Here is a 117,056-nt window from a genome sequence, read left to right on the forward strand (position 1 = left end):
TGACGTATAACAATATACCTACTTTATGCAGCTATATACCTGTTTTTTGGCGAGGGGAAAATCTTCTTAAGATACCCGCTCGGGTCATGTGGGTTTTCTACCCACTGAAACCCCCTCGGTAGCGTTCAGCACATATTGAGAAGCTCTGGGAACTCAGAAAAACGTGCGCCGGTGCTTGCAGTTATATACTTACCTAGTACTAGTAAACCTATCATGCAGCACGCTCTTTGAGTGCAAGTTTGTATTAATTTTTATTTTATATGGTATATAAATATAGGTACGAATCTCAAATAAGATACATAATAACTTAAAAAGCCAGTAGGAAGAGGGTGGTCATACCTAATAGAGCCGGTGAACAAAACGGTGTATTTGCACGAAATAAAATTTTGCAGGAGGAGCAAATAACTCGATGAAAGCTGCTGAAATCGTACCTTGTAATTGTATAGTTACCGTATCGTTTTGATTGAAATAACGAACTTTGAACTCAATTTCAGCATAGTTTAAGGCCTATTTGTTTGAAAATGAGTTCAAGTAAGATTCAGTGATAGAGATCATGAACTGTGGACTCAACTCCGATACATATTAACGCCATTTTGCTTGAAAATGGGATCAGATTTGTATTCAATGGGTCCAAAACATCCAGATTAAAGAAAAAAGTATTTTGATCAGAAGTGTAACTATACCGTTTTGTTCGCCATCGATTAAATAATTTGGATTGATTTTGACTTACACATACGTACGAAATTCTTTACTGCACATTTAGTCATTGCATTCCACTAGCTACAGTTCTTCGGTATCAAAGACCGTTGAAATCTTTTGTATGATTATATTGTCATTATATTCGTATTAGAGTAGCCCACACCCCGTTGATGTCTTTTGTACTACGACTATACCATTTTATATTGACAGCGTTTTTCTTCCGATTTTTATTAAAATTTCAACAATAGGTTAAAGTTATTAATATACTTTTAAATTGTATGCATGGGGTTGATTTAAATTATGCTATAAGTAGGTACATAATACAACAAAATAACAAAAGTAGATCCAATAACTTCTGAAATAGGTACCTAGGTAATACATTGCTATATGTTGAATAAAAGGTTTGCTTTATCCTTTTTTTCAGGCGTACCCCAGGTATTCATACGACTACTCGGTTAAGGACCCTCATACTGGTGATTTCAAAACCAAATGGGAAACGCGCGATGGGGATGTAGTTAAAGGTAAACAACATACATATTTATTTACCTATTTTCCTTTTACATAGCACATACATACCTACCTGCTTACTAAACTGGAATTCATGTGCTGAACCTTAAGCATACCTAAATAGTTACACCTATATACTTCTATACGATTTAATAGATAGATGTATCTATGTAATTACCTAGTAAGTGGTAAAATTTATTTTAGATTTATTGTTCATTTTATTTTGGTAAAAACTGCATTCAAAAGCGGTGGAAGATATGACCCATTAGGTTCGTTAGTAATGGGTTGATAATTCTATAAAGCTTGTAAAGAAAATATCTTTCTTGAATATTGAAACTGTTAATAAAAGCAGATGTTAGATTGTAAGATAATAAATCGAGAAGTGAGATAATAAATCGTTCTGATGTGGTTGTAAAATCTCAAACTAAATTAAACTATTACAACTTAAGTCCTTCCTTTTCACAATTTTCATATCGAAAAATATTAGTATGTACTAGGTAGGCACCTATATTAACATAACTATTGATTTAGTTTAGCGTGATCGACCGAATAAGCACTATTATCTGTAAAAGAAAATCAGTTTTCAACAACCGCTCTAACTTTTACAGGTGCCTACTCCGTGGCGGACCCTGACGGCACCACGCGCATAGTGGAGTACACAGCTGACAAGCACAATGGTTTCAATGCGGTTGTCAAGCGAATAGGCCACGCGTACCACCCGCAAGTTTATCACAATAACTACCACACTGGTTACTACGGATACCACTAGATGGCGCTGCGCATAGACGTTCCAACGCCTACCAACAGATGGCAGGAGGAGGCAATGAAGCTGTGATATTGCGCGAGAGTGTAAATAATTACCTATATATTTCAAAAAAAATCTGAAAACAGTATGAACTATGAAGTAGTATTATGTTGTGTTATACAATATTAACATGTTTATAGACTTGTGAATAATTAATTAATTTATTATTTTCGTGATTGAAGACGAAATAAACATTTTTTGTTATAAATAAATATACTTAACTAAAATATCATACTTATTATAGGTTTAGTGCTGACTAGTAATTTTATCCGTATTCATAGCTATAGGTAGCTGTATATCGACTATGATTCTTTTTTTTTTCAGAAATTCTGGTTTCTTTACGTTCTTATATACCTACCCACACTATTGATTTATTTCCACCCCTTAATGGTTTCTTCAATTAATTATTATTTATTAATCAGTTACTTACCATAAACTTAATATAGTTCTACTAACTAAACATACAACTAGTAATACCTAGTGCATTTATGTTAAATACTTATCAATTTATTATTGTATAAAAAGGAAACGAAGAAGGAAACTGCTTCCACACCTAATACATCATCGTTATACGAAGAGCTCGAGCATGAAACATAATGGATTGGTTGATATAATACAAGTATACCTACTTAACAGGGCTCTCTCCGTCACTTACTCCATACAATCGTAGTCCCAATTTCCTTTGAATATTAAGCAACCAAAGTCCATGAAATTTTGCAAACGTATTCTAGAAAGTAATATCTGTACCTGTGGTGTTTCATATTTTTCTAAAAATATGTAGTTTTTAAATAACAGGGGCTCGAAGATATTTATGTGAATTTTTAAGACCGCGTAACTTTGAAACCGAATATTTTAACGGAAATCTGGAAAACCACAAGCCACAGATATGAGTTCCCGGAACGTTTCTACAAAATTCCATTGAGTATGATTGGTTAGTATTCAAATGAGAGACGAACTACGTTTGTATGGGGCGAGTGACGGGGAGACCCCTCTTAATAAGTTTTTATACAGTCTCCATCACTATAATTATGTAGATATATATGGCTTTGGTAACGTTCGATGGATGACAGTCGGGAATGCATTGTACCTATAATTATATATTAATTATTATTATCATCATCATCATCTCATTGCTAGCCCACTACTGAAATGAATAGTAGTCTTCTCAAAATGAATACCTAGTACACCACGCTGGCCAAATATGCAGATTGGCAGACTTCACCACATTTGATAACATTATGAAGAACTCGCAGGTTGCCTAACAAAATAAGTATAAGTATTAGCTACACAAATACTTAACATAATAAAATTATACCAAACTTTTAGCCAAATTGGTACGTAACGAAGTTCCACCAAAGTTTGAATGAGAAGACTGGCTAAGCCAAACAAATATTTAGTCAACTAGGTACTTAATTCTGGTATAAGTTGCTGGTTTTGTCCTTTCGTAAAAACTCTTTTTGCTATATTTGCAATTTTAGTCGTAAAAAAAGGTTAATCATGTCAGCTTGCGGAGTCATCCACTTCTGAACATAGACCATAGAACATAGAACCTTAGAGAAAGACTCTGTCATCAGCCTTCCTCATCCAGCCACTTCTTGTCACTCTCTTTATATCGTCATTCCATCTTGCTGGAGGGCGCTCTACAGTGCGTTTAATTGTTCACGGTCAGACTCTACAGGCCATTGCTCCTACAGCAAACATAATAAAAGATCACATTAAATGAAAAAAAAAATTGAAACTTTTCATGAGAAGATTCAATAACGATTTCAAGAATTTTATTGCCCACCGATCTCAATGCTCGGTAGTAATTTTATATTATCGGCAATAATAAATGGTATGCTAATCTGTGCATGCATAGCATTAGTCGCATTCACTTTCGTCGATCTACATGGTTCGCGTTTAGTAATATTATCAACACGTCCATTTACAGTAATTGATACTAAAATTTTATTCGAGGTTATACTTGTTACTTGAATCAAAGCAGCTGCAAACTGATTTTATTAGGGCTTTATTTTAGACGAAAGCAACATAGTGCGACATTGCGGCATGCTACAGGGACCCATGATACGATAAATTGAAATGTAGCAAGAATCCTCGAAGTTGTCTCGTCATAAAATAAATTACCTTTTTCTTATCGGGAGGAAAGGCATTCCGAACCAGTGGTAGATGCATTTGACGATTCAAAGTTCTTGTAAAAGTTTAATTAAATAAAAAATATTTTTATTCATTTATTTACAGCACGCATGTAACATTCGCTTGTTGTTGCTCTGGTATAAAAACTTTAAGAAAAGAACAAGAGTGAATAGGCATCTTCTAGGCAAGCGCGCTTCATCTTAGGCTGCATCATCACTTACTAGCAGGTCTGATTGCAGCCAAGCGCTGTTCTATATATTAAAAAAAAAAAAGAACAAAAACTTTTTATAGAAAAGATATTATGTATGGCAGAAGGTTTTAGCCGGATGCCACCGAAAGCTATCCGGAAGCACCTCAGTGAAGTCAAGCACGTCAAAAGACTGATATGTATGAGGATATCCCCCATAATTTCCTCCTACCACTGACCTTAACTAATACAAGTACGCTGAACTTGCGATTGCTGACCAGATTTCGAAGCAACTTGATTTTCGCCATTTTGGCGCTGATAGCAGCAGTAAGCGTCATGTGAGCGTACTGGGTACGAAATGTTAGTGCTAAGATCTATCGTTATTGTATCAACACGAAGGTTTTTTGACACAAAGTGTTTATTTTAATTTCCGGTACTCTGGGTGGCTTAAATCGGCTCAAAAATAACTGTCACTTTCCATATCATTTTCAGTCTGTCATTATGTCTATTTAATTGTTATCATGTCTATTTCAGTAGGTATCTCCTACATCTAGAGAAAAAATGTTTATATTATGTCAATAAGTTCCCCATTTTTATTAACACACTGTTAGAAAAGTATAAAATTATTATTAGTAGGTTACACTTAAGAAAAGTGAATTTAGAAATTAAATATTTGATAGGATACAAATTTATAAAAAAGATTTGGACAGTAGAGAAAATCGGAATAAGTCTACAGAAAAGGTTCGGGAAAAGCATACTTATAGTATTTCCTCAAATAATCTCACTGTTAAACTAAATTATTTTTACTGTGCACATGTATTTAAAAATTTCTTTAATAATGCACTAACATAAAGATTTAAATCTTACCAGATAATTGTACTGATCGCGTTTAAGATTTAAGGAAATTCAGTCTAATCTTCGTCCGGGTGCAGCACTGTCCATTGTAAGCACGGCTCTAAATAATAGTCAGCGTAATTAACGCATGCGCATCCGAGCTAGGGTTGCAAGAATTTGGCGAATTTATGGACATTCTTTTCTCGGTGCACTTTCGGTCGAAACAGAATAAGAGCCGAAAATAAAAGAAAAAGTAAGACGTAAAACACGCATTTTAAAGAATATTTTCATCATACATATAATGTATAGCCTGTGGAAAAAAAATCAGAATAGGAATCGGAATTTTCAAGGCTCGCCTCGTGCACGGCCCGGACCCAGCATTAAGTAAATAATCCTCAAAATCAACTGCCCAAACAATAGGGATACATAATATCAAGAGAGCTTCTGAAAGCCACTGGATACAAGCTCCACAGGAATGTGTATTGCAGAAGTCCTTTCAAAAGACTTAATCATATCCAACAGTCCCATCAGCAAACTGAAGTGGCTGAGGTCAGGCCATGTCGTAAGGGCGATGGCCGTTGGCTGGAACCAAAAGTCCTAGAGTTTGGACTGACGATATAAAAAGGGTAACGGTAAACGACTGAATGAGGAAGGCTCACTATAGTGAGCGCCACAATATCTTGCCTGGGCCTATTTTTAGGCCTATAGGCCTATGTTGTATGATGATGATAAAATCAGGAGATGCCTATCGCATTTCCTGATTACGAAGAAGTATTAAAGTAGATAGATGATTTGATGGAAAAAAAATCTTTGTTCTTTCAAAAAATGATTATATGGCTTCCCTAATCCTAGGTAAATGACAGCATTTATTAAGTGTGTGTCTGTGCATACGCATATCACCGGTATGATAGTGTGCGTTTATAAATAGGTAAGTGATGAACATTGCATGCCGTCTTCGCGTAGCTTCAACCTTGGATATGGACAGATTGATACTAGTTTTTGTTGAGAAATAAAAAAATATAGAAATTAGTGAATGACGTCAAACTCTACAGTGCTTTTGACCGCGTAGTGGATTTGTGATTATGGCTAAATTACTAACTGTGTTGGTGAGTTTTTATTATTATTTTTAGACGGTACAATGTAATTTATTATTTATTTACTTACCTACTCTACAACTTTAATTTACTAAAATTCTAATTTAGTCATTTGTTTTCTTTGTGAACTCAATTTTATCCATTCATATAGGATCTAGGTTCCAAAATTTTTTGTACTTAATATTATCATGATTATTTTGTGTTATCCAAAAGCAATCCCCATTTAACTAATAAAAAGTACGTACTTTATAAGTTTACTAATTGTTTGCACTCGAACTAAAATTTAAATACCTTTATTAAGCAATTAAACTACAATAAATGACGCTTTCTTTTCCTTTCAGGTAATTATAGTGAAAGTTTTACTTTCAAACGGGCAAGAAGACCACTTTATTGACAAGCCTACAGGGTATCTGCACCCTAATGAAGTAAGTACACGTCCACATATCCATTGAAATACTAAGACATATCCCATGAAATATTAACTTAATAACTAAAATGGATAACAAAATACAACAATCACACAGTTAAAACTTGAATGCTTTTAGATAATTTTAAGTAAGTCCTTAAATCAAAGGGGTTTTAAATATAGAAAAAAAAATATTGATTTATGTATGTCATTGCACTGCTGAAATTAGAAAACCATGTAACTTAGTAGGTACATTAGTTAAGGCCTTTTTACATTACGTCTCTTTTAAAACGTAGCACTAAGAATAATTGTCGCAGTAGTTAAAATAATTGTATTTATTCTGAGGGTTGATATAATTAGAGTTTATAAGTTTATCTGACATTTAATAATAAAATATAAATAAAACATGATATTATTTTTCTACACAATTAACGTGTTCTGGTTACTATAACGATCACAATCATGAATTTGAAATAAAATAATAATATAAATAATCTGAACCAGTAAATTGGCTTATTATGTCACATACAATATTAATGGAAACTGGTTCATTTGGTGTACTTTTACCTACTTAAAACGGGTTTTGAGATTATGGGGAAATGTGGAGCGAAGTCAATACAGGACCATTACATGTCGACATGGTTTCACTTTCGATATTTGCGTACTTGGAGCATAACAAGTGTTTCGTCAACTAACTTAAAGCTATTCTAAGCTTTTATGCCCTCAAGGTAATTTACTTAAAATTTGATCAATGAACAGGATGACTTCATCTTGGATAGGTACTTGTGATACCTAAATTGTGAATACCTTTAATTTTTGGACAGTTAAATACAAAATTCAATCCTCATAAACGCATTATATGATAGTAACCAATAGATTTGAACTTAATATTGTTGATATTTTACTTAGATATATCGGATAAGGAATTCAAAACGGTTCAACTAAACCATAAAAAATTTATAAGTATAGTTATAATAAACTTATAATTTTTTTAACTATTATTAATAGGTAAACTTATATACATAGGATTGCGGTGCCGGTAATAAAGGCTTTCTTGGGTGCCAAAGCACTCTATCGTCTTTCAACATTTACTGTGTTTACTTTTTCTGTGTATAGATTTAAGGAGTTTTTTACTGTGCCAAATTTTTTATTGGTAGAATAAATATTATTAATTATTAAACTCCTGTAAGTTTTATAGATAAATAGGTAACTTTATAAATTGTACAATTTCGATTGAAATAGCGAAATACTCGTATTATAGTAGACAAATATAATAATCTCTTAAAAGTTACCAAATGAAATTTTATGTTCAGATAAATTGTATGGAAATTCTCTTTAACATGCTAACCGGCCGTTAAAAATGCGCAATGTCAGCTGTATGTCATTATTGACATAATAAATCCTTGACATACTTAAATATAGTTTAAATACATTTAAGTAATGTAAAAGTATAGCTATACATTATAATTATGCAAAACTAATTTCTACGTTTAAAAGATTCTCGAATCTAAAAATGTTTTTAATGGAATACTATCAATAATAGCACTCAAATATGAAACACTCAAATATTCTGCACTGTTACTAAAGAGTTTATTTGAATAATTAATTATTATTAAAGGAAAAACAAACGGATATTAATATGTTGTGATGAATAATATTAAGTATAGTTTATACATAAAGATTTATTTATGCATGATATCGAACTATTGCTAATTATTCAGTTTTTAAACAGGAATCAGACTACATTATAACAAATAAATTCCTGACTATTAAACACAAAACGAACACACACGGAAGCAATTGAAAGTGAACGATCAGTCATTGACATTCATGTGAAGCGTAAGCGTACGATACTCGCTCATCTTGAACTTGAGAAGATATAGTTGAGAGCAAGTGGCATTTACAGCTTCTGTTTACAAATATTATATCGAACAACCTGTTACATGACAGACATTTAATTAGCTTCATTGAAAAGATGCTCTTCATTCAACGCGTATTTTTTGAAACTACTTTGAATCATGACTCACTATGACTTCTAAATACCTAATTGATGCATACTGGTCCTCAATTAATTATCATGAAAGTTTTAACTGGTTAATTCATCAATGTCATGCAAGCAATAAAATAGGCACATAAAATTTAGTAGCTTGCAAAAAGTGCAAGTATGTATTCAAGAAGCGTATCGTAAACGAAAGTGAAGCGATGAAAGTATGCTATTAGATAGACGAGCTGACATCTGTTCTCTCACGTCTTTTCGAGTCGATTACACAAGTAGCATTCCAACTTTATGGAAACTATTAAAAACCTCATTGATTATTCTGAATACTAAAGTATAATCAGCAGACATGCAACGAATTGTCACAATAAGTAAAATACAGAGTCAACGCACGCGAGCTATCATTTCATACATTCCTCGTTCGGGTTTTTTTTCCAATTCAGAACATCGACTTAATTGGGGGGACGCATAGAAATTAATGAATGTATATTGACACCCAGCATTAATCACTGTTATGAAATCATTACAGGAAAATCCAAATTATTCATATGGCTACGGAGTATCTGATAGCCACACCGGTGACATCAAGACAGTTTGGGAAGCTAAAAAAGGTGACACCGTAAAAGGTAAATAAAATAATATAAATTTTTGATGGCAAAAATGTTATTAAGTATAATTTAAATTAGTGCTGGAATAGCAAACTCACACTGGTCAAATGAGTAACGGAAAACAGAAGAATTTCAAGCATCTTCTTTGCCTCTTGGTAAAGAAGATATGTAGAAGCGCTTACAAGAATTATTTATATGCCGAGCAGTGGATATCTATTGATTGATAACTACTATAACGGTGTACTAGTTTTAAAGATACCTCAAGAATAATAAGACTTTTTTACTATTACAGGTCATTACAGTGTAATAGAACCAGATGGTTCTATGCGATCTGTAGAGTACTCTGCTGGTCCAAATACTGGATTTACCGCAACAGTCAATAGAGATGGTTTACAAGCTCGACCGATCGATGAAGAAGATGTAATGGAAGAGAAGGCACTTAGAGATTATGATAGAAACTATGATTTTTCAGAAGACGCTGATTTTGAAAGTTCTTATAAATCGATCGACAGAAAACGACAAAGACATCCGTATGAATCATACGAGTCATTCAAGGATTACTCATTATCCAAACGACCAAAATATCCATTAGATATGGAACCTAGTGAATATACGCATAGTTTTAACATTGAACATAATCGAGATGACCTTAACGCTGAGGCTAGTGGACATAGCCATGTTGGAGTTAGTTTTGATCCTAATTGCAGTAATAAAAGTAAAAAGCAGAAATACAAACATTACAATGGAGCTGATTTAGATTTTCGAAAGCAAAAATACCCATCTCTGACATCTGATTCGTATAATAATGATTACGATAAATATGTAAGTGATGCTTCTAATGTTGAAATGGAGAAACTAGTTCACATGTATAAGCAAAACGACCGATACAAGCCCTATAAACCTGATGAATCTACTGGTTGGCCATCAATGAAAAATAGTTATCCAGGATTGTCAGATATTCCTCATGCAGAAGATTCTTATTCTGATTATTTACCTCCAAGGCCAAAGAAAAAACATAAGCCCCCAAAAAATCAAGAACTTTACGATTCGGACGATTTAGATGATTATGTTTTAGTCCCCAAAAAGAAGCTTAAAAAACCACCACGGGTTATAGAGCCATATCATCCAGACTCTGATGAAGAATTTGACGAAACTTATGAAGATGAGCGCTACAACAAACCTCCAAGAGGTACTCGCACAGAAGTAATACGTAAAGTCGTAAAGAAAAAGAAGCCTGTAATAAATATTTTAGATATATTCGATATTTAAGATGTAAATACAAACTAGAATAGGTATTGTAAAGACTGGCATTATTTAAATATTGACATTATTATACAAGTTGAGATCAAGTTTTATTATAACTTAAGAAATTGACAGATTGAAGACTGTGATTTACTTGAGTTGAAGGAAATACCCTTTTATAAATAAAAACCCAGCGTCGATCAAAATAAATTAAATATAATATGATGGGGCTTGAATAGAGGTTAACAAAAAATGCATTTGGCTTCACCAGAATATTTGTTTTGTATGAGATTCGTGTAGCTTCAAATTCGCATAATTTGCATTTAGACTATAAATAAGTGGTAAGGAAAACTAATAGTACCTACTATGGAAGGTATGACATTGGTTTTATTACCGATTTGTATGTCTCGCGGAAAGTGAAAAATTTATTGTATCGCAATATTTTTTCTTTGTTGTTCAAAATGTAATGTTGCGTCTTTGGATTCGCGGTGGCTAGTTTGGTTTATATTTTATGTAAACACTAAATGCATATTTTGTGATCTTCTATTTAGGACTAGATTACTGAGACAGATACTGTATTAAATAAATTATTTCGATCGACCTGGGGACTTTTTTGCTTTATCTTTTTGTTAGGTTTTATTTATATCTCATTATTCTAATTGTTATTTGTTATTATTTATAAAAGTTACTACATTTTTGTAAATAAATCTTAATTTCGAATTATTTATAACTTGATTTATTTGTTTTGTCAGTCACAAGATTGTTTTGAGCGATATATCATGTCGATCACATTGCAAGAGTACTTGTTTCCGCTCTGCGGTAAGCTGTTTCGACACCATCCTTATGCAACTAATAGCTATATCAGAATATTGCCCCTCCCCCTTATCCCACACGGTCCCATTCCTCTTTTTTTCAGTATAAGTTAGCCCTTGACTGCGATCTCACCTGGTGGTAAGTGGTGATGCAGTCGGTGCGCTTCCACCTTGTGCGCTAACTTGGAAAGGATATGGCAGTTTTTTATTAAACCCATACCCCTTATCGGTCTCTACGCGGTATTTTACCGAAACATTAAATCGCTTGACAGCACGGCTTTGCTGGTAGGGTGTAGCTAGCTACGGCCGTAGCCTCCCACCAGATAAGACCAGAGACAATTACAAATTATAATTTCCAAATTACCCCTGCCGGGAATCGAATCTAATAAAACCACAGCGCTCATCACTTCACCAGAGAGGTCGTCGAACTGCTTATCTCTGATATAAAAATTAATCATCACTTAATTCCTTAGGCACATAATAAAGAAAGTGTGTTAATCAGCTGACCACCTGTTATTAAGAAGAGTAATAGAATGTGTTTTAATTATGCAATTGTTTCTCTGTAATGTAATTATACTATTTGACGAGGCTGTATCAGTTATAGGCGCTTGCGCAAGCTGTCGTACAATGATAGTGAAAGTAATGAAACTGGAGCGAACGGGAGTGTAGGCCACGTGTTACCTCACAAGGACGTTTAAATCATGGTATATATTGATATTCTTATCTATATCTAAATACTTGCTGATCTCCCCGATTTCGTTCTAGTGAAATCTGATATGTTATAAACAGTTAATGCACATCTGGAATAATATACCTTTCAGATGGTAAAATAATTTTTTAAGTCGGATGTGTATCGTGATGTGGGTTGGTAAATTACCTCCTACATCAAAAATCTTTCTTGCTTTTTAATATTATTATTATGCAAAGATAGTTAAATATAAAACTATTTGGAATATTCAGAATAGGCTTTGTGATTTGCATGAATATGGATTAGCTGATTGCAGTTACATGCTCAATTCTGGCAAGTAAATGCCATCAGCTATTTTCGGCCTACCTAACTATTTTCGGCCTGAACTAAGAGTCAAACCCAGGACCTCGTCAGCTGCAGTTGAAAAACCAACGAGGCTGTTCAAGTTGCAAACAATAATTCTTTGTAACTTTTCTAAATAGCGAACTTGTCGAGAGAGACACAAATCTTTTATTAATGTACTACAATAATAGTTTCCAATTGAAAAATGTGACAGATAAGGCGTATGTGGTCCAAATTGGGTGTCTCACGACCGAATGTTTTATTCAATGTACACATGTGTTCGTGGACATTCACCGCATTCACTGGGCGCGGCCGTGACACGACTGCCATTGTCGCAACACTGCACGACTTAACCGCTCTTACTGGCCTTAACAGGGCTCTCTCCGTCACTCGCTTCATACAATCGTAGTTCCAATTTCATTTGAATATTAAGCAACCAAAGTCCATGAAATTTTGCAGACATATTCTAGAAACTAATATCTATGTCTGTGGTTTTCCAGATTTCTGTTAAAATATTCGGTTTCAAAGTTACGCGGTCTTAAAAATTTACATACAAATCTTTGAGCCCCTGTAATTTTAAAACTACATATTTTTAGAAAAATCTAAAACACCACAGACACAGATATTAGTTTCTAGAATATGTCTGCAAAATTTCATGGACTTTGGTTGCTTAATATTCAAATGAAATTGGAACTACGTTTGTATGAAGCGAGTGACGGAGAGACCCCTCTTAAGGCGTTTCCATACAGCGGCAGAGCTACGGCGACAAGAAACTACTCACATTATAAACATGGGAGAGAGTGTTTGTTTGTTGATTACATTAGTTTACAGTGCATCTGTTGCCGGAAAAGTATTTGCTGTTGCTGACTTCATCTGGTGAACTAAGTTACTACTAAGTTAGTACTCCAATTTTTTCTTATTAACTACAGCTGGTTTCTTTTTCATTTTAAATGCAGATATCTGAAATTCAAAAACTAGAGCTGATCAAAAAAATTTAATTATATATTTGAACTTAGGATACCTTATGTAGTCAGCAACTGCAAAAAATTTCTCGGCAACAGATAAAAACTAAAATTTTGTACGAAGAAACGAATTGACGTTACTTTTTGCATGGATATAATGAAAGATCTAGAGAGTAACGTTGGCTTTTACTAGTCCTTTAAGGTAGAGTTCCATGGGTCGCGGCATCCACTGCACGACCGTCGCGCGTCAGTCGCTTCAGCTGGGACCTACGGAAGAATCTGTCACGACCTTTAATAACGCAGTGACAGATTAAAGGATCCATGTTAATTTTCACATAAGTGCAGTTAAAGCCCTGGGGAATGAAATGGACTACTTATTTTCCAGAAAAACAAAAAGTTCCCTCAGATTTTTAAAAAACCTAAATTCTAAAACCTAAATCGATTTCGCAAATAGTTCGCCGTTCGTTTAAAACTTCGATTTAAAACGCGATAGAATAAAGTAGAGATTATATTTTCTTCTTAAATATTAGAACACAAAATCCAGTTGAAAATAGTAATAGCAAATTTTTGGATTCTGTGTGTGGGCTACTTTATAACTATTTAAACATTAACCTATTCTTCTAATCAACTGGCATTTATGTTACGAGTATGATACGGGGAGGAGTGTATTCGAAGCGCGCTCCATACAAACGTATTTGATTCCAATTTGAATATTACATAATCAACATTGAATGAAAGCTATGTAAAAAAAATTATTTCAGATATTAATTTCTACAAATTAATATCTGATCTGTATATTCTGTTTGTCTGAATTTCTTACAAATATTATATGATTTCAAAGTAACACGTGCTGAAAGATTTTTATCCATTTGTATGAACTATGAAGTTTGAAATATAATTAAACATCTTAATCACTCAACTATAAAAAAAATTCACTTTTGATAAAATGTGTTTATCCTGTTCTTAATATTTCTGACCTACATATAATAATTACGAATTAATGTTCACTACAATACCTATTTGTAATCACTGGATGTAGGTCGATAGGTTTATTCAATGCTTTTGAATACATTGCGGTGAAACCTATCAGTCTAGATAGATTAATTTGAGTGTTTATTGTTGAGTATCTATATTGCTTCAGATACCTATTTAACTTCTGAGAGGTTTTCAGTAACAATTAATGCCTATTCGAAGGCCTCATAGGTCAGGTACATTCCATTACATAGCCAATTCATGCTTAAATTCAAATTCGATTGGGTTTAATATATTCGTTTGCATAATATTAAAGCAGGTCACCATATGTCCTGTTTCATGGACTCCGTATTATTCCATACTTGAATGTCAGTAATACCCACTCTTAAACTTCACGATACAATAGTTTAGTTTAACATAAATGAGATCTAAAAGCCAGTGCGTACTAACGAAGTGGATTTGAGCTGAGTTTTTTGATAGTCAACTTAAATTTAGCTACGTAGGTACGTTGACATGCAGTTGAAATTGGTATACCTAATATTGAAAACAAAATACGGAGGAGACTCATAAGACATGCGCTACGTCTGGGCATGCATCGATGAATCGTGCGCCGTTGTCTTTTCCCAAAGAGAAAAAGGTTAGATTGATTTGTTACCATGAATAAGGCCTGATTAAAGCTTCAGTGTAAGTTTCCGAAAACGTGATCCCGTCGGAGCCCGGAGCTACGCACCAAAAGATATCAAATCACACGTCAGGACTTATAAAATGACATATCTGACTCATGTTTCCTAGCCTGAACATATACCTCCAGATCCTAAATCTAGAACATATGATGGGCGAGATGGATAACTATGAGAAGGTAGATAACTGCAAGGTAAGTAAGAATTTAGGGTCGACTAAAAATAAAATAAGTACTTAGTTCAAAGAACCAATACATGTTAGGGGGACCCTAACACCTATCTGTTCTTAGCTTGTGCTGGAATAGCGACCTCGCATGGGAAAATGCACTGTTTTCAGACGACGGTAAACGACATCAAATATTTTTTTTTTTTATTGATAAAGGCACACAAAACAGGTTGTAACTTAGATACACAGATACACACGTCAAAATTATAACACCCTTCTTTTTGGGTCGGGGGTTAAAAAGACTATACATAAAACAAAAGATCCGTAAGTGACAACCCCTAATAGGTGTACACAGGGCAATACTATATATTATATCGCAGTGAGCCGCTGGATCCAGGCGGCGCAAAACCGTGGCGTATGGAAGCCCTGTGAGAAATCTATGTCCAGCATGGATGTCTATTGGTTGACGATGTTGAGGAAAAAGATCTATTTGCGTCCAGGAGTACTTCAAGTTCAAGTTGGCGTTGTAAATAATTTGAGCCATTACGGTGGATATGTTTAAGTAAAAATGAATATTTATCGGAATTCTGCAGGCACATTATATTACCTAGGTGTCTACTTAATAGATCCACACCAAGATACGAGTAAACAGGTATGTGTTAATACGCAACAGCAGTATATTTATCGCTTAGTATTTATAACTCGAGTACCAGCAGTGTTAGGCCCAAACCATTACCATACCATACCAAACGGGTAATTGCACATACTCGAAGGTAGGCGTGAGTACTGATTATATATGACAAAATGTGCCTCTCATAATAATATATACGCTAAACTAAATTAGTGGTTTTCAAAACATTTGCCTTCTATTCGGAAGGTCGGGGGCTCAATCCACGGTATACACTTTTCGGATCGCATTTTAAGCAATTATCACTTGCTTTAACGGTGAATTAAAACACCGTGTAGAAATCTGCATGCCTGAGAGTTTTCTTTAATCTGCATTGGGTCCATATGGCCATACTAAGAGGAGTACCTCATTTTGAGAGGAGACTCATGCTCAGTTGTGGGCCGGCAACAAATTGACCTTGATAATGATGATAAAAAAGTAAAAAATCCATATCCATACTAATATTACCTATAAATGCGAAAGTGTGTCTGTCTGTCTGCTAGCTTTTCACGGCTCAACAGTTTAACCGATTTAGATGTTTAGTACAGAATTAGCTTACAGGCCGGGGATGGTCATAGGGTATTTTTTATGTTGGAAAATCAAAGAGTTCCTACGGTATTTTTAAGGGTCTATCCGCTTAACCGATTTATAAGTTTGGAAGGTACTCACAGAGGTAGCTTACGGCCCGGAAATTGACTTCGGCAACTTTTAATTCTGGAAAAGCAAAGAGTTCCCACGGGATTTTTAAAAACTACATTCACGCGGACCAAGGCATCATCTAGTATTATATAATTCTAGCAACATTGAAGCAGCCGATTGATAAGAAAACTATGGTGAGGCTGAGGTGATAGTAAATCTAACGACTGTGGTAACAATTAGGCAATTTAATTATTATTATCATCGTAGGCGCAGGACGTAAAAGGCAAAATCCAAATTCATCAGTCTGTATGCATCCACTACTGGACAGAGGCTTCTTCAAGAGCACGTCGCCACCAAACACTGTTCTTCGCCTTCCTCATTCACCTGCTTTACGCCCAGGTCAGGTTTCTTTTCTTCATTCAGGTCATTGATCCAGGAGCTGGAGGCCGTCTTATACTACCCTTCTCCACTACAGAAAACAAACTATGGCCTCTTCGACCGTCGGTTCTGCGGCAGACATGATCTACCCAGAAGGGCAGAATACCAAAGCACAATATATAACATAAAATCATAAAAACTCATATTAAGTTACAAATTATAATTAATTAAATTAAAATTATTAACCTTATTATGATGACAGTGATAGATTGAAACTGGGTTAAACATTTTATAGCAATGTAGGCGTTATGAAAGGCATAACCCTATATAGCCGGTCAACTTTTTACCTTTCCTTATATAATATTCGCGCTAATAATCGAGGCGATAATCAGTAGATCAAGATCGTGTGAAGTAATCGCTCATTTATGAACTTTGTATAAAATCACTTTTAAACATGACGAGTTCAATATCAAATTAACACCTAGAATAATAATAATTATTATGATCCAATTCGGTTGAGCAGCATTCGGAAGAGTTCAAAATATCTTCTCGCCTAAAAGGCCAAAACCTTCGAACAATGCGTGTTGCTTGCTATGACATAATATAATGGATCAAAGACATGGTCACTACCTGTCTCATACACAAATGAATGCAATGCAATGAATGAAATGAATGAATGAATGAAGCAGGCAATGAAGAGAGCTATTGCTGGGAATTTCTCTACGAATTATGATAATACTAGAGGATTCCCGCGATTTCGTCCGCGTGGATGTAGGTTTTTGATGATCCCGTTGGGAACTGTTTGATTTTCCGGGATAAAAAGGGACGCAAGCTACCTCGATACCAAATTTCGTCAGAATCGGTTAAAATGTTGGGCCGTGAAAATGTAGCAGACAGACAGACAGACACACTTTCGCATTTATAATATTAGTATGGATTTGAAGGTTATAATTAAGATCCTTGTTGAGAAAGACGGGGCCGGCTCCAACTAAGGGTCCAATCATTGTGCAATCACATTAGACAATTAGTGACTATATGATTTAGAACTAGAATTTGAATCTTGCGGATTTCAGTTTACTTTGAAATCGCTGAGAAAATGAGATTTACAAATTAAAGGCAACTACCTCTATGTATCCACTGGATTGGTAATTTCACACAAAAATAGTATTTTATGAAGTCAAAATTAGTATGGCACTGGAAAATGCATGATTTAGGGGTTTTCAAATAATATTTAGTAAAATAATAATTATAAGGTGAAAAGAGATAAATTAAACTATCTTGAAATCTTAGGCTGGCAACTGTGGAACCCGTCATTTAGCAGTAACAAAATGGGTACCAGATTCTTATAACACCGAATAAAAATTTGTAAATAAATGAATAGGGAGACATGACCGTGGATGGTTCATTTCAAATCTTTGAATTCAATGAACCTATTCTTAGAAAACAAAAACCAATGGTCCACGGGTTTTTGAAAACATAAATCCACGCTGATAAAGTCACGAGCATTATCTTGTGTAAGTAATAATAAGTTTATAATATTAAGTTCAATGTATTCTGATAAATAATAGTAAAAATTTGAAGGTCTAAAATTATTATGCAATTCTAATTAAATCATAATAGCGTGTATAAATAGCTATCGGAAATATAAAACAACGGCATCGTTTGTGACCTTCAGCGTAATTATGAAAACTAGTTTGATTCCATTTGCATAGCGCCGGTTAATGACACGATGAGTCACATAAATACGAGTTAGGGCTTGCTCACACACACCTCAGTAAATAATATTTTATATTATACTTTGTTAAAAAATCAAGGCTCTAAGCTGAAAATGGTGAAATATATTTCAAAACTATAATATCTATCTTTTAATTATCATTATTATAATCAACCCATTACTGGTTCAATACTGAGCACGAGTATTCTCTCAGAATGATAAGGGTTTGACTATATTCCACCATGCGGGCCCAGTTCGAATTAGCAGACTTCCTTCACCGTTAAAGCAAATGATTATTAGGGTTCCGTACCTCAAAAGGAAAAACGGAACCCTTATAGGATCACTTTGTTGTCTGTCTGTCTGTCTGTCTGTCCGTCCGTCCGTCCATCCGTCCGTCCGTCCGTCCGCCCCAAGCCAACTATGCAGCCTAAGTAGTAGACATACAAGTAAGCAAAAACTTAATTTGCTATAATCCGCTAAATCAAACAAATCTGTATGGTGCAACATGCAGCATGGGATAAGCACCGCCCGCCCTCTCATTGCTAAACATGCAGGAAAAGCCAGTCATTAAGCAAGCAATATGCACCACGACCACGCAGATTTGTTTGGTTTAGCGGATTACAGCAAATTAAGCTTTTGGTTCCTTGTATAATCATAGACTTTCACAAAGTAACAACTGCTTCTGTACAACATACGTACATTGATACAAGTATATGCATACGTATCATAGTGTAAAAGTGTGTGTGCCAACTGAAAATTTGGTACAGAGGTAATTTTAGCATTCTGGAGATAGACACAGAATATACTTTTTATCTCAAAAATCATAGTTTTCATGGCATTTTTATAACCCTAAATCCACGTAGATTAATTCGTGGCTGGAAGAGGTACTTTATTTCGCAGTGTGTATTATCGCCTTAACACTTAACGCTTTTGATTCGAAGGCTGCGCAACAACACTGGCGCTCGAACTTAAAGATGCATTAAAACGGATTTGTTTACATTCCCGACTGGATCGCATTCGTGAAACTTATTCTATAAGATAGAGACTCTCTACATCTTTTTTGCGAGCATGCTTATGTGGAGTAAGTTCTATTTGGATGCCATGGAAATGCATTATAGGTGGGCTTAAATAAGTTGTACATGACAAAAATTTAAACCGTCCTATAAGTTAATGTCATTGGTTGGTTAGTAGTAAGTTAATGAAAGTGGTTCATTTTATTCTCATATCACGTGTGATAGTTTATCTACCCATGTAATCGAAATGCCGGACGAATTCACCTACCTCATTGAAATACGACGTGTTTCCTGATATACCTATTATGTTGTAAACAATGAATAAAGCAATGAACTTACAACATGCATTTACGAGAGAGTGCGCTAATATCTCTTCATCTCTTTTCTATTATTTTGATTTATTTATTTTCAACTTCATCCGCGTGGACTTTTGTCCCGTCGAAACTCTTAGATTTCCTGAACAAAACGTAGCTTATGTAGGTCCCCAGGATGCATTTACCTTTGTATCAAACTTCATCAAAATCGGTTTAACGGATAAGCCCTAAAATATACCTACCAATCAGACAGGCACATTTTTAGATTTATAATAGTCTAGGGACTAAAATAGCCTTAATAAACTAACTATTTTAAGCTTATTTCGTGGTTTAACGACATTTTATACTGTAGATAACTGGTATACCACGATTAATTTGGTGTTTAAAACTGCCGATATTTCAGTTCAGTAAATACAATATAAAATCTTTAATATAAAAAGCCTTAATAAAATTTCCTGGTCATAATAGGAGTCCTTACGTGTAACGAGTTCAGATCAATCAAAGCCAAAGATTTATATTTGACCATTTATATAATATTATATCCGACAAAGAATTCGTGTGACCTACTTCAAAAGTTAACCTTAAATCAAAAAGAAACAACTTTTAGTCCTAGCGAAACGTTTTTACTTAAAAAATCGTTGACCATTCAATCGAAATTAATATAGAGTTTTTGTAATGTTAATGGCATCTAGTGTAAGCGTTTAGAAAAGTGTTATTGCGAAGTACCTACTATAACCCATTTTAAGCTTTAAGCCGGCTTTCGTTTCACATCCCTAACTGACTGTTCAATCCCCATCGTTTAGATTTACCTTATTTCGTTTAGTATTTATATGTATCGATTTAAAATTTTGCGGCAGATCAATATAATATGTACTTACTTAGTTATCGTTAAAAATTTCGGGTTGATACAAAATATATCACCAGTGAGGGTAATTACTTGCCTCTCGCTGGCTGAGTTACTTCCGAATCTCGACGGACGCTACATGTCTTCGTCGTCGTTTTAAGCAATTCAATATCACTAAACATCGTGAGGAAACCTGAATCCTCCGTAACGTTTCAAAGGTGTGTGAAGTCTACCATTACCCGCATTAATATCGTGGTAACCTATGGCCAACCTGGCCGGTCTACTCGGCTTCTGGGGCGGGCTTGGATGGCTGGAATGAAGTCTTCGGCAGGGAGAGGCAACGTGCGCATAACAGACGGAAACCTTTAAGTACGGAAACTAGCCCAGAGAGAAGTAAGAAAGAAAGAAGCTTATGGGCCAAATCCGTTGTAAGCTATGTCAGTTATGATGTTCAACCCGGGCGAGGTGAGGGCTAGCCGCTAGTATATTAATAAAACAAAATTACTCTAAAACATTTAATTAAAATAACGTTATTAACATTAACATTATTAATATAACTTGTGCCGTTAGTAGGGCCCATAAAGCAGTCATACAATATGTAAATTATTTTTCTACAATGGGGCCGATAATTATAATTTATTTAAGTCACAATAAAACAATTATTTAATAGACTGTACCATAAAGTTTAATTTATTCCGTATTCTATACTCACAAGTGAATAAATTTATAGTTCTTAGACCAATTCTTAGCTTGGCCAGAATCACAAGAAAATTATGGATAAGATAAAGGGCTTTTAAAAAATTGAAACGATGAAGGTGTACAACCTGATTGTAACATCATAATATTATTATTTGAAACAGAACAATTATATTTTTCGAAGTCAATTAATAATAATAAGTTAATAAGATAATTTAGTACTATAATCATAATAGTAGTAATAATAATTTTCGTCTTTTTTATGGAAACGAGGAAGATTATGTGATGTGACTTACCATTGACCTATAAGCATAAATCCGCAATGTTACATTTTACATTATCTGATAATAGTCTATGATTTTTTTTAAGGTAACGATAATCTACTTTTATTAGATATATTCAAGTTTTAGGTTACAGCTGAGTTAAAACTAAAAACTAATAAAAATAATTAAATTAAATTAATAACTAAAATCTAAATGATTAAAACAAAGAACTTTAAACTAAAAACCTTAAAAATAAAATATAATAACTAAAATAATTTTTATTAAAAGAATATGAAATAAAATGTAGTATGTGATATAATGTCAAAGGCTGATCACAACTATCGAAGAGCTGAAGCATGATAACATTATTACAAGAAATTGTGTTAAAAGTAGTCTAGGACGAATGCCAAGCTATGATTTAATTTTTTCCTTAGTTGACTTAAATAAATCGCAGAAACCTTCTCGGAGAAACGCGTAAGCAATGCGATTTGCCCGGCGCTTCAAACCTTCTGGATGTTTTCATTCATATTATCATTTTTTTGTCAGTTCGTGGTAACAAGGCCCTATGAGCTGCGTTTAGTGCACCGCATTTCAGCGAGAAGCTACTTGTTCAACTTTTAAGGGGGAAAAAATGATTTTATAGATCCAGCTATAAACGCGGAAAATGGCTTAGCCAAATTTGAATGTGGATCACTGAGGACAAAGTCAATTAATCGGACGTTAGAAGAGGTTTACTTTTGTATGGATGAACTTCTACTTATGAAAGCTAGCGGTTGTAAACGCAATTATATGTGAGGTGTATCCTCCCTAAGTTTATCTATCTAGATTAGTGCGGCAGCGCCCACTAATACACAGTCACATAGTTTTGTTCGCAACACCGCAGGCGAGACCTTAGGTCTACCTATAGGGCATACTAACAGCCTCTATATAAGCGCCAGGTATCTTAGAATTAGGCACATTTCAAGCCCTTAGTGCTCAGTGAACTCACGTCCCAATCTTAGAAATATTTTGAGAAAATGTTCGCAAAGGTATTTAATTTTAAGTGTTCTATCTACTAGGTATAAAAGTTAGATATACGTACTTGAAAATCTACAAAAACGCCCTTAAATTAACAATTTTGGCCTCGGATCAGATTGGTTCTCAAAAATACACAGAAATCGGTACATTGAAGCCTCGAAAAGGAGTAGCATAAGATGACCCACTGAGAGGTCATGATTATGCACCTCCTCCAAAAATCTAAGTATAATCGATACTCCTGATACTAAAGTTGAACTTGTTGTGGATTATCAAATAGCTTGGCAAACAGTTTGCATACGAGAATTAAAAAAACGTGACTAATTCTATTGTACATCTCCAAACTAAACTTAATTGGCAGGTCTAAATTAAATCTATACTTTTCCGTAGAAAGCATTAATATTAGAGCTGCATTTTGGTTTAGTTTGGAGTTTGTGTACAACAGAATTAGCCATATTGCTTAAACTATCCAAATCACTTTCATCGTCGTTATGAAAATCCTGTCTGCTTATTTTTAAATTGGAATCGGCCTTTAATCAAAATAGGTAACAAACATACAGACAGACAAACACACTTTCGCATTTATTTTAGAGCGACTTTTGCTCATTTACCCGCTTAGCTGATTAAACCAACGCCGTACAATCATCATCATCATCTTCGTCGTTTTGACCAACAGACGTTAACTAATGCACGTAGATCTCTAAGAATTTCAATAGAGCAAGATCTTTTACAGCTTGGGTCTAGCAGCTCCCAGCGACTCGAGACTTCAAGAGCCTCTCCTTCCACCTATCTGTATACATGTTTGTATTATTAACCCCCGACCCAAAAAGAGGGGTGTTATAAGTTTGACGTGTGTATCTGTGTATCTGTGTGTCTGTGTATCTGTGTATCTGTGTTTCTGTGTATCTGTGTATCTGTGTATCTGTCTGTGGCATCGTAGCGCCTAAACGAATGAACCGATTTTAATTTAGTTTTTTTTGTTTGAAAGGTGGCTTGATCGAGAGTGTTCTTAGCTATAATCCAAAAAAATTGGTTCAGCCGTTTAAGAGTTATCAGCTCTTTTCTAGTTTTCTTGTAGAAAAGAAGGTTAGATAACAGTTAGGTTCATAATATTATGTCAATTGATAAATGTCAAGCTGTCAAGATGGACGTTGCCTAAATACATAATTAATTATTTGAAAATGATGTTTTGGAAAACTCAGATACTTTAGATCGTAGGCGCGGAATAGTCCAAGAAAATCAGTTCAGCCGTTTGAAAGTTATCAGGTCTTTTCGGTCTTTTCTAGTTACTGTAACCTTCACTTGTCGGGGGTGTTATAAATTTTTAATTTACACTTGTTTAAAAGCTTACATATTAGATTTGTTTTCCAGGCGATCGTAGCATGCGCTCTAGTAGTGGTAGCCCAGGGAGGACTTATCGCAAGTCCCCATGGCGCCATCTCATCTCAGAGTATAGTGTTGGGTCACCCAGCTCCCGTCGCTCACGCCATTGCTCCAGCCTACGCCGCGCCCGCATTAGGATTGGGACTAGGTAAAGTAAGCTTGTAATTTTTATTCTTGGTGACTTTTTCCATGGTTTTCTATTGAATTCAATTCAATTATCTTTAATTGGGACTCAGTAATTTGTGGTTTAGATTGAGACTCCTTTGAGTGAAAACTTTAAGAAATCAGCATTAACAAATTTGAGGCGACGGCAATTAGGGTTAAAACTTAAACTTAGAAGGATTGCGATTTCAATTAATCCCATCCTAGACCCTTATCAGTAGGTACAGTAATAATAGCTGTAGCCTGACACCAGTCCAGATCAGATACAACTCAGAAATTACTAGTTTTCAAATTATCCCTGCCAGGAATCAAACCTTGGACCTGACAATTATAAGTCCACAGCGCTCATCTCTACGCTAATCAGGTTGTCAGAACTTATGGGTATACTTGGAAATAGTTTTCCCTCGTCAGGGAACCACACTTACTTTCAACTAACTGACTAACTGTTAACTAAGTGTAAATTGATCATACTTTCCAGGTCACGGTGCTATCGTCTCCCATGCGCCCGTGCTGCGCGCTCCGCTGGCGCACGCCGTTGCCCCTGTTGAGGTTTATGTAAGTACCAACATTGACCTACACTTTGGGTAACAGGGTATTTGACAGGTTTTCAAAAACTTTTCTACGTTAATCACTGATGTCTAACGACTCAAAAAAATGTATATTTTTCGTTCCATTAGTTAAAGTTCAAGAAAAACGAAAACAAAAAATATTATTTAATATCCCGCGAAAACGCTTCTCCTGAGAATATGGCGCTGCGTATGTCATCGTGACGTCACCTCCTTGTAAACTTTGGATGTAAACTACTGTTCAGACTACAGTTTGTACAGTTCCAATCGGCCAATCATAGTCGTTTACGATCACGTGACTAAATTAGACCAAAAAAATCATTTTCTTTGTCGATTTTCTCTTAAATCTCTCGTATTTTTCTTAACTGACTAAATAGTTGGTTTTCAAAATTCTACTATGCGGATACTATCTGACCCTATATTTTGCATGCTGTTCAATACCCTTTTCGTTATACACAATACAAAAAAAAAAACCTGAAGCCAATTCTATTGATACTCAAATACTTCGCTACGTTGCAGTCCCACCCCCGCTACCAGTTCAACTACGGTGTCGCTGACGGCCACACCGGCGACCAGAAGAGCCAGTGGGAAGCCCGCGATGGTGACGTCGTAAAGGGACAGTACTCCCTCGTTGAGGCCGATGGTACCATCCGTACCGTCAACTACTCTGCTGATGACCACAATGGGTATGTACAGTCAAAGGCCGTAAATTGTTTAGAACCTTCATTATCATATTCGCGTGGCACATGCGTTACGTGTGTTGTGTGGTTATAGAAAAAGGTCATAAGTGCGACAGGTTTTTTGATGCAATAGTTTCGCGGAATCGCTACTCGAATTCTGAGTCCAACCGTACTTTTTTTTATTCAGCTACAAGTTAACTGCAATCTTACCTGGCGATAAGTGATTAGGTATGCAGTCTATGATGCGGGTGCGGCAGTTTTTATTAAACCCATACACACCCCTTTGGTTTCGACGGCAACGTGCCGGAACGCTAAATAGCTTAGCGGCAAGGCTTTGCCGGCAGGATGGTAACTAACCACGGTTGTAGCCTCCCACCAGACTACAATCTCACATTATGCTAACTGATGATGCAGTGGAATGGATGGAGGTAGTAAATTTCTGTAACTCCAACCGAGGAGTTATTAGGGCTGATATAGATAGACTTGCACAATACGGACAGAAAAGTGTGACAGCAAGTCAGTGAGGAGGTGCGCCTGGTAGCCACCCTATCAGTTTCCTTTATTAGAAGTTGTACACGCGTACGCGCGAGTTCAGTGTAACGACGTACTATGTATTATAGTTTTGATTCCGTCACGTTTTAAATGAAAAAATCTTTCCTTCTTTCTTTCTTTCAAACGAGGTTTACTATCAACTACTTAAATAATAATAAACACCTAAGTCGAATTTAGTTAAAATCGAATAATATAATCGAATTAATGGTGCAATAACTATTGAAAAATACTAAGTATTAAATTGTAAATACAAAGTAAAAACTGGATGCCTATGAGAATCGCCTTTATTTATGGTGGAATCAGTCGCTGACGCCACAAAACGGCAATCATAGGTACTTTGATTTAAAAGTTGTATGGATCCAATACTTTATTGACGTTTTTTGCGTACAGTTTCAACGCGGTGGTGAGCAGACAAGGCCACGCCGCGCATCCCGCGGTTGCCGCTGTGGCGCATGCCCCCGTCGCGATCGCGGCACCCCTCGGCCACGGTGGCCTCCTCCACGGCTAGACAACCCAACAACCACTATTTATTACCTATCTTTACTTAGGATAAGACTACGCGACAATGAACTTGAATGTTTCCTGGTAGCGGACGGTTAATGAGGCATAGCGTTTCATAATACGTATCCGATTGTGAAACACTGGGACGACGGCCCAAGACTACGAAATCAGTACCCCCTTTTGGGGTGCTAACTTTTGTATTATAATTTCTTTTAGTTTGTAAGTCTTTTACCGTTATCTTATTAAGTTAAGAGGATACTTTTTATGAAACGTTAAGAAAATGCCTGCTGGGTGCTGGGCGGAGGCTTCAGTTATGCTTATAAATGTAATATATCTTTTCTCAAATATTTAATTCGTTTTATTTCCTTATCTAAACTCATGTGAACGGAACAAGTAATTATCAGCTAATATAAGCTCATTTTAATTTTAACTACAAAAACCTTTTAACAACACCTTAAAACGACGAAAAATGAAACTGAAATGCTAAAATGAACCTTTTTTTTTAAACACTTTTATTGCTATTAGTTATTATCACTACAGTGAAAGCTTTTTAGTAATGTAACTTATTTTGAGTTGGCAATATTCAAAAATAAAAATACAGCAAACAATAATAAAGGGCGACCTTATCGCTATAGTTACAGCTACTGTTGAAAACTAAACTCCAAAGTTTAGAACATCGGCGTAAAGTTGCCAGTCTATCGGTATTCTACAGGATATATTTCGGAGAGTGTGCACAAGAACTCTTTGACCTGGTTCCTCCTTCACCTTTCTACCATCGTACTGCCAGGCATCGTCAAGGTCTGCATCCGTACGTAGTCGAAATTCCTCGAACACGTACGAAACGATTTGCTTCCTCTTTCCTAATTCGAACCGCTAGGATATGGAACGCCCTTCCGGCGTCAGTTTTCCCTTCCACCTATAATATGGGTACCTTCAAGTCAAGAGTGAATAGGCAACTTCTAGGCAAGCGCGCTCCATCTTAGGCTGCATCATCACTTGCTAGCAGGTCTGATTGCAGCCAAGCGCTAGTCTATACAATTTAAAAAAAAAAAAAAAAAAAGCTTTTTAGTATTTAAATCCTAATGTAACTTATTTTCAATTGTCACTGAACAAAATAGCAAAACAATTACGTAAAGCGTAAAATATTAATGATTTTTCTGCCCATAGCGGTGAATTCCCCTTTTTTTTTTCAATTTAAAATGAGACTAACTTTAAGGTTGTACCTACCTTATCCAATAAAAAAAATCATTATCAAATTGGGCTACTCTGTAAAAAAATGAGTAGTCACCCTAGGTATATAAAAAACCGGCCAAGTGCGAGTTGGACTCGCGCACCGAGGGTTCCGTACTCGGGAACAGACAGACAGACATATAACAAATTGATCCTATAAGGGTTCCGTTTTTCCTTTTGAGGTACGGAACCCTAAAAATACGCGTTTACTTGAAAACCTCCATTGCTCAAGTAGTTAAATATGTTCCTTCTTCCTATTAAAAAGTATTCACTACGTTACATAGTTTATGCAGAATACGTACTTACATCAAATGTATGAGAAAAATAACTATAAGTCAGTTATAATAAGTGTGAATTTTTATTAGTAAGATCCGTTAAGTTTACTTACTTTTATAGAATTTCAAAATTTTAGTAATATTATGCAAGGAGAAATAACGTGCATTATGCGCACCAGTTTTTTACCCTACTTACCATTAAAATTCGTCATTTTAAAACGAGATTTTAACCATATAAAAAGGACCGTTTCATTTCACTTAGTATCATTCGTTTACGAAGTTCACTTTAGTTAGCATAAAAGATGATATCTAAAGTAAGTATCCATTGAATATAATAAATAAACATAATCGTAGCTTACAATTACTTAATTTCATTTTTTCTAACAAAAACAGGCTAATAAATGTGTATTGAACATGTTTTTAACCCCCGACCCAAAAAGAGAGGCGTTATAAGTTTGACGTGTGTATCTGTGTATCTGTCTGTGGCATCGTAGCTCCTAAACTATTGAACCGATTTTAATTTAGTTTTTTTGTTTGAAAGGTGACTTGATCGAGAGTGTTCTTAGCTATAATCCAAGAAAATCGGTTCAGACGTTTAAAAGTTATCAGCTCTTTTCTAGTTACTGTAACCATCACTTGTCGGGGGTGTTATAAATTTTTAATTTACTTCAATGAAGTTTATCATGTGACTTCATCACTATCAGTATCAATACAATTTATCTACCACACAATCACATTACTTAAATCTAACTGTTTTTTTATTTTTTATTTTAGGCTATCTTCTTTACAACAGCACTCCTATTAGTGAGTGCACAACACTACGAACAAGGAAATTATGGTCACGCAACATCTTCACAATCTATAATCCGTCACGACATTGCACATAATCAACATGGATATAATGTTCAACCAGCATACCATCAACCCATTGCTATTCACTCTGCCCCGGTTATTGCTCATGCTCCTGTGACCCAATACGTCGCTCCTGTACATCATGTTGTCCCGCTTACTCATCACGTTTCACCAATCACATATAACGTTGCGCCTGCTCATCGCTATGCAACTGTTGCACATGTTGCACCCGTCACACATAATATCTCTCCACTTTCTCATTACGTAAGACCTCAACATCACATTTCACCCATAGCTTATCATGCTAGTCCCATCATTCACCAAGCTCCTGCTGCAATATCTAGCTACGCCACTCCAGCCATAACTTTACAACACTCCAACCATTATAATCAGCATCAATATGCCCATGGTCACCAGGACTACTACGTAAGTATTGTTTCATTATAATGCCTATTAAGTAGTTTCAAACATTTTAATAAAATTAGATTTCAATATTCTAGCGAAATTTTACATTTTACAAGTAACTAAAATCTTCAATTTATATTTTTTACAAATCAAATATTTTCATTAGATAGTTAATGCTCAGGTATAAAGAATAAAATTATTAATTAGATCTTATTTTTTTATGTAAAGCTCAATATATCGGAGACTACCGCCATCACGCGAAAAAAAAAAAAACATTTTTAACTGAGCCCTAAATTGAAGTTTGATAGTTTTTTGTTTGGAAAATCTGTAAGTTTTAAAATAAGCATTGTCGAACGGTTTTTTATTGAAGTAGATATTATTTGAAGTATTACATGAAAAATCAAGGCATTCCTACGGTTAAGGAATTTATGATGAACCTATGTGAATACATATTTTTGATGCTAACAATTAAGCCAGGATCTTATGTTATGAATCTTTCAATAAAAAAATAATGTTGTTCTTCTTGTAGGCTCACCCAAAATACGAGTTTGAGTACAGCGTACAAGACACGCACACTGGTGACATAAAGTCGCAGCACGAAGCTCGCGATGGTGACCATGTAAGCGGCTTCTACAGCCTGCATGAACCTGATGGTTCCGTACGCACAGTACACTACAACGCTGATGGACACAATGGGTAATGAAATACTTTATCTTCATACTAGATGATGCCCGCAACTTCATCCGCGTGGATTTATGTTTTTCGAAAGCCCGTGGGAACTCTTTGATTTTCCGGGATAAAAGTAGCCTATGTGCTAATCCTGGATCTATCTCCATTCCAAATTTCAGCCAAATCCATCCAGTAGTTTTTGCATGAAGGAGTAACAAACATACACACAAAAATTCGCCTTTATAATATTAGTGTGAAGTGTGATAGTGTGATTCACACAATGCCATATTGTCAAGAGTGAGAACATAGTGGGTGAAAATGCCTGGCACATTATCATTTTATGTAGTAAATATTGATTGATAGATTCTGGGTTCTTCTAACATCTTTTTGGTTTTTCAGATTCAATGCTCAAGTTGAACATACCGGCCACTCGACACACGTCCAGCCAGCTACACATTACGCTCCTCAGTATGCTCTTGCCCATCACCATTAGGATCATAGATTGATGAAAATGGACAGAATGGAGTACATGTAAAACTTCATCTTCATATTCATTGTGATCATCATTTTCCGTCATATAAATAAGATAATTTAGTGCAACGAATTTAATAAATCTAGTCTAATAATAATTATACACTTGTCTTTTCACTTTCACCCATCATGAGTCTGACTCATGATTTACTAAATCGTGAGTGTGAGTGTTAGTCGATACCTTTATTATAAGTTCTTAAGTATGTCTGTTTGTTTTTGTTATTTTTTAACGCCTCATTTCCTAGTAAGATATCATATTAGCATATACTTATAGTAAAATAAAAGAAGACTTTTTGAAAAGGGTAACTATAAGTTTATACTATAGGTACAATAAGTTTTCTCGCTCTTCTTTCTTCAGTAGAATCTGTTTGAATCATTGATCTATCGTGGATCTATCTGACTGAATATGTCTTGACGTAGCAAGTGATACAACGTGAAATAAAGTTATTTTTGATGAAGAGTATTTGTAGGTCTACGTTGATGAATTGAATTTTAGAATATATCAAGGTACAATAGTAATTGAACCTTTAATTAGTGATGACTCTATAATATAAGCTACTGAAAATAATGATTTTAAGCTTATTTCGTAGTTTGACGATATTTTATATTGTAGATAACTTTTATATTGAAGATGAAAACACTAAATGCATCGTGGTATGTCCCCGTTATCTACAAATGAAAGTATTCAAGTTCCATAATAATATGACTGTATACTTTACACCAAAAATTTAAGAATGAGTTGATACAAGTAGAATTGACTACTAATCTATACCAAAAAACTAAAATAACTAGGTTAGAAGTTAATAAGATGTTAGTATAATTATTATTGTTAGTGTTATTGCTAGTATTGTATTGTGTAGTAGGCAAGGTTAAGGTTAAGTTATAGTTCTATGGCGTCACCCGGTTTATGGTCCTGGCTAAAAATCAGCGCTGTATGCTGTGTTTCAAGGCATACAGCATAATACTGAGTCGGAACTTTTTTCGGGTTGTACCACACATGACACAGTTTATTCTGACGCTTCAGGCTTGCTGGATTCAATGCTCTAGTGGAGAAAACGCTGGGATAATCAACTCTTAGTTATAAGTTGTAACGTGTGGCACAATTTAAGATATAAACGTTTTTCTTTAAACGCATTTTTACACGAAAAAAATTTGATATTTTTTCACAAAAGCTTTGTTTTCTTCTCCAGAAGTATCCATATTAATATTATAAATGCGAAAGTGTATCTGTTTGTTTGTTTGTCTGTCTGCTAGTTCATTCGTTTAAGCGATTTCGACAAAATTTGATACAGAGATAGCTTACATACTGGGGGAGGGCATATGCTATTTTTGTGCCAGGAATGCCCACGGTATTTTTAAAAGACCTAAATCAACATGAACGAAGTTGAGAACATTTACTTACTCATAGTACAGGGATAATTTGCTAGCTAGAGCTAGAGATAGTCTTGTAGCAGGATAAAGACAATTTTTTATCCAAGAAAATCAAAGAGTTCACCAGAATTTTTAGAAACCTAAATCAACGTGGACGAAATGTTTAACTTATTTCAATTTATATCGTAAACTAACTGATACCCGCGACTTCGTTCGCGTGGATGTAGGTTTTTTAAAATTCCCGTGGGAACTCTTTGATTTTCCGGGACAAAAAGTAGCCTATGTGCTAATCCAGGGTATAATCTATCTCCGTTCTAAATTTCAGCCCAATCCGTCCAGTAGTTTTTGCGTGAAAGAGTAACAAACATACACACACACACACACATACAAACTTTCTCCTTTATAATATTAAAGTGTGATGAATTGATCGTCTTCATCATCATCATCATCATCTTAACCCATAGCGCTCTTTTAGGGATCCGTATCCGAAAGATGCCAACAGGAACCTATTACTAAGCCTCCGCTGTCCATCCGTTCATCCGTCTCGATCATTAACACCCGATCCAAAAAGAGGGGTGTTATAAGTGTGTATCTGTGTATCTGTCTGTGGCATCGTAGCTCCTAAACTAATGAACCGATTTTAATTTCGTTTTTTTTGTTTGAAAGGTGGCTTGATCGAGAGTGTTCTTAGATATAATCCAAGAAAATCGGTTCAGCCGTTTGAAAGTTATCAGCTCTTTTCTAGTTATTGTAACCTTCACTTGTCGGGGGTGTTATAAATTATTAATTTACACTTGTTTGATTTAATCAATATAACAATTTTATCAATATAACTTATAGCTAAACTCTATAGCTAGACTCTATCTGTCAGCAAGCAGTATCTCGTGAACCATAATAGGTAGAGAGTTTAAATTTTCACAGAGAATGTATTTCTATTGTTGCTATAATAAGAAATAATAAAAATTATACAACCAAATCCAGCGCTGTATTTTTTTTGTGTATGGGCAAGGCATACAGCATTTATGCTGAGTTGGGACCTTTTTTTCGGGTTGTGCCACACATGACACAGTTTATTCCGACGCTTCTTCTGCTTGAGATCTTTTGACTTTAATGACTAACCTAACTCGTCAGTAAAATTGGTAATGTGAGGTATAGCTTTCAAAAATAAAAGTTTTTTCTTTTTCTTACTTTCTTCTTTCTTTCATATTTATAACACTTGATATTTTCGTCACTCACATCGTTGTGTGGAAGAGAAAACATCTAGTTAAATAAATAAATAATTAATTTATACTAATAATAATAATAATCATTTGCTATGTTAGACTGTACACTTACCATTACGTGCGTGCATATACAAAGTTAGCTTGCATCCCCGGAAAGGATATAGGTTACTTGTTATCCCGAAAACCAAAAGAGTTTCCACAGGATTTTAAAAAAACCTAAATCCACATGGATGAAGTCGCGGATAGGTTGCATCCTGGGCATAGGCTTTTTTATCCCGATTCACGCCGTTAGCACACTGATGCATTTGCGTACGGTAATGTGACATTTATGAAAACGCCTTTATGTCAAAGGCATAAAAGCCTTAATAGCTTCGCTACCCCACGCGAATACTTTGGTGTGCTAAAGGCGAAAGTTTCAGTCAAAATTTCACCGATACCAAGCGATGCAGGTTCAATTAGGTATTAAGCTTATGTAATTTGCAAGTGTAACAATCCGAAATTCTTAAACTTGTTTCCAGATAACAATTTCGAGTATGAGATCCAGTTTAATACGTAACATATCCACTATTGAGACATACCAGGGCATAGTGATTTTTAATATAAAAGGCCTCACTGGATTTGAATATGTATCATTCGCTTACGAAGTTCAAACCTAAAAATACAAATATGATATCTAAGGTAAGTTAATTATACTTTCGAACAGCTTACTTTTTATTGGAAAAGTGCCCTAAAATTTGAAAGAAAATCTATGAGACATTTTTAAATTTTTTTGTTTACCCGTAGATACATTGTACAGTTTAATATAGCATCTGAAATCTAAAAAAAGTTAAATCACATTAGATTTATCCTGCGACTTGGTCCGTGTAATATAAATTTGTAGCCTATAGCACATCCCTAGGTTATCAGTGAAAGAATTTTCAGAATCAGATCAGTCTATAGTTCAGGAGATCACCTACCCCCTGCAACAAAACTTACAAACTTTACCTCTTTATAATATTAGTGTAGCTATCAAAAGAAACTGATAAAACTATCAATATAGCGAATTCTACCAACAAATACTATTTTTGCTTTTTTTTAACAATTTTTTTCATAGATCTAATTAATTTTCCTCTCCACAGTTCCCCGTTTTCGCCGCTGTGCTGTTAGCAGCCAGTGCGCAGCATTACCAACACCAACAAGGCCACGCAACATCTTCTCAATCCATCATCCGTCATGATATCTCCCACAACCAACAAGGATACAGTCATGCACCAGTAGCCATACACGCTGCCCCTATTGTTCACCAAGCCCCTATTGTCCACCAAGCCCCAATTATCCAGCACGTTGCCCCTATTGCCCACGCCGCCCCAATTCAGTACAACCAACTTGGACACGGCCAAGGTGGACATGGACATGTGGACTACTACGTAAGTACAGAACATACCTATTACATAGAACAAGTATGCACCGGTATAATAATCTCTTCATTGGTTTTCGGAATTCAAAACAGGAAATGGAGCGTTTTTATCACCATGAAATTCCGTATTAGAAAACCTATCAAAATGGCATCCCATATTTGAGTAATACTCGTAAAAGTGGAAATAGTCAAGTAATTAGAAGAGACCGAGTGAAAAATTAACAGAATGAATAATATTAGAAAAGTAACGCCAACAAAGTAGCTGGTAAAGAAATGTAAGGATAGAAAAGTGTGGCAGAGTTTAGAAAAGGCCAACTTGACTATCAGCTGTTAATAAGTGATAATACAGTATGAACGTCATTATCCGAAAGGCCTATGCTATAGGTAAGACAAGCTGTAGAAAAATAAACCATAAAAATATGTATTCCTCTTTTCAGGCTCACCCCAAATACGAGTTCGAATACAACGTACAAGACACACACACTGGTGACATCAAGTCACAGCACGAAGCTCGCGACGGTGACCACGTAACTGGTTCCTACAGTCTGCACCAACCTGACGGTTCCGTACGCACCGTACATTACAACGCTGATGGGCACAATGGGTAAGGAAAAATAATCTTCAGATTCAAACTTGGTAGAGTCATAAGAGTCATACAACTATATGAAACAACGTACCAAATAATACAGAAGCAGGAATTTTATGAACTTTCTAGTCCACTCCTTTACCGGTTAAATTATTGTCAACCGGTAAAGGAGTGGACTGAAAACCGAAAGGTCGACGGTTCAATCCCCGCCCGTTGCACTATTGTCGTACCTACTCCTAGCACAAGCCTGACGCTTAGTTGGAGAGGAAAGGGGAATATTAGTCATTAAAATGGCTAATATTCTTTTTTTTTTAAACTTTCTATGTAGATCGAACAATTTAGTTCAAAATACACTGGTCCCAAACTGTTAAGTAATTCCTCAAACTCTTCTTTACCGCGCTTTTGATATCATTTATGACGTGATGGTAGTAATACGGGGTTATCTTCTAAAAGTTGTAATAAACTGGACTGTGTGGAGGCATTCAAAGGAGGAGGAGTGTGGAGGAGTTGCATTTGGCAGTTTGACATGCTTTATTTATCATCACACATACACAGTCACAGTGCTTAGCACGAGTGTACAAATTTTACATGCGTTGATCTCCTTCTGTGGTACTACTTACCATCATGCATGTTGCACAATTGCAAGATTCCATATATTTTCTGTTTATGGCTTTAAAACAGTCCCACAAGCATTTCATCTATTGCTTACGACATGAAAACTAATATCACCAAATTGTACTTTTCAGATTTAACGCGCAAGTGGAGAACTCAGCCCCATCTACCCACGCCCAACCTGCACCAGTGCATTACGCTCCAGTACATAGTTACCAACCTCATCATTAAAAACTTGATATCATATTGTTTTAAAGTAGTTTATTATAAGTTGATTTTATTATAAGAAAAATGTTTTACAAAATAAATCTAGTCGAAGTGTATTTTGTTACTTTTATTCCGTTATTTATCTATACTTATTTCTATACATCATTATAAAGAGGTAAAGTTTGTTTGTAGGGGGTAACCTCTGGAACTACTGAACCAATTTTGAAAATTCTTTCACCAGTAGAAAGCTACATTATTCCTGAGTATTTAATTAAAAAAAAATTATAGATCCCTATGAAAATTGGAATAAGCTACCCATGCGAAGCCGGGGCGGGTGGTTAGTTTTGAATAAACATTTACAAGTCAACTTACGAAACAGGAGAGTAGGAAAGAGATTAGTAATTACCATAATATAGTTATTTGTATAGTATATTTTTCAGAAAGCTTTTATAGCCTAATGGTTAGGATATCCGCCTCCTAATCGGAGGTTGGGGGTTCGATCCCGGGCACGCACCTGTAATTTTTCGGAGTTATGTGGGTTTTGAGTACCTAAATATCACTTGCTTTAACAATGAAGGAAAACATCAGGAGGAAACCTGTATGCTTAAGAGTTCTTCATAATGTTCTCAAAGGTTTGTGAAGACTGCCAATCCTCACTTGACGAGCGTGGTAGAGTACAGCCATAATCCTTCTCACTCTGAGAGGAGACCCGTGCTCTGTAGTGAGACGGCGAAGTGTTGATCATGTCATGGGTTGGTCATGTAAAATGTATCGATCCATTACCTTGGTAGAATCTCTTCAGTTGAACGAATGGTTCAGAAGTACGAGTAGATAGGCCGAAATTTTTTAAACCACAATGCAGGAGGTTGCTCGTGTAGGAATAATTAATCTTACATATTAGCACTTTATTAAAATAATACTTACTTGATGTTTTCAGCACACAAAACCTATTAGTAGAAAACGAAACAGTAATTTAAATAAACACTTAATAATTACATAATATGCATGCATGCTAATTTCATGCTAATCTGCCTGGCTTCGCCCGGATGAAATTGATATACCTAGTAGATAATATACATAATACCTACTATACATATAACAGTGTCTTTTTGACTGGGACATACAGCATGGGGAAATCCAAAACCACAGGGAAATTGTCTTATAAAATATTATATCTTTTTTGCGAAAATGTATTTGTCATAGTCAATTAGGGTTGTCTGTCTGTCTGTCCTGTCTGTCAAAAAACTTTTAAGGTACTTCCCGTTGCCTTAGAAACATGAAAGGCAGGTGCAAAGAGTAAAGGTATATATAGGACAGGTGGTAAGGCCTTAGAGGAAAAATCTGTCATCAATCTGGAAAAAACCGTGAATTTGTGGTTACGTAAGTAAATGTTTTTTCATATCATAAGAAAATAATTAAGTAAATATAATTTTGAGTATGTGTTAAAGTTACACGAAAGATTTCCTTATAAATATTTGAGCCCGTGCAAATTTGAAACTATACATTTTTTGAGGAAATCAAAGAAGGGATAATCATATTATCCTCTTAAGTTAATTTATTTCATTGATTAATGGACAGATTAACACACAATTAGGTCTCAACATCATTCCTCGATAAGCAAAAAAGAAATGATATACCAAAAGACGATTCACAAGAATCACCCAAAGTGCATTTAAACTTACAGTCAAGGGCTACTTAATTATTTTGTCATCAAAAAAAGAAGTGTGAACCACAAGCTACGCTAGATCAAATATCTACTGATAATGCACGAGACAAATTCAGCAGCATCAGGCAGCTTATAGAAATGGTAACAATGTCACTAGACTAAAGTCATTAATATTTACAGCACGCTTGATGCTGGTAATGTCACTAGCATTTTCAGTACTGAAAAACACGCATATTTGCGTCATGCATCTCCACCACAAACACATACATATAACCTATTAAAACACTCTGTGAAGAGTTTATAAACTGAAATCACTACATAAGATTTAGGTTTTAGTAAGTAACGTCATCAAACTACCTACTTTATTTTATTTTTCTAAGGGTAGGCAATTAGTTCTTGAAGCTCATCTCACAAGCCTTTTACATAAGTCTGCACGCCCATTGACTACCTACTGCTAAGTGAGCGGTCGCTTGTTTTCAACAGATTGGCAGCTTAGACGTTGAATTCGAGATGTTCGAAGGCTGCTCAGACATCTGAACAAAAGGATTTGAGCAATTCATAGCTACTAGCATTGGTAATTTTGAGCTTTTATTTAGACGCCATGGCTGCTAGTTAGGTTTAGTATAGTAGTGATTTAATTAATAAATCACTATTTTTCTATTTAATGGAATCAAATTTGTTAGTAATGAAATGAATGGATGAAATCAAATAAGCTTTATTATACACCAACACAAAAAACCCTAATTAGAACCTAGTCCAAATAATATAAAAAATGAAATGTATCAGTAGGTAATTATTATTGGTGTTAAATTTCATTTTTAACCGACTTCTAAAAAAGGTGGAGGTTCTCAATTCGTCGGAATCTTTTTTTTTAATATTATGTTTCAGTGAAGGGTAAACGTGTAATTTATTCAGGTTTATAGACAAAAATGCGATCCGAGAAAGTTTATCAAGTAAAAGTTAAGTACATTCAACTTTATGCAAGGGTTTTGGCCTTCATTTTTTAACTGATCAAGTGATAACTTTTACGTAATAAAAACAATTGCAACTTAAAAAACTCGTTTTAAAGTTACACCCTTAATAACTTCAAACAAGACCTTCTTGGTATAAAAGTCCGAGCTTTTCAAAAGTACTTATCTTTCGTTTACGAAGTTCACTACATCCCACACATATCAACATGATCGCTAAAGTAAGTGAACTTAATTAGAATATTATTTAAAATGCTCCATACAAAAATAGATTTGGTTTACCTGAGTAAAACATAAAGTGAAACAAGGAGGCGTCGCCAAACTCAGCTTGGGCCGGCTATAGAGGCGGAGCTATATGAAGCATATAAAATGGCAAAACGGGCCCTTCAGGCAGCTATTAAATCAGCCAAAATCAAGGCCCGTGAGGAGATGCTGGAGACTCTGGACACTGATCCATGGGGGCGCCCTTACCTCATGGTAAGAGGCAAACTTCGCCCTTCGGCGCCTCCGCTGACCCAGAGTCTTGATCCGCAGCTCCTGGAGGACGTGGTCTGCTCCCTGTTTCCATCTAGAGAGGAACACAACCCGCCACCGATGGCTCCGCCTTTTGCATTGCCTGACGCGGGCAACGACGATGACGTGCACGAAGTGACCCCGGAAGAATTGAGAGCAGTGTTGCGGAGACTTCAGGCCAAAAACACCGCCCCAGGACTCGATGGCATACCTGGCCGTGCCCTGGTCCTGGCCTCAAAGGCTCTTGAGCCTCGATTGTTAAGTCTCTTTAGCGCGTGCTTGGAGCGGGGCCAGTTTCCACTTAGTTGGAAGGTCGGAAAGCTGGTCTTGCTGAAGAAAAAGGGGCGCCCGGCAGATACTCCGTCTGCATATCGGCCCATTGTGCTGTTGAACGAGATGGCAAAACTCTTCGAGAGAATTGTAGCGGATCGCCTCGTCCAGCACTTGGCGAGTGTGGGGCCGGACCTGGCGGACAATCAGTTTGGTTTTCGCCGGGGGCGCTCCACAGTGGACGCAATCATGCGCGTGAGAACCTTTGGCGGAGGAAGCAGTTTTCCGGGGCGAGGTGGTGTTGGCGGTTTCTCTCGACATCGCGAACGCCTTCAACACCTTACCCTGGAGCTGTATCAGGGAGGCGCTTGTTTACCATCGCGTACCAAACAACCTCCGTCTTGTGGTTGGGGCTTATCTGGCGGATAGGGCGGTCATGTACCCGGGTCGGAATGGCTGGGGTCGGCGAGAGTGCTTGTGCGGTGTTCCGCAGGGGTCTGTCTTGGGACCACTCCTGTGGAACATTGGTTACGACTGGGTGCTGCGCGGGGCACTCCTGCCCGGCGTCGGTGTCACTTGCTACGCTGACGACACGCTGGTTACGGCGTGTGGCGAGACACACCGGCAGGCGACATTGTTGGCAACCGCTGGGGTTGCACAGGTCGTAGGGAGGATCCGGCGCCTGGGTCTCGAGGTGGCGCTTAACAAGTCGGAGGCGATGTTCTTTCATGGCCCTCGACGCGCGCCACCTTCGGGATCCCACATCATCGTGGGTGGCGTTCGCATCGACGTCGAGTCAACAATGAAGTATCTGGGACTCATCCTCGACGGCCGGTGGAATTTTGGGCCACATTTCAGGCACCTTCTACCCAAATTGATGGGAGCTGCGGGAGCGCTTGCTCGGTTGCTGCCCAATCTCGGTGGTCCAGACGCCTCCTGTCGGAAGCTCTACACTGGGATCGTGCGTTCAATGGCCCTTTATGGGGCTCCTGTGTGGGCGGAAGCTCTGACGGACCGCAACGTCGCAATATTGCGGAGACCGCAAAGATCGATGGCCGTCAGGGTAATAAGGGGGTACCGCACGATCTCCTTCGAGGCGGCGAGCCTCCTTGCCGGATGTCCACCCTGGGATCTTGAGGCAAAATCTCTCGCCTCCTTGTACCAGTGGAATAAGGAGGTGCGCGGGCGGGGTGAGTTACCGATGCCCCAAGAATATGCGCGGCATCGCTCCCAGCTCCGAGGGGTCTTATTAGTGGAATGGAGGGAGCGGTTGGATAATCCCAGCGCAGGGCATGCCACGATAGCGGCGGTAAGGCCTGTCATGGAGGATTGGCTGGGGCGCCAACATGGCGTCCTAACCTTCCGGCTGACGCAGATACTTACCGGACATGGTTGTTTCGGTAGGTATCTGCATCGCATAGGTCGGGAGCAATCGCCCGATTGCCACCACTGTGAGGACAGCCTTGAGGACACGGCGCAGCACACCCTGGAGGAGTGCCAAGCTTGGGCAGAACAGCGCCGTACACTCGATGCGGCAGTTGGTGTTGGTGGTCTCTCGCTCCCAAACATCGTGCAAGCGATGGTTCGGAGTGAAACAGCGTGGAGTGCCGCTGCCTCCTTTTGCGAGGAGGTGATGTCTGCAAAAGAGGCGGCGGAACGTGAGAGGGAAATTTTGATGGTGGATCCCTCTCGCAGGAGACGCAGCGGGCGCCGAAGGGCGAATGATGACCTCCGGCCTCCATGAGTTGCCGACCTGCGGTTGACGGGCGTAAGGGGCGTTCGTCAGCCGATACATAACCAGGTCAGGAGGTAGCGCGCCGTGTTCCGGGTGCGCTTCTGAGACGGAGCTGGTAGCAGCCAGCCTAGCGAAGGGACCCGTCCGCTTGGCGGCGGGTCAAGTCCTGGCGGGAGTGCGGTGAATACTACATTAGTGATACCCGCGCAACCGCCAGTCCGTTGAGGAACAAACACAGGTTTTAGTGGGTGCAAGCCCCACATAACCCCTCCGTTCGTTTCCCCTGACGGAAGGGTATGCGTTAGGCATTTCCTGTGTAAAAAAAAAAAAAAAAAAAAAAAAAAAATACGTTAGATTCAACACATATTTCAGCAGTTAGAAGAAATCAATTAATGTTTTACCTGTAGTTATCATTCTTACCTTGAAGGCACTTCTGGATTCCGTTTTCACCGCCAGTTATAAAATTGGAACCTTCAAAAGGAGAGTGAATTGGCACCTTTTAAGCAGGCACGCTCCACTTAAGGCTAACTATTTGTTTAAATCAAGATACAAGCTCTTGACTGTAATCTCACCTGGTGGTAAGTGATGATACAGTCTAAGATGGAAGCGGGCTAACCTGGAAGATACCCCTTTGGTTTCTACACGGCATCGTACCGGAACGCTAAATCGCTTGGTGGCACGGCTTTGCCGGTAGAGTGGCAACTAGCCAAGGCCCAAGACCAGACCATACCAGAGATTTAGATTTTATAAAATTTGCCGCCAATCGAACCCGGGACCACCCATTAATAAGATCACAGCACTTACCACTGCGACAGGTAGGTATTCTATTAAAATGTTTTAAATAATTGGAACCTTTTCGCTACAGATCCTCACCTTCACGACCCTGCTGATGGCAGTCAGCGGGCAGCACTACGCACATGCACCGCACGGACATGCCACGTCGTCTCAGTCGATCATCCGCCACGACATCTCCCATAATCAACACCAGATCCAGTCAGTGCACGCTGCCCCTATCGCCTATCATCAGGCTCCAATCGTTCACTCTGCTCCCATCATCCACTCTGCTCCGGTCGTACACTCTGCTCCTATCGCTTACCAACGGACTCCAATCATACACTCAGCTCCCATTGTCCACGCCGCCCCATTGTATCAAAATCAACGCGCATACTCTCAAGGACATGAAGAATATGTGAGTACAAAAACTCTCTTATTCTCTACGGCCCTAATCAGATAACTTGAATTAGTCATGACGCATGACTGCTACAATACAATAAAGATTATTGAATTGAATTGAATGGTTGACTACCAGTGAATTGGCAACTGCTAGATACAGGCCACTGCATGCGACTGTTTGAAGTTTGAACCACTTATGACTGACTAATTCAAGGGGACTTTATATATGGCTGATGTCATTCGTTTATCAAAGAAACTTATACTTTTTTTATAACGAAGTACCTACCTAAATTCCAAATCTTTTTTGACATTTATTGAAGATACGTTTCCTAATTCTCAGAGGCATCGAAATAGGTCTAAAGAGTATTTATAGGTCAAAACTTAACTGTAGTGAAATGGACACCAAAATTCGATTAAATAGCACAACGACCCACAATAGCTATTTGTGCAAGTTAAAGTTAAACATATTTATTTCAAATACATGAATTATTATTGTTCGTATTATAGAAGAATTGAGGGAAGAGCGAACTTCAAAACTGTACCTATTATAATAAATTATGCCTGGATCTACGCTAGTAGGTATCTTTGCCACCACATTAGATATTGGATACGGCCAGTATATACCTGAAGGCTTTCTAACGAGTAATAATTAGCTTTATTAACTGCTTTATTTCAGGCTCACCCCAGATACGAGTTTCAGTACAGTGTAGCTGACACCCACACCGGCGATATCAAGTCCCAGCACGAGGCTCGTGATGGCGACCACGTGACCGGCTCCTACAGTTTACATGAATCCGACGGCACCGTCCGTACTGTACATTACAGTGCTGATGATCACAATGGGTGAGGCAATCTGTCATCATCATCCATCATTAGCTCACATCTGAGAATGGGATCTCTTCTCAGAATGAATGAGAAGAGATTAGACCCTAGTGCGCCACGGTGCTGGCCCAGTGCGGTTTGGGAGACTTCATACCTTTGAAAATATTACGGAGAACTCTCTGGCATGCAGGTTTCCTCAAGATGTTTTCCTTAAGCTTAGTGATATTTAACTACTTAAAACGCACATAGCGCCGAAAAGTTAGAGCTTCATGCCGGGATCGAACCCCCGACCTAGGAAATAGGAGGCCAACCTCTTAATCACTAGGCTATCACCACTCTGAAAAGTAGCAGATTTTACATAATATGCTGCATGCGCTCCGTATATTAGCAGAAAATCAGCGTTGGCATATCAGACAAGCATCCTAGCTGCCACGCCGTGCCAATCTCAAGTCTGAGCTAAATCCTGAACTTGTTTTACTTATCACTTCAGACTTTCCAATATGTACATTGTACATATGCTTTCGAGCAAAAGTTACCGGAAGTATTACAAGTTTGACACGTGCAAATTCTTGCTAAATAAAATATGATCGTCAAATATTAATGGAAAAGACGTCATGATATAAACCTGTTTGTAGGGTTCCGTATCCAAAGGGTGCCAACGGGATCCAATTAATAAGCCTCCGCTATCCGTCCGTCCGTCTGTCTGTCTGTCAGCGGTAGCAGTGTAATAGGTAGAGAATTGAAACTATCACAGAATGTGCATTCCTATTGCCACAAATAATAATAAGATCTACCTACCTGCCAAATTTCATGATTCTAGGTCAACGGGAAGTACCCTATACTTCTTGACAGACACGACGCACGGACGGACAGACAGACAGACAACAAAGTGATCCTATAAGGGTTCCCTTTTTCCTTTTGAGGTACGGAACCCTAAAAATTAGAAAACTGCTGCCATGAAAATTTAAAAAAATTATAAGTGTTACCTCTTGTACGATGGGACGGAAACCTTCGTGTGTGAATCCGACTCGCACTTGACTGATTTTTTTGTTATTATTAAAGATATCGTTATTTTGTTTCAGCTTCAACGCCCATGTTGAACGTTCTGGACACGCACAGCACGTCCAACCAGCACCTCAACATCAACCCCACTATGTTCTAGCTCATCATTAAAATTATACCCAATCCTCTAAAATAGTTCATATACACATAGCATCAATACCAAAAGTAGTTCTCTTACTCACAAAGAGCTGAAAGCTTTTGACTTGCTATGTCCTTTTGTTCCTTCTCCTTTAATGTAACGATTAATAAATATCTAGTCTAGTATTCAAGTAGCGATCTACTTCTATGTGCAAATAAATAAACAAATTTACTATATATTTCGTATTTCACTAGAAAATGACATCCCATTTTTCCTTACTCATTAACAGCTATAGAGCATAAAGTCATTATAAGTATTCATAATTAATATTCACATTAATAGGTAGGTATATAAGCCAAGCCTTGAAGCCTATGTGTTATTACATAAAATTGATCTGATTACTTTCGAACTTTTAGCTGGGTTCTAATGAAGCTTATGCAACCGAGAATGTTAGTCATAGCTAATTAACGACTCATATGCAAACTTTGCGACTTTTTGAAGCTTTTTATTTGAAAACTATAAAAATATATAATGTAATAACTTTCAATGTTTCAATTTAGGTTTTTTGCGTCTTTATTTTAAATTCTTCTCATCTTCCATAAAAAAATCCGTAAACTGTTACAAATATGTAGATTTTTTTTTGTTTCTTTTTAATGTATGTAAGTAACTTATATTGCAGCAATGGTTTAAATCGAAAACGATTACAATTTTTTTATTATGTTACAATTTCCACAAATGAAAAAAATGTTTTTTTTCGTTTATTTTTAAAATCATCACTCGCTCTACACAGTTTCTATTTAAATCTTTAAACCAGTGTATCTGTAAAACTACAATTTTTTATAGAAATCTGAAAAACCACAGACGCATAGGTATATCAAAACTTAAATTACAAGTTTATGATTACACCTGAATTATTGTAAACGCTATAAATATTTTTCTTAAATGTAAATAAATATTATAATTAAACAAGAACCATAACGAGTCGACAAAATATGATATAAACCTGTTTGTAGGGTTCCGTATCCAAAGGGTGCCAACGGGATCCAATTAATAAGCCTCCGCTATCCGTCCGTCCGTCTGTCTGTCTGTCAGCGGTAGCAGTGTAATAGGTAGAGAATTGAAACTATCACAGAATGTGCATTCCTATTGCCACAAATAATAATAAGATCTACCTACCTGCCAAATTTCATGATTCTAGGTCAACGGGAAGTACCCTATACTTCTTGACAGACACGACGCACGGACGGACAGACAGACAGACAACAAAGTGATCCTATAAGGGTTCCCTTTTTCCTTTTGAGGTACGGAACCCTAAAAATTAGAAAACTGCTGCCATGAAAATTTAAAAAAATTATAAGTGTTACCTCTTGTACGATGGGACGGAAACCTTCGTGTGCGAATCCGACTCGCACTTGACTGATTTTTTTGTTATTATTAAAGATATCGTTATTTTGTTTCAGCTTCAACGCCCATGTTGAACGTTCTGGACACGCACAGCACGTCCAACCAGCACCTCAACATCAACCCCACTATGTTCTAGCTCATCATTAAAATTATAACCAATCCTCTAAAATAGTTCATATACACATAGCATCAATACCAAAAGTAGTTCTCTTACTCACAAAGAGCTGAAAGCTTTTGACTTGCTATGTCCTTTTGTTCCTTCTCCTTTAATGTAACGATTAATAAATGTCTAGTCTAGTGTTCAAGTAGCGATCTACTTCTATGTGCAAATAAATAAACGAATTTCCTATATATTTCGTATTTCACTAGAAAATGACATCCCATTTTTACTTCGTTTCCTTACTCATTAACTAAGTCAAACACAAAGACAAAGTAAAGACAAAGTCATTATAAGTATTCATAATTATTATTCACATTAATAGGTATATTAGCCAAGCCTAGAAGCCTATGTGTTATTACATAAAATTGATCTGATTACTTTCGAACTTAAGCTGGGTTATAATGAAGCTTATGCAACCGAGATTGTTAGTCATAGCTAATTAACGACTCATATACAAACTTTTTATTTGAAGCTTTTTATTTGAAAACTATAAAAATATCTAATGTAATAACTTTCAATGTTTCAATTTAGGTTTTTTGCGTCTTTATTTTAAATTCTTCTCATCTTCCATAAAGAAATCCGTAAACTGTTACAAATATGTAGATTTTTTTGTTTCTTTTTAATGTATGTAAGTAACTTATATTGCATCACTGGTTTTAATCGAAAACGATAACAATTTTTTTATTATGTTACAATTTCCACAAATGAAAAAAATGATTTTTTCGTTTATTTTTAAAATCATCACTCGCTCTATACAGTTTTTATTTAAATCTTAAAACCAGTGTGTCCCTAAAACTTTTTTACACTCTCTTATAGAAATCTGAAAACCAAAGTCACATAGGTATATCAAAACTTAAGTTACGAGTTTATGATTACACCTGAATTATTGTAAATGCTGTCAATATTTTTCATAAATAAATAAATATTATTATTAAACAAGAACCAGAACGTGTCGACAAAATTTTATTGAGTTTAATTGATTCAAATGAGAATTTGCTTGAAGCGTATCATTTTGTAAACTTTATTATACCGGATGATCGTAAAATAATTAATGATCGGCAGTAAAAAAATATTACCGGAGAAAGTAAAGAAGCATCAGCTAGTACTGCAGTATTAATTACTGCATATTAATTAAGTATATTGGCTTCAAATAAATTAATGACAATATTTTTTTTATAATATATAACATCGTTTCATTCATAATCACCTAAAATAAAAATTTGTACATGGATATAAAGATGATGGATTATTTATGTCGTATTTTTAAATAGTGTTAAATAAAAGAAGGAGCAAATTATAAATCAGCATAATATTTATTTACACATTTAGTAACAAACAATAATAATAATAATTAGAGCAACAATGTTATAATAATAATTTAAGCACAATCAGTCTTAACTAAAGTATAAGTTATCAAATTAAAATTAATTTTCATGATGGCTGTTAATGTGTACGTGTTGACCAGGTGCTGAGTGCTTCACGATGGCATTAAACCTAAAATAAATAATATTATATTATTATGAGAAAAATATTAGATAAGTAGATATATAGGTATGGTAATTTTACTATTATCAATGAAAATTCATACTAATTATAAATGAAAGTGTGTCTGTTTGTCTGTCTGCTAGCTTTTCACGGCCCGACAGATTGACAGATTTTGATGGAATTCGGTACAGAGTTAGCTTATATCCTAGGGACGGACATAGGCTACTTTTTATCCCGGAAATGAAATAGTTCCCATCGGATTATAAGTCATATAAATCCACGCGGACAAAGTCGCGGGCATCATCTAGTAATATACGAGTATATTAGGTAAAAAAGAAGTAGTTATGATAATAGTATCCGGATCTAAAAAGAAGACATAAAAGTAGGACACTTGGTTCACATTTGTAGAGTGACTTTTAGACAATTATATATCATTTGCTGCAACGGTAAAGGAAAACATGGTGAGGGAACCTGCAAGCCTGAGAGTTCTCCATGATATTCTCAAATTTGTGTGAAGTCTGCCAATCTGCACTGGATAGAATATGGCCTAAGCCCTTCCCAATCTGAGAGTGCTCAGCAGCGGGCTGGCGATGGGTTGATCACGATGAAGAGGTTCTCCTTTACTCTCCTACATTTTTATCTTCTGTCTTACTCATCATTGAGTACAAGTTATCATATATGTACTATGTATGTATGTAATATGAACTTAACATGTCTAGGCAGGTATTTGTTTACTTTCAGTATACTTAGATGTAAATAACATTAAATTACCCATGGTGTTTGTCAGAAACATATTCCACAGTCCTTATGGAACCATCTGGTTCATGGAGAGAATACACTCCCTTCACACTGTCACCATCACGGACCTCATGCTGGTACTTATTGTCTCCGGTGTGAGGGTCCTCAACTTTGTATTCATATTGGTATTTGGGATAGGCCTGAAATGAGAACCATTTTGTAATAAGCTTTACGTATACATCGATGGCTTTACATAACAATATCATTCCACAATTGCTAGATCAAGTAATGGATTAGGTGTGATTTGAATAAATCAATAGAAAGTTAAGTAAGGTCCGGACATCCGTAAACAAGTTAGCGATTTAAATCAGAATAAGTATATAACTTACGTAATAGTCAATAGGCTCGTCGTGAGAATGAGAATCAACCTCATGGTGAGCTGGTGCTGCCTGCTCAGATTCTTGATACTGGTAGTGTTGAGATGGAACACGGATGTATTGAGCTTCTTCGTGTGATGGGACCTGGGCTGAAGGAGCTTCGTGTGAGACTGCAGGGTAATGCAAAGCTTGAATGTTGTTGCTATCGTGCTGAGACTGCTGGAATCTTATGTTATGTTCCTGGCTCGGATAATACTGTTTATAAGCAACAGGTTGTTCGTTATAGTTGCCATTAGCTTCCTGTGACTGAAGTTCTTCATTTGCCAACTGGTAATGTTGAATGCTTTGTGATGATACCGCTGGTTCATGTTTAGCGGCCACGGGCAAAGACACTCGTTGCCCTTGGACTTCCTCCTCTTCTCGTATAGGCGCTGGTTCCAGTTTTCGAATATTGTAGGCACTTTGCACACTTGGATATTTATATTCCTGGATCTGTTCACGTTGCACAGGCTTATATTTGTAAACGTATTCTTGACCGTAGCAGGCCGTCACTGCGATGGCACAAATCGCAATCTGAAAAGAATAACACTAAGATTAGATTATGATTATATTGTTGTATGTGAAAACTGCTTCACTATCCATTTTAATCTCACTTTAGCTAGCATGTTGCTCTTTCTTCTAAGACTTCCGCAGTGAAACTGATGACTTAGCAATGGTGTATACCTCAATATATACCGGAGACGTTACGAGAAAGAATTGAATCAATCTGTTACCGCTTGGGGCGTCAAATTTGTAACCAGTGCACGACACTCCGTGTGACGTAATTTACGTAACCAATGTGAAGGTTGTCAGTGTACCCTAGATCAAAATGCTAAAAATTTAGGCCTCTTGATATTCCAGTACTTTTTTATGATCAGGTTTTCTCGACTTATCGTTGTCCTGGTGATATCCTAGTGGTTGAGACTTAGTAGTTAAGATATCGACCTTCCAGTCGGGTGTCTGGGGCTCGATTCCGGTCACGCACCTCTCATTTTTCGGAGTTAAGTGCGTTTTAAGCATTTAAATAGCACTTGCTTTAAAGGGAAGGAAAACATCGTGTGTAAACCTGCATGCCTGACAGTTTACCGTAATGTTCACAAAGGTGTGTAAAGTCTACCAATCCGCACTTGATCAGCGTGGTAGGCTATGACCCTTCTTATTTTGAGAGGAGACTCGTCCTTAGTAGTGAGCTGGTGCGGCGATGGGTGGTTTATGTTGATGATGATGAAGTGTAATTAATTATTTAGTTTAATAAGGCGTTCTAAATTTTTTTGATGTACATAAAACTTAATATCGACATATTGTATCCGACAAAATATTTTATTTTTTAAAGTTAAGTAACTTTTTCATGGTTCACGGCATTTTATGGTCTAAAAATCATATTAATCTTTAAACTATTTTAAATACAAAATTGTAAATGTAGACCGTATCGTAGCTGCTCTAATTTATTATCTTCTCATTTACATATTAGTACATGGAGATTGTGGCATTTACTGCCGCATAAAACACCCCGTCAATTTGAGATTTCTAAAACTTGTACAACATGCAAAATTCAATAGGTAGATATTAGTATTCAGATTTAACACAGATGTCCTTTTGTTTGCATTTAATCTTGTAGTTGTAGAGCAGACTTGGTTTTTATATTGCGGTACATTTAGGTATGTATATTGGGTATTATAACGATAATAATCTACTATTATCTCAAAATTATAAATTACTAGCGGATACCCGGCATGTGCTACGACGATAAAGAAAGAAAGTGCCTAATGCTTTTTTTGAGTCTAAAACTATCTTCGCGTTATTGTCTTTTTAATAAAACCTGTTTGGGGTACATCGGTTTGATAGTTTCTAAGTATATAAAGGACATAGGTAGGTACATACATTTTTTGATATAAGGTTTGGATTTTAAAAATTGATTTTTTTTTAAAAGATTGAAAAAAAATCATTCACTTTTGTAGAGCAATCTCAAACAAGTACCTATTAATCTCAATAATTATTATTTGTAATTTTTTACTGAACGTTTTATGGATCGACGTAATTTTTAGGGAAAAAAGGAAAAACGGAACTTGTCTGTCTGACTGTCCGTCTATCCGTCTGTCATGTCAGTCAAGAAAACCTATAGAGTACTTCGTATTGACTCATGAAATTTGGCAGGTAGGTAGGTCTTATAGCACAAGTAATATAAAGGAAAAAATCCGAAAACCGTGAAATATTGGTTACATCGCAAAAAAATGTGTTCATGAAAAAATAATATTATTAGTGTTTTCAGTTGTTTAAGTTAACTATAACAAGTGGGGTACCATATGAGACTTTACTACCTACATTCCTACCTACATTCTAAAACAGTGTTGAAGCAAAATGGCGAATAAAATACTCGAGTACGGACTCCTCGGTGCGCGAGTCTGACTCGCACTCGGCCGGTTTTTTTGCTTGGGTACCTAATTACAGTTTAGATGAATTTTACCTACTACTTATATACATCTTTTTTTCTAATCTTAACCAACCTTCATTGAAACCCATGAGACCATAGACGTGTCTGACTCGCACTTGGCTGGTTTTTTAATACATGTTGTAGTAATATATACATATAGTATGGATGGATATACCTATTAGATATTATTTAGATCTGTTTTGATTGCGATGGAAAGCGACCTCGCAGTGAATCATTATTTTTTACGAGTAGATATTGAGCCCTGAACTATATTTTTTTATTATGAAATGAACTTTTACAAAATAGTATAATAATACTAGATTTTTAGATTATAAAGTTAGGTATTAACTATTGTCAGCTCCAAATAATTTGTTATAATTATTATTATGCAAAGTGGGCGTGTAAGTTCAGAAGAATGAATCAGCCTAAAATATTTGAAACCTATAGCTTTAAACGAAAACGAATTTAAAAAAGTATATTTTTAGATTCTACATATAATCTATATACCTATGAATATTATATTATAACTCAAAATTTAAAAAACCCCGCCACAAAAACCTCTATAAGAAAACTAGAAAAGAGCTGATAACTTTCAAACAGCTGAACCGATTTTATTCGATTATAGCTAAAAACATTCTTGATCAAGCCACCTTTCAAACAAAAACAAACTAAATTAAATCGGTTCATTCGTATAGGAGCTGCGATGCCACAGACAGATACACAAATACACAAGTCAAACTTATAACACCCCTCTTTCTGGGTCGGGGTTAAACAATGGACCGAAAAACAAATAATGTCACTAAAATAAATCTACAAACTATGTAACAAATAACTTACCACAATTTTCCAAAAGTGTTCCTGAAATTCTAGCTTCCTAGTAATTTAACATTATAATTTCTCTGTTCACAAGATTTGTAAAGACCGTATTTTGTACAACTGACATGATTGATATCAGTTGATATCATTATTATTACCTCCTGACACCAAAATAGTACAATGAAGAATGATCGACGTGTGCTGTAGAGTATGCTGAAGTTTGAGTTGCTGTTTGAGTTACTGAAATTATGTTTTCCTGATCCTTCAAGATAGAGGTTACCGAAATAACGGAAACAGCTATTATAATTATTTATATTTGTAATGGAAATCATTGAATCATATTATTTTTTATTATGTTTTTACTAGGTTAATTTTAAAAATCTAAGTATTAGGGAGTGCCCGTTCAGTGTTTTTATTATAGATCTTCACGGGAACTTTAATTACATGATTATTATTAAATAATCGAAATCAGTTTCTACGGGCATAACGCATAACCGAGTAAGGTTTCTGCGGTAAATTATATTAGGTTCATTTTATATTTTTTATATGAGGTTAATTTTACATACTAGCCATTGAAGAAGTTTCACCTACTAAAATAATTATTTTCTATCATAATATTAAGTTCAAATAACTAAATATTAGTGCACTCATTAGTATGACTAGAGGCACATGCAATAATTACCCTCTTACGATGAACTTTGAGGCCGCTGCCACTAGCAATTTAACTTGCTGAAGTAAAATTGCGGAACTTACTTTCCAATGTAAAAACGTGCAGAAATTCACTTGCTGCAAGTGTCATTATAGTACAAGCGAAGTGGAAGTGGGTTGTCAGAGCTGACTTTGGCTTTTATTGCTAGTGAGCATTTGATTTTAGCTTACATTTCAGTTTCAGCTCGTAAACATACATAATTTTAAAAAGAAAAACAAAAGGTACTATAGGCCTCTTTTTTAACCGACTTCGAAAAAAAGAGGAGGTCCTCAATTCGTCGGAATCTTTTTTTTTATGTATGTTCCCCGATTACTCAAAGACCCCTGGACCGATTTAGAATTTTTTTTTGTTTAAAAGGATATACTGTGCAGGTGGTCCCATATTTTCGTGAAGATCCTTCGGAGATGGAGAACAGAACTCCTCAATGGATAAGAGCAAATTGCTCGCGATCAGTGTAATAGCTTAGTAAACAGTAGGGGTTTAACTGGGCATAGCATATTATAGTACAGTGGGGCCACTAAAAAGTGTGAAATAAAAAATGTTTACAAGAAAAATAAAACCGACTTCAAAAACTTCAAAAAATTTATTTTTCTTGTGAATTTTTTTTTTACTCATAAGTCATAACGATCTGTTGCTTGAAGATTGCAGTTAGCATCACCATACTTTCAGTTTCAGCAAGCATATTGCTCACACTCATAGTGATAATATGTCTTAATTCCAGAAACAAGATTTCCTCTAATCTTTTATCAAGATGTATCATAATCATAATTTAAATATTGCAGTAGGTAATTAGTAGAGCTGAAAGAGTAAGAAAGGGGAAATAAGTCATTAGTAATGTTAATTATACCATTGTAAGTATTGAAATACATTCCATTCTATCTACATTCCAGGACGCAATAACTTGCGTAATAATTCTTATTTTTAATCAGGTGTCAGTATTATATTGAGTTCAACTGATAGGCTTACGTTTTTTGCAAAACAATTGTAAACGAAGTATTATAGTAGTCGGCAAATAATAATTTTAACAACTAGTTAATATTAGAGAGAAATCAATATTACCTTGGTTAGTAACACTTGTTATCGATATAAAAGACGAGATTTTTATCTGAAACTTATCAGTTCATACCTGAATTTAGTATCCTAAACAAACAACTAATTCAAAATGTACTCCAAGGTATATAAAGGTTTTATAAATTATTTTTGATTTTGAAATAGTGACAAGTGTTAAGATCGTGTTATCAAGAAGTTTGGAAGTGCTTTTTTATGGATTTTTTTAACTTGAACAAAGCTTTATTGTTTTTTTGTTTCCAAGTTTTTTAATTGTTTTCTTGTACAAAGCGTTTTTTTAACGCAAACATAGGAGAGTTATATTACGAACTTTCAATAATACTTTTAATCTGAAACATTTTTATATATTCTGTTAATTTTGAAGCGACTGAACTTTTGACTAACCCATACCAGAAACCACAAATACTGTGACAGAAAGATAGGTATCAACAAAAGCAAAAAAAAAAACATAATTTGAAATTCAGATCGACCATAAAAGTGACAAAGATAACATTAGATAACTATTCACATTTTTACAGAGTAGCATAAGATATAAAAGCTTCGTCAAGCTAAATATAGTTTTTGCTAAAAGTGGTAATATTGGGGGTACCTAGTATAAGATTTGTCTGGGCAAATGTCTGAATTCGGCCGTGGCTAGTTACCACCCTATCGGCAAAGCCGTACGGCCGTTCCGGTACGATGCCGTGTAAAAACTAAAGGGGGTGGGTGTAATAAAAACTTCCATACCCCTACCAGGTTAGCCCGCTTCCATCTTTGACTGCATCATCACTTACCACCAAGTGAGAGTGCAGTCAAGGGCTAATTTATATACCTACAAATAAAAAAGGTAGGTTTTTAAGAGAACCAAATGTTCATTCAATTGTTTTTCAGGTGTTGTGTTTGGCTGCCCTCATCGCCGTGGTTGTCGCGCACGATCACGCACCAGCTTACTCTTCGCAGCACGTCTCCAAACATGATGGCAAACCTGAAATTGTGCATGTTGGACACGAGGGACACGGACATGTTGACTACCATGTATGTATTGTTAAAACGTCTTTTCTTGGTGTACTTCATAACTGAAGGTCGTGAAAGAAGTCAAATGCCTTCGTAGCAATGGTAAATAAAGCCTACCACTCTGTTTGGCCCTCGACTTATCTAATTGCAGCTGTAAGTAGAAGGATATTGACTCGACCTGGTTAGACCAGCAGCTGGGTGATCGGTTGTGTGATCTTTTGCTCTGCATCTTACCTACTTGTTACTAGGTAGGTATCGAGCAAAGTGACCAAAGTAACTAAAATTCTTCTGGAAACACTTTGCCGAAAGTCTCTTTAACCTTCCTGAAGCAGATAGCACAATAGCTATATAAATGTTGTGTGAATAATTGCTTTCAGACTCATCCCAAGTACACCTTCGAGTACAAAGTAGAAGACCATCACACAGGAGACATCAAGTCCCAACACGAGACCCGTGATGGCGATGTTGTCAAGGGACACTACAGCCTGCACCAGCCCGACGGTTCCGAGAGGAATGTCCATTACGAGGCCGACAAACACACTGGGTAAAGATACTAACTATTTTATAAGATAACCTAATGATCTCATCTGATTGTAAGTCAACTGAATGACAATGCAGTCAAAGATGTCGCGCTAAGTTGAAAGTTTTTTCATACTATCATGTAGAGATTTGCACTACCTAGCAAATATCAACCATAGCCCTACTAAAATTATTAATCCAAAAGTAAATCTATTTGTCTGTCCATCTGTGTGTCTGTTTGTTACATTTCACGGTTCATCCGTTAAACCAATTTTGACGAAGTTTTGTACAGGGCTAGCTTTCATCCCGGATATGGGCATAGATATATTTATAAATGACCAGCTAAATTACTACATAGACTACATTTTATCCAGAAAAATGAAGAATTCCCACGAGATTTTTAAAACCTGAATTCACGCGGACGAAGATGTGGCATCATCTAATTCTATACAAACTATATTCCTGGTAGAAATGTGATGAGCCTAAGGTGGGACCCGCTTACCTAGAAGATGCCTATTCACTCTTGTTTAAAAGATACCCGGATTGTAATTGGCAGGAAACAGTGATTGCGAAAGCGTATTTTAAACCTTAGCCAACTTGTTTGTTATAGCTACGGGACTCTTTTATTATCTACTAGCTGATGCCCGCGACTTCGTTCGCGTGGATGTAGTTTTTTTAAAAATTCCGTGGGAACTCTTTGATATTCCGGGATAAAAAGTAGCCTATGGGCTAATCCAGAGTATAATCTATCTCCATTCTAAATTTTAGCCCAATCCGTCCAGTAGTTTTAGCGTGAAGGAGTAACAAACATATACACACACACACACACACACACACACACACACACACACATACAAACTTTCGCCTTTATAATATTAGTGTGATAAATTTTTAACATTTCATTTTCCTTTGTTTCAGTTTCCACGCTGACGTGAAATTCGACGTGCATCACGTTCATCCCAAACATCATTTCTAGCTTAAGTATACGGAAACCAAATGTATTTAAGCATGTTGGATTTAGTATTGTTTTATACTTTTTGTATGAATAAAATATTTTTAGACATGTAAATTGTTTTTAAATCTTCTTAAATACTTACCTACTTAGATACCGTAAGCTACGTCAACAGTGCTTGACTAGAACTGCAGCTATTGAGTACATGCAAATACATAAAATGGTAGGTACTTCTGCTAATCGCAGATAATTGTAAGAGCTAATTTAAAAAAAATATTGAACTTCTTTTATATACAAGGTTTCACAGGAGGAATAATTGCATTTGGACTTCGTCTGTGTTGGTGTTAGCTGGCGGGCGTGCTCTGCCTTTTTGGAGTGTTTTTTTTTTGTTAAAACTGACTGGAAAGCGCTCTAAGGGGGTGCCGTGCGTATGTCGGCGGGCGCCGGCACAGACGGGGTCCATACTTGTATAGTTTAACTAACTTGTAACAAATAACTACAAACTTGACATTGGCTAATCTTTGTAAAGCCAAACGAAAGAGAAAAAAAAAGGTTTCACTGATCGATAAAATGGCCGACGGGATAGTTCCCAGGTGCTAGGTATTACATGTGCAAAGCATGGAGCGTTATAGTTATAGTGTGTTAGAATAAAAGTTATATATTATTCAAATAAACTTTTACACGTGCTTTTGCATCGTCAAGTGAATCTACCAGTACTACTGCTTCGAAATATTCTGCCGCCTGAAAAAAATCAGCAAGACACTCGGCGACAGATAATAATCGGTTTATAATAAAACTATACATAATAAATATAATACACAAATGTAAATTTAAAAAAAATCCTTTATTTCGACCATAAATTATCCAGATCATAATTGTTAGTAATAACACACACCTTAAAACTAATGTTAGTGATCTTATAACTATTTACCTAATCCTAATACTATATCTAAGACAGGCTTTTTTCTTCATTTTAGCTTATTTGACTTCATTTTCATCGACAAATACATTTTTACTCGGTTAAAGACGTTTTCACTGATTTCCAAAACTAAACTAGTCCTATGAATCAGCCCTGAAACGAATAGAATGTTTTCGGTTCAAATCTATTGTAATTTTATTTAAATAACAATAATTTATTTTAAATACATCGTTATTTGTAAAAAGTTTGCCACCATGACGTAAAAGAACGTAACAACAGTATAACAACATCAAAGAAATAAACTAGGTTGTCTGCCACGCAAGTTAGGCGCGGTCAATGTCACGGTCATGAGCCTGTTCGTGCTGCATTTTACTACGTTACTGTTACAAAAACGGGTTTTCTTTAAGTGATTATATTTAATTCATCTAGACTTGTTGTATTATGATGCCCGCGTTTTCATCCGCTTGGATTTTTAGAATCTCGTAGGAACTCTTTGATTTTGCGGAATAAAAGTAGCCTATGTCATTTACTACGTTACTTTAACTCTCCAAAACATTATTTCGATCCATTGCTCTGTTAACAGGGCTCTCTCCGTCACTTACTCCATACAATCGTAGTTCCAATTTCATTTGAATATTAAGCAACCAAAGTCCATGAAATTTTGCAGACACATTCTAGAAACTAATATCTGCGCCTGTGGTGTTTTAGATTTTTCTTAAAATATGAAGTTTTAAAATTACAGGGGCTCAAAGATTTGTATGTGAATTTTTAAGACCGCGTAACTTTGAAACCGAATATTTTAAGAGAAATCTGGAAAACCACAGGCATAGATATTAGTTTCTAGAATATGTCTGCAAAATTTCATGGACTTTGGTTGCTTAATATTCAAATGAAATTGGAACTACGTTTGTATGGAGCGAGTGATGGAGAGACCCCTCTTAAAGCACGTTTGAAGGACACACTAACAATATGCAAACCAATAACAAACACACTTTCACATATTATGTGTATTAGTTTTATTTAATTAGTAGGTACCATAGACATACCAATTTTCGCTTCGCTCAAAGACTGACAAAGCGTTGGAGCGAGAGGTAGTCAGATAAGACCCACTGCCGCGAGCGAAAGCGAGATAGCGAAACAAGATGCCAATAAGTCATTGTTTACGTGAGTAACGGGCCGTAAGAGTACAGCCTGTTCCAAGTCGAGGTGATTTTTTGCATTTACTAAATAATTTTACGATTAAAACGTAAAATCTATGTCCTGCCACCATGGTGTCTTGTTCAGTGAGCGAATGTGACGTTACAAGACGTTATAATCCGCGTAAATACACGTTTCACAGGTAATTACTGATTATTTATACTAATTGTTTATAATAATTATTTCATCATTTGTTGTTTGAAAATTAGGCAAAATAGCTATTGGAAGCTTAGATGATAGGTTTCCCTTAAGACTTATCATCAAATTACATTGCTAAATGAAGAATTTTTGGATATTTTGTGTAAAATTTAAAAACGTTTGTTTACGATAGGGATTGACAAAGTAATGACGTCACAAGTATCGATAGTCGATAATCGTGTCTACCGGTAGGTTTGATGTGATAGGTTTCTAAAAAGAAAACACTACGTACTTTCCAATAAAAGAAAAGAACGAAATAAATATTTACACAAATTTTTATTTTATTTAGCGTGACTTAGATTTCAGGGTTAAGGGTAACCCGTACATTACTGTATTTAAGTGCTTATCGGGGAGGTCATTAGCTATGAATTGAGCGCCATATATACAATTTATTTTTATTAACTTGTCACTTAGACATTATATCAGAGTGTTATTGTAATTAATCAAGTTAAATTTACTTGCACCCTTTAAAAAAATAAAGGTGGAAAACCAACAAATTCCGGTAATTTATATGAAAATCCCAAAAATTGCTCTATTTCTCAAACAAAGATTTTTTTAAAACGTCTTTTAATAGTTTTCTATCGAAATATCAATAAAAAATGTTATAAGGGGTTAAATCACTATAAGTATCTCAGAATTCATTAATAAATTATTTATATAAAATATTAAAGTCATTTCATTAATAAATAATAATCTGTTACCTAACTTTAGCTTTGTTACTATTTGTGTATTTGAAATGTATTTGATTTTTTAAGATTATAAGATGCTTTTTACTTCACTTCGTTAAACTAACTCATTAGTGTCCTATGATTTCGCCAGTAAGACTATCGATAATACAAATGCTAAAGTCAGGACAACTCTATTTCACGCACACATTTACGTTTCATTTTTTGTAACACCGTTAATCTGTCACTGTTAGTCTTGTAAGTCTTTGGTAGGTACACCCTTTCCGCTTTCTTTAATTTTTATTATATCCTCTACCCTAAGGTCGCCTGGAAGAGATCGCTATTATAGCGATAAGCGATCTATTGCGCAAACATCTATTTTGTTATATGTTTATTTATGTTAATTTGCAATAAAGCATATTTTTAACCAACTTCAAAAAAAGGAGGTTCTCTATTCGACTGTATGATTTTTTTTACGTATGTTTGTTACTCGATTATTCCGCCAAATATTCAGAACCGATTTTGATTTTTTTTGCTTACTTCCAAGGTGGCCACATTTTAGTTTAGTGAAGATTTGATGAATATCTTCTGTGATAAAGAATAGAACTCCTCAGTGGATAAGAGCTCGCAATCGGTGTACCTAATAGCGTAGTAAACAGTAGGTTTTTAAATAGGTACCTATAGCATATTTTAGTACAAATCGCCACTAAGAATCGTGAAGTAAAAAAATTCAAAAAGAAATTTAAACCTGACTTCAATAACCACAAACACAAAAAGTAAGAAATAATTAAATTTACTACCGAATTATTATGTATTATGTATAATTATTATGTATAGAATATAATTAGAATTATTATGTATAATTCAAGAGCTAATGTTCTATATTAACATTTTTAGGCTTCCGTACCTCAAAAGGAAAAACCGAACCCTTATAGCATCACTTTGTTGTCAGTCTGTCTGACTGTCTGTCTATCTCTATGTCTGTCCGTCTGTTGTGTCTGTGAAGAAAAGCTAAAGAGTGCTTCCCGTTGCCCTAGAACCACATAGGGGATGAAAGTTTGTATGGAAATTACGTCATTTTTATAGCTACAAGGTTGAAACTTATTTTGTAGACCTTGATTAGATATAAATAAATACGACATTCAAAGTTTGTAAAAATTTTACTCTAAAGGGGGTAAACATAGGGGGAGAAAGTTTTTGCGTAAATGACGTTGGCAAAAAGCTTATTGCAGTAAAATACTGTAAATAGCTTATTTTAATGTGTTAAATAATTAGCCTAAAAAATTTATAATAATTAAAAATGCTGCTGAAGGTCACTATTCCACGCGGACGAAGTCGCGGGCGCAGCTAGTTTGATATAATGAATACATTGTTATAGCAGGAACTATCAAGGTCATGCGTAGGTAGGTGCCCCTAGTACTTATACCCGTTTGAATTTCTTTAATCTGTAAATTCATGAAGTGCGGCCGAGACGAGCCTTTTTAGTGACAATTTAATTATTTTTAATCGTCAGTATTTGTTGATTTATTGCAAATTTTATTAAGTTAAATTAGACATTGTAAGGTCTACATCTGAGGATGTTCCGGTGTCGGGGCGAAACGCGCGTCGAGTGGTATTGGAATTTGTGTGGTGCTGCGTACCATACAGATTTCGTTGGTTTGGCGGATTATAGCAAATTAAGCTTTTATATCATCCTTGAATTTTCATATATTCACCTGTTCTTCTTATAACTCAAAGAACCTGTTCTTATAACTCTTAACAATGCTATTTCTCTTATTTACATTAAGAATCTTATTAAATTCGAGACCATTCATATTTATCTTAGACATTGAAATACTATTGTATACGTGGTTCATGTCGGCATTAGGAAACTATTGCTAACCTCATAGCGCGTACCTACCTATAATATTTAAAAGGTATTGCATGAAGTGAAATTTTTATATCGTTACCCTGACTATTAAAAGATATAAAAGACATGAATTTCGTTGTTATTATCATTACAGTTTTGTGTTTAGAAGTTAAAGGAAGTAATAAAGAAAACATAAACAAAATGTCTTTCAAGGTATTTTTTCTTGATAATTGTTTTAAAAATATTTTAAATATTTAGTTAAAAATCTAGTTCAGTGGTTATGTTGGTAGAGAGACTCTATTAATAGTTTTGTGTCTTAGATACACACAAAGTGCAATACTAAAATGCACATTTTCTTTCATCGAAGTGATAATAAATTTTGAAAAAATAAATTCCAGGTTCTGTGTTTGGTCATTCTCGCTGTGGTTTCCTTCGCCGATTATGGATATGGACATGGCCACGCATATTCGTCTCAACATATTTCTCGACATGACGGACATCCGAAGATTGTGCATCTGCATGGACATCACGGACATAATCATATCGATTACCACGTAGGTTTGCAATACAATAAACCTTATACTATTAGAAGTTTATACTATTAGAAGATGATAATGGATCACGAGGATTTTAGTTTTTAAAAATTTAATGGAACCATCCACCAAACTATCCAACCTAAATGCAAATCGGAGGGAACTATGCAAGCTATTTTAGTACCAAACTTCAACCAAATAAACGGATGGGCTGTGAAAAGGTAGCAGACAAACTAAAAGAATGGATCAAAATATATATTTTGTGCATTTTAAGTATTTAGTAGTAGCATAGTGCTTAAAATATGTATTTTAAGGCCGGCAACGCATCGGAAGTTCCTCTGGTGCTGCAAATGGTTATGGGCGGTGGTAATCACTTAATATCAGGTGACCCGACTGCTCGTTTGCTCACTATTTTTTATTTTAAAAAAAGTTATACATTATGTGCTTAATAGGACACCTACTTACCTCTAACAAATCACTCTATGTAACATAGAGTATATGTTATGGTATTTTTAATAAAACTAAACATTTTATCTTTATCATTAATCCACGGTTAAATGTCGATGATTCGCTGGAGGCTGTCTGCGCCACTACGGCAGCAGACGATAAAGTGCCGCGCGACTATAAGACATACTTTCGTTTATTTAATTCAATAATTATCTCTCAACAGACGCATCCCAAGTACACGTTCGAGTACAAAGTGCACGACGACCACACCGGCGACATCAAGTCGCAGCACGAGACGCGCGACGGTGACGTTGTGAAGGGCTACTACTCGTTGCACCAGCCTGATGGTTCCGTGAGAGCTGTTCACTACCATGGCGACCACCATACCGGGTACGCTTTACATTATTTTTTTGAAATTTTAACTCCCTTCAAACTGCAGACTAAGCGATGTGCGGGGTGATTCACTTACTCATAAGGCCTCATTTACACATCCTAATAGAACAATTAATGTATATTATTTCCAAGTATCTGTTCACACGTAAAAAAGCGTTGACGTGTAAAAATGACGTGGCCTCGGCCTATCTAAAGATGGCCAACGATCTCAGTGAGTTAGGGCACGTTGTTAGGGTCATGAAAACTTGCACAAAAAAAAATATGTATGGAAATTTTTATAATTTTATTTCGTCATTATACTTCAGCATTGTATTTATCAGATCAAAGTAGCATGGGTACGTATCGTCTTTATATACTAATTACCAAATACTCTGTATATTTGTCCTATTTGGACGCTTTTTTAACAGACATTAAAAATGCTCTGTATAAATGAGGCCTAAATGAAAGCCATCAAACTCATTTGACATTGTTTGGTTTTCATTGCTGCTTGACTGAGCGATATAAAAATAAATAACGTGAGGAAACCTGCGAGCCTGGGAGTTGACCATAATGTTCTCAAAGGTGTGTGAAGTCTGTCCATCCGCACTAGGCCCGCGTGGCGGACTATGGCCTAAACTAAACCCTTCTCATTCTGAGAGGAGATCCGTGCTCAGTAGTGGACCAGTAATGGGTTGATCATGATGATGTTGACGATACCTTCACAGCTCACCTTTGGACTATCCTATACCTATTCTTATATGCAATGATAATATTGCTAATAAGACATTCTACAAGTGTACTCGCGTATGAAGTAGATATAGAGAGTTCATATTTTTTGGTTAACGTATTGTGATGACGTCCTTCAGCCACAGAATGTTATAAACTCAATAAATTAATTACTGTATGGATCTATACTTATCGACAATTAGTACAAATTAGACTTGCGTGATTGATTCACGTAGGTACCTGTTTAAATTTAAGTACGTCCGGCATCACTCTATATTATACACAAATAACCGAATTATTTGGGTCAGCCTGACTATAATTTTTCTTTCGCAGCTTATGTCCAATCATAGTCGACGCCCTTCCAGGCTCATTGGTTAACGCTATGGTTTTGTTAGTTGATGGTACCAGGTTTGATGCTCAGCTGGGTCACATTGGGAATTTTTAAATAGGTTCCGGACAAGTCTAGTGGCAGGCTTCTGCCACTGAGGCATTCCGATACTATTTCGCGTAGCAACTGATTAGAGTTATGAGTTTAAATTAAGCTGCTATTCCCATTCCAAGTTACTCCGCTACCATCTAAAGACTACATCATAACTTACTATACCGGTATCTTTTTCGTGAGAAGTACTTTTATCCCGTACCAGTGGTAGATGCATTTGACAATTAAAAATCACTTATGTTTATTGATAAAGCACTACTCATAATTTAAATTATGCGAAGATGTGTTAGTTTGTTGGTCTGCCCTTCAATCACACCCCAACAGAGCAACGCATTGACCTGATTTTTTTCATGGATATATTTACCTTTAGAGTGACTTAGGCTACTTTTTAGCCTAGAAAATCAAAAAGTTCCCACGGGGTTTCCGAAAACCCAAATCATTACCAAAACCTGAATAAGTACTTAGTTATTAATAACAACTAAGAATTTTCTAAGGAACATTAAAACTGATTAACTAGGGTGTTTTAATGGTTTTTTAATTATGATACATTTTGTTTCAGATTCCACGCTGATGTCAAGTATGATACGCATCACATTATTCCCAAGAAACACTATTATTAGCTTAGATAAATAAGTTTGACATTTATTTGTTCTTTAGTTAAAATAAGTGAAAATTATTGTAATGAATGTTGTATGATGGATGACCTACCGACCGCCAAACTTCAATTTAAAGATGGTACCCGACGATGCATGATAAGATGTTGATTTACATTGTTATATTTGTACAGTTTGTTAATAAATAAAATATTCAAAAATTATTTCAGCCTATTAATTTATTTTACTTACCTACTCAACATCTACAAAAAAAAATTAAAAACTTTGTAGTGAATTTGGAGTGATAAAGAGAGTAGGAGAAGTACAAACTAGAGAAAAATGTGTCCTAGTACTTCTTTTAAAAAGACTACCAAAAATCACGCGTTCCTGCTGCAATCGTTTAGGAACTTATGCAAATATTAATAGAAGGCCACATTTTAATTAACAATAAATTATTATTATTGACGTAGGATCACAAAAGCTACAGAATTAAGTTAATTGGATAATAATTAACTAACAAAAGAAATATAATTATTTGTAGCTTTTCCACACTAAGGAAATTTTCATGAAGAGTTTTTTATCATGATTTGGTTACTTATTGGTTTGGTTTTTTATCATGGTTTGACCATTCAGTGGGGTAATGCAGTCACCTTTCTGAACACATTGTATCCTTGCAGGTAGATGGATGTTATTTTTGACATATTCTTTTAAAATAATATTTTTCCCTTACTTTATTTTTGAAACTGACCAAAATTTAAATTGTATAAAAAAATTGTACCAATGTAATGGTAAGGATAGTTACATTGTTTCTAAAGTTTAAACTATATCAGGGGACGTAGTTAAACGAACTAAGTTACTAGTGCATAAAATTATACCTATTAGTACTTAACATACTTAGCACATTATTTTTTGTTACAAACACCTAGAAGAATTTGTTTACAAAAGATAACATTTCATAATTTTCAATGATTACCAAGATCAGATACTAATATTAAAGCTCATTACCTATTTAGATATTGCATTTCTTGGACAGTTAAACGGTTTATATAGCTAATTTTTGCGAAACGTTTGAAAATTTTGCACACATACAACTTGGCTAATAACTAACTAACTATAGCAATTAAACTGAGTGAAATCAATAGAACCTCGGTTAATTAACCCTTTTAGCCAATATAAAAGACGCAAATTTTGGTTCACACATATCAGTTGACTTCTTGACTTAGCTACAAGAACAATACATACCAAACAAAAAATGTTCGCCAAGGTATAATAATTTTGCACTAATCATTCTAATAATTAAATTAAATTAAATGTTTAAAATTATTGAGCTATTAACTATTTCGCAATATTATGTTTCCCTGAGTAAATCTGCAGTTTGATTGGATGTTTAAATTCAACATGCAATTTTCGATGCAATCCTCGTTACGTTGAAAGGAAACAATCAAGTGCATCAGAAGTAATTAAAAATGTGGTGTGAAGTGACTCCAGAGATTAATATAACCAATCGTGGAACGTTTACTGGATGATCTAAGCAAAGGAATGGAAGTTCAATTCAGCCAACGGTGAACGTAAAGATATTCGAAAATATCAAAGAAAGAATTTGTGATCCGTTGCAATTGATCGTTTTCAGTGTTAATTGCCAAAGTGGGTTATGATCACAAAAAATTTCAAACGCTTAGACACATACAACCCAGCATTGAGCATCCATTTAATCAACAGACCAGCTCTTAATAAAAGTTGTATAAGGAACCTTATGAAGTGAGAACGCTGAAGAAACCTGAAGTGTGATTTATACCTACGTGCTTTATACAGTTTCTTGTATTACAAATCATGCATACATTGCAGTGTGGCGTCTTGAAACCGTTGCGCTGTGTGTCTGTACAGATTTTTAACGAACCCTAAGGAAGAATTAGCCCCCATTTTCATCTATAGATTACATGGAATATATCCCTATGTCTTTGTTAAACACAACTGCGTACACTGTCTAGGATTCTAGATAATGCTGCGTAGTCCATAATTACTCTTTAGCGATCTGCACAGGTTTTTCAGGTGACTCGTATGGACCCCAAAGGTTTTCGAAGTTTATTTTCACCTGTTATTTCATATATTTCAGGTGTTCTGCTTCGTCACCCTCGTCGCTCTAGCGGTTGCCCTACCTGGGCATCGCTATGGAGAGGCGTACTCTTCGCAGCACATTTCCCGCCACGACGGACACCCAGAGATCGTGCATGTCCGTGGAGACCATGATCATGGTTATAAACATGAACATGAATATAAATATGTTGACTACTACGTAAGTGCCATTCATTTTATTACTAACCCCCGACCCAAAAAGAGGGGTGTTATTAGTTTGACGTGTGTATCTGTGTATCTGTCTGTGGCATCGTAGCTCCTAAACTAATGAGCCGATTTTAATTTAGTTTTTTTTATTTGAAAGGTGGCTTGATCGAGAGTGTTCTTAGTTTTAATCCAAAATGTCGATATAAGGTGATGCTACAGACAGCATAAGTAACATAGTTGTATCTACAAAATTTTAGTTGCGCCCGACTGATCCGAATTAACTGATTCGTGCTCTGAACGTCATTGGCCTTGTTAGTGCTGCAAATGCGTTTCTCGTTACTCTTGTGGCTCTGATACCTCTTGTGGATCATTTCGTAGTATACAATCGGCTTTAAGGTAAACGCACACTTATCCGAGCCGAACGCGTCGAACGAGTCGAACGAAACGAATTTTAGAATTATGTTTAAGAAATCACATGAAACCTCGCACACTTCCAAGCGTCGAATAGTCCAAATTTTCGATGCGTGAAATGATGATTTGCATTCACTTTAAACTGCTAATGTTGATCGCACATAAATTACACGTGACGCATCGTGCTAAATTTGAAAAACGAATGCACTATCAGAAAGCAAATGACATCATCATGACCTCATATTATGTGCTTGAGGGTGACCACTGTAACGCCACTACAACTTGTTATCATCCTTTCTTTATGCTGATCGTGAGATGAATGCTGAATGCAGCATTCGTCTCACGATCAGCATAAACTGCCGTCTCTACCTATACAGATACAATACCTTATGAACCATCTTTCCAACTTTTCCCTTTGTAAGAATTTGCTAAGATCATAATCTGAATGAATATTATTTCTTGGTATAAGCGCTTTGAATAGAAACTTATCTCCACTGTATTTCTCCAGGCGTATCCTAAGTACGAATTCGATTACAAAGTAGAAGATCATCATACCGGTGACATCAAGTCCCAGCATGAGACCCGTGATGGAGACGTCGTCAAGGGATACTACAGCCTGCACCAGCCTGATGGTTCCGAGAGGAATGTGCATTACGAGGCCGACAAACACTCTGGGTAAAGATACCAACTTTTTTATATTACGATAGTCTAAAGGTCTCTAGAGGGATATTAGAGGTCTCATCCAAAGATCTTTCAGCAGCCAGATTTCTCTTAGAGATCCGTACATTCATGGTGATTGCCACATTGGGTTAGATTAACCTTATTTTTTTCATAATATTATAAAATAGACTAGCTCTAGGCTACAATCACACCATCTGATACTAAAAAAATAATGCAGCATATACTACAGCATTTATACTATGCCGGCGAGTTTGGAACCCTCCTCGTAGCTAGGTTTTAGTTTACGTTATTATTACCAATCAATCACTACAAAGTCAACAATTGACAATCAAAAAGTGTACAACTCTTCCTATTTGAATAAGGCTTTTTTACTTTAGGTGGTTCTTTTACCTACAGATTTTTGATTTAATGCTTTGATTCAAAACAAATAATTTTGTTACAAAACTCATAAAAAGGTTTAATCCACGTACTGACTTGTTTTTGTGTTTCCATTGTTACAGTTTCCACGCTGACGTGAAATACGACACCCATCATCTTGTCCATAAACATCATGATTAATTCTAACAGAAATAATATAAGAAAGCGATCTGTGATGTACTGATTAACCATTATCTTGTGTCATAATTATTGTTGTGTTTGATGATTTTGAACTAATTTTTCATTCTTGAATTGTTTTATTTTGAATTTTATTGTTGAGGTCTTCTTTGATATGATTTGTGAATAAACACTTTCTTTATCTTTATAATTACTTATTTTTTTAAATTCTACTCCTTCTCCTTCTATTTTTACCCCCGACCCAAAAAGAGGGGTGTTATAAGTTTGACATGTGTATCTGTGTATCTGTGTGTCTGTGTATCTGTGTATCTGTGTGTCTGTGTATCTGTGTATCTGTGTATCTGTCTGTGGCACCGTAGCGCCTAAACGAATGAACCGATTTTAATTTAGTTTTTTTTGTTTGAAAGGTGGCTTGATCGAGAGTGTTCTTAGCTATAATCCAAAAAAATTGGTTCAGCCGTTTAAGAGTTATCAGCTCTTTTCTAGTTTTCTTGTATAAAAGAAGGTTAGATAACCGTTAGGTTCATAATATTCAAGTGTCAATTGACAAATGTCAAGCTGTCAAGATGGACGTTGCCTAGATATACATAATTATTTATTTGAAAATGATTTGTCGGGGGTGTTGAAAATTTTTAATTTACACTTGTTATTTATTTATTTACACCAACAACTTCTATATTTATAAGTATGACCATAAAATATTCAAATTCACGGCAGTATGGTTGTCCATTACAGGTGCACTTAATATGAGAGGAAATATCATAACTTGCACTAAATTTTAAAAACAACAGAAAGTGCAACATTTTACTATTAACAACAAAAACTATACAAAGAAAAATCAAAATATCTAAGAGTTAAAAGTAACTCATAAGTAAAAAAGAAAAATAATACTTAATTCGCTCACACCACGCGTGTTTTCTATTTAGATCCTACTGAAGCAAAAAAGTTTCTTGATAATTGTTAATGGTCCCAAATGTTTTCATATCGTCATCAAAAAGGAGACATTCACTGTTAATCACACAACCGACTATGTCATTAATAAACATAACAAATAGTATTGGGCGAAGATGTGATCCTTAAGGCACCCCGAACCCCACCTTATATTGCCTTGACTCATATTCCTTGGCTACAACCTAAACCCTCTCCTCTAAGTACGAATCTAGCCAAGACAATAAATTGCCACATACACCGTACACATGGGATAGTTTATATAATAAAATTCCATGATGAACCTTATCAAAAGTGCTAGTAAAATTAGTATAATATACAGAATCAATTTCAGTTCTATCATCCATGTGTTTCGCTATATGATTGACACATTATGATAATAAATTACTGATAATTGATTTTTGTTTTAGAACCCCTGCTCCTTAGGACTCATTCTGGTCTTTGTATGAGCAGTTATTATTGGACAAAGTACTGATGCAAAGATTTTAGCAAAAGTTGATAATAGAGATATAGGTCTGTAAATACAAACATTATCTTCCCTTTTATGAATTAGAACTACACGTATCTTCATTTATTCAAACGGAAAAATAACCGTTTCAAGCGGTCAGTTCATCTTTCGTGGAAAGAAAAGTTCACAAGCACGTTTTTTGATAAATATATTCGGTATACCATCCGGAGTCCGGACCAGAAGCATTGTTGCTATTCAGTAGATTAATTTTTTTTTAATTTTAATTTGTTAATATTTTTTATTATTTTTTTTTTAAGCAGGATGAAATTGGTCAATTTTCCCTAAAATTTTGGAAGAGTTTCTTATAGGTAAATCTAATAATAATGTATTCAAAATTAAATTCAATACTCTGCCTTGGGATCCATCAATGGTATTAAATTGATAAAAGAAAAGCCGCTTCAGTACTGAATGAAAACACGTATCTCAAATTTCAGCACAGCAAGTGAATCGTGGCCTAGCGATCTAAGGCACTCTGGACTTGATATCCAGGGAGACGTAAGTTCGAATCCAGCCGCTTCCGCAATTTTTGATATGTATTTAGAAATGATTGAGAACTTTTAACTGTACGAATTAGGCCACAAGAATAAGAAGCCAAAGGAATTGGCTTCTTGTTCTTGTGATTTACCAATGGTATTTTCTAATATCATTACCTAGCTACGTCTTGACGTGTTAGGGTGCGTTTCCACTGAGGCGGAGCTGGGCCGAGTGAAGCAGAGTGGACCGTGAATTGGCGAATCAAATGCTCAAAATACCCACTCCGGATCAGTGGAACTGTGATTGTCCAACTCACGGTCCGCTCCGCTCCACTCGTCCAGCTCAACGTCAAGGGAAAGGGGTACTTTCATAGATATAATTAAAAGATATCAAATATAGTAAAATTATTTATTTACATTTAAACAATACATAGGTCGATTCGAGTGCCTATAGTTCGTTAATCGAGTAACATTATCAGTTTTGTTGTCATTAATAATGATGATGGTGATGAGGAACGATGTGATGGGTATCGTATTTCACGTCCGCGTGGAACCTAAAAAGTAAATGTGCATACGAATAATTATATTATTATTATTGAACACTATATTTATTTATTTTTAGTTTGTGCTAAGTATCATATTCTGAGGCAAAGAGCCAGTAGATGGTTCATTTAATAATAAAGTGCATAACAGACTTGGTCCATTCATAGCATGTATTTAACTAAAAACTGAAATCTAAAAGTATAAAAATTGTATGAAAATTGATCAACGAGACTCTTCAGATTTCTTTCAGTGTAAAAAATTTATGTGAGGACTTGGACTACAATCTAACTTTCACTATGTACTTTTAAACAGGTGTGTACGTTAATATATTACCTTATGTAATCATGTATGTGGCAATGAGCAGAGACATAGTTCGAAAAGCTAATAGACTTTGGGGTCCCGAGGTGCTAGAATGGTAATCTCGTAGCGGAAAGCATAGCGTTAGCAGACCGTCCACTAGGTGGATAGACGAAATCAAGAGGAATATGGAAGTTCGAACAAGAAACCTAAGTCCAGCAATGGAGTCTATCGGTTGACAATGATGATTATGATGAATCCCCTTATTCCTCTATATTTTATCTTCTACTTCTTCGTCGTAACACTCTTGGCAGAGCGGTCGTGGTCATCACGAATCGAAAAAATTGTCGGTCCATCCTTCCACCATCACTAACACAAGAGGGCGACCTTCCCCGCCCTCTAATGCCCTCCGCCTTGCCCTGCACGACAAGACCCTGGATGGAGTTACTCACACACCGGGATGTCCAAAGAATTTCAAGCTATATTTTATAGCTTGGAATAGCTCTGTGAGCATTTTAAAAAAAATTTTACCCAGTGTGGTGATCGCCGTGGTAGTGAACAGTCCTCTCGGAGCCGTCAGGCTGGTGCAGGGAGTAGAAGCCTTTAACCACGTCACCGTCTCGTGATTCGTGCTGAGACTTCATATCGCCAGTGTGATGGTCCTCTACTTTGTAGTCAAAAGTATAGTGAGGGTGGGTCTGGAAAAGATTTTTTAAAAGTTTACAGTTTGGATCAGTTGATACCTACGCGTAATAGGTGGTGATTTTTTCAAAACTTTTGGAGAGGACTTAAAATTTAGGCATACAAGATATGCATAGTAACTCAAACTTAAGCACGCGTCGTATTGCGAGATGTATATAAACTATAACGTACAATTAGCAAACATGCTATTGAACCATCTTATGGAAGTAGTTGAATTTTACAAAATACGCGACTCTTATTTAATCCTATTTTTCGACGAGTATCATCAGTTGTCAGTCTGTATCATAATTTTCTATGGAAAAAGCATGGCAAAAAGCATGGTACTTACGTGATAGTCAACGTGGTGCCCGTGACCGTGAACGATTTCCGGATGACCGTCATGTTTGGAGAAATGATTAGAGGAGAACGCTACGCCATAGCCGCTGGCATCTTCAAATTGCGCTACAATAGCGACAAAGACAGCCATGCATAGAACCTGAGAACAAAAATTATAAAATACCTATTGCTTTTCATTTTTTTTTATCTTTATGTTATCTTCGAATGAGCAACCGCCGAGTTTCTTGCTGGTTCTTCTCGGTAGGAAAGGCATTCCGAATCAGTGGTAGATGCTTATGACGATTCAAAAGAACTTGTAAAAGTCTAATTGAATAAAAATATTTTGAATTTTGAATTTGAATGGCTAAGTTGATTTTGATGGGATTTCTGAGGCGGATAGAGATATCTATCTAGACCAAGACCTTTTATAAGCCTACTTAGACTAGCTTAGATAACTCCTTAGAATAAGTTACATTATGGAGAAACGAACGGTTTTATATATTATATCTTAATTTATAACCTCCAAACCAAAATAAATTAATGATTTCGAATTCTCAAATTTACAAAAACAATGTAGTTATAGGTATCTACCTTGGAGAACATGTTTCTATTTTCGATATTATGTTACTTGTTGAACTGTTTCTAGTTGTTACTAAACTGATACTTACATGACAAATCTCTCGATTTTTATATCAAACATTGTAATTGTTTTTACCGATTTCACATCAAATTATATTTGAAACCATTCAAAATTTTAATATAGTTTACACAATAATTGCTTAGTAGGTACAGTAACCGCAACTAACGAGACTATAACATGTCAAACTTCGTATTACACCATGGAATTAGGAAGTAACTACTTCGTAAGATGAATTTTTGTTTCGTACATCCAAGTGTTAACACTTATAAAATGATTAGTAAAATTGCCATTTCATCAATATTACTGATGATATACAATAAGATTTTTCTTGAATCAACGATAGTTACCTGTCCTGAATATAAACTTCATAGCTGATTCAAAGTCACCAAAAAAAAAAAAAGTTTTGAAATAGGAACCGGATACATCATCCCAAACTTAAACATTTGTTTAGTCTTTAACATTTGCTTAAAACTGGAAAAGGTTTCTGCTACTACAGTTCTATCCATTATGGTTATTAAATATTAACATAATCTATTTCTCTTCGTCAATTTTTTTTTTATTGAAAAGGTTTTTAAAACAAAAACTCTACGTATGAAGGTAATCAGAAAATTGAATGTATTCTTCTTTAAGTTTACGTAATTAATTAATTATCACCACTATATTATCATCTTACAAATCCAACAACTGACTATCAAACAGTGTAAATATTACCTATTTTGAATAAATGATTTGAATTTTTGAATTTAGAATTTTTAGATTTATTTGTCCGATAGGATGATAATTGCTAACAATTTCAGTTGTAGAGACGTAATATTTACATTGTATTATTTCTGTAGATAGACAAATCATTTGTGAAGGTGATAAAAAGCAGAGTTATTAAAACAAAATAAATTTAGGTAAGTATTTATAAATTTTTATTGCAACAAATATCAACAGTTTATATTAAAGTAAGTGTCATCATAAATTAATGATGATAGGCGGGGACTTCATGGCGGGCATGACCTTCACGATGAACAATAGCGTTAAATCTGAAAATAAAAACCCAACATTAGGTAGGTATATATAGATAGATATAAATATCACAGGAGAAAGAATATTATGTAAGAAATATATATGTATATCAAGAGGCATCGTTAAATAAAAAATATTATATTTACAGCCACGTAGCTTTTTACCTATGCTGCAATTCGCTTTCGGAAAAGTCCCGTAAAAAAATTGTATCGGAAAAGTAAACTGTTTTTTTTTGTATATTTTTGGTTCTTTAAGCCTGACCATCTTTAAATGTTTGAAATGGTTACGGTATTTTTTTTTATATGACGTGATCCACCTAACTATGATTTATTAATAAAATAGATCAATGATCTTACCCATTGTGGGCATCAGCGGTGTACTCTACACGACGGACGGTACCGTCAGGTTCATGCAGGCTGTAGAATCCGGTCACATGGTCTCCCTCACGAGTCTCATGCTGCGACTTGATGTCACCAGTGTGCGAGTCATGCACGCTGTACTCGAAAGCGTAGTGGGCAGGTGCCTATAAGATCACATTTTTTTAAAGGAAACTGTGGTGAATTTGTTTATTAACAAAAAGATGAGGAATTCCCAATTAAGTGATTATTTATAAAGGCAATTGTAAGACTATTATGACTCTTCCGAATTGATGTAGAGTCTTGACATAGCATAAAGTAACGCAAGTTGGCCCACATAAAATAAGGTTGCCAAAAGTTATTTTATTAAAGAGCAACGTAAAGGTACTGGATGAAGACCTCTAGATGAACTATGTGCAGTTGTATTATAAGTTTTAGTTTAGTTTAAACTTTAAGATAACCTAAATCTTTTTCAAACCTTTTTAATTCTAAAAGTCCTTTAAAGTTTAAAAGAATACCTAAAGCTGGATTTTTCGAAATTCCGAGAGGATGGAAAATAAAGAGAATTTATATTTTCGTCGAGTGGAGCCCGCAGGCTTTCACTAGTATAATCTAAATATATAAAAGAAAAAGCTGACTGACTGACTGATTGCCTAACGGATTTATCAACGCATAGCTCAAACTACTGGATGGATCGAGCTGAAAGATGGCATGCAGATAGCTATTATGACGTAGGCGTCCGCTTAGAAAAGTTTTTTGAAAATTCAATTCCTAAGGGAATAAAATAGGGGATTGTGTAGCCCACGCAGACGAAGTCACGGGCATACGCTAGTATAACATAATGTGAAACGTACGTAATGGTCTTGTGGTACGTGCGCATAGTGTACAGGTTGATGCGCGATGACGGGAGCGTAGTGCGCGGGCGCATGGCTCTGGTGCTGCACTATGCTCTGTGAAGAGACCGCGTGGCCGTGGCCGTGACCGCCGTAACCACCGTGCAGTTGCGCGGACGCAGCAACGGCGAACGCCACTATGGTGAAGACCTAGAAAAATTCATGCAATTACTTCTTATATCACTACGTACTCGTATAGTATAGATCTGCAATCCGAACCAAAGACCGTTGATAGAATCAAAAACGTAACATAAAAGATACTAATTTTATTACTGTCCTACGTAAAACAAATTGGTTTTGATTTTTAAAATGCGTAAATGTGTTTGTTTGTTTATTGGTTTGTTCTTCAATCACGCCGTAATTAGCGACAAATGGCTGTGATTTTTTTCCAGAATATATATAGTTAAAGACCAGAAGAGTTGTTACTCTAATAGTAGGTGACTTACATGTTTGTAAGTCACCTACTATTTATTCAAAAAAATCAAAAAAATCCCACGGGTATAAATCCACGTGGACGTAGTCATGGGAATTGGCTGACTATAAATATACGAGTATAAAAAGAGCTTTAGTTCGCAATTTCAGTGAATTGAAAGTGAATTCAGATTTTTTTAATCCCTTAGAAAACCTTTGTTGTTCATAAATTGATAGATCATGACTTTTTAATTGATCACCTTTTATTCAGGATTCTACGAAAAAAGTTTTTCTTTTAGTGCGAACGAATTCGTAAGCTTGTTTTAGGTCTGATTTGATAAAATGTAGTAAGTAGATGATATTTATTAGTGCTAAAAAAATTACAAGTCATTTCACCGCAATTAACAGCCTCATCTGGTGACAAAAAGGCTGGTTCATTTTCTGCGCAACGGATCAGCCTGGCTGTCCAGCGGGGAAATGCAGCCAGTATTTTGGCACCATTCCACGCGGGCATGACTTGTACAGTAATTAGATAAAGCTAGCTTTAAGTTTTATTGTAATAAGTATTTTCAATTTAGAAAAATATGTACTAGATAGTATATTGATTTTGTTAAGGCACTGCATCTAAATATTTTATGATCTCTAATAACAACAACACATTAGCGCTTTTTATATTTTACCCACCTTGAAGTACATTGTAATTAATTAATAGTGTTTACACTTTGACTTATAATGAGTAATTGATAATAACTTTCTTATTTTCCGGCCTTTTATACCACTAGCAATATGCATATTATCTCGTTCAATTTGAAAGGATATCGCAACAGTTTAAAACAACTGGTTTTTTAACTGATTATTGACATCCAAATTAATAAGAAATGGTGTCACTTACTAACCAATTGAATTTTACAGTAAGGGCCTACTTAACAAGTTCTAATAAAATTAGTTGAATAACAATTAATTTCAAAATCTAAGTTTGCCGTGCAGGACAACTTTTTTTGTTGATTGTAAGTTTTTAGTTTAACATCGGTCATACTAATTTAAACAATATCAAGTGTAAATAACAATAGCCAATTATAGGCATAATGACCTTATACGCGTTAGGCGACTGTCCAAAAATATTGCGTATTCGGTAAACTTTCAAATCAATTTACGGTACAATCGATATGATATCAATTATTGATTTCCATATAAAAACTGCGAATTCTAGTCAATATGTATCAGTTTCTAAACAGTTTTGAAAAGAATTATACTTGCTTACTTCTCACCAAGATGTACTTTAAGGTGAAATACAATTCAACCAAATCTTTATTTCGATAAACATATATTACTATAAATCTAGATATTATGAGATAAACATAAGTTCTAATTACTTCATAATTTGCTCTAGAATTAAGCATTACCTATTAAATACTTTTTAATTATTTAAAGTATAAAAAGATATCTAAAACTCCTTATCTAATTTGTGAAAGAAAACATCTGAAAACTACTTATGTCGAAATTTATTATAATTTATTATTCGTCATTTTTGGCGCTGAAAGGCGCCACGCAGTGCTTTTTTGCAAAGAGAAAAAAAGCTTAACTTTTTTAGTTATAAAAAAAAACTAACTGCCCGGCGCAGTTTCGCTCTGACTTCTGAAAATACTTTTTTCTTTTCACACAAAATCTAAAGCTTTTAGACTTAATAGGTCTAAACTTTAGGTTGTGATCTTACAATAAAGAAATAAAAATAATCCAAAGTTAAAAAATAACGTAAAAAAAGGCACGGATACAGCCGTGGAACCATTGTTTTATTTAAAAAAAAAAACTTTAGGTTGCTTAAAATATATAATTCTCATCCACAGGTCTTATGTTTTGCTGCCTTCATTGCCGCTGCTGTGGCTCAGTTCGGATCTGACCACGGATACGGTATGGCGTACTCCTCCAACCACATCTCCAAGCACGACGGACATCCAGAAATTGTCCATGGTCATGGACACCACGTTGACTATCATGTACGTTTTGCATTTCATATTTTCCTAGCAATAATAGGGGAAGTGGTAGAACCGTTGAGACGACAGCCTCGTTGGATTCGGAGAGCAATGATTCCAAGCACTCTAACTTTTCAGTGTTAGATGCGTTTTAATCAATTAAATATCACTCGCTTCAATGGTGAACGAATACATTGTGGGGAAACCTGACTACCCGAGAATCTCTATGTAATAAGGCGTAAAGTCTGCCAATACGCACTTGATCAGTGGTTATATTTTTCATAGAAAACTTTCAATGAGTTAAAAATAAATGTCAAATTAGCTTCCATTCAGTGATGATCACTGAGTCAGCGAATAACCAAGATCGCTGGCCCTAATTTTGAAGCACCCACGAGTTTGAAGTTAAATCTATACCTACTAATAAATAAAATTGAAGTGTCTGTCTGTAATTTCGAAATAACTACCGCATATTAAGGTCATATGGTTATTTGAACGATACTATAACTGAATCACACGTTTTTAAATTTTTTGTCTGTCTGTCTGTCTGTCTGTTTGAAAAGGCTAATCTTGGGAACGGCTGAACCGATTTTGACGGGATTTTCACAGACAAGTAGAGAATTGACCAAGGAGTAACATAGGCTACTTTTTTAACCGACTTTCAAAAAGGGAGTTGTGTTTTTCTACCTATGTACACCGAAATCTCTGAGATTTCTGAACCGATTTGCGTCATTTCTTTTTTAATCGATAGAGGAACTTTGCGACATTGTTTCATAAAAAATTTGGAGTCCAACTCCTCAATCCTGATGCTGCAGGGGATCTGACCAATCCACGCGGGCGAAGCTGCGGGCATCAGCTAGTAATTAATAATAATAAATTGATGAGTAATGTTACTTAAACTAATGTTAGCTTCAGTAAGAAGTATTCGTTCAACATAAAACAATGTTAATTTATTTTCTAGACGCACCCACATTACACTTTTGAATACAAAGTGGAAGACCCTCACACTGGTGACATGAAGTCGCAGCATGAGTCTCGAGATGGTGACGTTGTGAAGGGCGTTTACTCCCTACATCAGCCAGATGGCTCCGAAAGGACCGTTCACTACCACGGTGACCACCATACTGGGTAAGAACATCTTCCTCTGCTATTTAATTCCCATTTTTAGGGTACCATACCACAAAAGGAAAAATGGAACCCTTATAGGATTGCTTTGTTGTCTGTCTGTCGTGTCTGTCAAGAAAACCTATACGGTACTTCCCGTTCACCTAGAATAATGAAATTTGGTAGGTACCTAAGTAGATCTCATAGCACAAGTGAAGGAAAAAATTCGGTTTTTGATTTATCGTGTAAAATCTTGGAAAAATACCCGCCGAGTACGGAACTCTCAGTGCGCGAGTCTGACTCACACTTGGCTAGTTTTGAAAAGTCATGAGCACTGCCATTTTACATTTATCACTATGATTGGTGGTAGCTTCCTTTAGATATTATTATGTTGCATTCCGAGATCGTTTCGCATACTAATATTACACGTGAGAACCCTGATTTCTTCAATTAATTCTTTATGATTTAATGAGTGTACCTAGTTGCTTGGACTTTCCGATGTTATACACTTTTTAAGCATTAAATACCTCTTGCTTTAACGCTGAAGTAATACATCATGATGAAACCTGCATGCCTGAGCGTTCTCCATAATGCTTTTAAAGGTATGTGAACGGTGAAGACTGCCAATCACACTTGGCCACCTTAACTCTTCTCATTCTTAGAGGAGATCCGTCCTCAGTAGTGAGCTGGCGAAGCATTGAAGGGATGATAATGATTAATTTGGTTGTTTACGTATAACACAAAAAATACTGAATCAGTTAAAAACTTAACAATTTAAAATCTTTTACCTACTATATAGTCAAACTTCCATTCAAAATTGGTAGAAGTAGTGTCAGGGCTATCACCAGGGGAAACCTCGTTTTAGGTGTTAGGGCAAACCACGCCATGATTTTAACAACCCTAACAGCGAAGCGCATAGTTTTATAGCTTACTTATACTTGTACTATAGGATATATAATATTTAATTTAATACAAGAAAAACACTAGCTTTACCTATGTTTATTTCATTAAAATGTATATTCTTTTTCAGATTCCATGCTGATGTGAAATACGAAACACACCATATTGTGCCAAAGAAGCATTATTATTAAATGCATGCGTACTATTGCATACAAAAATAAATACTTAAGAATCTAAATTAAATGCTTATTAATTTAAATTAATTTAACCTAAAGAAAAAACTGAATTTTATAAATCAAAACATGATAATCAAGTAGATCATAATCTACAATACAGCTAAGAAACCGTAGCTGTATGTAAATTAATTTATCAATAAACGCTTGGGCAGTACCTATACCAGATTCACTAGGTCAGTGGCAGCATTAGGGGCCCGTTCTGATAGACAAGTGTGGAGAGCAAAGCAGTTTAAAATTGAGTTTTGAGATTATAGAAATAAGGTTTGTTTTAAGTAGCATATACCAGCGACTTCATCTGCGACCATAATTTATTCATGTTTTGTTGATCCATATTGATTTGACGAACTAATCATTTGAATCTCTTTATTAGAAACTAGCTTTTATTGTACTATACTTGTAACTGTATTTTTTTGCAATAATTTATAGCCTACTAGAGAATGCCCGCGGTTTCGCCCGCGAGGATTTCGGTTTTCGGTTTTAAAGATCCCATGGGAACTGTTTGATTTTCCGGGATAAAAAGCTGCCTATGTCAATTACGAGGACGCAAGCTACCTCGGTACCAAATTTCATATAAAACAGTTAAGTGGATGGGTTTTTGGGAATCCCCTAGGAACTATGATTTTCAGGGATAAAAAGAAGCCTATGTCCTTCCGCGGAATGTATCCCAAGTCTGTACCAAACATTAAAATTGGTTCAGCGGTTGGGCCGTGAAAACGTAGCAGACAGACAGACACACATTCACATTTATAATACATATTAGTATAGATAATATAGCACTCGGGCTGATATAGTAAAAGAATTTTCAGTAAGTATAGGAACATAAATTAATGGAGATTGACCCCTACATACTTACAAACAAACAAATTGCGTTTAAATATGAATAAGATTAAAGTTAACTTTATATCTAGTAGACTGTTATAAGCATACAGTAAATCAATAAATCAATAAATCTATCCAAACCTAAGTTGGTAAAAAATATACTACCACCTGCCACTGTGTCACTTGAGAAGCTTCTTAAAGTTTATTAAATTCTGTTTTTTCAAGTAAAAAAAGTGCACTGGACCCATTCTTAATTAACTCACTTTGAACACGTTGACCGCTTCCTACGAAAGTACTTGGAAAGTAAATATGACACTATACCGCAAGGTTGACTGGACAATGTAAAAAATGCATCCCAGAAATATAAATAAAGTAAACTTCAAACAAAACTAAGTATAAAGTTACAGACCTGCGTTAGTTAAGCTAACTACAAAAATAAATTTTACCTACAGGTAAAATTGATTTTCAAAATATGTAGGTACACACAGGCTTATGACTGTGTACCTATGTACCTATGTGTTTTTCGTAAAGGGATTTTCTTTATCGAAAAAATTATTTTTACTTCTATGATAAAATAGCAATAACATCAGTCAATGTAATATTTTATGCAAGAAGCTTAATAAATTGGTTGGTGATTTATGCTTAGAGCCGATGATATAATAAAAAAATCTGTAAACATTTCAAAACATTTAAAAGGTACGATTAGTTACTTGGCTATTATTAATTATCTACGTGCTTATTCCATAAGATATATATAAATATTATTTATTTAAAAGCCCAAAATAATGTGGATCTTTCTTTATTGAAATAAAGTTTTAAATATTTTTTTCTCCGACAAAGTATTTACAATATTACAATAAAGCTTATTAGGTGACCCTATTTACTATACGAGTGATGCCCGCGTGAAATAATGCCAAGAATATTCCGCATAATTATAATATCAATATTTCGTTTTCACCTATTTTTCTACTGCTTTCAAGTGAAATATTTAGGACATTGTAAAAGTACATCTACATCCATTTTTTCGCAGGGATGTAGATATTTAAGTAAATAACGTAGAACGTACATAGTATAAACTATTGCAGATAAAAGCATTGATTAAGACATATACTTATTATTATTTCAAAACTATAAAAACCTGTAAGGGCTTACTAAATTCGTTAAGGAATTCAAATAATTTGCTATCTTGAGCTTTTGACCTTGCCCAATAAAAATCACCTGCTACTATAAAAGCGGCACTTTGCAATTATTTTGCATCAGTTGAAAGACTACTTTCCCAATATGTACTCCAAAGTAAGTGAGCTTAAAATATTCATACATAATGTATTTTAGTCACATAACATTACATACCAACTAGCTTTCAAATATTTCAAAAGGTACCTACTCATAGGTGCCATTGAACTTAAGTTTATTAGTTAAGAGTTATTATTATTATCGAGGTATCATAACAAACATTCAAAGAGGCTTATTTATTTTCAGATCATCGCTTTGAGCGCTGTATTGGCGGTCTCATCCGCTGGTCTCGTGCCCGCAGCGCACTACTCATCAGCCGCTGCCGTATCCTCCCAAAGCATCGTGCGTCACGACCAGAGCCATGGCATTGCTGCAGCACCTATCGCCTACAACACGGCTTCATTGGGTTACTCTGCCTACGCCCCTGCCCACATCTCCGGTCATGCCGCTGTTTCTTCACAAAACATCGTACGCCACGATCAAGGACATAGATCCATCGCCGTAGCCGGCCCCATCTCCTACGCCGCCACCCCCATCTCCTACGCCGCCCCTGTGGCCTACGCTGCTCCTCGTCTCTCCGGCCACGGTGCCGTCTCCTCCCAAAACATTGTGCGTCACGACCAAGGACATAGATCCATTGCCGTAGCCGCCCCCATCTCCTACGCCGCCGCCCCTGTGGCCTACGCTGCTCCTCGTCTCTCCGGCCACGGTGCCGTCTCTTCCCAGAACATTGTGCGTCACAACCAAGGCTACGGCTCTATCGGTCTAGCTGGTGCCTCTCTCGCCTACGCTGCACCTGCTCGTGTTGCGATCGCCCACTCCGCCCCTATTGTCCACGCTGCTCCCATCGTTCACGCCGCTCCCGCCCATGGCTACATCGCTGCCCACCAGCCAGAACCCTATAACGTAAGAATTCATAATCAAATCTTTAAAATTGTGAACTAATGAAGACTTTTATTACTCTTGTGATAATCTGTAATTACTTGTTTTATTTTATAGGCACACCCCAGATACGACTTCTCCTACTCCGTAGCTGACGGTCACACCGGCGACAACAAGTCCCAGCACGAGAGCCGCGACGGTGATGTCGTACATGGTGAATACTCTCTGGTCGAGGCTGACGGTTCCGTACGCAGAGTGGAGTACTCCGCCGACGCACACAGCGGCTTCAACGCTGTGGTCCACCGCTCCGCTCCTACCGTCCATGCCGCCCCGGTAGCGCATGCTCCAGCTCATGTTCTCTCACATTATTAAATAGCCGATTATGTTAAGGATACCTGCATAGAAATGTAAATATTTAATTAAAATAACACACAATTCGATACTAAGTTATTTCTTTTCTTTATAAAACCTATTTTGCCTAGATAATGATTCCTTCATACCTATTGAAGTAAATAACAATATTTAACTAAAACTCTGACTTGAAGCAAGGAAGAGCTTGATTTGAGTTTTTTGTGCATCAAAAATTACAAGTATCCAACGAAATATGATTATGCATTGCATTTGTAATTTTGGATTTGTAAGTTTGGATAAATGAAAATTGTATTGAACAAAAAAATACTGTTAATAGCGAAAAACAAAATATTTATAGACTAAGTGTACGGCCATCATACTGCAGTGGCACACCCCTTCGGTGTCATTCGCATAACTCTTGTCTCTGGGAGTGGGATAAAAAATAAAACTACGCGATAGAGTGAGAGTCATTTTATTAAATTTTAGGCCGCAGCGCTGTAAGATCTGATGAATTGCACTATGTTACGTAACAAAGATCGTGAAGGGTGAAGAATCGTGAAGAAGGTTGATCCTCCTGCACCTGGAAGAAGTATTCTGTAGTGCACCTATCTATATGGTGGACACAAATGTAGAATTGTAGAAGTTTACTGTCTGTCTATCACACTTGCATTTCTGATATGGACATCTTCATATGTGATGTAAAGCTAGGAAAAGATGCTTGAAATACCTAAAACTCACTTTAAAACCAATGCCTCATCGTAAAGTAAGTAAAAATAGGTAGGTCAAAGAAAAAGATTGACTAAAACGTTTTAAGTACCTATCATGATAAAGAACTAGTAGGTATCAGATCGATGATTTTTAGGCCTAGAAAAAGACTAGAGGTTTTCTTTATGCTTAGCGTGAATGATCAAAAAGTAAGTATTTGCAATCTCTTAGAAATCTTCGAAGGAAATGTCATCGGTCATTGGTTTAAGATGGTTTATTCGTGTACACTCTAGACAAACGTAGTTTAGCTCTCATTCGAATAACAACCAATCAAACTTAATGAAATTTTGTAGATAATATAGTCAAGGGAGTAATATCTATATCTGTGGTTTTCCGGATTTCCGTTAAAATATTCAGTTTCGTAGCTAAACGGCCTCATAAATTTACATACAAATATGTATTATAATAAACAAGTCTAATTTCAAAACTAGTTAGTTTAGTTACTTTAGTTTTAAGTTTAAGTAGTTAATTAATCACCATTACATCTTACAAATTCAACAACTAACACTCAAAAAGTGTACAATGGTACCCAATTTGAATAAGTGTTTTTTTAATCAAATCATTTTTCAGGGGAGCTCCCATACAAAAAGGAGTCGGAAAAAAAAATCTTACCCTAGCATGTGGGGCATCATTATTTAGAACTCATTGAGTAGAGTACGAATATATTATATTATATGTATATTTTTATATCTTAAAAAATAAGGAAATGACGGGCTGTCAAAGTTGACAAGTCTAAGAGTTCTATGACCATTTCTGTGACGGGGACTATCTTAACAGGGCTCTCTCCGTCACTCGTTTCATACAAACGTAGTTCCAAATTCATTTGAATATTAAGCAACCAAAGTCCATGAAATTTTGCAGATATATTCTAGAAACTAATATCTGTGTCTGTGGTGTTTTAGATTTTTCTAAAAATATGTATTTTTAAAATTACAAGGGCTCAAAGATTTGTATGTGAATTTTTAAGACCGCGTAACTTTGAAAGCGAATATTTTAACAGAAATCTGGAAAACCACAGACATAGATATTAGTTTTTAGAATATGTCTGCAAAATTTCATGGACTTTGGTTGCTTAATATTCAAATGAAATTGGAACTACGATTGTATGAAACGAGTGACGGAGAGAGCCCTCTTAAATACTAAATTAGTTAGGTATATGAAATTTCGGTATATATGTACCATAATTAAACTGTATTTAAACAATGAATTGTTTGGAAGCTTTGTTTGTAATCTTTTGGGTTTTTGTTTCACGGTTTATTGCGATGGTCTAGCTCGGGAAAGAAAAATTGCAAAGGTACATCATAATTATGTACGGCACCCTAAAAGAGTGAGGTCCGACTCGCACTTGACCAATTTTATGCCAATATGATCTACTAGAGGATGCCCGCGACTTCGCGTGGATTTAGATTTTTATAAATCCCGTGGGAATTGTTTGATTTTCCGGGATAAAAAGTTGTCTACTTCGATTACAGGGACGCAAGCTACGTCGGTACCAAATTTCATACAAATTGGTTAAGTGGATGGGTCTTTAGGAATCCCGCGGGAACTCTTTGATTTTCCGGGATAAAAAGTAGCCTATGTCCGTCCCCGGGATATAAGCTACTCCTGTACCAAATTTCATCAGAATCGGTTACACTGTTGGGCCGTGAAAAGGTAACAGACAGACAGACAGACAGACAGACAGACATACAGACAGACACACTTTCGCATTTATAATATTAGTATGGATTATTCCATACTTTAGGATTGGTCAACACACACCAACGCATATAGAAATCTAGCGACCACCTGCGGTTTTCTTTCGCAGAAAAAAAAGATTCCGACGAATTGAGAACCTCCTTCTTTTTTCGAAGTCAGTTAAAAATATGAATCCTCTTTATTTCCTATCTCGTAAGAATTTTGTAAATCCTCCCCTTTTTCTGTTATACCTACAATATAAAGTACATGTCTGCGCATTTCATCTTACTAGCGCCAAGGGTGTGCACTGGGTGTTGATTAGTGAGTCAGTTAGTACAAGTCTTCTTATATGAAGAATTACATGTATAATTACGACTAGCTTATGCCTGCAACTTCGTTTGCATGGAATGCAAAAATTTCAACCCCCTATTTTACTCATTTAGTAGTTGAATTTTCACAACTCATTTCATTTCATGTCTATGTCATAGCTATGAATTACCAGAGAAGATTTAACTTCGTAAATTATGACAGTCATGAAAATTTCAAAACTATGAAAACCTGTAAGGGCTTACTAAACTTGTTATGGAATGCGAATAGTTTACTTTTTTGAGCTTATGACCTTGCCCAAAAACAACACCAGCTACTATAAAAACGGCACTTTGCAATTATTTTGCATCAGTTGAAATACTACTTTCCCAATATGTACTCCAAAGTAAGTGTGCTTAAATATGCATACATATTCATTTTAGTCACTAGCTACATAACAAAATTCAAAATTCAAAATACTTTTATTCAATTAGACTTTTATCAAATGCGTTTGTTTATTTACAGATCATCGCTTTGAGCGCTGTGTTAGCGGTCTCATCCGCTGGTCTCGTGCCCGCAGCGCACTACTCATCAGCCGCTGCCGTATCCTCCCAAAGCATCGTGCGTCACGACCAGAGCCATGGCATTGCTGCAGCACCTATCGCCTACAACACGGCTTCATTGGGTTACTCTGCCTATGCCCCTGCCCACATCTCCGGTCATGCCGCTGTTTCTTCACAAAACATCGTACGCCACGATCAAGGACATAGATCCATCGCCGTAGCCGCTCCCATCTCCTACGCCGCCACCCCCATCTCCTACGCCGCCCCTGTCGCCTACGCTGCTCCTCGTCTCTCCGGCCACGGTGCCGTCTCTTCACAAAACATTGTGCGCCACGACCAAGGACATAGATCCATTGCTGTAGCAGCCCCCATCTCCTACGCCGCCGCCCCTGTGGCCTACGCTGCTCCTCGTCTCTCCGGCCACGGTGCCGTCTCCTCCCAAAACATTGTGCGTCACAACCAAGGCTACGGCTCTATCGGTCTAGCTGGTGCCTCTCTCGCCTACGCTGCACCTGCTCGTGTTGCGATCGCCCACTCCGCCCCTATTGTCCACGCTGCTCCCATCGTTCACGCCGCTCCCGCCCATGGCTACATCGCTGCCCACCAGCCAGAACCCTATAATGTAAGAATTTATAATCAAATCTTTAAAATTGTGAAATAATGAAGACTTTTATTACTCTTGTGATAATCTGTTAATCACTGGTTTTATTTTATAGGCACACCCCAGATACGACTTCTCCTACTCCGTAGCTGACGGTCACACCGGCGACAACTAGTCCCAGCACGAGAGCCGCGACGGTGATGTCGTACATGGTGAATACTCTCTGCTCGAAGCTGACGGTTCCGTACGCAGAGTGGAGTACTCCGCCGACGCACACAGCGGCTTCAACGCTGTGGTCCACCGCTCCGCTCCTACCGTCCATGCCGCCCCGGTAGCGCATGCTCCAGCTCATGTTCTCTCACATTATTAAATAATTTCCAATTATGTTAAGGATACCTGTCATAGAAATGTAAATATTTAATTAAAATAACACAATTTGTTAGTAAATTATTTCTTTTTTTATTATCAAAACCTATTTTGCCTATAGTACGCGGAACAGGTCAAGATGGCAATCGGGGTGGGGATGCCCCGTACACCCGCACAGCCGTCCGCGATTATATGATATAGATATAGATTTCTACAAATTGGAGTAAAAATAAATTCATTGCTAAATAAATAATACCCAACGGTTACATATATCCATTTTATTAATCCAACCCACGTTTGGATCAACAACATGGGTATAATACATAATACCATAAATTCATGACTTACTTCACAGAAAAAATATCGATCATTGGAATCGGCTATGAAAAAAAACAAAATAATGTTTATTTGAACACTTGCTAAATAAAAACAATCGCTTGCATTATTTTAGACGTATTTAACTGTTGCAATTATATATAGACCACACATTAGAAGTTTTGTCTATAAGAGTACGGTATTGGCTGTAACACCTCGTATTTCCAGTTCTGATATAATAATGTATCTTCACAAATTCTGCAGACCGTAACTAACGCAGTGGTCCTAGCCAAGTCGAAAAAATAAAACTTTTAACAATTTTGTTAAAAATTAAGTACATTTTATAATTAATAATAATATCAATTTTTTGTGATTATTACATTGATTAACATCTTTGCTTGTATAAAAATCTATTACAAGTGTAAATTAAAAATTTATAACACCCCCGACAAGTGAAGATACGTACTACTAGAAAAGAGCTGATAACTTTCAAACGGCTGAACCGATTTTCTTCAATTGTAGCTAAGAACACACTCGATCAAGCCACCTTTCAAACAAAAAAAAAAAACTAAATTAAAATCGGTTCATTAGTTTAGAAGCTACGATGCCACATACAGATACACAGATACACACGTCAAACCTATAACACCCTTCTTTTTGGGTTGGGGGTTAAAAAGGAATATCTGACCGACTGACTGATCTATCATCGCACAGCTCAAACTACTGGACGCATCAGGCAATTAGGCATGCAGATAGCTCAAGTACAATGAAGGTTTGAAATTTGTGTTTCCCACGTGCAGAAGAAGTCATGGACAAACATAATATCAATATAATCATTAAATAATGTTTGTGCTGTGCAATTATTGAGACACGATATTGTTTAAATAAACGAAACATAATAAATTCACAAAATATAGGTTAGTTATTTATTATTTCTCAGGAAATGTACCTAACTACATAACAAAATTGTTGAATTGACAATTCATTGATAAGAAAATTACAAACCTCGCTCTTTATGAAAAATTCACAACTTTTGTGGTGTAGAGTTTGCGAGCGAAGCGAAGCTTGGCATTTATTTTTCATTATATTAAGATTCTTATTTCTTTTACTCTATACCGCAATCTCATTGATTATTTGAGACGTGATGCTGGAAAAAGATGCTTAAAATACCTTAGACTGACCAAAGCCTCCGTCCTAATGTACTTCAAGTAGATTGTATACAATAGAACAGTAGATATACACAGTATAGTACATAGTAGATACAATTCATAAGTAACCATCAAGCTAGCGATCACATACCTACCTATGGGGATCCTTGGTGTATTTCGGAAACCTCAAGAATCTGTTGGTAAAGGGCAAAGTGGAAGGGAATTTACCAGCTAATATGTTAGTCCGAATAAATCAGACCAACACAAGCTGCGCTGCACCTAACTCTGCAAAATTTAGTACGAGAGAAGGATAATCCGTGGCACGGGCACTAGCCAAGCAATAAAGATAACAATTCTCTGTGAGAGAAGAATTATTCCTTTGAAATTACCTGTCTTGATATCTAAAACGCTGTATTCGTTCATAATTTTGGGCCTAAAAAATTGTTTTCTGTATGTGTGATTAAAAATTAGTAAGAATGATATTTTTGCAATTTCTCAGAAATATCTCAAAAGTCAAAACACGCCAACGGTTCTAGGGCTACCTTCTATATTCAAGGGTACCTTCCAAAAAAGCATTGTAGTATATTTTATTATGCGTACAATTCAAGAAAGGACCGCTGCGACCGCCATATTTATGACGTTTGCCAATCGTCTAAATACTATGAATTTTTATACAATACAGTTTTATGCAATACTAACTTATTCTTATTTGCCCGGGACTTTGTCCGCGTGGACTACACAAATTTGAAACACCAATTTTCTTCACTTAGGGGTCGAATTTCCAAAAATTCATTCCTAGCGGATGTTTACGTCATAATAGCTATCTGCATGCCTAATTTCAGCCCGATCACTGCAGTAGTTTGAGCTATGCCTTGATAGGTCATTCAATCAGTTTTTCCTTTTATACATTTAGATTTAGTGATAAATAAAATTAATGGATGTATTAAAAACTTTTATTTATTTTTATTTATTTATTAGCGTACATTTACATTTTATACATTTATATAATATTTTACATCTGAATGTCGTATACAATGCAAAATAGGGACTTTCCTTGCAAGCATTAATTTCTCTCAACATGAAATTATGTAAAAATGCAGATTTTACAAACGTACTCACCTATCGGTAAAATTACGACACTTCATAGAAGAAATCTAAAGAATACATTTTCATTATCACATTATGTTAGTTGAGATAGAATGTTATCAATTTCAACCCGTGATATTTTAAATTTTAAACTTAGAAAATCGAAAATAGATGTTTTCAAGTTTGTCTTTTAGAGAAACGTCATATTACCATGGTATGCTAGATCCTGTCTGAAGGTTGAGATAGATTTCTCCCTTCTCTACCAAAAGAGATCTTTACTCTCTCCTTGACTACTATAATATTAAGTCGCTAAATCATGAGATAAAGTAATAAATAATTATAATTTGACCTACATAACCCCTAAAGCAAGCTAACAATGTAAAGTACCACCTTATTATTTTATCAATCATGTATTAAAGGATATGAAAGAAAGTGATATGAAGTTAACCTTGCCTAAAAACACTTACTATAAAAGCGGCTCCTTACACAGATTTTATATCAGTTGAACAGCAACCTTGTCAACATGTTCTCTAAAGTAAGTCAGTTTTAAATTATTTCTGATAGACATCCTAAATAATTCCAATAAATAAATAAGTCTAAAAAAGTCCAAAATAAAGATACTTGTGTAGGTAAATCTTTAAATGCTTACTCATAATGATTTGTTAAACATGCCTTTTAATTTCAGATCATCACATTGAGCGCCATCCTGGCTGTGTCAGCCGCTGGACTTTTACCTACAGCTCACTACTCAAACGCTGCCGCCGTTTCTTCCCAAAGCATTGTGCGTCATGACCAACCCCACGGCATCGCTCAGGTTGCCTATGCGTCTCCTGTAGCCTACTCTTCTCCCATTGCCTACGCCGCACCTCGTCTCTCCGGTCACGGTGCCGTCTCTTCCCAGAACATTGTACGCCACGACCAAGGACATAGATCCATTGCTGTAGCCGCCCCCATCTCCTACGCCGCCGCCCCTGTGGCTTACGCTGCTCCTCGTCTCTCCGGCCACGGTGCCTTCTCTTCCCAGAACATTGTGCGTCACAACCAAGGCTACGGCTCTATCGGTCTAGCTGGTGCCTCTCTCGCCTACGCTGCACCTGCTCGTGTTGCGATCGCCCACTCCGCCCCTATTGTCCACGCTGCTCCCATCGTTCACGCCGCTCCCGCCCATGGCTACATCGCTGCCCACCAGCCAGAACCCTATAACGTAAGGATTTATAATCAAATCTTTAAAATTGTGAAATAATGAAGACTTTTATTACTCTTGTGATAATCTGTTAATTACTGGTTTTATTTTATAGGCACACCCCAGATACGACTTCTCCTACTCCGTAGCTGACGGTCACACCGGCGACAACAAGTCCCAGCACGAGAGCCGCGACGGTGATGTCGTACATGGTGAATACTCTCTGCTCGAAGCTGACGGTTCCGTACGCAGAGTGGAGTACTCCGCCGACGCACACAGCGGCTTCAACGCTGTGGTCCACCGCTCCGCTCCTACCGTCCATGCCGCCCCAGTAGCGCATGCTCCAGCTCATGTTCTCTCACATTATTAAATAATTTCCAATTATGTTAAGGATACCTGTCATAGAAATGTAAATATTTAATTAAAATAACACAATTTGTTAGTAAATTATTTCTTTTTTTATTATCAAAAACCTATTTTGCCTATAGTACGCGGAACAGGTCGAGATGGCAATCGGGGTGGGGATGCCTCGCACACCCGCACAGCCTACCGCGATTATATGATATAGATATAGATTTCTACAAATTGGAGTAAAAATAAATTCATTGCTAAATAAATAATACCCAACGGTTACATATATCCATTTTATTAATCCAACCCACGTTTAGATCAACAACATGGGTATAATACATAATACCATAAATTCATGACTTACTTCACAGAAAAAATATCGATCATTGGAATCGGCTATGAAAAAAACAATAGTATATTTCATTACAAGTGCGGAAAGGCTGTCATTGCAAAGAGTTCCGACAAATGTCTACCCGAGCCGAGGCGTAGCTGAAGGCGAGGGTTGACAGTCGGAACGAGTTGCAATGACGGTTCCGCACGTGTACTGAACGACTATTTTTAATACAGTTGCGAAAAAATGAAGCAATTTAATAAAATAATAAAAATACAATAAACTCAACTAACTTAATTTAATTTAATTTAAAACAACTTTATTGTTAATAGATATAAAAAACTAGGGTCGAAATTACTCATTTCAAATTCAACCAACAACTAAACTCGCAAAGAAAATTTCTGAAAAATGGCGCCAACCGTAGAATATAAGCAGAGTTTTTTTTTTCTTCACCCATTCTGGTAGGCAAAGGGAACTATGCCCATAAAGCCAAGTCTTCAGTAGAAGTTTTTTATTGATATGAAATGAAAATGAAATTTAATGAGATGAAATGAAATGAAACCTAACCAAACTCATTCAATCAAATCATTAAATCTGATATTGAAACAAATTAGTAGCTTCTTATTAGAAATACGTATTTGCATGAATCATAAAAACTTCTATGATTTTTTTTAGTAAAAACTTCATGGTTGGTTTTTCTTTTTAATATTTTGACAGTTGGGAAAGAAAAAGCACGAGTGCGGGAAAGGTAAAGAAAAAGCACGAGTATGTAATAGCCCACATCCCGAACGCTATACGTCCCTGCAATACGCCACTTTTTGAGCAACTGTATTAAAAAATAATGTTTATTTGAACACTTGCTAAATAAAAACAATCGCTTGCATTATTTTAGACGTATTTAACTGTTGCAAATTATATACAGACCACACATTAGAAGTTTTGTCTATAAGAGTACGGTATTGGCTGTAACACCTCGTATTTCCAGTTCTGATATAATAAGGTATCTTCACAAATTCTGCAGACCATAACTAACGCAGTGATCCTAGCGAAGTCGAAAAAATAAAACTTCTAACAATTTTGTTAAAAATTAAGTAGATTTTCTAATTAATAATAATATAATTTTTTTGTGATTTTTATATTGATTAACATCTTTGCTTGTATAAAAATTTATTACAAGTGTAAATTAAAAATTTATAACACCCCCGACAAGTGAAGTTCCGACAGTTCAAACGGCTGAACCGATTTTCTTCGATTGCAGCTAAGAACACTCGATCAAGCCACCTTTCATACAAAAAAAACTAAATTAAAATCGGTCCATTAGTTAAGAAGCTACGATGCCACAGACAGATACATAGATACACAGGTCAAACTTATAATACCCTTCTTTTTGGGTCGGGGGTTAGAAAGGAAAATCTGACCGACTGACTGATCTATCATCGCACAGCTCAAACTACTGGACGGATCAGGCAAATAGGCATGCAGATAGCTCAAGTAGAATGTAGGTTTTAAATTTGTGTTTTTTACGTGGACGAAGTCACGAACATAAGCTAGCATACTAAATATCAATAAAAATGTAACATAATGTATGTGCTGTGCAATTATCGAGACACGCTATTGTTTAAATAAACGAAACATAATGAATTCACAAAATATAGGTTAGTTATTTATTATTTCTCAGGAAATTTACCTACCTACATAACAAAATTGTTGAATTGACAATTCATTGATAAGAAAATTACAAACCTCGCACTTTATGAAAAATTCACAACTTTTGTGGTGTAGAGTTTGCGAGCGAAGCGAAGCTTGGCATTTATTTTCAATTCGCTAGGATCCTTATTTCTTTTACTCAATACCGCAATCTCATTGATGATTTGAGACGTGATGCTGGAAAAAGATGCTTAAAATACCTTAGACTGACCAAGGCCTCCATCCTAAAGTACTTCAAGTAGATTGTATACAGTACAGTACATACAGTATATTTCATAGTAGATACAAATAAGTATCCACCAAGCTAGCGACCACATACCTACCTATGGGGACCCTTGGTGTATTTCGGAAACCTCAAGAATCTGTTGGTAAAGGGCAAAGTGGAAGGGAATTTACCAGCTAATATGTTAGTCCGAATAAATCAGACCGACACAAGATGCGCTGCACCTAACTCTGCAAAATTTAGTACGAGAGAAGGATAATCCGTGGCACGGGCACTAGCCAAGCAATAAAGATGACAATACTCTGAGAGAGAAGAATTATTCATAATTTTGGGCCCAAAAAAAATTGTATTCTGTATGTAGGTAGGTACTTGTGTGATTAAAAAGTAAGAATGATATTTTTGCAATCTCTCAGAAATGTCTCAAAAAACGCCAACGGTTCTAGGGTTACCTTCTATATTCAAGGGTATGTTCCAAAAAAGCATTGTAGTATTTATTATGCGTACAATTCAAGAAAAGACCGCCGCGACCGCCATATTATGCCGTTTGCCAATCGTCTAAATACTTTGAATTTTTATACAATACAGTTTTATGCAATACTAACTTATTCTTATTTGCCCGGGACTTTGTCCGCGTGGACTACACAAATTTGAAACACCAATTTTCTTCACTTAGGGGTCGAATTTCCAAAAATTCTTTCCTAGCGGATGTTTACGTCATAATAGCTATCTGCATGCCTAATTTCAGCCCGATCACTGCAGTAGTTTGAGCTATGCCTTGATAGGTCATTCAATCAGTTTTTCCTTTTATACATTTAGATTTAGTGATAAATAAAATTAATGGATGTATTAAAAACTTTTATTTATTTTTATTTATTTATTAGCGTACATTTACATTTTATACATTTATATAATATTTTACATCTGAATGTCGTATACAATGCAAAATAGGTACTTTCCTTGCAAGCATTAATTTCTCTCAACATGAAATTATGTAAAAATGCAGATTTTACAAACGTACTCACCTATCGGTAAAATTACGACACTTCATAGAAGAAATCTAAAGAATACATTTTCATTATCACATTATGTTAGTTGAGATAGAATGTTATCAATTTCAACCCGTGATATTTTAAATTTTAAACTTAGAAAATCGAAAATAGATGTTTTCAAGTTTGTCTTTTAGAGAAACGTCATATTACCATGGTATGCTAGATCCTGTCTGAAGGTTGAGATAGATTTCTCCCTTCTCTACCAAAAGAGATCTTTACTCTCTCCTTGACTACTATAATATTAAGTCGCTAAATCATGAGATAAAGTAATAAATAATTATAATTTGACCTACATAACCCCTAAAGCAAGCTAACAATGTAAAGTACCACCTTATTATTTTATCAATCATGTATTAAAGGATATGAAAGAAAGTGATATATTGAATATGAAGTTGACCTTGCCTAAAAACACTTACTATAAAAGCGGCTCCTTACACAGATTTTATATCAGTTGAACAGCAACCTTGTCAACATGTTCTCTAAAGTAAGTCAGTTTTAAATTATTTCTGATAGACATCCTAAATAATTCCAATAAATAAATAAGTTTAAAAAAGTCCAAAATAAAGATACTTGTGTAGGTAAATCTTTAAATGCTTACTCATAATGATTTGTTAAACATGCCTTTTATTTTCAGATCATCACATTGAGCGCCATCCTGGCTGTGTCAGCCGCTGGACTTTTACCTACAGCTCACTACTCAAACGCTGCCGCCGTTTCTTCCCAAAGCATTGTGCGTCATGACCAACCCCACGGCATCGCTCAGGTTGCCTATGCGTCTCCTGTAGCCTACTCTTCTCCCATTGCCTACGCCGCACCTCGTCTCTCCGGTCACGGTGCCGTCTCTTCCCAGAACATTGTACGCCACGACCAAGGACATAGATCCATTGCTGTAGCCGCCCCCATCTCCTACGCCGCCGCCCCTGTGGCCTACGCTGCTCCTCGTCTCTCCGGCCACGGTGCCGTCTCTTCCCAGAACATTGTGCGTCACAACCAAGGCTACGGCTCTATCGGTCTAGCTGGTGCCTCTCTCGCCTACGCTGCACCTGCTCGTGTTGCGATCGCCCACTCTGCCCCTATTGTCCACGCTGCTCCCATCGTTCACGCCGCTCCCGCCCATGGCTACATCGCTGCCCAGCCAGAACCCTATAACGTAAGGATTTTATAATTGATGTTTAAAATATTATGAAATATGAGATTGCCTTAATGACTGTTCTTTGATAATTGATTTGCTCTTTTCATGTTTACAGACTCACCCCAGCTACGACTTCTCCTACTCCGTAGCTGACGGTCACACCGGCGACAACAAGTCCCAGCACGAGAGCCGCGACGGAGACGTCGTACGTGGCGAATACTCCCTGGTCGAGGCTGACGGTTCCGTACGCAGAGTGGAGTACTCCGCCGACGCTCACAGCGGCTTCAACGCTGTGGTCCACCGCTCCGCACCCTCAGTTCACGCCGCCCCTGCACCCGTGATTGCGCATGCTCCTGCCCATATTCTTGCTCATCATTAAATTGATGATCCAGCGATACCTATCATATTCATAGATCTGTAAATAATTTATTGATATACGATAATAAATAAAATAGTTAAAGACAAGTTTTACTTAATTTTAATTTCTCCTAATGTAAGATACTCCCGATCAAGATTTACTCAAGATACTCATAGATTATTTTCACGAAAACTTCTCTCCAGCTACACGCTCCGGCTTACCTGAGAGCTTACGGGTACCTGCACAAGCCAGTTGCTCAGTCAAGTGCGTGCGTGTAGATGACAAGACGGTTACATCCCATGCAGTTCCAAAAGCTTCTAAAATCTAAAGATGGGACTGCGCAGTTCTCGATCTTGCCTTGCAATTTTAACTGCGCAGGCAAGACGCAGCCCGTAGCCGTAGTGGAATATAGATTCCAATGTGTAGATTTGAAGTGTGAAAACAAAATATATAAAACGAAAAAGGTTATGCGCCATATAGGCAGAAAGGGACAAAAGATTTTCCGGCGATACTGATAAGTATATAAAAAAATTGTTGATACTTTTTTTTAAGATTGACTAATAATATAATTAATAGGACATAATTAGTTAGGAATTTCCATAACATTTTTTAATTTTTTAATTTTTATATTCGTGACATTTTATTTATATTTAATTACTTTGCAGCGCCCTGACGGGGCTTCATGTTGTAATATTATAATTTTTTTTTTCTATTATGATGTAAAACATAAATGCAAATAAATAAAGAATAAAGAATAAGTTTAAGTTAACTTGAAAATAAAATAGGGCCTGTTTGCAAACTATTTCAACCCAATTGAACGAATGATACCTGAATGCAGATGACGTAACAAACGAACTTACAAACATTAACATTTATTAATTTTAATATTAGATACCTGATCATTATCATCATCTCATCTGATCGCCGGTCAACTAGCACGGGTATCCTCTAGAACTGAGAAACATTTAGGTCCACCACGCTGGCCAAGTGCCGACTGGCAGATTGCACTGCATATACTTGAGAGAACACTATAGAGAACTTTTAGGCATACAGGTTTTAGACGATGTTTTCCGACACTGTGTGACTCATTTTATCAAAAAAAAAATACATGTTACGCTATAATTTCATTCAAGCTCAGCCACGTACCAAAATCTAAACGAAAAATTAATTAAAAGTAACGTATTCAGCTCAACACTTAAGTTGGTGGTAGGTAATTTAAACTAGATCCAATAATACATTCAATTCATAGCATAGATTCAAATTATTATTATTAGTTAGCACTATTTCTAATAATTAAATCCATAATATTTTTTATCATCTATGTACTCGTACTTATCTATGTTGGTTACGAATACAAATGGTTATCTTCTGTGCAGTTTATAGTTTGGATAATAAATTATATTAATACAATTCGCTTTGAAGATCGTAATCTATAGAAAAGAAAATTATAATAAACTAGAGGATGCCCGCGGCTTCGCCTGCCTGGATTTCGGTTTTTTAAATCCCGCAGGAACTCTTTGATTTTCCGGGATAAAAAGTAGCCTATGTCCTTCCCCAGGATGTAGCCCATGTCTGTACCAAATTTCATCAAAATCGGTTCAGCGGTTGGGCCGTGAAAATGTAGCAGACAGACAGACAGACAGACAGACCGACAGACAGACAGACAGACACACTTTCGCATTTATAATATTAGTATGGATGATTTAGAAGGAATTATTGTGCTTAGAATCACGCTCATTAATATTATAAAGGGAAAAGTTTGTACGTGTGTGTGTATGTTTGTTGCTCTTTCACGTAAAAACTAGAACGGAATTGACTGAAATTTAGAATGGAGATTGATAATATCTTGGATTAACATATAGGCTAAACTTTTATCCCGTTAAAATCCATGGCTGCCGCGGGATTTTACAAACATATACCTATTCACACGGACGAAGTCGCGGACATAATTCAGTCATCTAGTATTACATAAAGCAATGTTACTACAGTTGTCTCGTACAGATAATAATATCTAGTCAGGGCTCAGAAACTTAAGTAACATAATTTTTCTTCAGGCCCAAAATGTTGAATTCCTAAAATGTTGAATTCTCATAATGTTGAATTTGCAAAACATTGAGTCCTTAAATGTTGAATCTGCAAAATATTGAATTCGCAAAATATTGAATCTTAAAACAAAAAAAAACCCGGCCAAGTGCGAGTCAGACTCGCGCACTGAGGGTTCCGTACTCGGGTATTTTTTCCAACATTTTGCACCATAAATCAAAAACTATATCCATAAAAATAAATAAAAATCTGTCTTAGGATGTACAGGTCAAGCCCTTTCATAGGATACCCCACTTGTTATAGTTATCTTTTATTGAAAATTGAAACATATTTTAATTTTTTTTAAATGATATAACCACAAATTCGCGGTTTTCAGATTTATTCCTTTACTTGTGCTATAAGACCTACCTACCTACCAAATTTCATGATTGTAGGTCAACGGAAAGTACCCTACAGACGGCGGACAGACAGACAACAAAGTGATCCTACAAGGGTTCCGTTTTTCCTTTTGAGGTACGGAACCCTAAAAGGCCTTCATGCCCAAAATGTTGAATTCCTAAGATAAATATTTAAAAAGCAAGGTTTTTGAGTTGACACAGATTGGATCCAAGGGTGAGATTTATGTTTATTATATTTATATCATAAATGAATAATAATTAACAAAATACTTGATTAAGACTCTAAAATCACAAATTTTGAGCTATATTTCATAATAAGTTTCAACTATTTTCAAAAGGTAATTTTCATAAAATAAGCTGAGTTTGAGCCACACGAATTATTTGTGCAAATAGTTCATTAGTCTCCTAACCCACAAGTTCTTTAGTAACTTGTATAAGATAGAACTTTTTATAATAATAAACTACTTAGAGGTGAAAATAATATTCAGTATATTTATATTTTTCACTGCAGTCACATTACAGTTACTTCTCATGACAAAATACTGTGAAAACTCTTTGATTTCGATTTCCCGAGATAAAAATCATCCTATAAATGTCTAAAAGATGAGAGTCATCACTGTCTGATATCGTAAGGATCTTCTCAGGCAGTGAAAAGGTAACAAACAGATGTACATGCAGTGAAGAACTCTTTTGCATTTATAATATAAGTACGGATATAGGATTTCTAAACCATAATATATATCTATACTAATAAAAAATGGGATAATGTTTGTTTTTTGTTTATTTGTCCTTCCTTACGCCCTAACTATGCAACCAATAGACTTGATTTTTGGTATAGTGATAGTTGAGAAGACGGAGACTAACATAGGTTATTTTATGTCCCGGAAAATTAATGAGTGCCTGTGGGATTTTTAAATCCACGCGAACAAAGTCGCGGGTATCAGCTAGTAAATATTAAAAGATAGGCTAAATACCTGTTTCTAATTGACAATTGCACAAATTACAGTTTATATTGCAATCTTAGTGATCGTCCCATTTTCATTTCGAACATCCAGATTTATACAATTAATTAAAATGAACTTTTTACAAAAAATATTTTGCGTAATTACATAATGTTATAATACAAGATTTTGAAGGAAAGTTTTTGTGGTTTTGACCTTGCAACTGACAAATTATATCAGTAAGGTAAATAATATAAAAGGGGCTCGTTGCAAAAATTAAACATCAGTTGAACAACTGCTTTTACAACATGTTCTGCAAAGTAAGTCAAACTAAAATAAAATCAATAAAATTTTAGCTACAGATCTAATTTCTAATACTTACTTGAACTTAATCAATTGATACTCAGTTATTGTAACAGAGTTCTTGAAGAGGAATTCAATTGTGCAGGCATATAAATTGTTGTGATTATTGTTTTCAGGTTTTGGCTCTCAGCGCCGTTTTAGCGGTAGCATCCGCTGGGCTTTTGCCTGTGGCAAACTATGGCCACGCCGCTACCCTGGGCTACTCTTCACCAATTTCTTACGCCGCTCCAGCTCATGGTGCTGTTTCATCACAAAGCATCGTGCGCCATGACCAAGGACATAGATCTATTGCCGTAGCCGCCCCCATCTCCTACGCCGCCGCCCCTGTGGCCTACGCTGCTCCTCGTCTCTCCAGCCACGGCGCTGTCTCTTCCCAAAACATTGTACGCCACGATCAAGGACATAGATCCATTGCCGTAGCCACCCCCATCTCCTACGCCGCCGCCCCTGTGGCCTACGCTGCTCCGCGTCTCTCCGGCCACGGTGCCGTCTCTTCCCAAAACATTGTGCGTCACAACCAAGGCTATGGCTCTATCGGTCTAGCTGGTGCCTCTCTCGCCTACGCTGCACCTGCTCGTGTTGCGATCGCCCACTCCGCTCCTATTGTCCACGCTGCTCCCATCGTTCACGCCGCTCCCGCCCATGGCTACATCGCTGCCCACCAGCCAGAACCCTATAATGTAAGAAATTATTCTGAATAATATATGGACTTAATTATGAAAGAAGAGATATAAACACTGTTCTTATTCTTATTATTAATTATTATAAATTGTTATTATGAAATAGGAGATTGCCCTAATGATTGTTCTTTGATAATTGATTTGCTCTCTTCATGTTTACAGACTCACCCCAGCTACGACTTCTCCTACTCCGTAGCTGACGGTCACACCGGCGACAACAAGTCCCAGCACGAGAGCCGCGACGGAGACGTCGTGCGTGGCGAATACTCCCTGGTCGAGGCTGACGGTTCCGTACGCAGAGTGGAGTACTCCGCCGACGCTCACAGCGGCTTCAACGCTGTGGTCCACCGCTCCGCACCCTCAGTTCACGCCGCTCCTGCACCCGTGATCGCGCACGCCCCTGCCCATATTTTGGCACATCATTAAACTCAACAATCAAGCTATTTCCGCCATATTCATAGATCTGTAAATATTTATTTATATTATATGATAATAAAATAAAAAAATTCAAACACGAATTTATTGTTCTACTTCATTTTTATTTTTCCAAATAAATCTATACAAATCACCAATTTTCAAAACTCCCGGAGAACTTTCCAGACAAAACTAGCACGTGACTATTATTTAGGACAATAATATAAAGATAAGCCCAATCAAGACTTGCTCAAAATATTGTAACACTAAATTATTAATTCATATAGACTTCTAAGGATAGGTGTAGATACTTAATTGTAAATTTTGTAAAAATGAAAATAGCAGGCACATTTTGGTTGGGTTGTGAAACTGAAGTGGTAATGGGTGGCACTTTACATAGTAGGAAAAACTGATATACTTTAGGATCCCGAGTTGCTAGGACATTGACCTTGCACCAGAAACCGTAGCGTTGGAAGACCCCCACAAGGTGAACAATTGACATCAAACGAGTCGCAAAGAGCCGCTGAGTTCAGGCGCGCAAGAGCGTGGTGCGTGTCAAGAAACCTATGCCTAACAGTGCACGCCTGGTGGTTACATTAACACAGTACGCATGTACCTACATGCGTATATAGGCGTAGTAGTTAGTGGGTGGTAACAATTTTTGGGTAGATACCGAAAAAAAGGAAAATGGTAAAGGGGAATGGTAAAGGAAAGGGTAAAGGCATTATCTTTTTAGACAGACAGACAACAAAGTGACAACCCTATAAGGGTTCCATTTTTCCTTTTGAGGTACGGAACCCTAAAAAACATACTAAACTCCGAATTTAGTACCTAAAATACATATTTTTGTTTTTGTCATTTACCTAATTTAAGCTCCCGATTTATGCGACGGTTAATTAATTAATTAAATTGTTGTAATGGTAGGCTGATCTTATATAATCTATTCATAAATACTTGACATGCGTACCACGTGGCTCGCGCTACCTTTTGTACGCTGACAGTACTACGTGAGAATCTTCTCCCAAGTGTCAAAAACAACTGTAAAAGTTTTAACTCAATTCGATGAATGATGCATTTGCGCGTAATATAATGTAGGTAGGTACATAACGAACGAATGAACGAACATACACACATTAATTTTAACCATCATATCATCATCTCAACCCATCACTGAGCACGAGTCCACGCTCAGAATGAGAAAGGCCATTATCCATCACGCTAGCCAAGTGCTGATTTGGTAGACGTTTAAAAATATTATGGAGAACTCTAGGGCATTCAGATTTTCTCACGATGTTTTCCTTCACCGTTAAAGTAAATGACCACATAAATCGTTCACTTTGTACATAACCCTGAAAAATCAGAGAAGCGGTATAAACTCCCGGAGCCTTTGAAGTTTCAACTGCTAGTATATTACGTTATTAGAAACCTACGTCCTTTGAATGGATATTACAACAAAGTACCTATATTGTGCTGTGTACAAAAGTAATGCTGGTTATTAATTTTCACACTATCCCATCAAATAATCACATTTTGTATATTCCATAGCTAATAATCACATTATTTTTAAAACTAGCTGATGTCCGATACTACTTCTGAGGGAATTTAGGTTTTCCATTTTTTAACCAACTTCCAAAAAAGGAGGAGGTTCTCAATTCGTCGGAATCTTTTTTTATTTTTTTTATTTTTTATGTATGTTCCCCGATTACTCAAAGACCCCTGGATCGATTTGGAATTTTTTTTTTGTTTGAAAGGGTATACTGTGCAGGTGGTCCCATATAAATTTGGTGAAGATCTGATGAATATCTTCGGAAATGGAGAACAGAACTCCTCAATAGATAGGAGCAAATTGCTCGCGATCAGTGTAATAGCTTAGTAAACAGTAGGGTATTAACTGGGCATAGCATATTATAGTACAGTGGGCCACTAAAAATTGTGAAATAAAAAATTTTCAAAAGAAAAATAAAACCGACTTCAAAAACCACAAACACTAAAAAGTAAAAAATAACTTTTATTTAGCTACACGTGTAATGTACCTAGGTATGAAGTCGGGCGAGCTTCACTCTTGGATTTCTAATTTTGTTTTAATATGCTCGCTCGACTTCATACCTAGGTACATTACACGTGTAGCTAAATAAAAGTTATTTTTTACTTTTTAGTGTTTGTGGTTTTTGGAATCGGTTTTATTTTTCTTTTGAAATTTTTTTTATTTTTTATTTTGATACAAGTTAACCCTTAATTTAAATCTCGCCTGGTAGTAAGTGATAATGCACTCTAACATGGAAGCGGGCTAACTTGGAAGAGGTATGGTTTTTAAAATTTCGTAAGCATTCTTTGATTTCTCCAGTTAAAAGATATTCTTATATTATATATCCGTCTCCAAGATACGAGTCATCCTAGTGCCTGATTAGTGAAAATCGGTTAGTCAGTAAAAAGTAACCAGAAAGACACATTTTCGCATTTGTAATATTTTGTGGATATTGGATAAGTATCTTAATATTATGATAGACACTTCAAATAAATACATGCCTGTTATAGTAATGATCCAGCTTGTAGAAAACTACTTCAATTCCATTCATTCAGATTCATTTCATTCTGAGATTAAGAGTCTCATGCTCTACCGACTGAGCTAGCCGGGCATTTTGTGGATATTGGATAAGTATCTTAATATTATGATAGACACTTCAAATAAACACATGCCTGTTATAGTAATGATCCAGCTTGTAGAAAACTTCTTCAATTCCATTCATTCAGATTCATTTCATTCAGATATCCATAGATTTTAAAGCAATATTTTAATAGAAAAATCTCTTTTTGCGTAATTCATTATGTGTAATGACATAATGGGTGGGAGCAAAATATTTAAAATACAAGATTATGAAGGAATGAAAGTAATATATTGGGTTATTGACCTTGCAACTGAAAATATTAATACCAGCAAGTTAAGTACTATAAAAGGGACTCGTTGCAAAAAATAAGTATCAGTTGAACAATTACTTTTACAACATGTTCTGCAAAGTAAGTCAAGCTAAAATAAAATAAATAAATAAAATTTTAGTTATCAGATCTAATACTTACATGAACTTAATACTCGGTTATAACAGAGTTCTTGAAGAGGAATTCTAGTGTACAGGCACATTAACTGTAGTGATTTTTTTTTTTCAGGTTTTAGCACTCAGCGCTGTTTTGGCGGTAACATCCGCTGGGCTTTTGCCTGTGGCAAACTATGGCCATGCCGCTACCCTGGCCTACTCTTCACCAATTTCCTACGCCGCTCCTGCTCACGGTGCTGTTTCATCACAAAACATTATTCGCCATGACCAAGGACATAGGTCCATTGCCGTAGCCGCCCCTATCACCTACGCCGCCGCCCCTGTGGCCTACGCCGCACCTCGTCTCTCCGGCCACGGTGCCGTCTCTTCCCAGAACATTGTGCGTCACAACCAAGGCTACGGCTCTATCGGTCTAGCTGGTGCTTCTCTCGCCTACGCCGCACCTGCTCGTGTTGCGATCGCCCACTCCGCCCCTATTGTCCACGCTGCTCCCATCGTTCACGCCGCTCCCGCCCATGGCTACATCGCTGCCCACCAGCCAGAACCCTATAACGTAAGAAATTATTCAATTGATGTTTTAAATGTTATGAAATAAGAAACTGCCTTATTATTATGAAATAATAATAATTGTTCTGTGATATTTACTTCCCTTCATGTTTACAGACTCACCCCAGCTACGACTTCTCCTACTCCGTAGCTGACGGTCACACCGGCGACAACAAGTCCCAGCACGAGAGCCGCGACGGAGACGTCGTACGTGGCGAATACTCCCTGGTCGAGGCTGACGGTTCCGTACGCAGAGTGGAGTACTCCGCCGACGCTCACAGCGGCTTCAACGCTGTGGTTCACCGCTCCGCACCCTCAGTTCACGCCGCCCCTGCACCCGTGATTGCGCATGCTCCTGCCCACATTTTGGCACATCATTAAATGTAACGATCTAGCTATTCCCATCATATTCATAGATCTGTAAATAATTATTTATACTCGATAATAAATAAAGTTTTAACATAAATTGACCTGAATTTTAATCTCTCTCAATCTAAGATACTTACCATAAAAATAAACCCAATCAACATTAATTGCTCTAGTTATTTTTCCACATAAATTATTTTATTGAATACTTTTAAGAATATTTTGTATATTTGTAGATGTGAGATTTTTTAAAAACGAATAGGTATCTATAGCTGGCATATTTTAGATGGCTTACGAAGCTGATGTGGCAATTTCATAAAATATTGAAAACTCAATGAACACTATTTTAGCCGGTTGCAAACATTGCAAATTAGGTCGGTACTAAGTAGGTAACGTAAGTGGTTAAATTGGTTGAGTTCTTAAACCTGCTTCTTTTTAATTTCTCGATGGCCTAGGGCCCTAATATCTGGATGGGACTTATCTCCTCCATGCCTTCGAATAGGCAACTTTTATACAATGAATTTCAATGAATTACTTATAGATTTCAAGAACTTGGCAAAAACTTTTTTATCTTATAATATATAATAGATAAATCTTTACAGCAACTTTAAAGAAAGTTGTCACTTTTATTTTATTGTCAAATACCGATAAATTAATTATGTATCTCTTTTTTTGTGAACGATCAGGCAAACTTTTCATGTAACTCGTAATATAAATACATTTTCCATCGAAATTAGTGAACTTTAGCTTTAAAGTTGACTCACTTCGGCTTTGTACCTTTTGATTTTCTATTTGAGGTGTTCCATTCTCACAGACCAACTCCTCCATCTCTGAAACTATTCATCAAAACTTTTCTTTCAATCTGATAGTAAAACCTTTGTAAAAATTGAATAATATACTTTATTGTTTACCAGGATTGGGTTACGATACGCAAAAACAATACTAAACTTCTGATTTATGATATTACCAGATGATGTCCGTAGCTTCACTTACGTGGATTTAAGTTTTTAAAACTCTTTGACTTTCCGGAACAAAAAGTAACACTATGTTCGTCCCCGGGATGGAAGCTACCTCTGTACGAATCATCGTCAAAATCGGATGGGCCGTAAAAAGCTAGCAGATAGACAGACAGGCAGACATACCTTCGCATTTATTGCACATATATTTACTAAATATTATGTTGGTACATATTTTGTTTTTGACATCTATTAATAAGCTCCTGATTTAAGCGACGGTTAGTCATTTTTTATAAAGGTAGACATTTATCTGCTATGACTACTAATTTATGTAGTATCTACTATCTGACATGAGTTAAAATGTGGTTCGCATCACGTTTTGTACGTTGACAGTAAACTTTTTCGCAAGTATCAAAAACAACTGTACAAAGTTTCAACTCAATCGGATGAACGATGCGCGAGTGCTTATAAAACGAACGAAGGAACATGCACGAATTAATTTTTAACCTTACCATCATCATCTCAACCTATGATTGGCCCGCACGAATGCCTCTCACAATGAAAAAGTTTTCTCTATAATCCACCACGTTGGCCACAGGCGGATTGACAGACTTCAAACACTCTTGAGAGTTTTATAGAGAGCTCTCAGGTATGCAGGTTTCCTCACGATGTTTTCCTTTTCCGTTAAAGCAAGTCATACGCCAGATAACTCCGAAAAGTTAGAGGTGCGTACCCGGGATCAAACCGCTTGACCTCTCGAATAGGAGGGTAAAGTCTTAACTACTATGCTATTACCGCTATAAGATACCTATTTGCTTTGAACGGATATTACCATAAACGCTCAGTTTAACGTCTTCGGCTGCATATGTAAAATTCAGGGGACTAGACATTGTCAGTGTCACTTTAAGTTTAAGTAATATTTTATGCTGCTACTTCAATACAATCCCCTACAATCACAGTCCATACAAAAAAAACCAAACTTAGAGTCAGAAAAAGTTATTTTAGTCAACACCAATCCTGAATCAATTTCTCAATTATTATATTTATGGTAAACTAGTCTCAGCAGCGAAATAACGGGTACCTGGACAAAAAATACTAGCTGGATTTAGGTTTAAAAAAAAAAATTAATAAAAATAGCGAACAAACGAGCAGGGGGGTCACCTGATGTTAACGATTACCGCCGCCCATGAACATTTGCAGCCCCAGAGGAACCGCCGATGGGTTGCCGGCCTGTCAGGAATTTGTTAGTCCGCTCCTTGAATAACCCCATGTTGTAATCTAGTGGGAACACCGCCGATGGGAGTTGATTCCACAGTTTACATGTGCGTGGAAACAAAGATCTGACACAACGGGCGGTCGAAGTGCACCAGGCACCCAGGTGGTCAGGGTGGAACTGATTGCGTTGGCGTGCGGTGCGGTTGTAAAAAAAGGAGGGTGCAATGAGGTCAAACACCTCTTCAGAGCACTCCCCATTATAAAGACTCCAGGGAACTCTTTGATTTTCCGGGATAAAAACTAGCCTGTATATCTACGTCTTTAGCACACTACACTTTAAACAATATTAAAACAGTAAATAGATATTGTGCAGCTCTTAGGAATCTTCTTTATTTTCATTTAGAAGATCCAGATTTTAAGCAATTTTAGTTTGAACAGAAAAATCTCTTTTTGTGTATTTCATTGTGTTTTATGATATAAAAGATGGTAGTAAAATATTTAAGATACAAGATTATGAAGGAAAGTAATATATTGGGTTATTAACCTTGCAACTGACAATTGATATCAGTAAGGTAAGTACTATAAAAGGGGCTCGTTGCAAAAATCAAGCATCAGTTGAACAACTACTTTTACAACATGTTCTGCAAAGTAAGTCAAGCTAAAGTAAAATTAATAAAATTTTAGTTATAAAATCTAATTTCTAATACTTACTTACATGAACTTAATCAATAAATACTTAGTTATAACAGAATTCTTGAAGAAATATTTAATTGCATAGGCATATAAATTGTATGTAATGGTTTCTATTATTTTCAGGTTTTGGCTTTCAGCGCCGTTTTGGCGGTAACGTCCGCTGGGCTTTTGCCTGTAGCAAACTACGGCCACGCCGCTACCCTTGCTTACTCTTCACCAATTTCCTACGCCGCTCCAGCTCATGGCGCTGTTTCATCACAAAATATCGTGCGTCATGACCAAGGACATAGATCCATTGCCGTAGCAGCCCCTCTATCCTACGCTTCCTACGCTGCCACCCCTGTGGCCTACGCTGCTCCTCGTCTCTCCGGCCATGGTGCCGTCTCTTCCCAAAACATTGTGCGCCACGACCAAGGACATAGATCCATTGCCGTAGCCGCCCCCATCTCCTACGCCGCCGCCCCTGTGGCCTACGCTGCTCCTCGTCTCTCCGGCCATGGTGCCGTCTCTTCCCAAAACATTGTGCGTCACAACCAAGGCTACGGCTCTATCGGTCTAGCTGGTGCCTCTCTCGCCTACGCTGCGCCTGCTCGTGTTGCGATCGCCCACTCTGCCCCTATTGTCCACGCTGCTCCCATCGTTCACGCCGCTCCCGCCCATGGCTACATCGCTGCCCACCAGCCAGAACCCTATAACGTAAGAAATTATTCAATTGATGTTTTAATTATTATGAAATAAGAAACTGCCATAATTGTTCTGTGATATTTACTTCCTCCCTTCATGTTTACAGACTCACCCCAGCTACGACTTCTCCTACTCCGTAGCTGACGGTCACACCGGCGACAACAAGTCCCAGCACGAGAGCCGCGACGGAGACGTCGTACGTGGCGAATACTCCCTGGTCGAGGCTGACGGTTCCGTACGCAGAGTGGAGTACTCCGCCGACGATCACAGCGGCTTCAACGCTGTGGTCCACCGCTCCGCACCCTCAGTTCACGCCGCCCCTGCACCCGTGATCGCGCACGCCCCTGCGCATATTGTCGCCCATCACTAAAATGTACCAAAATTGCATGATCGAATTTAGATTTTAGACGATAATAAGTAGCTAAATTATTTTACAATAAATTTTTATCAATTATACCTACCTACTTTTATTTTCACTTTACCTAATTATAGTTAATTTATATCCACTCTATTTCTAGCTACGTAACTACACGAGAGGAGGCAAACTATAATAACTGAAATAATAGACTATGATTTAAATATTTTTTATAAAAACAAACACCTTTTATTATTAGCCAGGCAGCTGATCATAAAAGGTAGCTGTTAACTAAGCCTTATGTAAAGCAAAGACTGATTTGTGATTCAGAAAATTGTGATTTTCTTCAACACAGGTAATTCTAGTGTGCCAATCTCACTACATTATAATATTTTCCTAACAGACCAAATAAAGTTCTACTCTAAAGATTGTAACAATGCAGACAAAAACATAAAAACCGTTTAAGTGCGAGTCTGACTCGCACATGAAGGGTTTCGTTCCATCGTACTATACTATACCTAACGATTTTGAGTACCTATTTATGTGATATTTTAGTAAATTACTTTTTTGTGAACACATTTTTTTTCGATAGAACCACAAATTCACGGTTTTCAGATTGCTTTCCTTTACTTGTGCTATAAGACCTACCTACCTGTTAAGTTTCATGATTCTAGGTCAACGGGAAGTACCCTATAGATTTTCTTGACAGATACTACAGACAGACGCCTAGACGGACATACGGCAGACAGACAGCCAGGTAGACAGACAGACTACAAAGTGATCCTGTAAGTGTTCCTTTTATTCTTTGAGGTACGGAACTCTAAATATTTTTATTAAAAAAATGTATGAAAAAACTTGAATCTACGTATGTATCTGTTTTGTACAGACACATTTTACACCCCGGAGACGAGCATAGGCTACTTTTATTCCGGAAAATGAAAGAACATTTTTAAAACCTAAATTAAACACGAATGAAATCGCAAGCATCATTAAATGCGAAAGTGTGTCTGTATGTCTGTCTGTTACTTTTTACTGCTCAACCACGCAGAACTGAACTTCACGGGCACAAAGGTAGCTCACGTCCTGGGGAGGGATATATTAGGATATATATGATACATTTTGAAAAATTAAATAATTACCATAGAACTTTAGTAAAATCTTATAAATTCATGTGGCAAAGTCTTGGGCATATTGTATACTAAGCTCGGTGTCACCCCGGTTTTTCTTTTTAAATTCGAATACAAGTTAGCCCTTGACTGCAATTTCACCTGGTGGTAAGTGATGATGCTGTCCAAGATGGAAGCGTTCGTCCGTCCGTTTCTACACGGCATCGTAACGGAACGCTAAATCGCTTAGCAGCACGGCTTTGCCGGTAGGGTGGTCAATAGCCACGGCTGAAGCCTCCCACCAGGCCAGACCAGAGATTTAGAAATTATAAAATTCTATCCCCTGCCGGAAATTGAACTTGAGACCTCCCACTGAAAAGACCACTGAGCCAAGGAGCTCGTCAAACCTCCTATATAACTTACTTCCTCTACATAGCTGCTGAAGTTATGGAATACCTATTAGATATATTCGTCTACTATTATATCTTGGGTGATAGACTCTAATCCACATAATATCCAATATGAATTGTATCTGATTGTAAAAATTTGGCATGGCATGCATAGTAGAGACAAAAATAAGATACTTTTTATTCCGGAAAATCAAAGTCACATAGTCTAATTAATTATTATTACGAAGAGAGAGGGGGCTTTGGGATCTTCGAAGTAATAGTCTCCAACAAGTAATTTACTGATTATAATCAAAACTTCGCAATCGTGAAATTGAGTGATATGTGTCTATTAGTAATTTATGGGGTGGATTGAAATCAGAATGATCGTAGATACAAATTCCCACTTCATTTTTTTTCTTACTTCATTCAGAAGCTGTACGTTTAGTTAGAGGAAAGGGTCATTCATGGAGTCAATATTATTATTATTTAAGCTGTAAAATTTTCTTCATTTCTTCATTTTAATGTGCGTAAGAAAATTGATAAAAATTTTAGTTTAATTTTTTTATAATTTCAACAAGATCGTTTCCAATTTACCTTGCATGCCAGACATTGATCACTAGGTCATGTGTACACTGGTAAGTAGCTTTAGCAATGTTATACATAATTTAGCAAATCACTTGCATTGTATAAACACGTGCAGCAAGTTAACATGCAGAAAGAAATTTGCTTATTACGAGTATTGATACAATGCAAAAAGTGCAAGTGACTTGCCAAAGCTGCCTTCTGCAAGTTTTGTTGCTAGGGGACACAATAAACTCCTTGGAGGCTCAAAGTGTAAATGTTATGAGTTCATAATGTCATAATGCAATACCAGTTGGTATTTGTTGCAGAGAATAGCCACGGTTGCTACCTAAAATAAAGGCATGAGAGAGAAAGTAGATTTTATTGAGATATTACCAAAATCTAGATTTACTCACTGACCCTGTTGACCTTATCACACTACAAACGAATTTACTATATAAGCTGCTTTTGTTTTAAGACATGTATCAGTTGTATAATCAGCACAGGACAACATGTTCGCTAAAGTAAGTAATAAAATAAGCAAATAGAAAAATTCATTCCAAGATAAAATTATATATTGTTTATTTAAACATCTTTATTACTATTATTATTACTATTACATAGATATATCGGATATTTTTTATTTTCTTAAAATACAAAATACTTACTTGAATTCAATTATTATGTTTTATTTCAGATTTTGGTTCTGACCGCCGTTCTGGCCGTAGCTGCTGCAGGCCTCATTGCCCAGCCTCACTACTCATCTGCTGCTGCAGTCTCCTCACAAAACATTATCCGCCATGACCAGCCCAACACTGTAGTCGCCGCTGGCTACCGCGCTGCCCCGATCGCATACCAAGCTGCCCCAGTTGCTTACCGTTCTGCCCCAGTTGCCTACCGTTCTGCCCCAATCGCCTACGCTGCACCCGTAGCGCACTACGCCGCTCCCAGGATTGTGGCCACGCAACAGGAGGAATATGCTCACCCTCAATACGACTTCTCCTACTCCGTAGCCGATGGCCACACCGGCGACAACAAGTCCCAGCACGAGAGCCGCGACGGTGATGTCGTACATGGCGAGTACTCCCTACTTGAAGCTGACGGTTCCGTACGCAGAGTGCAGTACACCGCCGACGCACACAACGGTTTTAACGCTGTCGTCAGTAACTCTGCCCCAAATGCTCACGCCGCCACTGCCCCCGCACAAATCCTCGCTCACCACTGATTTAATTTGACAAACGCCTATGTTATTATTTATGTTCGTTGAATATTATACCTAAGTTATTTAAAACTTCAAAATGAATTAAATATAGCAAATTTCTTAAATGTTTTCGTTTTTACTCAAACATGTGGTCACCAAAAAATAACCTTATCTTCGTGGTCGTATCAACAGATAGATATCCACTACAAGAAATAGGTATCATATTATGGAGATTTCCACAATTCACTATCTTGTGCTACTCGAGTCGAACTTGTAACACTTACGAGTAGGTGTATAACCCTAATTTCTAAGTGCTTTGTATGTAAAGCACCTGCAATTAGGCAACACTTTAATATAATGATTGTAAACCTGTTCTTAAAGTTGCTCTGATTTTATTATGACACTAAAAAAGGCATTTGCTTGTTGGTTTGTTAATTTATTGGTTCATTAGTTTGTTCTTCAATCATGTCACAACGGAGCAATAACGAATCAACATGATATTTTGCATGGATTAGTCAATGATCCGGAGAGTAAGTGTTTTTTATCTCGGAAAATCAAAGAGTTCGCATGGGATTTTTAAAAACCGACGGCGCACGGCAAAAGCGGAATGAGCGGCGCATTAAACACATATTCAACATTTGTTGTTGAACATGTGTTTTTTTGTTTGAACGTATCTGACAATTACTGAAACAAATTCTGTCGTTGTTGACGCCGCCGTCAACTAATAAAATGAGAACAAGTCCTTCTTCTTCTTCAAGACAAGAGCTTTTTCGATCCATCATCACACTGTACGTAGATTGAGCTCAGCTATCAAAGTTGCTTACAGGTTACCATAAAATTGCAGCAACCGTAAACCGGGCTATTTACTTTTTCTACATTTACTTCTGAAGCCTGCAACAACATCATAACTGTAACGATGCGGCGTACTACAAATCGAAGCCCCACGGCAGTTAATTTAACGCCGAGATACAGCATGCTGCTGAATTAGAATTGTACGTATGCCTCAATGTCGCACTGTCTTGCTCAGGCTTAAAATAGCCTTTAGGCAACCATATCGAGACCAGTTTTAATTAGAAAGAATACATTCTATGTTTGTGAAATCGTCAGCTTAAGTTATCCAACCTTCAAAAAGTTCCAAAAACTTTACACACCCAAATACTTCTACATTAAATATTTACATTATAGATATTCTTGGCTTCTAGTTCTACATCTTACTATTATCTTATTAGTTGATGCCCGCGACGCCATCCGCATGAAATAAGCCTTTTTGAAAACTCACTGGGAACTCTTTGATTTTTATACGTCATCCACCTCCTAATCGGAGGTCGGCGCGGCGGTTCTATCCCGGGTACTCACCTCTAACTTTACAAAGTTTTATGCCTTTTAAGTAATAAAATATGACTTGCTTTAACAGTGAAGGAAAACATCGTAAGGAGACCTCCATGCTTGAGAGTTCTCCATAATGTTCTCAAAGGTGTGTGAAGTTTGCCAATTCGCACTTGGCCAGCGTGGTAGACTATGGCCTTCTCACTCTGAGAGGAGATCCGGGCTCTCAGAGTGCAAGTCTGCAGTGAGCCGGCGATGGGTTGATCATAATGATAATGATGAAACTTACAATTACAATGTACTTTTTGCATGAGACCCATAGCAAAAGGCTATTTTAATTTTAAAGAAATGCGTGTAGCACAAAAAACACCCTCGCTTTTCCCGGGTGGGCTTACCTATTTCATAGATATATGTAAATGTGTAATAATATATTACAATACATAATTTATGGATATTACGCGTTCATACAGTAGGTACATATGAAGGTCTAGAGCAAGAGCCATTATATATAAGAGCCATATACCACATAGTGGTAGGAGTTTTCTTGGAACAATAATGCTTCCACACTCACCTGATCCAACTTAACTAAGAGTAGGTACAATTTTGACTTAACTCGACGCTATAAATTCTCCTCCAAACCTCCAAAGTCGGTCACCCATCCATTTACCAACTTGAGTCGTTATCCATTTCATTAGATTAGTAGTATATGAAACAGTTAAATAAATAGGGGTTATTAAAACACGAGTGTAAGTATCACACGAGTGTTTCAATACCTAATTATGTAGAGTATCATACACTTTATCTGAACTCAAGTTTTAAAATAAAATTATTTTTTTCATATGAAAGAAATACGTGAACATGTATGTCATTATTGTTAAATTCACAACCAAGATTTGAAGATTCGAGTGTAAATTAAAACACTAATAAATGCGAAATTTATGTGCAAAATGTAGCTATATGTGAATCTGTTGCCTTTTCACGGTTCAAGCATATAAACAATCTTGACAAAATTTGTCATAAATTACTTGCATTTTGACGACAGACATATAGGATTTTTACCCCGGGAAATCAAAGAGCTCCCGTGGGATTTTTTAAACCCTTAATCACGGGTGAGTAATAAAAGAAATAAAATTTTGAATTCATTCTCTATATTTATAGCTTAATTCATCTTAATTTTAACTATTTACAATTTCAACAAATGAAATGTGTACAAAAATAAATAAGGAACTTTTTATAGTTAGTAGTGAGAGAGACCATGTGCGGGGGCAGCATGCGCAGCTGGGGCAGAGTTACTGACCACCGCGTTGAAACCGTTGTGTGCGTCGGCGGTGTACTGCACTCTGCGTACGGAACCGTCGGCTTCAAGTAGAGAGTACTCGCCATGTACGACATCACCGTCGCGGCTCTCGTGCTGGGACTTGTTGTCGCCGGTGTGGCCATCGGCTACGGAGTAGGAGAAGTCGTATTGAGGGTGAGCATATTCCTCCTGTTGGGTGGCAACAATTCTGGGAGCGGCGTAGTGTGCTACGGGTGCGGCGTAGTGCGCTACGGGAGCAGCGTAGGCAACTGGGGCAGAACGGTAGGCGACTGGGGCAGCTTGGTATGCGACGGGGGCACCGTGGTAAGCAACTGGAGCGGCAGCTACAATGCCGTGGGGTTGGTCGTGGCGTACAATGCTCTGTGAAGAGACTGCAGCGGCAGACGAGTAGTGAGGCTGGGCAATGAGGCCTGCAGCCGCCACCGACAATACGGCGGTCAAAACCAAAGTCTGGAATAAAAAAGGGATAGATTAAAAACCAATCAAATTTTTAAATTAGCACTAATTATTACTAAACGAATCACAAATTGACTTTGATTAATTAGTAAGTACTATTTACACTTACTTTAGTGAACATGTTGCTGAAGTAGGTAATGCACAAGTGATACATTAAAATTTTCAAAAGCGGTTTATATAGCCAAACTTAGCCTGGCTTTTTGCAAGGTCAACAGGGTATAAGTAAATTATTTGCCACTGACACGTGACTTTCTATTAAATTTTGCATGATGTTGAGCCTAACTTCTCTAAAGAGATCATTTTTAACCCCCGACCCAAAAAGAGGGGTGTTATAAGTTTGACGTGTGTATCTGTGTATCTGTGTGTCTGTGTATCTGTGTATCTGTCTGTGGCACCGTAGCGCCTAAACTAATGAACCGATTTTAATTTAGTTTTTTTTGTTTGAAAGGTGGCTTGATCGAGAGTGTTCTTAGCTATAACCCAAGAAAATCGGTTTAGCCGTTTGAAAGTTATCAGCTCTTTTCTAGTTACTGTAACCTTCACTTGTCGGGGGTGTTATAAATTTTTAATTTACACTTGTACTAGTGTAACTTATCGCGAGGCACTTGTCTGCTTAATCGTGCTTTTGACATCCCACTTATGAGCATTGTCTTCTTCCAAATATTCCAACCAAGATATATACAATCCTTATATCCTTAACAATATATATATATAATTCCTTAGGTACTTATAACTTTATATCCTCATAGGTTCTCTTTAAAAACTTACACTTATTTATGGATTTTTAAGTAGATTTTCTAGAAGCCCTAAATAGGATATAAAAGTTAATTTAATGTGGACCAAGTCACAAAACAAATCTTTTTAAGAAGCTGTTATTCAAGATTCTTCAAATAAACATATATTATAATACTAAGAGTTACATTTTTTTAATTCGACAAAATATGCCTTAGTTTTAAAGTCACGGATAACGAGTGAAATATTCAGCCGGTTTGAAGCATTGTACATACGAGCATAAATTTATTCATAGAGATCAAATAAATATGGTACAAGTTACAGCATTCGCGTTTTCTTTTATTTTGACAATCAATTTATTTTATTTTTTCAAACAAGCTTATTAATACCGCCTTTCATACTTACATAACAGTACATGTTTGTGGCCCGCGTCTTCGTTCTTGTGAAAATACAATTTTTCAATTTATGTACATAAGAAGATATTTTTTCACATAGGTATATATTTTATTAGAAACACTTTTTATACAAATATATTACAGAAACAATAATAAACAAATAAGTACATTATAGGAATGTATGCATTAAAAAAAAAATTGATAAAACTGCAGTAACACCAAACACCACAGTTCTATCGTCCATCCCTGAAGCAAAGAAACTTCACACGTATTTAACTAAATTAGACTTATTTGGTGTGTGTGTATCTTTGAAATAAGATATCTGGTATGTAAGCGATGGTTGTCGAAATTGTATACTTGTATTAGACTATTTAAAAACGGACACAAGGACTGATAATATGCTATGCTAATCTCTCTTAACTTGGACAGCGCCGCAAGCAAATTATTACAGCAAGTAAATTAACACATGTCAACGACGTAAGCCATTATTTTTCGTAACAAGAGCTTGGCTCTACATAAGCTCTGCTTGATTCTTCTATTGCCATCTATATCCGATTTATCTTATTACTAGCCGATGCCCGCGACTTCGCCCGCGTGGATTTAGGTTTTTTGAAATCCCTTGGGAACTCTTTGATTTTCCGGGATAAAAAGTAGCCTATGTGCTAATCCAGGATATTATCTATCTCCATTCCAAATTTCAGCCAAATCCGTCCAGTAGTTTTTGCGTGAAGGAGTAACAAACATACACACACACACACACACACACACATACAAACTTTCGCCTTTATAATATTGTGTGATTAGTTTTTTAAAGAATATTAGCCATGCTAATCATAACTAATGTTCCTCTTTCCCCTCCAACTAAGCGTAAAGCTTGTGCTAGGAGTCCGACATAACCATTGTTACCACCCGTTTTTTTTCACGATAAAAAAAAGGAGTGGGATACGACAACAGTGCAACGGGTGGGGTTTATCACTTGCTTCAACGGTGAAGGGAAATTCGTGAGGACACCTCCATGCCTGAGAGTTCACCATAATGTTCGCAAAGGTGTGCGAAGTCTACCAATCCGTACTTGGCCAGCGTGGTGGACTGTGGCCAAACTCTTCTCATTCGGAAGGGACCCGTATTCAGTTTTAAACAGTTGGGTTTTCAAAGATTTTGACCTCGTTTGCAAAAGACGAATGACTCATGAGAGGTATTTATCAAGGTTAATCAACTTAAATAATTTAACTCTTCATAGACAAATATAAATAATGCATATCTTTAGTAGTAGGTACCTATGACAAATATAAATAATGCATATCTTTAGTAGTAGGTACCTATGACAAATATAAATAATCCATATCTTTAGTAGTAGGTACCTATTTATCATAAATACGTATTTGTCTGTCTGTCTGC

At 36.4% G+C, this 117,056-nt stretch overlaps 9 protein-coding genes and 2 pseudogenes across 9 annotated transcripts in view; 9 read left to right on the plus strand and 2 right to left on the minus strand.

Moving 5' to 3' along the window:
- LOC123867051 (cuticle protein 19-like) overlaps window positions 1-2,157 on the plus strand; it is a 7,959-nt gene extending 5,802 nt beyond the window's left edge. The window contains exons 3-4 of the mRNA XM_045908889.1: window positions 1,124-1,220; window positions 1,815-2,157. Of these exons, the coding sequence (XP_045764845.1) occupies window positions 1,124-1,220; window positions 1,815-1,975 (258 nt within the window). The 3' untranslated portion in view covers window positions 1,976-2,157. The remainder of the gene's footprint in view (window positions 1-1,123; window positions 1,221-1,814) is intronic.
- A 3,950-nt stretch (window positions 2,158-6,107) lies between these two features.
- On the plus strand, window positions 6,108-26,526 carry LOC123866720 (annotated as a pseudogene).
- A 1,800-nt stretch (window positions 26,527-28,326) lies between these two features.
- LOC123866721 lies at window positions 28,327-44,196 on the plus strand. The gene is made up of 11 exons (XM_045908401.1): window positions 28,327-28,338; window positions 28,799-29,187; window positions 29,272-29,302; window positions 29,811-29,977; window positions 30,350-30,434; window positions 34,194-34,481; window positions 34,909-35,075; window positions 35,804-35,858; window positions 42,023-42,217; window positions 42,878-43,044; window positions 44,106-44,196. Exons 1-11 carry the CDS (start codon window positions 28,327-28,329, stop codon window positions 44,194-44,196), a joined length of 1,647 nt encoding a protein of 548 aa, XP_045764357.1.
- Window positions 44,197-47,036: 2,840 nt separating this feature from the next.
- LOC123867056 (drebrin-like protein) lies at window positions 47,037-49,035 on the minus strand (the record flags this gene model as incomplete). Its single annotated transcript, XM_045908894.1, has 4 exons — window positions 47,037-47,222; window positions 47,985-48,151; window positions 48,341-48,901; window positions 48,982-49,035. Coding segments are annotated over 4 exons (852 nt in total), but the record flags the coding sequence as incomplete, so codon positions are not given.
- A 4,420-nt stretch (window positions 49,036-53,455) lies between these two features.
- On the plus strand, window positions 53,456-55,879 carry LOC123867055 (cuticle protein 19-like). The gene is made up of 4 exons (XM_045908892.1): window positions 53,456-53,497; window positions 54,262-54,405; window positions 54,762-54,928; window positions 55,822-55,879. Exons 1-4 carry the CDS (start codon window positions 53,486-53,488, stop codon window positions 55,877-55,879), a joined length of 381 nt encoding a protein of 126 aa, XP_045764848.1. The 5' UTR covers window positions 53,456-53,485.
- Window positions 55,880-60,842: 4,963 nt separating this feature from the next.
- On the plus strand, window positions 60,843-64,000 carry LOC123867054 (cuticle protein 19-like). Its single transcript, XM_045908891.1, has 4 exons — window positions 60,843-60,896; window positions 61,082-61,237; window positions 61,887-62,053; window positions 63,760-64,000. Exons 1-4 carry the CDS (start codon window positions 60,885-60,887, stop codon window positions 63,818-63,820), a joined length of 396 nt encoding a protein of 131 aa, XP_045764847.1. The 5' UTR covers window positions 60,843-60,884; the 3' UTR covers window positions 63,821-64,000.
- Window positions 64,001-65,009: 1,009 nt separating this feature from the next.
- LOC123867057 (histidine-rich glycoprotein-like) lies at window positions 65,010-78,979 on the plus strand. Its single transcript, XM_045908895.1, has 7 exons — window positions 65,010-65,057; window positions 65,907-66,086; window positions 66,993-67,159; window positions 67,666-67,702; window positions 76,662-76,811; window positions 77,746-77,912; window positions 78,919-78,979. The coding sequence occupies exons 1-7, from the start codon at window positions 65,046-65,048 to the stop codon at window positions 78,977-78,979; spliced, it is 774 nt and encodes a 257-aa protein (XP_045764851.1). The 5' UTR covers window positions 65,010-65,045.
- A 2,145-nt stretch (window positions 78,980-81,124) lies between these two features.
- On the plus strand, window positions 81,125-86,591 carry LOC123866722 (annotated as a pseudogene).
- Window positions 86,592-89,646: 3,055 nt separating this feature from the next.
- LOC123867045 (larval cuticle protein A1A-like) lies at window positions 89,647-90,689 on the plus strand. Its single transcript, XM_045908883.1, has 3 exons — window positions 89,647-89,671; window positions 89,822-90,340; window positions 90,435-90,689. Exons 1-3 carry the CDS (start codon window positions 89,660-89,662, stop codon window positions 90,687-90,689), a joined length of 786 nt encoding a protein of 261 aa, XP_045764839.1. The 5' UTR covers window positions 89,647-89,659.
- A 3,750-nt stretch (window positions 90,690-94,439) lies between these two features.
- Window positions 94,440-111,455, plus strand: LOC123867041. Its single transcript, XM_045908877.1, has 11 exons — window positions 94,440-94,464; window positions 94,615-94,928; window positions 95,061-95,130; window positions 95,228-95,404; window positions 99,332-99,690; window positions 99,823-99,895; window positions 100,058-100,301; window positions 103,815-103,882; window positions 107,745-107,831; window positions 107,926-108,174; window positions 110,928-111,455. The coding sequence occupies exons 1-11, from the start codon at window positions 94,453-94,455 to the stop codon at window positions 111,453-111,455; spliced, it is 2,181 nt and encodes a 726-aa protein (XP_045764833.1). The 5' UTR covers window positions 94,440-94,452.
- Window positions 111,456-113,994: 2,539 nt separating this feature from the next.
- On the minus strand, window positions 113,995-114,652 carry LOC123867048 (cuticle protein 7-like). Its single transcript, XM_045908886.1, has 3 exons — window positions 114,641-114,652; window positions 114,286-114,525; window positions 113,995-114,243 (listed from the first exon to the last, which is right to left on the minus strand). Exons 1-3 carry the CDS (start codon window positions 114,650-114,652, stop codon window positions 113,995-113,997), a joined length of 501 nt encoding a protein of 166 aa, XP_045764842.1.
- Between the last annotated feature and the right edge of the window lie 2,404 nt (window positions 114,653-117,056).

The sequence above is a fragment of the Maniola jurtina genome, chromosome 7, assembly GCF_905333055.1.
Source record: "Maniola jurtina chromosome 7, ilManJurt1.1, whole genome shotgun sequence".
NCBI classification, from domain to species: Eukaryota; Metazoa; Arthropoda; class Insecta; order Lepidoptera; family Nymphalidae; genus Maniola; species Maniola jurtina.

What these genes read in the sequence shown, in the direction of transcription:
- LOC123867045 (XM_045908883.1), top strand. An exon ending in ACCAGCCAGAACCCTATAAC is followed by an intron (nt 90,341 to 90,434) that starts GTAAGGATTTAT and finishes TTTATTTTATAG; the next exon opens with GCACACCCCAGATACGACTT.
- LOC123866721 (XM_045908401.1), top strand. An exon ending in CTCAGTATGCTCTTGCCCAT is followed by an intron (nt 30,435 to 34,193) that starts CACCATTAGGAT and finishes TCCTCTCCACAG; the next exon opens with TTCCCCGTTTTCGCCGCTGT. An exon ending in AGTGCTGATGATCACAATGG is followed by an intron (nt 43,045 to 44,105) that starts GTGAGGCAATCT and finishes ATTTTGTTTCAG; the next exon opens with CTTCAACGCCCATGTTGAAC.
- LOC123867057 (XM_045908895.1), top strand. An exon ending in GAGGCCGACAAACACTCTGG is followed by an intron (nt 67,160 to 67,665) that starts GTAAAGATACCA and finishes CCATTGTTACAG; the next exon opens with TTTCCACGCTGACGTGAAAT. An exon ending in GACACCACGTTGACTATCAT is followed by an intron (nt 76,812 to 77,745) that starts GTACGTTTTGCA and finishes TTTATTTTCTAG; the next exon opens with ACGCACCCACATTACACTTT.
- LOC123867054 (XM_045908891.1), top strand. An exon ending in ATAATCATATCGATTACCAC is followed by an intron (nt 61,238 to 61,886) that starts GTAGGTTTGCAA and finishes ATCTCTCAACAG; the next exon opens with ACGCATCCCAAGTACACGTT. An exon ending in CATGGCGACCACCATACCGG is followed by an intron (nt 62,054 to 63,759) that starts GTACGCTTTACA and finishes ATTTTGTTTCAG; the next exon opens with ATTCCACGCTGATGTCAAGT.
- LOC123867048 (XM_045908886.1), bottom strand. An exon ending in TAGCGCACTACGCCGCACCC is followed by an intron (nt 114,244 to 114,285) that starts GTAGCACACTAC and finishes GCCACCCAACAG; the next exon opens with GAGGAATATGCTCACCCTCA.
- LOC123867041 (XM_045908877.1), top strand. An exon ending in TACGCTGCTCCGCGTCTCTC is followed by an intron (nt 99,691 to 99,822) that starts CGGCCACGGTGC and finishes CGCTCCTATTGT; the next exon opens with CCACGCTGCTCCCATCGTTC. An exon ending in ACCAGCCAGAACCCTATAAT is followed by an intron (nt 99,896 to 100,057) that starts GTAAGAAATTAT and finishes TCATGTTTACAG; the next exon opens with ACTCACCCCAGCTACGACTT.
- LOC123867055 (XM_045908892.1), top strand. An exon ending in ACGGACATGTTGACTACCAT is followed by an intron (nt 54,406 to 54,761) that starts GTATGTATTGTT and finishes AATTGCTTTCAG; the next exon opens with ACTCATCCCAAGTACACCTT. An exon ending in GAGGCCGACAAACACACTGG is followed by an intron (nt 54,929 to 55,821) that starts GTAAAGATACTA and finishes CCTTTGTTTCAG; the next exon opens with TTTCCACGCTGACGTGAAAT.